The sequence below is a fragment of the Pseudorasbora parva genome, chromosome 18 (assembly GCF_024679245.1).
Source record: "Pseudorasbora parva isolate DD20220531a chromosome 18, ASM2467924v1, whole genome shotgun sequence".
NCBI classification, from domain to species: Eukaryota; Metazoa; Chordata; class Actinopteri; order Cypriniformes; family Gobionidae; genus Pseudorasbora; species Pseudorasbora parva.
In genome coordinates, this window is record NC_090189.1 from 4,894,584 (window position 1) to 5,038,762 (window position 144,179).

The window sequence follows — 144,179 nt, forward strand, 5'->3', positions numbered from 1 at the left end:
TTTTGTGACTGCATTGACCCGTCGATAATCAGTGCAGAAACGAACTGAACCATCACTTTTGGGAACAAGAAGACAAGGTGAACTCCATGGACTGTTACTGGGAACAGCGAAACCATTATCAAGAAGATACTTAATCTCAGATTGCATTAATTCACGTTTAGTTGGATTTAAACGATAAGCATGTTGCTTAATTGGCGAATGATCTACCTCAATGTCGTGGTAAGCAGCAGTAGTACGAGAGGGCACATCTGAGAACAGAGCAGGATGAGACTGAATTAACTCACATACATCACTTTGAAATGAGTCAGATAGATGTGACAAAAAAAATGCTAAATCTGTCAAAATTTGTGATTTCTGCAATCGCACACCCGTCACAGGAATATTTCGTAGAGTCAAACCATCCTCGTCTGGACAATATGTTGAATGCACAGAAACAGAAGCAACGGGGACAATGGGTTTTTTAGACTCTTTATCATCGTCTCGTGTTACATACGGTTTCAACATATTGATGTGACACACGCGAGTCTTCCTCTTCCTGTCAGGAGTACATATCACATAGTCCAATTCACTAATCTTAGATTTAACAACATAAGGACCATGGAAACGTGCTTGCAAAGCAGATCCCAAAATTGGGAGTAAAACTAAAACTTTTTCACCTTCCTGAAAACAGCGAGGAACAGTGCTTTGATCAAAATGAGCTTTCATTTTTGCCTGGGTAGACGACAATGAGATGCGGGCCAGATCACAAACTTTATGCAACCGCTCACGGAAGGAGCTCACATAATCCAGCACATTAGTTGAAGGAGATTCCTTAGACATCCATTTTTCTTTCAAAAGCTTAAGTGGACCTCGGACAGTGTGTCCAAAGACTAAATCTGATGGACTGAATCCCAAAGATTCTTGTGTTGTTTCACGTATCGCAAATAACAAGAGTGGTAAACCCTCATCCCATTCTTTTGCTGAGTCCGCACAATAAGTACGCAACATAGACTTCAAAGTCTGATGAAATCTTTCCAAAGCGCCTTGCGACTCTGGATGATAGGCACTTGCCACATGATGCTTTATATTCAATTGGGTCAACACTTGTTTAAACACTCTGGACATAAAATTAGATCCTTGATCAGTCTGTACTATTTTCGGTAACCCAAAAGTAGAAAAAAATTTAATCAAAGACCGCAGAACGACCTTCGTACTCAGAGAGCGTAACGGTACAGCCTCTGGGAAACGAGTTGCCGTGCACATCATCGTGAGCAAATACTGGTACCCTGTTTTTGTTCTAGGCAGCGGACCAACACAATCTAAGATCAGATGTTCAAATGGTTCTCCCACAACGGGAATAGGACACAAAGGAGCAGTAGGAATAGTCTGGTTTGGCTTTCCAACAAGCTGGCACACATGAAAAGACCGACAGTATTTCGTTACATCCGACTTTAAACCAGGCCAGAAAAAGTGTCTCAAAATGCGCTTATATGTTTTCGTGATACCTAAATGACCAGAAAAATTATGATCATGAGCCAAATTCAAAACTTGAGAACGCGAGTTAACAGGTACCACAATCTGATAAACTGAATTACATTCGGATTCAATAGCACTAGACGACCACTTCCGCATTAATAATCCATCATCCCAAAAATAAGCACTAGATTTCTCATCTAACTCGTGTCTCTCCACCGCTGACATACGGCAGCGAGAAAGAGAAACATCCCGTTGTTGTTCAGTGATAACTGTCTCTCTGTCAATGAACACTGACAGATCAACTTCAGCACTCGAATACATAGACAGCGGTCTAAAGCGCTTTAACTCAGGAACATCAGCCGACTTACGAGACTCATCGATATCATTAGTCAAATTCAAAAAACTATCGGAAAGACCTATCACGTCTCCGAACCTACGAGCTTGCGCTCGCATCAATGCGCACACTGGAAACACCGAAGGAAATTCAGACGCCAAATCTCTTGAGCTCTGAAGTTCTCAAATGGGATCATTGATCACTTCAGGAAGAGACAACACTTTTTCTCCGGCAAGATCATTGCCAAGGATCACATCAATCCCTCTAATAGGCAACTGCGGACGTACAGCAATTTTGACAGGGCCAGAAACCAGGTCAGACGTGAGATATACATAATGAAGTGGTACCTTAAGTATCTCCAGCTCAATACCTTGAACCAAGACATTCGAATTACATGACGAATCTTTAGAAAATGGTAACACACTATCAAGTATAAAAGACTGACCAGCTCCAGTGTCATGGAGAATCCGAATTGATTTTGTTTCTGTTTGATCCCCGAAAGACACCGTACCATCGAAAATAAACGGATCATAAACTGGATCAACCTTCCGTTCACCACCGTTACTTTCCGATTTCACACGAACAAAACCAACAGTTTTATAATTATCCCCTGTTGGTGACTGATTTTTATTTTTCAGCACCGGGCAAACGGCTATCAAATGACCAAATTCATGGCAGTAGAAACATTCGCGAGTTTCTACCTGACTCGGAACGGAAGTTTTCGAATATCTCACATTTTTACCAACACTATTCTGAGAACTTTCCCGACGATTAGGTGGAAAAAATATATTTTTGTGCGTAAGAACGAATTCATCCGCACAAACAGCGGCCTGTGCAAGTGTGGTCACTTTCTGATCATTCAGATGCACCACAATTTTATCCGACAACGAATTTTTAAAGTCCTCAAGCAACACTAATTCACGAAGTTTCCCAAAATCAGATATCTTACTGGATTGGCACCACTTGTCAAAAAGAGTTCCCTTTTCACGGGCAAACTCAACGAATGTCTGATTCACATGCTTTACATGATTACGAAATTTCTGACGATATGCTTCTGGGACTAATTCATAAGCTCGCAGCACAGATGCTTTTAAACAATCGTAGTCAAGACTTTCCTCAAGCGATAACGCAGCACAAACTTCTTGAGCCTTTCCAACTAATTTGCACTGAAGCAACAGCGGCCAAATTTCTCTAGGCCAATGCAAGGCGCCAGCTATGCGTTCGAACGCATTAAAATAAGAATCGACCTCCGTTTCTCTAAATGTTGGAACCAATCGAATGTGTCTACTAATGTCAAAATCATTATGACTTGACACAGGTAACATGAGAGAACTAACTTTAGCAGCACCCGCCTTTGGTGATAAAGGAACTTTAGATGTACTACTCACCGATAAACGTTGTGCGCCTTGTCTTTCCAACTCATACTGCTTCATTTTTAACAGCTGTGTACTATGCTCTTGACGCTTTACTTCTAAATCAAGTTCTTTAAGTCTAATGGCTAATCTGACATCCTCTGTATTTGCACCCTCAAGTGAAACAGGATCAGTGTTTACCTTAACAGATTCTCCAAAAGGAACCTCCGCGTCTTGCACACCTGCCCCGGCACATACAAAGTCTGGACTGGATTCATCATCCTTCAAAACTCCTGCACTCACTAACTCTTCACACAATGCTTCTCTAATCAGCTGCTTCTTCCCAGCTTTTGGAACAGATATATCATAAAAATCAGCTACCAAAAGCAAATCAGATTTACGACATTTCTCCAATGCCTGCCAAGTAGGTGACAGTCTAAAAGCTTCAATACTAAACTCCATTGTGTGACTAATTTTTACCGCATTACACAAAAACTGCCAATCAGAAATAACAATATATGCATTTAGCAAATAGAGTAGGCTACTCACCAGTAAGATATCCGAAGACGCAAAAATTCACTCGAACGAGCAGAAAAAAGCTAACGAACAAACCTACGAATAAACGAACAATAACAACAAAGAAAAATACGAACGAACCAAGATCAATAACTGAACCAAAACAACTGCGAACGAACGAAAAGCAACGGACGAGCCCCCATTTTATTACGATCCGTCTAGGGTTAGACCGTAATAAATGAATTAAATAAAAATATGACTCCCCAGCCCAGTCGTCAGACCAAAAAAAATTAATAATTCAATAAATCCAGAATTCAAGAAGAAAAGAATAAACATTTATTAAGTAAAGTCAATTGTCATAAATTAGAAAATTAAACTAACATTTATGAAACGGATGTATAATCGTCAGGAAGACCCAAGGCCCAAAATAACAAACAAAAAAGGGAAAACAAATAAAAATTCAAACTAACTTCCCTCGAGGTAAGAAATCAAAATCCAACAAATTACCCTAAACTACACTAACAAAACAGAGCGAACGAAATTGCAAAAATAAAAGGGCAGGTCAACCCTACAAAACATCCATTACCGAAACAAGCAAAAGAAAGATAAACATAGACTTAATTAACAAAAATCAAAAGAATCCATAATAGCGGTCTGACGGCTGGAGAGGAGACAGGAGAAGTGCGACCGGCCCGGAATCGCAACAGCTCGTCTGCTGGAAGCAGAAGGGATGGTTTTATACCCTCATCAATTTCTACGGTCCAATCCCCACAGGAAGAGGTGGACCTTACCGCAGCTGGAAGTCCTACGTAACACAGAAGGACAACAAAGCAAACAAACAACACCAACCATACACATAAATATATAAATAAACGGAATTACACAATTCCGTAACTGTCTTCATGATTGTCTTCATGTTGTTTGATACATTAGCTGAATGTTCTAGATAAGAATCAGTCACACATTCATTTAAATGTGGGGTTTTTATGAATGTTCCTTTCGGACTCACTTTATATTAGGTGGCCTTAACTACTATGTGCTGACATTTAAATTCATAATGTGTTTTTACATTGTACTTGCAAAATTCAGCGCTGGGAAGATTAATCTGCATTTAAACTGGGTCATTAATGTAGGAGAGATGTAATTTTTTTTTTTTTTTTTTTTGAATTTGGTGCTTTCTAGACTGAGAAAAGACAGAAAATGTAGTTTTGTCTCATGGGGATGAAAGACAACAATTCCCAGAATGCTTCGCTGCCCTACGAGGCCACTCCCAAAGCCACCGCTACTGAATAACTGGATCACTTTCCGTTTAAGAACATACACTACAATTAAAAACTGAACGTGCGTTCAATATAATGTGATTTAACCACTGAGGGAGTGTCATGGCACAAACGCTGCAGAGTCAGATTACATTCATCGTGATGAGCTCTCGTGATGAGAGCTGAGGTAAACGCATCCGCACTTGCGGCAGTAGTTTTCAGCGCGTTTTCAGTTCATGCCTTTGGAAGCTTAAAGGGTTAGTTCACCCAAAAATTAACTGAAAGATTGATGGTTTAACAGCTGGAAATATAGAGCTCATTTATGATAATAACACCACTTTTGATAAAAAAAAAGATCAGATAAAATACCATAAAGAAATAGAAATTGAAAAGATTGATAGTTTAACAGCAGCCATATCACCCTGTAGCCCAAGACTGGTTTCCCACTGAAGCTAAGCAGGCCAAGTAACTAGATGGGAGACCAACTGAGAAAACCAGGTAGCTGCTGGTAGAGGTGTTAGTGAGGCCAGCAGGGGGTGCTCACCCTGTGGTCTGTGTGGGTCCTAAAGCCCCAGTATAGCGATAGGGACACTGTACTGTCAAAGAGCACCTTCTTTTGGATGAGGCGTTCAACCGAGGTCCTAACTCTTTGTGGTCATTAAAAATCGAGTAAAGAGTAGGGGTGTAACCCCGGCATCATGACCAAATTTGCCCATTGGCCCCTGTCCATCATGGCCTCCTAATAATCCCCATATCCTGATTGGCTTCATCACTCGGTCTCCTCTCCACCAATCAGCTGGTGTGTGGTGAGCGTTCTGGCGCAATATGGCTGCCGTTGCATTATCCAGGTGGATGCTGCACATTGGTGGTGGTTGAGGAGATTCCCCCTTTCTATATGTAAAGTGCTTTGAGTGTCTAGAAAAGTGCTATATAAATGTAATGAATTATTATTATTATTATTATTATTATTAAAATACCATAAAGAAATAGAAACATAAATTTCGTTTATGTAGTAGTTACAATACTATTGTACTACTTTATAGTATTTATTTAATATAGGAATTGAATGATTTAAAATCCAATGGAAATGAAGACAAACACAGTATCTGTTTCATAAACCTCATCATTTCACAAATGAAGATGGAATTTCACAGAATAAAAGGAATTTCATGCAAAACGTGGAGTTTCGTGAAGGAAACATTAATGTGTAAAGTGAGAAATTGCACAGATAAATACCTAGTCTATTTGTAGTTTACATTTAAAAAAAGAGGAAACAATATATAGTTTGAATAATATTGTTTCCTAACTTTGCAAGATCGACTAGAATATCAGAATATCTTGGCATCTCTTTGAACGAGCAACGTTCACTTTACCGCGACGCGTTGCTTGTTTTCCGCCAGTGGAGGCGCTCAAGCGAGCAAAGCAGCGACACACACATCCGAGTCTAGAGAAGAAAAGACGTGAGCGAGGGAAGGACCATAAACATGAGAAGTGGAACAAAGCCGTTCAATCTGCTCTAAATCTGATGCTTTTACACTGTGAGTACATTAATTTATTAGGAGAAGTCTAAATCCAAGCGACTTAACCAGTCGGTTAATTTAGTGAATCACTGAGAAACTAATCGAAATGAACCGATTGATGTTGTTCATTACACTTGAGAAACGTAATCTCGTTGCTGACTGACAAAAAACATGGGTGTTTAGACATTTAATAATACATTCGGGACTGAGAACTCTTTCAGGTATAAACAGACGCAGTGTAATGTAGTAAATACACTTTGAAACTTGCATGACTTTCACAAAGTTTTCAATTGAATCCAAATAATACAGACATTTAATCCCTGCGGATCATGTGCTTCATGTAGCTCAAAAACAGGTCATTGTGCACTTGAACGAGACACTTGACACTAGTTATGAGGTTCTTAAGATAAAAATACCTTTTAAATGGAAGTAATGACACGTTTGAAGAATGCCATAAAGTGCCTGCGACCTCTAGACAGCTTGTGAAAGTGCTGCATGAACTATCGGTTCAGATAGGAGGAAATTTGATCTCAGGGTTGCTTCTTTTACATTGTCTGTGTACACAAATATTTTTAAAAAATCAGTTTAAATATGTACACAGTACAGTTATAGTTATAGTCATGAACACTTTAAAACTGAGCATTTTCAGAGGAAAATAGTGTTTTGCATTCCAGTCTCCTTCTGAATCATCGACTGAAAGTGACGTGAAGAACGTTCTGCCTGTTAGATGAGAAAAACGGGCTCTTTCTGAAGAGAGAAACACACTGTTAGAAATCAAAACACAAGCAGATTTATTCTATGATTATGAGCTGATTATGAATCTCTCACCTCATCTCTGAATTTCTCTGCAGGTCTGTCTGCATCAAGAGAGACTGATGAAACAAATAGATGTTAGGCTACGGTTTGAGTCACTTGATCATATTCCACCCTAAAAACCTAAAAACTATTGGGTTATAACATACTGATTTATATTTCAGGATTTCACTTTTATTCAACAAGCATTTAGAAGAACTAAAAACCCAAGTTTACTCAAAAATTGTCTGTGCATTCTTACACTTTGGTCGATATTTGTCCAGACTGTTTCTCAGCTGCAGAATTAGATGTTTTCTGAATCCACAGGGATTTTCTTTTCCTGCATCCATTGTTTTTTCCTTCTGTGCAGGTTTGCCTTCATCTGGCTTTTCTTCTTCGGCTGCGTTTTGTTCTATTTCTTGCATCTCCTTTAGTTTTCTTGTCATATTACTGGCATTTAGTCTTATTTTTTTTATTTTGAGATTTCAGAGAACATCTGCAAAACACAGAAAATATATAACCGCATCCTTATTGAAGAGAAATACATGGCTTCGACCCATTAATTAACACATTAATTTACATTAATAGTTAGTATTTTATGTTATAAGGAAATTAATACATTATGACACATTTAACTAATAAAAATTACTAAATATATTAATAATATAGAATCTTTATTAGTTGCTGATGCAGTAATTATAAATAAATGGTTAAGTTCTTCAGGAGTAATTCATTAACTTATGATTATTAGTTAGGCATCAATTAATGCATATTAGTGCTATCGTATTGTAAAGTATAACATATTTTTGATTAAAAGCAAAATGAATGCATTTTCTGCTTCAACTCAAATTCTGCAATGCAGTTTGTAATTTACTGAGTTGTCATAAATCAGAGCTATTGTAATCTGAATGTGATCTAGAAATACAAAACAAATGACAACATGAAACACTCACCTAGATCCAGATCTGGGAATATTGATTCTTATTTTAATTCGTACTTCAGTTTGCTTCATTTAAATCCCTGAAGAAGACGACTACTAAAGCGCAGTAGAGAACAGCAGACTCCACCAGGAAATGACTGAGTAAATTTTGAACTGCTTTGGTGACACAGGAGGCAAATATAGAAAGTGCCTGAACTGGTTTAGCCTCTTTCTTTTTTCTTTTAAAGTTAATCTGGTCTTTGTTAAAACTTTACAATAACTGAGGATCCAGTTTATTTTTATTACAGGGTTTGTATAAAGACATTTAATACCATGACATCACATAATTAGAAAATAAACTCTTTTCAAAGTATTTGCATTGTTACTGATTAATCCAGACCTCAAGGTCGCTCAATGCTGAATTTATAGTCAATGTTTTACTGTTCACACTGACCCAGGATCAGATATTTTGAGAGCTGAAATCCAACCGCATAGCCAACAACAAATGTGTATAAAAATAAGCATAAAACAACATTTTTGACATGCTAAAACTAACTCGGCAGCATAAATGAGGTCCATATGCAAAATGTTGTCACATTTTTTAATGTAGCCTACCGTGTGCACAACTTAGGCTACCTAATCAATAGTAATTTAAGTAACTGGGGGTTAATAGAAAACCAAAGTAAACAATGACTGAATTTGATATTTCTTCTTTGACACGGGCAGAGCAATAATAGGGAAGCATCAAAACATTTGAGTGGTCCTTGGACATTTAAAGACTAAATAGGCCTAAATGCTCATTGATAAATCAACTGTCACCAATAAATATTATTTCTAAAATAATATTTTTATGTTTTATTATTACATATATTATCCCAAACGAAAACATGTGGCGAGATAAATTATGTTTGGATAATATCAGCCAAGATAATAGATAACACATTCGGTCTATGAAGATATATAGAGTTGGATTGTTTTCCTCCAGTGGAGGCGCTCGAGCAACCGAAGCAACGACACACATCCGAGTCTAGAGAAGAAGAGAAGTGAGTGAGGGAAGAAGGAACATAAACATGAGAAGTGGACCACAGCCGTTCATTCTGCTCTAAATCTGATGCTTTCACACTGTGAGTACATTCATTTATCATTTATTAGGAGAAATGTAAATCCTAACGACTAAACGAGTCGGTTGATTTAGTGAATCAATCGCTCAGAAAAAAATATAAATTGACTGACTGCTTTGTTCATTACACTCGAGAAACGTAGACTGTTTTTCACATTAAAATTTGTTGTGTTTAAAATTTTTAATGATTGTCACATACAAATCAGCTGGATAAGTTGAATTGTTTCTAAACAGCAGTTTGATCAAAACACTTAAAGCTGAATAATACAGAGATTGTAAGTGTGATGATCATCTGCTAAATGAGCAACAGCGACCACAATTCACACCTTCAGTCAGTGAAGCCGCTCCCACAGCCGTTCATGAGAGTTTAAATGCTGGGAATATTCCCATCTTCCCACAGGAGGAGAAGAAGAAGAAGCAGCAGCAGGAGAAACTATTATGATACAATTGTAAAGATGGAGTTTAAGGAAGAACCCTGCAGAATAAAAGATGAAGAAACAGAGGAACAAACAGGTTGGTGTTTTCCTTTATTCTCTTTAATGAAGAACATTCAGATGAAAAGACAGAACAATATTATTATTTTTTTAAACTGAGCTCTGGTGTCCTCTACATAGGACATTGCATAAAAATGTACTATATATATATATATATATATATATATATATATATATATATATATATATATATATATTATTAATAATTATTAGGGATGGGCATTTGCCCAAAATATTGTATTTGAATATTTGGGCTCATAATGAATATTTGAATATTAATTTATTTAAAATGCATTATAAAAAATAAATTAAAAGACATGGTATTTTTATTTATTTATCGCCATTTCTGAACAAGCTTAAGATTATGCAATATGCACAACATGCTTATGCTATATCTTAAGGTTTTCTTTCAGTTCAAAACATTAAACAATATGTGTATGCCAAAAAAATAGGCCTAAAGAACAAAAACATTACAAGCTAATAAACACTGATAAAGCAGAGAAAAGCCAGTTCTCGTGCCGAACGTACATATACACTCGAGTCGGTTTGGTTATCGTGTTTCACACTTTCATGTTGAGAAAAACAAACAATATCATTTATTTTAGATTATATTATTCTCAGGAGAGAAAACGCTCCCCACTGACAGACATCGCAGAGACACAAAGATAACGTGTTAAGTGAAGTTTCTAACAGCATTTTGTGTTTTCTGTTCTTAAACCCTCGAAACTTAAAGGAAGCATATGTTTCATTTTGCTATCATAAGTTATCTCGCTCTCACTCTGAGAACATCTGTGCTTACCTGCACTTGTGAATGCAGCGACGAACAGCTGTCTTTCCTCATTCGACGGATGTTTTGGGATTTCATGTGATTTTTATTTATTTATTTTTCATTGTGGTCGTGATAATATGATAACTTAGTTTCATTAATAAAAAAAAAAAAAAAAAAGTAACTCTATTTTGTAAGATCATTTTCAATTTTCATCTAAGTAATTCCAAACATTGCGAGGCAGACGACGACATTGTGATTAAATACGATCAACTTACTACCCCACTCCATAGCGCTACTTAGTGGATTTAGTTATACCTGTGAGTTTTAGTGGGATTTATCACGGATTCACTGCATTTATGGCCAGCAAAGCAACATGCTATTATTGGAATAGTATTTTTCAAATAATATTATAATACAGATTGAATATTCAGATATTCGTGCACACCCCTAATAACAATACAGTGCATCTGGAAAGTATTCACAGCGCTTCACCTTTTGTTATGTTACAGCCTTATTCCAAAATCGATTAAATTCATTTTACTCAAAATTCTACAAAAAATACCCTATAATGAGAATATGAAAGAAATTAGTTTGAAATCTTTCTGCGTAAGTATTTACAGTCTTTGCTCAATACTGTTGAAGACTATTGAAGCACCTTTGGCACCAATTACCGCTTCAAGTCTTTTTGAGGATGATGCTACAAGCTTAGCACACCTAAGCTCCACCAGGTTGGATGGGGAGCGTCAGTGCACAGCCATTTTCAGATCTCTCCAGAGATGTGCAATATGGTTCAAGTCTAGGCTCTGGCTGGGCCACCCAAGGACATTCACAGAGTTGGCTTGTTATCTTGGCTGTGTCCTTTGCAGTGTTGGGGAAGTTATTGCCCAAGTTAATGCTCCAAGTGTTTTTCACTTTTCTTATATTTTTTTATTATAGGCAAAATAAGTCAAGTGATTTGAGATTTGAGAGCAAGGCAAGGGCCTAGATTTGAGTTTGTTTTTCACAAAAGAGAGTAACGCAAGTAACGAATGCAATTAAATTTCAATAATTGTGATGACGAGCGCTGTGTGAACAAAAGCCAAAACTAATGCCGCAATGTGTACGTAGTTATTGTGCGACTCCTAGAGCTTGATTTTTCAATAACATAACCCTGCAGTGCCAGAAGAGCTCGTCTGTGTTTTAAACGCAGAGAGTGTTCGTATACAAAAGAAACTAAAATTAAACAAGCAGAAATGTGCGCAAACTGGACACAAGTCGAGACCACGGAGCTCCTTACTATCCGTACTGAAGCTGAGATCGCTCGCCATTATACGTCACATCCATATGTCAGGTGTCAACTTAATCCGGGACCATTACGGGTTGTGTGTGAAAGCGCACATATTACGGTATTTCACTGTCAGTAAAAATGGACCAAATCTAGGGGCTCGGGAACAAATGCCGGGTCGCATTATCCGTGTATTTGCCGGCATCGCTGTGTGAAAGGGGCTCTAGTCTCTCAGTTCCTACCACTGTACAGCATCCCCACGGAATGATGCTGCCACCACAATGCTTCCCTGTAGGGATGGTATTAGCCAGGTGATTAGCTGTGCCTGGTTTCCTCCAGACATGACACTTGCTATTCAGGCCAAAGAGTCTCAGAGTTCTACAGACAATTATATTTCTTGGACTTCATGGTTTTATTTATGCTCTAACATGCATTGTTAACTGTGGGACCTTATATAGTCAGGTGTGTGCCTTTCCAAATCATGACCAATCAACTGGATTTACCACAGGTGGACTCTAGTCAAGTTATAGAAACATATCAACTATGATCAGCGGAAACAGGATGCGCCTGAGCTCAATTTTGAGTGTCATGGCAAAGTTTGTGAATACTCATTAAAAATAAATAAATAATGAATTTAATCCATTTTAGAATAAGGTTGTAATATAATTTTTTTGGAAAAAGTCAAGTACTATGAATACTTTCCGGATGCTCTGTACATCTAAAACTAGATAATATTAGACACCGTAGTAAACTAGATTTGTGCTTAATGTAAAATTTACTTTATTTCTCTGTTTCTCATTTATCCTCCTTTAATTGAATTTTGGGAATTTAATGTTGATTTTTAGATCCGAAGGAAGTGAACGAAGACAAGTTTCAAAAACTTCACCTCAAAAATGAAGAGGAAAAAGCAGTTGTTTCAAAGACTGAAGAGCATTTCACACAAGAACAAGCTGGAGAATCTGGAGTCAAAGGATTTTCTACCTGCTCAGAGTGTGGAATGTTTTATGTGCATAAATCAGACCTTAAGAAACACATGAAATCTCACACTGGCGAAAATCTGTTTACATGCACTCAGTGTGGAAAGAGTTACATACATAAAAAGAATTTAAATGAGCACATGAGACTTCACACTGGAGAAAGACCGTTCACCTGCACCCAGTGTGGAAAGAGTTTCACTTACAAAAGAAATCTCAATGATCATCTGCGCTGTCACACTGGGGTGAAGTCTTTCAGCTGTGATCAGTGTGAGAAAACATTTGTTTCTGTCCAAAACTTAAGATCACACCTTAAAGTTCATACTGGTTTGAAGCCTCACATTTGCTCCTTTTGTGAAAAGAGTTTTTCACTACTAAAAAATTTACAAGATCATCAGACCATTCATACTGGTGTGAGACCTCATACGTGCTTTGACTGTGGGAAAAGTTTTAGTACATCAAGCAACTTAAAATCACACCAGAGAATTCACACTGGAGAGAAACCGTACAAGTGCTCAGAATGTGTAAAGACTTTTTCATTTCTAAAAAATTTACAAGTTCACCAGCGTATTCATACTGGTATAAGACCATATATGTGCGGTGACTGTGGGAATACCTACACTACATCCAGTGCCTTAAAAATACACCAGAGAATTCACACTGGAGAGAAACCGTACAAGTGCTCACTCTGTAAGAAGAGCTTCACTCAGCCAGGACACCTGATAGATCATAAAAGAGTTCATACTGGTGTGAGACCTTATGTGTGCTTTGACTGTGGGAATAGCTTCACTACATCCAGTGCCTTAAAAATGCACCAGAGAATTCACACTGGAGAGAAACCGTTCAAGTGCTCACACTGTGGAAAGAGTTTCTCTCAGTCAGGACACCTGAAAGATCATGAGAGAGTTCATACTGGAGAAAAGCCACACCAGTGCTCTTCATGTGGGAGGAGATTCACCTTCTCCTCTAATCTACAGACTCATAAGAAAACGCATTGTTGTCTAAGTGAGTGAAAGCACTTGTGAAACAATGGTAGCGTCAGTTTATTAAAACTGTGAATGTTCATGAGCTGCTCAATGATGTTAAGAACTAACTCTTGAAATTAAACAAAAAATGTGGATGATTGAAATCAGTGAAGTTAAGTCATGGGGTAGTTTTCGGTTGAATGGAGTTTATTACACCGATAACATTTTGACCTAATCTTGTGTTGGTCCTGTCGAGGCATGGCCTCCACTAGACCCCTGAAGATGTGCTGTGGTATCTGGCACCAAGATGTTAGCAGCAGGTCCTGTAAGTTGTGAGGTGGGGCTCCATGGATCAGACTTGTTTGTTCAGCACATCCCACAGATGCTCAATTGGATTGTGATTTGGATAATTTGTAGGCCGAGTCAACATCTCAAACTAATTGTGCTCCTCAAACCATTCCTGAACCATATTTGCTTTGTGGCAAGGTGCATTATCCTGCTGAAAGAGGCCACAGCCACCAGGGAATACCGTTTTTATAAAATGGTGCACATTGTCTGCAACATTGCTTAGGTAGGTGGCACATGCCCCACAGTTTCCCAGCAAAACATTGCCCAAGGCAATTTGAGCTCCAGTAGCTTGTCTGTTGGATCGGACCACACAGGCCAGCCTTCGCTCCCTACGTGCATCAATGAGCCTTGGCCGCCCATGACCCTGTGGCCGGTTCTCCACTGTTCCTTCCTTGGACCCCTTTTGATAGATACTGACCACTGCAGACAGGAACAGCCCACAAGAGCTGCAGTTTTGGAGATGCTCTGACTCATTCATCTAGCCATCACAATCTGGCCCTTGTCAAACTCGTTCAAATCATTACGTGTGTCCATTTTTCCTGCTTTTAACACATCAACATTGAGGGAAAAATGTTTACTTTCTGCCTAATATATCCCTCCCACTAACGGGTGCCATGATGAAGAGATAATCAGTGTAATTCACTTCACCTGAATATATGATGTTATAATGGTTGTAATGTTATGCCTGATTGGTGTATGGCCAATAATGTATGTAATGCACTGTTTTATATGAGAAATAAAAGGGAACAAAACTTAAGACTGATTAATTAATAAAATTACTGTTGTTTACATGTAATCAAAGGGTTTTAACTGTTAAATAACTCTATAGTTGATTTTTTGATCAATGATGATTAGGTAGAAAATAAGTTCTTGCTGCACACTTATTGTAGTGAACCATTATTTAATTACTTTTATTATCTTTTTTTTTAAAGGAAATTTTGTCATCTCTTCAAAATATGTTTTTGTTTATTTGATTGTCTTCATGTTGTTTGATACATTAGCTGAATGTTCTAGATAAGAATCAGTCACACATTCATTTAAATGTGGGGTTTTTATGAATGTTCCTTTCGGACTCACTTTATATTAGGTGGCCTTAACTACTATGTGCTGACATTTAAATTCATAATGTGTTTTTACATTGTACTTGCAAAATTCAGCGCTGGGAAGATTAATCTGCATTTAAATTGGGTCATTAATGTAGGAGAGATGTAATTTTTTTTTTTTTTGAATTTGGTGCTTTCTAGACTGAGAAAAGACAGAAAATGTAGTTTTGTCTCATGGGGATGAAAGACAACAATTCCCAGAGTGCTTCGCTGCCCTACGAGGCCACTCCCAAAGCCACCGCTACTGAATAACGGGATCACTTTCCGTTTGAGAACAGACACTACAATTAAAAACTGAACGTGTGTTCAATATAATGTGATTTAACCACTGAGGGAGTGTCATGGCACAAACGCTGCAGAGTCAGATTACATTCATCGTGATGAGCTCTCGTGATGAGAGCTGAGGTAAACGCATCCGCACTTGCGGCAGTAGTTTTCAGCGCGTTTTCAGTTCATGCCTTTGGAAGCTTAAAGGGTTAGTTCACCCAAAAATTAACTGAAAGATTGATGGTTTAACAGCTGGAAATATAGAGCTCATTTATGATAATAACACCACTTTTGATCAGATAAAAGATCAGATAAAATACCACAAAGAAATAGAAATTGAAAAGATTGATAGTTTGACAGCAGCCATATCACCCTGTAGCCAAGACTGGTTTCCCACTGAAGCTAAGCAGGCCAAGTAACTAGATGGGAGACCAACTGAGAAAACCATAGCTGCTGGTAGAGGTGTTAGTGAGGCCAGCAGGGGGCGCTCACCCTGTGGTCTGTGTGGGTCCTAACGCCCCAGTATAGCGATGGGGACACTGTACTGTCAAAGAGCACCTTCTTTTGGATGAGGCGTTCAACCGAGGTCCTAACTCTTTGTGGTCATTAAAAATCGAGTAAAGAGTAGGGGTGTAACCCCGGCATCATGACCAAATTTGCCCATTGGCCCCTGTCCATCATGGCCTCCTAATAATCCCCATATCCTGATTGGCTTCATCACTCGGTCTCCTCTCCACCAATCAGCTGGTGTGTGGTGAGCGTTCTGGCGCAATATGGCTGCCGTTGCATTATCCAGGTGGATGCTGCACATTGGTGGTGGTTGAGGAGATTCCCCCTTTCTATATGTAAAGTGCTTTGAGTGTCTAGAAAAGTGCTATATAAATGTAATGAATTATTATTATTATTATTAAAATACCATAAAGAAATAGAAACATAAATTTCGTTTTTTTTTATATGTACTACTTTATAGTATTTATTTAATATAGGAATTGAATGATTTAAAATCCAATGGAAATGAAGACAAACACAGTATCTGTTTCATAAACCTCATCATTTCACAAATGAAGATGGAATTTCACAGAATAAAAGGAATTTCATGCAAAACGTGGAGTTTCGTGAAGGAAACATTAATGTGTAAAGTGAGAAATTGCACAGATAAATACCTAGTCTATTTGTAGTTTACATTTAAAAAAAGAGGAAACCATATATAGTTTGAATAATATTGTTTCCTAACTTTGCAAGATCGACTAGAATATCAGAATATCTTGGCATCTCTTTGAACGAGCAACGTTCACTTTACCGCGACGCATTGCTTGTTTTCCGCCAGTGGAGGCGCTCAAGCGAGCAAAGCAGCGACACACACATCCGAGTCTAGAGAAGAAGAGACGTGAGCGAGGGAAGGACCATAAACATGAGAAGTGGAACAAAGCCGTTCAATCTGCTCTAAATCTGATGCTTTTACACTGTGAGTACATTAATTTATTAGGAGAAGTCTAAATCCAAGCGACTTAACCAGTCGGTTAATTTAGTGAATCACTCAGAAACCAATCGACATGAACCGATTGATGTTGTTCATTACACTTGAGAAACGTAATCTCGTTGCTGACTGGTTTTCACATTACAGTTTGTGAAGATTATTAGTTGTGTTTTCATTTTATGTGAGGTAGCCTTGTAAACCGTTTTTAAGTCATGTAAATCATATCTAATTTAACATCATAAAATCAGATTGAGGACTTTTCTAAACAGTTGTTTGAGCAAAACACAAGGCAAGTTGGGGCAATTTGTTCCGGATTTTGTTGCTGGTTTAAAGGCACCATATGTAAGATTAAAATGATCAAATCCACTGGAACAATGTTATATATTTTGTTGACCTGTGTACTTACGTTTCCAACTATGTTTAAATCCAGAGAAATAAGCTATTTTATGCAGGGTTACGGACCGTGTCTTTGCATCTGTCGATGACGTCATATCAACCCTACCCTCGATTTCCAGTTTTGCTTTTGTAAAAATCATGGAAAGAATAAAGATGCTTTGATATAGTATGTGTTTAAATAAGATGGGTGAGCAACTGTTTGGATTTGTTGAATTGTTGTATAGCGGCTAGGCATGTGCCGATATCAATTTATCATGTTGCGATTAATTGCTGAAGCTTTTATCACGGTATACGATATTAACACTATATCGAAATAAGTTGCAAAAAAGTGTTGTCATAGCATAACAGATTTAAGAACTATTTTTGTAATAACAGAAATAGCTGGATGTTTAAATACAATAATACCATGCACCAAAAATATATACAGCTCTGGAAAAATTAAGAGACCACTTAACACTTAAAATTGAGAAATAAATGTTAATTGGTCTCTTAATTTTTTCCAGAGCTGTAAAAGTACATTTTTCTTAAAAAGATTAAAGTGCAAAAGAATTAGGCTATAAAGAATAAGTAACAAATTACAATAAGGTCTCATTATTTAATGCATTAACCAAGATTGAGCAATAGCTACATTTGTTTCAGATAGTATAATGTCTTTGGTAATGTTAGTTAAGAAATAACGTATATACCCGCATATAAGACGACCCCCCATTTTTCAGACTTATTTTTATGGGGAAAAGAGATTTTTGGGGAAAAAATCTGGTTTTCAACAGAATTTTTTTTTTTATTAGAAAATTCTACTGATAATTAATTAGATTTTTTTTAAACACCATTCATTACAGGGCTCAATTAAGCATGTTCATGTGCTTGTCTTTCGGATAGTTAAAAAGGTTTAATAAATAAATAAAAAGATTTATTTTTATTTTTTGTGTGGTAAATATAATTTATTCTGAAGCAATATTCTCACCTGTGTTCAATCAGCTTTGGCATATTGAAAACTGCGATATGTTTGTGATATGTTTACCTTTTTTAAAGGGCATTTTTACCCCTAATTTTATTTTATATTCTTAAATTTGATCTATACATTCAATAAAAATAAGACGCTATAGAGCTGTTACCAGTCAAATTAAATAATTTACACTGAAAAATTACAACTGCATTAAATAATGTTGTGAGATTTGCATTTTTGGATAAATAAGACATTTAGAAAGTATGTTTAAACATGAAAATAAACCACAAGTAGGTGGCAGCCGGTGAGTCTTAAAGAGTGAGTCATCGAGTCGATTCATCCAAACGATTAATTAAAGCGACTGATTCATTCAAGATTGAGGCAGTCGTTTACGAACATGTTATTGAATCTTTGATTCAAACGATACATTCAAACACTGAATCATTCAGTAACGCACACTGTTGCTGTGAGACGCGTTATGGTTCTGCTGTTTGGAACTTTGTTGCTTAGAATTTTTGTTTGGAACTATTTTCACTGCTGAAATAGAACAAAAACACTCAATACTGCATCTAAAATGTAAGTGACTTAACCCCTTAAGTGTCACTGGCCCACCGGTGGGCCTATTTGCCACTGCATGTTTAAAACAATTATATCCTATATTTATCCTGATCTAATGTTGACAAACTATATATCATTCGAACGCTTACAAACTCAAGATTCATCCTGTGCAAACCGTTTTGAAATCGGACCTTGCGTTACCATGGAAACGGTGCTCTAAATTATTCCAGCGTGGCGTCGTCATGTTTCATATTTATTTAACTACTTTATAATAAAAAACATTTCTAATCTTGACAAAACGCATATCGTCGGAAAGGTCTGAGTCTCACGCTTCTATATCTGCAAACTGTTTTGTGATATTTACACAACAATATATACATTTGACACAGCATTAAAAAATATCAATGGAATTTCAATGACACCCGGTGGCTATTTGTGGTACAACGCCTAAACAAAATCTCATGGGAACTGCAGTTTTTGTGATATCAACTTCAAATTTGGAACACAAATTGATTAGACATATGGCTTTGATTTGATAGTAATTTTAGAGTACACATTATTTTGTAACATATATATTTATATTAGATATTAAATATTTAGTACAGTATATTTAATTTACAGTACATTTAAGCTTCCATAACTTTTTTATACTTTAATTTTTTTTTTATTTCACTTGAGCAATACTCTGCTGACTGTCTTCTTTAAAATGAGACCATGTCTATAACTTATGTCTATATTCCAAAGCATTCATAATGTTAATTTGTGGAACTGTCATATGAAATCAGTGTCATTTTCAGTCATGATGGTATTCAGGAAAACACTCTTTTGGTTGAGCGATTTTGTTTAATTGTATCATATGTTATAAATATAAAACCATTTTGAATGTTTACCGCTGTTTCTCTGTGTTTTCTCTCCTCGAGAGGCTGCGCGAGAGCCAACAGCGTGACCTTGTTATCGTCAGATTAATAGACATGTGATTTTGTCTATATCACGAATATAAGACAACCCCCCACTTTTCAGCCTATGATTAGAACACAACCTTGTCTTATATTCGGGTATATACGGTACTGATCATTGTTAGTTTTATCTTCGGTCCATTAAGTTCTTTTGATTTTGATTTTATTAAACAGTAACTAAGAAATTAACATTACTTATAATAATTAATTCTTTATAATTATGTCTTAAAGTTTTACTGAACAATAACAAAAAAAAAAAAAAATCTATTCATTAGGGCATGTTGTAGTCCAGATTAAAACATAAAAATGTTTAAGTTTGTAAATAAATAGCCTATTAAGTCGTTAAGTATTAAGTATTTGGTGCTGTGATGAACAACATTTAGATTACAAAAAAAAAAAACGAATGGTGCATCCATACATTATAAAAATGCTCCACATGGCTCCAGGGATTAATAAAGGCCTTCTGAAGGTTTGTGTAACATTATAAAATAAAATATCTAGGTAATTCCATCAAAATGGACGTGACATTTGCAAAAATTATCAGAGAATGGATTTAATTACCTATATATTGAACGGTTTTAAATATATATTCATAATCCCTTAATAAAGGAATCCAGACATTAGAAATATGTCTGTCTACATGAAGTACCAAAAGTAACATCCACTGAAGTAACGTTTTTAAGGAAATTGTTTAATATTTGTATTTAATGAATATGTATAAAACAACAGCTATTATTAAAACATAAAACTAAATTATGCAATCTGAGTAATACTCATTATAATTATAACTAAACCCTCCTTCCCACAGGAGAAGCCGCAGCAAGCAGGAGGAATTACTCCAGGACAAACTACTGACATAATATTGTAAAGATGGAGTTTAAGGAAGAACCCTGCAGAATAAAAGATGAAGAGACAGAGGAACAAATAGGTTGGTGTTTTACTTCATTCTCTTTAACTCTTTCCCAGCCAAGCACAAAATGTTCCATTATTTGTGAGAAAACGCTTCCTGGCCAAACACGGAATTTTCACTGTCAGACGCTCGGGGGCGATATTACGCATCTTATGAATGAGCACGGAATCTCCTGATCAAAACACAAGCGAGGAAGATGCAGTAAAACAAGCGAATGTATGTAAGCAGATGCATATGCAAAATATTGTGATCATCAACATTAAACAGCATATAAATCAAAATGATTTCATGTTACTGAATGAGATGTGGATCCAGGACGAGCTACAGGACTGTGAAGCATTAGGAGTGTTGATGGAAAAATCAACCATCGCTCTGAATCTGATCTGGATGTAGTCTTTCACTGCTTTCGCTTTTTGTTCAAAATGTTGCTTTTTATGAAACTTACCCATATTCAAGTGTTGATTAAAAAGGAATGCATTAAACCAGGGCTTAACATGAAATTTTTTGCTCACCAGTCCTTGTGGCTAGTGGTTTTCCAAATTTACTAGCCACTCAGCATTTTCACTGACTATAATTTTGCTGTTTGCAAATTACATCGTATATGATTAAAGCTGACTTCGGCATGCTTAAATTACTTGATTCTGAGTCGTACTAATCGTAGTTGATTTAGCAGATTTAAAACCCTTTAAAACTTTCAAATGTAGAGCGACCACCCAAATCAAGACTACATTGTAGATCAGCTGGTGTGTGCAGGTGGGCAAAATGAGCAGAAGCTAATATGAGAAATTTTATATGATATGAGTTATTTTAGTATGGCTAAATAAAAGAACAAACAAGCAAATACTGATACATATTTATTTAATATGTATACATTTATTTAACATCTGTAGTAGTTTGATTAACATTAATGACAGACAGGTGTTTAATTGGGCTGCTGAATTCATGGACGTAATATTCTGACACATACCAAGTTATAACCTGTTTAATCTTACACGGTGTGTTAATAGGCCAGAGGAGAACTGGCACCCCGACTGAGTCTGGTATCTCCCAAGGTTTATTTTGGTTCCTTGCCACTGTCGCCTTTGGCTTGGCTTGCTCAGTTGGGGACACTAAAATTATGATCTAAGTTATTCAACTTATTATACAAATAAAATGTATGAATTAGGTCTTATTTAATTCTATAAACTATAATACTGATCTGCCAACATTGTCGCTATATGATACATTAAAATAAGCTGATAACATCACTGTTTTCTCCATTACGACTGTACAGCCAAATCTAATTTTGTCGCAATATTATCCTGTTTGACACTGTGAAGCTGCTTTGACACAATCGTGATTGTAAAAGCGCTATATAAATAAAGTTGATTGATTGATTGATTGTTTACATACACTTAAGCCATAACTAGCTGTGTTCATGCGAGATACTCCATGCGATGGATATTTTGACATCAGTGTGCGCGTGTATTTCACTATTCAGGTGCAAGGATAACTGATCGTGCATGAGAGAGAGAGAGAGAGAGAGAGAGAGAGAGAGAGAGAGAGAGAGAGAGAGCGCTTTTGTTGTGTGTCATTCACCACTAACTGATAAGAATTGATAAAGAATTGTAATTTTGTGATGCGATGGTCTTGGCATTTCTTTTGGCTATAAATTATATTCAACCCACCAAAGTGGCTGCCGTACACGCCACAGCTGAGATATCTACCCACATTTGGCGGGTGTTAATGTCAAGCCCTAGCCTGGTCTTACCAGACTCTCGTACATTTCATTTGTACATAGAGTCTGGCCACTCTCCATTGACAGACGTTTACTTCCGCGAAGGCAGGAACTCTGTTGAAGTTTAAAACTATTGGATCTGCCATAACCAGTCGCTAATGTTTGGTCGTGACGTACGGCATGCACCCTTCGCCTGTTTCTCACAAATCCTTCAAAATAAATGTGCAGGCCACCTCAGTGATAAAACCAGAGGATAAAACCTTAAACTCATGCATTCGGATTGCGATTTAGTAACGCCATGGGAGGAGAGTTTTGTGATTGGGAACCCGCTGGTCACGTGGTCCGTAACATGATTGTATGCTGTAAATAAAATGTCATATGTTTGGTATGATAATAAATGCTTCTATAAATAACTGACCAATTCAAATGTTTTTGTGCTTTTATTTTAATTTGTTTGAACAGTGAATGAAAAATATTTCTCTTGTAAATACTTGCCGGCATTTTATAGAAATGCATCCAAATAACAGCAAAGCGCAACCCTATGGTGTTCTGCAGGGGTCAAAAATGATTATAAACAGTACATTTTGAAGTAATATATTCTTGAAAACTCAGAGATGTGGATTCGGACAGCTATTACATCACTACACGACCTTGGTGTTTGTCAAAAGCATTAGATAATTCGGCCGGGGATTTTTACGCGGGTGGTGGGAAACGCACGGCAATAAAATAACTGACTAGCCCGGCCCCTGTAACCAGAGCCGGCCATGCCACTAAGCGACCCTTGCAATTGCAAAGGGCCCCGTGGCCAGCAGAGGGCCCCCTAGAGAGCGCACGCACCTCGCCTCATCTGTTTGGGGAGGTGTTTATTATACTCGAAGCGCAGACTGGGTGCAGGCGTGATGAGACGTCATGCTCGGCCAGCTTCGCCTCGAGCTTCTTCGGTTGCGGAGGCGCACGCAAAGTTACAAAATTTGACGTGCACACCGCCAAGCGAAATTGGGTCTCGCGCACTCCTCGTTGACGCAATTTTTGCCGCGCTCGTGCGGACGCGTCAAGTATAAACAAGGCTTAAAGCTACTCTGAAGTTGGCCGTTTGATAAATGCAAGTTAATTCTTCAGTTCAATATTTGTGTGCTAAAAAGGCACACAAGTTCCTGTAGAGATAGCAATACACAATCTCCTTTTTTTTGCCAAATAAATGAAAGCATGTCATCAATGTCTTTCTTTTGCTGTATCAAAATCTCACCTAGCTTTCCTCAGAGATGGTCAGTTTGTGCATGATTACATGATATAACAATTGTGTTAATACTGTATCCTGAATTGTGGATAAGTAAGCTATATATCATATTATGCTGAAGTAAATTTCTGGAGTGTTAACAAGTGAAAGCAAAAACAACAACAACAACCGTACAGAACTTAAAAACCATGACCCTAAAGCCGTGATACGAACCAAACCGTTGCTTTTGTGAACCGTGCCATCCCTAATGTGTACCTAAAGCAGCATTTTATTTATTGCTTTTGGTATTTATTCAAGTGTATTTTTTGTTAACAGACTGAGAGTCCATTGCTTTTCTTGTTTTTTGGTTGTTTTGTTAATTTACTGTGGATATTTAAAATGTTTTATCATTATTTTAGATGAAAATGGGTTTAGAACGAAAAATATTATCATTTATCGCAAATTATCACAATAATTTCTTGGCCAATTTATTGTCCAGCAAAATTTGTTATCGTGTGCTGTTTTTGCCTTTTAAACTCTGGTGCCATTTAAAAATGTTTCTTTGATGGTCAGTGAAAATCACTTTATCAGTCTTTTTATTCAGCAAGTTCATCCGTGTGTGTTCATTGCACTGCCATTCAGCTCAGTGGTATCATAATTTTCCTGTTAGACATCAAACATGGAACTCAACTCAAGAACTCAAGGTCTTTTATTGACGTTCTGTACATGTTGCCACATAAGAACGAAATATGTACTCAGGACCAGCAGCGTAAAAAAAGATAATCATACAGTACACAATCATACACTGTGGGGCGGCAGTGGCTCAGTGGTTCATGTAGGTTGTCTACAAACCAGAAGGTTGGTGGTTCGATCCCCGGTTCCACCTGACCAAGTGTCAAAGTGTCTGTGAGCAAGACACCTAACCCCAGCTGCTCCCGACAAGCTGGATGGCGCCTTACATGGCTGACATCGCCGTCAGTGTATGAATGGGTGAATGTGAGGCAAAAATGTAAAGCGCTTTGGATAAAAGCGCTATATAAATGCAGTCCATTTACCAGTAGGCTATACATAGAATAATTAAAACATAATTTAATAGACTACAACATTTTAAAGTAACATAGTAGATATATGTACAGTATAGTTATAAGGTAGTCATTGCTTTTCTTTAGGCCTTACTTAAAACGGTCAAGGGACTCCAACCAAATTTTGCTTAGGGCCCCCAAAGGTCTAGGGCCGGCTCTGCCTGTAACTTAAATGATGGCAATACCTTCCGACCCCACGAGGAACAATTACCGTCCGAATAGGGCTTCAGCCAACTCCTTCACCATTAAAATCACCTGGAAAATCAAACTTTTCCTGAATTCGCACTGTTGGGGAGGAGGGCCATAACATCATGGACCTCAGCAAAGATTGTTATTGCTCCCGCTTTAACTTCTGGCTATTCGGCAGTGGTGCGACAACAGACTGAATGGTTTGTTCGCATCTTTTTCTGCCGACATTACTGAAATACAACTCTAACTAGCACACAACATCAACATTGTTCTGAGCCACTCCCTTTGTTCGCTGATTGGACCAGTAAAAATTTGTTCGGAGAAAACCTTAGAATACACCGTAGTCCCAGACATAGTACTGAAAGAAAATGGAAATTGAGCGGAAATGCGTAGGAGGGCGGAGCCAGGCTAATCAAGCCTTGCATGAAGCTAGAATAAAATGTTTTTTTGTTTTGTTTGTTTGTTTAAAAGAAGAGGGTCAGCTCTTTCGTTTGATGAATGTTCAGATATTAATAAAACAAAGTATTCTATGGGCTATTCAATTTTGGGTGATACAAGTCAAAAACCCTGGCGGTGGATGTTAACTTTATTTTAAATGCTGGCGGGGAAAGAGTTAATGAGGAACATTAAGATGTAAAAAATAACAATACATAAAAATACAACAATACATCTAAAACTAGATACTAGTAAACTATGTAGTAAACTAGATGCAAAATTAAGAATTAACTTTTTCTTAGTTTCTCATTTGTCCTTTTTTTATTGAATTTAATATGTTTATTTTAGACACAATGGAAGTGAATGAAGACAAACAGCACCATTTTACAAATGAAGATGGAAAACTGACATGTAAAAATGAAGACGAACAACAGCCGTTTATTAAACCTCATTTAAAAAATGAAGATGGAGATGCAGTCATTTTAAAGACTGAAGAGAATATCACACAAGAACAAGCTGGCAAATCTGGAGTCAAAGGATCTTTCACCTGCTCCGAGTGTGGAAAGACTTGCGCATATAAATCACACCTTAACATACACATGAGAATTCACACTGGAGAAAGACCATTTAACTGCTCTGAGTGTGGAAAGAGTTACAAACATGAAGCACACCTTAAGATACACATGACATCTCACACTGGAGAGAGGCCATATACATGCACTCAGTGTGGAAAGAGTTTCAGTCGCAAAGAGGACTTGAATGTGCATGTGAGAGTTCACACTGGAGAAAAACCATTCACATGCTCTCACTGTGGAAAGAGTTACACGACTAAATCCGAGCTTAACAGACACATTAGAATTCACACCGGAGAAAAAACATTCACATGCACTCATTGCGGAAAGATTTGTGGACAAAAATCAAACCTTATAAGACACATGAGGATTCACACTGGAGAGAAACCGTTCACATGCACTCAGTGTGAAAACAGTTTCACATCCAAAAGCGCTCTCAGCGATCATCTGCACTTTCACTCTGGAGTGAGATCATTCAGCTGTGATCAGTGTGAGAAAACATTTGTTAAGCAATCAAGCTTAAGAAGACACCTTAAACTTCATGTAGCTGTGAAGGCTCACTTATGTTCATTTTGTGGAAAGAGTTTTATACGACTGCAACATTTAAGAGAGCATGAAAGTATTCACACTGGTGTGAGACCTTATATGTGCTTTAACTGTGGGAAGAGCTTTATTACGTCAGGCGCATTAAAAAAACACCAGAGAGTTCACACTGGAGAAAAACCGTACAAGTGCTCTTCATGTGGGAAGAGTTTCACCCAATTATCTCGTCTACAGAAACATAAGAAAAAACGCTGCCCGAAGTTGTCTGAGCAAAGTTCATGTTTAGACCATTCACTTGCAAGTTAATAATTTGACATTCAGGTTCATCAAAAGCTGGATCATTTGCTGAAATTAGTAGTGAAGTTTGATTGTTTGACAAGGGGAACCTTTGGGGAAGTTCAAAATAATAGTTTGTAAAACTAGTGTGTTGCCATTAGGTGTGGAACGGTTAAAAGTAAAAAAATCCGTACAGTTCTTCACGCGCTTGCACTGCGGTTCATCTCAAATCTGATGATGCATCTATAATATGGTTTGAAAATAACGTGTGAAATAGACAGACAGAGTTAGGTTAATGTATCTGTCGATGGATACTAGGGCTGTCAATGAATATTCTAAATTCAAATATATATTCTAATAGTTTAAAATAAACGAGTTTCGATGGTGAAAATTTATATTCAAATACAAATAAAAAACGCCTGCGATAGTAGAGGCGTGGCTGTATGCTTTGCGAGTGAGCGCGCTCATGGAGTTCAGAGATGGGTCACAGGAGTCGCACTGTCAGGCACAGCATCACTGCTGAAAGTTGACGCATCTTGCAGGGAAGATGGCAGAAAGTGTACAGCCCAACTCGACCGCAGCAGAGAAAGAGATTTTAACTCCATAATCTAAAAAGCTATGTCTGGAAGAACTTTGGATTTTGGTCGGTAGGAGGTAAATTTGTTTAGCCGTGAGATAAAGTTGTATGCAAGCTATGTAAGATACAGTTAGCATACCATGTTTAACGTATTTAACCATATTTAACGTTAAACAGAAACATTACTAAAGTGTAGGCTACTGTACTGGCTCAATAGATATTGCAAGGAAAAATGATAAATGTACTGCTTTCACAGGTTTTTTTATTTACCGTTTCGTGTCAAGGAAAAGTTCCATGTTTGGCACAGCACAGTTCACTCGGAGCGTTCAATATGCTGTAAAACTTAAATTAATATTAATAATATTTCTTTCAATCGCTGAATGAAGCTGCTGTATTTGGGACAAGAGTCGCGACCTTAAATTGCTTGCACAAAACTATTGATCAGCACTCACAGTTTGTTCATTTAAACCGTTATGCGCAGAGCGTGAACTGAGGGCAAGAGAGATTGAGGTCTGTGGTCTTGGCCATTAGTTGATTTACTTGTTTTTGTGTAAGTAATATGTTGTCTAATATGTTTAAACTTAAATAGACTACCTAAGACCCTTTCACACTGCACGTCGGACCCGCAATATTCCCGGAACATTGCCGGGTCGCCTTCTGTGTGAAAGCACCACGTCCCGGAATTGATTACCGAATTGAACCCGGGTTGGGGACCTAGTTACATTGCGGGGGTTCAATCCGGGACGAGCGCTGTGTGAACAAAAGCCAAAACTAATGCCGCAACGTGTACGTAGTTATCGTGCGTCTCCTAGAGCTTGTTTTTTCAATAATACAACCCTGCAGTGCCAGAAGAGCTCGTCGGTGTTTTAAACGCAGAGAGTGTTCGTATACAAAAGAATCTAAAATTAAACAAGCAGAAATGTGCGCAAACTGGACACAAGTCGAGACCATGGAGCTCCAAACTATCCGCGCTGAAGCTGAGATCGCTCGCCGTTATACGTCACATCAGGATGTCACGTGTCAACTCGATCCGGAACCGTTACGGGTTGTGTGTGAAAGCGCACATATTACGGTATTTCGCTGGCTGTGAGAATGGACCAAATCTAGCGGCCCGGGAACAAATGCCGGGTCGCATTATCCGTGTATTTGCCGGAATCACAGTGTGAAAGGGGCTCTAGATAGATAGTAAATATCAATAAGTCAAATTTGAGCATTTAATATTCGAATATAAAAAAACACAAATGGATAAAAATTGAATGGGATAATGGAGGAAGATTGACAGCCCTAATGGATACACATCCTGGCTTCCCAATACATTACAACAACAGCGATGATCAGAAAGCGTGGACAAAAGCATCTTGTATGCGAGCGCCGTCAACTTTCCTAGCGAACATAGAAGGTTATGTCTCAAGTAAAATGTATGCAGTTGATAAAGACTCGTTCATGTGTAACAGTATGTAATGGATTTGTGAATTATGTATTAAAGAGAAAGAAGCCTATTCCTGCTGTCTGTGTTTAATGTTAATCAATCAACAAATAACTTATGCTGCGTTCACACCAGAAGCAACTTGTGCAAATAAATCATGCTATTCGCGTGTAGTTTGACTCTTTAACATTTTGAGTTTACTTGCTTCATTCGGGCGTCACATTCATTACACAACAAACGCAACTTTGCATCATGGGAGGGGCTTCTGGCTGGCTTGTTGCAAAATGGCTGACATGGTTTGTTTTAATATATGCAGGGCTCGACATTAACACTTGTCCGGGACAAGTGGGTTTTTTGAAGGGACAAGTGAAAGAGAATTTTACTTTCCCGACGGACAAGAGCCTGATTAAAACAAAAAAAATAACTAGCCTATAATAACTAATCACCTAAATGCAAGAATGATTGTGCATTCATTTAGTGTAAGTGGGGATCGATAGTGGATGATAATATATAATGAACTGACGATAACAAGGTCGTGCTGTTGGCGGTCGTGCAGCCTCTCGAGGAGAAATTACAACACTAGAGCGTTTAAGCGTTTTCCTGAATACCATCACAACTGAAAATGACACTGATTTCATATGACATCTCCATAAACAATTAATTAACATTCACCAACATTCACTTAACGTCACTTACATTTTAGATGCAATATTGAGTGTTTTGTTCTATTTTAGCAGCGAAAATCGTTTCATTGCAGAACCGTAACGCGTCTCACAGCAACAAGTGTGTTACTGAACGATTCAGTGTTTGAATGAATCGTTTGAATGAACGACTCAATGATTCACTCATTAAGACGGCCACCTGCTGCCACCCACTGGAGGTTTAGTTTCATGTTTAAACATTCTTTCCAACATTTCTTTTTTGTCTATTGAAAACTACAAATCTCTAAACATTATTTAATGCTGTTGTTATTTTCAGTGTAAATTATTTAATTTGATTGGTAACAGCCCTTATAGTGTCTTATTTTAATTTAATGTATTTATCAAATTTAACAATATACAATTAAACCTGAAGCATAGCCTATATTTAATAAGATTAGGGGGAAATGCCCTTTATAAAAGATAAATAATATTATATTATATATCACAAATATGCAGATTTAAATATGTTAAAGCTGATTGAACATTGGTAAGAATATTGCTTCAGAATAAATTATATTTACAACACACACACACACACACACACACACACAAAAAATCAAACTTTTTCCAGACAAGCACATTTTTTACTCGGACAAGTGAATGAACGATCTTAATGTCAAGCCCTAATATGGCTGATAAGCTCAATTTGTCAGCTTTAACTAGCTTGTAGTCTCAATAGAATGATTTCAGGGTGATTGGGACACTTTTTCCAAGTCATCTCAATGGCAGAAAGAGTCCCTATCACCCTGAAATCAGGCTATGTATAGCTCAAATTGAGGAGAGTGTTTTTTTTACAGCTTACCGGATTGCCCGACCTCTTACTCACGAACCGTGTGTAATTTGAACCGTTCCACTCCTAGTTGCCATAGAGATATATTGTTTCTTTGTGAAGTTTTAATTATTTTCATTAATTGTGCATATAAAATATTTATGTAGAAGTGACAAAAATAGCATACTAACCACTTAAACTCCATGGACCCTGTACAGGGTCGGGAATGACATCGTCATGTATATACTTTCAATTTTAAATGTCTGTTGAGGGGTCATCCCTTCAGACCCATTTGAATAAATCTTGCATACAACATGACACAGACAAACTTCTTTTTTCCACTATTTTCTAGAATTGAGTGGAAATAGCCCACACTGTCTGCAGGTTCCTAGAGCACACAGGGCCTGAGTTACACACTTTCAAAAATGAATTCATAAAAGAAAATCAAAAAGCGCCAAATTTTCTTTGGGGGGTTATTACAGTTTAGACAACATATACATGTTTATTACTTTTAGCAGTGTTTTATGTAACTTCAAAGGGTTTCCTGTAAAATAACACCAACATGTTGAACTTAGACCACTGTATGTGTGTATGGGAAGCTTTTTAATTTGGGTAGGCCAAATCCAGGCGGAAATCCCAAAAAATGGTCTTGGAGTTTAAGTAGTTAAATCATAATCTATATTTCAAACAACTTGTTTCGGCTGTTTAGATGTGATGCTTTAATATATTGAAGACTTTTTTTGCATTGAAATCACTGCACAATGTTAAAATATGAGAAATAAAAATGTGAAACCTGATACACTATATTGCCAAAAGTTTTGGGATGTCTGCCTTTACATGAACTTTAATGACATCTCATTCTTAATCCGTAGGGTTTAATATGGAGTTGGCCCATTCTTTGCAGCTATAACAGCTTAAGCTCTTTTGGGAAGGCTTTCCACAAGGTTGTGTTTATGGGAATTTTTGACCATTCTGTCATTCTGGTTGGGGGTTTAGGAAGGTGTGACTCAGCTTTAACTTTTACAAAGAATAGCTCTTTAGGTTTAAGCTTTTTAACTCTTCAGATCTTATACATACACAAACAGCTACAAGACACTAAAGAAAAAGGAAAACAAGAAATCTCATCATATGACCTCTTTAAGATCATTTAATGAACTGTAACGCAGTAGTGTAAGGCATTACTAATGAATTTTCAGTAATATTTTACTCTGTACATTTCCAGTAACGCTTGCGTTACCCCACCCCACCCCCCAAAAAAGAAAGAAAAGAAAACGGAAAAGGAAAAAAATAGCGATACATTAACGAATAAAAAATGCAAGTTTTTACCTGTTCGTGGTCAGTCAATAGCCGCGTGTGGTGTCCAGGTTTCTTAATAAAGACTTAATGACAGCTTCTGATATATTTGTATAGCGATTTACTTTATTCATCTCCCTTTTGCTGGTGTACATTTATAAAGCCTACTGTGTGACATAGTCCAGTGCGTGTTTAGGGCGGATTTAACAGAATTGCCACAGGCATGATTTCAGCCTCTGTGCTCGCGCTGGCCAGTGGAAAAGTGGCTAAAGAAGGTTTAAAGGCTCTGTCGTTTAAAAGAATAGCACAACAGCGAGCGCGTCGAAGAACGTACGAGAGACGAGGAGCGCGCTGCTGAGCCAAACTAAACACTTGGGTGAAGATGACAGAATAAGACTACTGCACACCGTGGTTTTGATTTTTTTTATGGTAATTAATTTAGTTCAGTTAGAGAACAGGCCGTTCAAATAAAAACTGGTGTCTGCTATAAGCATGATCCGAACGAGCGTCGCAGGAGTCAGATCTTGAGCTGACAGATGATCGCGGAAGATTTGGTTTCAAGGTGAAATGTAAAAGCGCCTAATAAAGGGAGTTTGTCATTGTGTTGTGTTTTTCATAACTTGGAAGCATAACTTTCATAGGAATTCATTGACAGCAGTCTGTCATGATTTCTTGCATTGTCTTGAGCCAATTCTCTCTTGTTAGCCTAGCCCACAGTCATTATGGTTCATCATATCACCTTCTACTGGATGTAAAATGCTCTGTGGTATAGCCTACATCTTAGAATGTTTAGAGCTACTTCTGTAGTTATTTTGGTGAAAGTAACTCAAAAGTAATACAGGAGTAATGGAACGCATTACAATTCTGAGACAGTAATATTGTAATGTAAAGAATTACTTTTAAATATCAGTAATAAGTAATCTATAATATATTACAGTTTGGAAGTAACTTGCACAACACTGGTTGTCAAGTTCTGATTGTTTGATTGTCCACATGTTCCTTGTCTTGTCATTAGTAGTGTGTGTATTTAAGCCCTCATATTTGCCATGCGTCTTTGTCTATCTTTGTTTGTTGTAAGTTTGTAACTGTCAAATTCCTGTTGATTTTGTATCTGTTCGTTCCTTGGATTAAACTGTACTTGGGTTCTCAGTTCTCACTCGCACTCACCTTTCCATGGATCTATGCTACACACACATTTTAAACCAATTTTTTATAGTCACGATTCCTGAACAAGTGACTCTTGAGAGACTTTGGCAGTTTGATACACACTATGAACCAATTGATTCGAAACAGAAGAATTGTAAAGCTTCGAAGTTCATGAAGCAGTGTTTGAAAATTGCCATAATGATTATAAACCGGCTGTTGCGGTTACAGAATTCAGAGACTGAATCTCATGTGTGACTTGAAGCGAGCAAATGCTGTACATTCGGTTAATTTTAAGGAATCAAAAACAGTCAGTAGTAGTTATGAAATAATCTATTGCCATTTTCATTTATTCAATAGTAATAGGAGCATCCAAACAAAACATTCATTTCGTTCTGTCTCTCAAGCCTTACAGGATAAGCTGATTCCCTTCCTCTCTTTCCTTCCTCAGTTAAGTTATTTGAGCTATGGATTTTAATTAGTGCTTTTGCTATAATTTCTACCTTTTCAGATACTAATAATGAGATACTGCTGCCTTTCCCCCCACCTTCATAATGGTATATTTCCATTCTCTTCTGATTCCTCTCACACTTTTAATCAGGTCCCACACCTCTCCGACAGGTGTTGATCTACCAGTTTTATTACAAAATGTCTTCCAGTTTTGTCTTTTTGCATTACTTATGATTTTCCTTACCTTCCTTGCTTGAATTTGCTTATACTTAAGTTATTCTTAGTCTTAGAGCTTTATTTCTTACTGTCTACCCTCTTCATTTGTCCAGTACTTTTAGAAACAGACAATTAGTAGCTTCAAGCTATTTTTTCATTTTTATCACTCTCCTCAATATTTTCCTTTAAATCTATTTGGTCCATTTTGCTCTCACAAATAAAATTAAACAATTCCCATTTTGCATGATTAAATATCCACTTCATCAATATTTTCCATTGTTGTTTATTTTCCTGTAATAATATTCTACCAAAAACGGATAATGATCACTCCCAATTCAGGCTTCATATAATATATCCCACTCACATTTCCCTGCTAAATTATTCGACACCAAAGTTAAGTCCAATACTGATATATTCCCTGTGTGTACATCTAGTCTCGTCCCTCTCCCATCATTTATACAAACCATGTTCAAGTCTTCAATCACCTTTCCATTTCCATCTGTTTTTGCACCTCCCCATAATGTACCATGTTCATTAAAATCCCCACATATCAGTCTCCTGCTATGTCCATTCATTCCTTAAATTTGCATTAAGCTACTCAAATCTAATTTCTTACAAGGATTTTACTAATGAATAATTATGAGTTCTCCTTCGTACATCCAGATCTCTATGCTTGCTTGCTTGTTGTTAATTCCCTATTCCTATCTCTCTAAATGCAGTATATTCTCTAAAAAAAAAAGTTACACATTCAATCCCCTGCTCCTTCTCTTCTTTCACACCAAGCACAATCATATCCACCTAGTACAAAATCTAAATTTGGTTTAACCATGTCTAATGAATGCAAATAACACCGGGTTTACTAGATAACTCGTCTATGTATTTTTTTTATGCTAGTGTAAATTGGCCAGCAAACTTCTTGCATTTTATTGGCATTCATTAGTTTTATCCATCCCATACTTGCTCCTGACTTGCCTGAACACTGAGGTAATTTCTTACTTCCTCCCATATCAGCCCACTGATATTTAGATGATGTACTTCTGCCTTCACAATTATTTATATTCTTTAAGTCTTGGATTTAAACTCCAAGGTTGCATTGACTACCCCTGCTATAAAAAATTATACATTTCTTTAGATCAACCAAAACCGTATCCTTATTTTCCTGTTCGGTTTCTTTTGAGTGATTTCCTACTCTGCTTCTATAATTTCATTCTCCTCTCTGATTTTTCACAGCATCTGCTTATGTAATCTTATTCTGAACTCTTATCTGCTGTATTTCCATTTCTTTATTCATCACTTCACATTCCCCATAAGCTACAATGTGACTCCCCCTACAGTTACAACATTTTGGTTGTTCATGATGGCACTGTCCATATTCATGCTCTTCTCCACAACTGGCACATATCCTCTTGCCTTCACATACCGTAGCTAACTTTGGCAAACAAACTTTGGCAGTTGTAACCTCACCGGTTTTGGAATGCTTTCTCTAACATTGTAGGTGTTTCTCAATGTCAAGGATGCTTCCTTGGAAGGACTGATCCTTCCAAGTCACTTCCTTCAGAGGCTAGGCGAGGCTCCTCATTAGGATTCGAAGAACACGCAAATGGAACAGGCTAGCAAGTGCACGTCATTGCGTCATAACGTCAGTGAAAAGGTCCGTTGGCCATCAATAACATTATGTGTAACGTTATTTGTATATATTTTTATATCAATACAGTAGTAATTTGTACTGGCATTTAAACGTTAAACTTTACGTATATTTACTACGGTTATAACAAATGTTTGGTAACGTAAATAAAAGCATTGTGGCAATCAGCGAGGTGAGGGACCGTGAGAGCCGGCTGATGGAGTGATAATGAGCGGCAGCTGATCGCCGCCACACCGGCCTCGGCTCACGGCAAAGTGATTGGAGTATAAATGTGGAGCGTGGAAGACGAGAGAGGACAAGGCCTGGAGTTTATGTTATGGTTTGTTTATGTTTTATTATGTGTGTGCGGGCAGTCGCCCGTGAGGGTTTTCCCCGTGTTACTTTCGTTTTGTTTATTATTTATAATAAAGTTGTTGAACGTTCGCCGGTTCCCGTCTCCTTCCTTCCCATCTACAAACTCCGATACAAGCATATTTGCCCCGTTCACGCTCCGACTCCGGGAACGTCAGAAGATAGCGAAGCTGCGCGCATAGGATTGTGGGTGATTTGAGAACGCGAAGTGCGCGAAGGCTACTCATATGCATCCTTTTCTGTATATGACATATTTTTCGAACGTAGGACTCAGTCCTTGGTTGAAATTCGAGGATCCTCGACATTGGAACAGTCCTTCGTCGGATGTCGATGACGTGGCATCCTTAGAATTCTGGCTTCCGAGGATCCTTCCTTGACATTGAGAAACGCCTTATATCTCAAAAACCCTAAAGTCACTTTTTTGGGTAGCAAGTCCTCTTCAAAATCAAGTACAACAACATCAAGAACTAACCATCGTTCCACACTCCCTCTCGAGTTTTCTGAATCCGCCGAGCAAGGTTTGCTTTAGTTTCGTCCATTGATACTCCTCCCCAAATCCTTTACTCCACTTATTTCCCCTTTCCACACAACTTGAATTTCCCTATTTCTTTTTTTCTGCCAGCCCTTTTCCTCTGTTCTCCATTTCTACACACAATCAGTAGGTTTCCATCTCTCAAAGCCATGTGTATATCGCCAATCTGGTTTCACAAAATAGTTGTGAATTTCACTGGACTCATTGTTGAAATTCCCTTATCCTCTCCAAATCTCTCTCTCTCTCTTTTTGTTTCAGTTCCAAACCTTCTTGATCACTTCCATTCCTCTTTTACAACTTTCACTTAGCCTGGTTTTCTTTGCTATAATCCCTTCAAAATTATTTCTCTTTTCTTCCTAATTTTTCCACTTCCGTGACCTATTCCCATACTATCATCACTATCTATTGTATCAGAATCTTTCCACACTGGTCCATTCATAAATACAGCTTTACTTACCCACCACCGATTTCTTATTTTTATTTGATTTTCCCATTTTAGTTAGTTCTCCATGTGTCCGTCTTCCGTTGAGAAACATGCGTTTTCCCCCCAAGATTATGTTAAATTTCTGAAAATGTCTTGTTGGAAAGTTTTAACCATATAACTTTCACTAAACCACTTGATCCTGAAAACCCTTCCCAGACCCGGCCAACCTGGTATGTGTGACTTTGTTTATGACTCTGTATCCACCAGCCTCAATCTTAAAAACTTAAATCATGAGTAGTTTGAGCAGTAGATTATTTAGTTAGACTATTTGAATAATAATTCACATTAATAGACTATTTGAGCAAAACATTTGCACCTGGATAATTGAGAGTGATTGTAAGTGTGATGATCATCTGCTAAATGAGCAACAGCGACCACAATTCACACCTTCAGTCAGTGAAGCCGCTCCCACAGCCGTTCATGAGAGTTTAAATGCTGGGAATATTCTCGTCTTCCCACAGGAGAAGAAGAAGCAAGCAGGAGGAATTACTCCGGGATAAACTACAGACATACTATTGTAAAGATGGAGATTAAGGAAGAACCCTGCAGAATAAAAGATGAAGAGACAGAGGAACAAATAGGTTGGTGTTTTACTTCATTCTCTTTAATGACTGGTGAGGAACATTAAGCTGAAAACTTTGATAATTTGGGGCTCTCTGAATTTCTTTTCATTTCAAATTTTTTAGACATGATGGAAGTGAATGAAGACCAAAAGCATCCGTTTCAAAAGAAGATAGAAAATGAAGATGGAAACACTGAAATGTATTTCACTGACAAACGAGCTGGAAAAACTGGAGTCAAAGGATCTTTCACATGTTATCAGTGTGGAAAGAGTTTCACTCACAAAATAGTTCTCAGAGAGCATCTGCGCCGTCACTCTGGAGTGAGATCATTCAGCTGTGATCAGTGTGAGAAAACATTTGTTACGGAATCTACCTTCAGAAGACACCTTAAAGCTCATTCTGGTGTGAAGCCTCATGTTTGTTCTTTTTGTGGATTTTTTTTTTCACAACTGCAGTCTTTAAAAGTACATGAGCACATTCATACTGGTGTGAGACCTTATGTATGCTTTGACTGTGGGGAGACCTTCAGAACATCTGGCCACCTAAAAAAACACCAGTCAATTCACAGCCGAGAGAAACTGTTTACCTGTTCTCATTGTGGAAATAGTTTCACTTACAAATCAAAGCTTACTAGGCACATGAGGATTCACACTGGAGAAAAACCATTCACTTGCTCTCAGTGTGGAAAGAGTTTCAGTTGCAAAGGAAACCTTATTGTGCACATGAGATCTCACACTGGAGAAAAACCATTCACTTGCTCTCAGTGTGGAAAGAGTTTCATTAGCAATCCAAAGCTTACTGTGCACATGAGGATTCACACTGGAGAAACCCCATACTCTTGCTCTCAGTGTGGAAAGAGTTTCACTTCCAAACCAAAGCTTACTGTGCACATGAGATTGCACACTGGAGAAAACCCATTCACTTGCTCTCAGTGTGGAAAGAGTTTCATTTGCAAAGCAAAGCTTACTCTGCACATGAGATCTCACACTGGAGAAAAACCATTCACTTGTTCTCAGTGTGGAAAGAGTTTCATTTGCAAAGGAAACCTTACTGCGCACATGAGGATTCACACTGGAGAAACCCCATACTCTTGCTCTCAGTGTGGAAAGAGTTTCCCTTGCAAAGCAAAGCTTACTGTGCACATGAGATTGCACACTGGAGAAAAACCATTCACCTGCTCTCAGTGTGGAAAGAGTTTCATTTGCAAAGCAAAGCTTACTCTGCACATGAGATCTCACACTGGAGAAAAACCATTCACTTGTTCTCAGTGTGGAAAGGGTTTCATTCGCAAAGGAAACCTTACTGCGCACATGTGGATTCACACTGGAGAAACCCCATACTCTTGCTCTCAGTGTGAAAAGAGTTTCACTTGCAAAGCAAAGCTTACTGTGCACATGAGATTGCACACTGGAGAAAAACCATTCACTTGCTTTCAGTGTGGAAAGAGTTTCTCTTCCAATAGAACCCTTACTGTGCACATGAGGATTCACGCTGGAGAAAAACCAATCATTTGCTCTGTGTGGAAAGAGTTTCACTCAGAAAATAGCTCTCAAAGAGCATCTGCGCCGTCACTCGGGATTGAGATCGTTCAGCTGTGATCAGTGTGAGAAAACAACATTTGTTGCGGAATCTGCCTTCAGAAAACACCTTAAAGTTCATACTGGTGTGAAGTAGGGATTTCCCCGACTAAGGATTTACACATTCGAATCAGAATTGTCGAATCTTTCTATGGTCGACCAATAGGGGTACGACAGTAGTCAGCAGGAGGGTAAAACTATTTTATTTTCCTTTACACACTGCACACAGCAACAACTTTTAATAAAGCGACCAAAACTGCCTGCCAACTGAAAGACGAACTGACAGTGGCTTTCTTATTTAGGTTTAAATAAAAGGTAATGTGGTGGATAAACGTTCGTAAAGCATTTTCTCATAACATTTTAAAGCCGCGATCGAAATACAGAACATCACACAAATATATAAAAGAACATTTTGATAAATAAACCTAAAAAAAAACTTACCTTGAGAGGAAAAGAACACTTTGAGTGTTTACATGCACATTCTTAAGCCGATTGTGCCTAAAGGGGTCGCACACCGGACGTGAAGCTCAGCGCTGCGTCTTTGGTATCTCACAATGCCACCAGACGGTCTATGCACCAGACGCGCACATAATACACGCAAGCTCAATTTTGAATCGACTTCTGACAGAAGAGCTGCACGATGAGTGTATCTTGTAGCACAGGGTGAAATCAGTATGCACATTGACGATTTGAGGCAAATATAATGTAAGTTTTATATAAAACCTTGAAATAGCGCTCTGTGGCGCGGCAGGATTTTAAAAAACTTCCTGAGTCGCCGCGGACAGGCACAGAATGCCACCACCGGTGTGTGTAGGCTACACTCATTGAGGGCCCTATTTTAACGATCTGAAACGCAAGTGTCAAAGCGCAAGTAACTTTGTGGGCGGGGCTAGGCACTGTTGCTATTTTCCCGGCGGGATAAATGGCTCTTGCGCCCGGCGCAAATCTAAAATGGGTTGGTCTGAAGTAGCTTCATTATACATAGGTGTGGTTTGGGCGTAACGTGAATAAACCAATCAGAGCGGCATCCAAAATTCCCTTTTAAAGCAGGTGCGCAAGTTCCATTATGGATTGCTATTATTATGGCGTATTTACCAGGCGCACGTTCTTGTAAGAGCAGCCCTTACGAAACAAAAATATATTGCAGTATATTGGAAAATTTCATGCAATACATTAGGCAATATATTCACATATTTGGGAATTAATATTTATATCTTTCAATATATTGCAATATATTGAAAGCGGCAATCATTTGTATAGTTTGCAATATATTACATGAATATATAGCCTAATATATTTTATAATACCATCAATATATTATTCCATATATTTACAATATATTAAAATATATTTCAAGTAATATATTGGTAAATATATTTTCCTTTCGTAAGGGAGTGAAAGACAGAGAGGTTGTGTTGTATGGGGATGGGAGAAACCCACCCAAAATAGCGGCGGTTAAACAGGCGTCGGTTAAACAGTTTTTTCAGTTTTTCAGTCGATTTTTTTTTTTCTTCTTCCTGGTTCTTGACGGACAAACCAATTTGTCAGATGTCCTTATATACATACATGTCTTGCCACTATTGGGCAAACAGGTCTGATCCTTAATTACTACATTATGCCTGAATCATTTGTAAGCTAGATTTATGCCTATTTTTTCACATCTTCGTGGCACACCACAATGTGTTAATATTTTTTTTAGCGTAACAATTTATGATTTGCAAAAATAACTGTTGCATCTGTGTAGATTACATGAGCAAAGTGTATGCGCGTTGTACACACTATACATTATGGTCAAGCATGCACCCTTAAAATAGCATAATGAACAACGCGCGACGCGCCACTGACTTTAGACTGGGTTTTTTCTGGTCAGTGGCGCAACTGTTTAATGGAACAGCAAAATAGCACCAGGGATTGTTTGCACTGGAACACGCCTCCTTTTATGCGCTGAACCGCCCAGGGAGCGCAAGTTCATTCACTACTTTAGCGACGTGCTTTTGTGGAGGGAAAAGCGCACTTTGCGCGGGTGCAAAATAGGAATGACACATGCGTCGGCGTACAAAGCCAATTGAGCTGGGTGCAAGATAGGGCCCTGAATGTGTTTGAATTTTAAAGGTGCAGCGCTGAGCTCAGCGCCCTTAAAGGGGTTGCACACCGGACGCGAAGCACAACGCCGCGCCACGTCTTTAAAATATTGAGCACCCCCATATTGCCAAAATGGTATGATCCTCGTTTCATAACACCCGCAAAGATTCGACCGTGAGATCGGTGGTCCAATCCGGCTCCGTGTATCGATGCATCGAATCTTCGACTATTTGGGGTCACCCCTAGTGTGAAGCCTCACTTTTGTTCTTTTTTTGGAAAGAGTTTTTCACAACTGAACTCTTTAAAAGTGCATTAGAACATCCATACTGGTGTGAGACCTTATATGTGCTTTGACTGTGGGAAGAGCTTCATTATATCAACCCACTTAAAAACACACCAGAGAGTTCTCACAATGTGGAAAGACCTTCGCTCAGGCAGGAAACCTGAGAGATCATGAGAGAGTTCATACTGGAGAGAATCAGCACTAGTGCTCTTAATGTCTTCAGTCTACAGGAGAAAAAGCATTGCCCAAAGGTGTGAGCAAATGTTCATGTTCTGATCATCACTTTCATGTAAATAGTTCGATTTTCTCATGGTTCCTACATCGTATAGACAATATGGAATCTGATCTAGTGATTTCGAAGTTTGTAGTGTATATGATTTGTTTCCCCATTCTGTTTTTCTTAAATAAACTGGTCATACAAGCAGTGTTTTTTGTTTTTATTTTTTTATAGCATTGGCCAAAGGTCTATGCTGGCCTGAATCTTTTATATTTTTTTAATAGTGTTACAAAAATTAGTTGTGTAGTTCCCAAAAGTGAAAATTTGGGAGGGTACGTGGCTAGCAACCAATTTAAGAATCTTTTTAAAACTGAGGGAAATACATTGAATTTAGCATTTAAGGTAAAGATGGTAAAATCAGAGGAATTATTCTGTTAAGCAAAATTTCCAGCAAGAGTTTTCTGCTAGTTCCTGTTCTCGTTATTGTAATTTAAATTACTGAGAATCTCTACTTTTGTCCTTAAAGGCTCTTGAAGCCCCTGTCCTATTTTGAATCGTTATGCTGATTGGATTAGGATTGGTGATACTCCAGAGTCTGAGGAAGGTCTCTTTACCTCTTTAACTTAATTTAGACCCTGGTTCCTGCGGTCTAAACAAACCGAGTACCACCCAAAGTTCCTGGTTCCTAGGTAAAGTTCCTGCGGTCGAAACGTGGCTTATTAGTAGCTTCAAGGAATTTTTTCATTCATCACTCTCCTCAATATTTTCCTTTAAATCTATTTGGTCCATTTTGTTCTCACAAATAAAATTAAACAATTCCCATTTTGCATGATTAAATATCCACTTCATCAATATTTTCCATTGCTGTTTATTTTCCTGTAATAATATTCTACCAAAAACGGATAATGATCACTCCCAATTCAGGCTTCATATAATATATCCCACTCACATTTCCCTGCTAAATTATTCGACACCAAAGTTAAGTCCAATACTGATATATTCCCTGTGTGTACATCTAGTCTCGTCTTATTCTGAATTCTTATCTGCTGTATTTCTATTTCTTTATTCATCACTTCACATCCCCCATAAGCTACAATGTGACTCCCCCTACAGTTACAACATTTTGGTTGTTCATGATGGCACTTTCCATATTCATGCTCTTCTCCACAACTGGCACATATCCTCTTGCCTTCACATACCGTAGCTGTATGTCCAAAACTTTGGCAGTTGTAACCTCACCGGTTTTGGAATGCTTTCTCTAACATTATATCTCAAAAACCCTAAAGTCACTTTTTTGGGTAGCAAGTCCTCTTCAAAATCAAGTACAACAACATCAAGAACTAACTATCGTTCCACACTCCCTCTCGAGTTATCTGAATCCGCCGAGCACCTTTCAGAATTCCTCCTTTTAGGTTTGCTTTAGTTTCGTCCATTGATACTCCTCCCCAAATCCTTTACTCCACTTATTTCCCCTTTCCACACAACTTGAATTTCCCTATTTCTTTTTTTCTGCCAGCCCTTTTCCTCTGTTCTCCATTTCTACACACAATCAGTAGGTTTCCATCTCTCAAAGCCATGTGTATATCGCCAATCTGGTTTCACAAAATAGTTGTGAATTTCACTGGACTCATTGTTGAAATTCCCTTATCCTCTCCAAATCTCTCTCTCTCTCTTTTTGTTTCAGTTGCAAACCTTCTTGATCACTTCCATTCCTCTTTTACAACTTTCACTTAGCCTGGTTTTCTTTGCTCTAATCCCTTCAAAATTATTTCTCTTTTCTTCCTAATTTTTCTACTTCCGTGACCTATTCCCATACTATCATCACTATCTATTGTATCAGAATCTTTCCACACTGGTCCATTCACAAATACAGCTTTACTTACCCACCACCGATTTCTTATTTTTATCTGATTTTCCCATTTTAGTTAGTTCTCCATGTGTCCGTCTTCCGTTGAGAAACATGCGTTTCCCCCCAAGATTATGTTAAATTTCTGAAAATGTCTTGTTGGAAAGTTTTAACCATATAACTTTCACTAAACCACTTGATCCTGAAAACCCTTCCCAGACCCGGCCAACCTGGTATGTGTGACTTTGTTTATGACTCTGTATCCACCAGCCTCAATCTTAAAAACTTAAATCATGAGTAGTTTGAGCAGTAGACTATTTAGTTAGACTATTTGAATAATAATTCACATTAATAGACTATTTGAGCAAAACATTTGCACCTGGATAATTGAGAGTGATTGTAAGTGTGATGATCATCTGCTAAATGAGCAACAGCGACCACAATTCACACCTTCAGTCAGTGAAGCCGCTCCCACAGCCGTTCATGAGAGTTTAAATGCTGGGAATATTCCTGTCTTCCCACAGGAGAAGCAAGCAGGAGGAATTACTCCGGGATAAACTACAGACATACTATTGTAAAGATGGAGATTAAGGAAGAACCCGGCAGAATAAAAGATGAAGAGACAGAGGAACAAATAGGTTGGTGTTTTACTTCATTCTCTTTAATGACTGGTGAGGAACATTAAGCTGAAAACTTTGATAATTTGGGGCTCTCTGAATTTCTTTTAATTTCAAATTTTTAGACATGATGGAAGTGAATGAAGACCAAAAGCATCCGTTTCAAAAGAAGATAGAAAATGAAGATGGAAACACTGAAATGTATTTCACTGACAAACGAGCTGGAAAAACTGGAGTCAAAGGATCTTTCACATGCTCTCAGTGTGGAAAGAGTTTCACTAACAAAATAGTTCTCAGAGAGCATCTGCGCCGTCACTCTGGAGTGAGATCATTCAGCTGTGATCAGTGTGAGAAAACATTTGTTACGGAATCTACCTTCAGAAGACACCTTAAAGTTCATTCTGGTGTGAAGCCTCATGTTTGTTCTTTTTGTGGATTTTTTTTTTCACAACTGCAGTCTTTAAAAGTACATGAGCGCATTCATACTGGTGTGAGACCTTATGTATGCTTTGACTGTGGGGAGACCTTCAGAACATCTGGCCACCTAAAAACACACCAGTCAATTCACAGCGGAGAGAAACTGTTTACCTGTTCTCTTTGTGGAAATAGTTTCACTTACAAATCAAAGCTTACTAGGCACATGAGATCTCACACTGGAGAAAAACCATTTACTTGCTCTCAGTGTGGAAAGAGTTTCATTTGCAAATCAAAGCTTACTGTGCACATGAGATCTCACACTGGAGAAAAACCATTTACTTGCTCTCAGTGTGGAAAGAGTTTCATTTGCAAATCAAAGCTTACTAGGCACAAGAGATCTCACACTGGAGAAAAACCATTCACTTGCTCTCAGTGTGGAAAGAGTTTCAGTTGCAAAGGAAACCTAACTGCGCACATGAGGATTCACACTGGAGAAAAACCATTCACTTGCTCTCAGTGTGGAAAGAGTTTCATTTTCAAAGCAAAGCTTACTGTGCACATGAGGATTCACACTGGAGAAAAACCATTCACTTGCTCTCAGTGTGGAAAGAGTTTCACTTGCAAAGCAAAGCTTACTGTGCACATGATATTGCACACTGGAGAAACCCCATACTCTTGCTCTCAGTGTGGAAAGAGTTTCCTTTGCAAATCAAAGCTTACTGCGCACATGAGGATTCACACTGGAGAAAGACCATTCACTTGCTCTCAGTGTGGAAAGAGTTTCATTTGCAAAGCAAACCTTACTGTGCACATGAGGATTCACTCTGGAGAAAGACCATTCATTTGCTCTCAGTGTGGAAAGAGTTTCACTCAGAAAATAGCCCTCAAAGAGCATCTGCGCCGTCACTCGGGAGTGAGATCGTTCAGCTGTGATCAGTGTGAGAAAACATTTGTTGCGGAATCTGCCTTCAGAAAACACCTTAAAGCTCATACTGGTGTGAAGTAGGGATTTCCCCGACTAAGGATTTACACATTCGAATCAGAATTGTCGAATCTTTCTATGGTCGACCAATAGGGGTACGACAGTAGTCAGCAGGAGGGTAAAATATTTTTATTTTCCTTTACACACTGCACACAGCAACAACTTTTAATAAAGCAACCAAAACTGCCTGCCAACTGAGAGACGAACTGACAGTGGCTTTCTTATTTAGGTTTAAATAAAAGGTAATGTGGTGGATAAACGTTCGTAAAGCATTTTCTCATAACATTTTAAAGCCGCGATCGAAATACAGAACAACACACACATATCTAAAAGAACATTTTGATAAATTAACCTAAAAAAAACTTACCTTGAGAGGAAAAGAACACTTTGAGTGTGTTTCCATGCACATTCTTAAGCCGATTGTGCCTAAAGGGGTCGCACACCGGACGTGAAGCTCAGCGCTGCATCTTTGGTATCTCACAACGCCACCAGACGGTCTATGCACCAGACGCACACATTATATACATGCAAGCTCAATTTTGAATCGACTTCTGACAGAAGAGCTGCACGATGAGTGTATCTTGTAGCACAGGGTGAAATCAGTATGTACATTGACGATTTGAGGGAAATAAAATATGAATTTTATATAAAACCTTGAAATAGCGCTCTGTGGCGCGGCAGGATTTAAAAAAACTTCCTGAGTCACCGCGGACAGGCACAGAATGCCGCCACCGGTGCGTGTAGGCTACACTCATTGAATGTGTTTGAATTTTAAAGGCGCGGTGCAGCGCTGAGCTCCCCCATATTGCCAAAATGGTATGATCCTCGTTTTATAACACCCGCAAAGATTCGACCGTGAGATCGGTGGTCGAATCTGGCTCCGCGTATCGATGCATTGAATTCTTCGACTATTCGGGGACACCCCTAGTGTGAAGCCTCACTTTTGTTCTTTTTTGGAAAGAGTTTTTCACAACTGAACTCTTTAAAAGTGCATTAGAAAATCCATACTGGTGTGAGACCGTATATGTGCTTTGACTGTGGGAAGAGCTTCATTATATCAACCCACTTAAAAACACCAGAGAGTTCTCACAATGTGGAAAGACCTTCGCTCAGGCAGGAAACCTGAGAGATCATGAGAGAGTTCATACTGGAGAGAATCAGCACTAGTGCTCTTAATGTCTTCAGTCTACAGGAGAAAAAGCATTGCCCAAAGGTGTGAGCAAATGTTCATGTTCTGATCATCACTTTCATGTAAATAGTTCGATTTTCTCATGGTTCCTACATCGTATAGACAATATGGAATCTGATCTAGTGATTTCGAAGTTTGTAGTGTATATGATTTGTTTCCCCATTCTGTTTTTCTTAAATAAACTGGTCATACAAGCAGTGTTTTTTGTTTTTATTTTTTTATAGCATTGGCCAAAGGTCTATGCTGGCCTGAATCTTTTATATTTTTTTAATAGTGTTACAAAAATTAGTTGTGTAGTTCCCAAAAGTGAAAATTTGGGAGGGTACGTGGCTAGCAACCAATTTAAGAATCTTTTTAAAACTGAGGGAAATACATTGAATTTAGCATTTAAGGTAAAGATGGTAAAATCAGAGGAATTATTCTGTTAAGCAAAATTTCCAGCAAGAGTTTTCTGCTAGTTCCTGTTCTCGTTATTGTAATTTAAATTACTGAGAATCTCTACTTTTGTCCTTAAAGGCTCTTGAAGCCCCTGTCCTATTTTGAATCGTTATGCTGATTGGATTAGGACTGGTGATACTCCAGAGTCCGGGGAAGGTCTTAATTTGCTTAATTGGATACTTAATTTGCATGCTTTGTTTAAGGTCGTCACCCATTTGCTTTGTCTCCCCTGCATCCTAAAATCTATATAAACTACAATTTATACTGCCTTAGAAACCTGATTCCAAAAAAAGTTGGGACACTACAGATTGGGAATAAAAACAGAATGCAATAATGTGGAAGTTTAAAATGTCAATTATTTATTCAGAATACAACATCGATGACAAATGTTTAAACTGAGAAAATGTAGAATTTCAAGGGGAAAATAAGTTGATTTTAAATTTCATGGCATCAACACATCACAAAAAAGTTGGGACAATGCCATGTTTACCACTGTGTGGCATCTCCTATCCTTTTTATAACAGTCCGCAAACGTCTGGGGACGGAGTAGACAAGTTGTTCAAGTTTAGGAATAGGAATGTTGTTCCATTCTTGTCTAAAACAGGTTTCTAGTTCTCAACTGTCTTGGGTCTTCTTTGTCGCATCTTCCTCTTTATGATGCCCCGAATGTTTTCTATGGGTGAAAGATCTGGACTGCAGGCTGGCCATTTCAGTACCTGGATCCTTTTTCTATGCAGCCATGATGTTGTAATTGATGCAGTATGTGGTCTGGCATTGTCATGTTGGAAAATGCAACAGGTCCTCCCTGAAAGAGACAACGTCTGGATGGGAGCATATGTTATTCTAGAACTTGGATAGACCTTTCAGCATTTATGGTAACTGTCCAGATGTGTAAGCTGCCCATGCCACACACACTCATGCAACCCCATACCATCAGAGATGAAGTCTTCCGAACTGAGCGCTGATAACGACTTGGTTTGTCCTTGTCCTCTTTAGTCCGGATGACATGGCGTCCCAGTCTTCCAAAAAGAACTTAAAATTTTGATTCGTCTGACCACAGAACAGTTTTCAACAAAATGAGCCTTGGCCCAGTGACAACACCTGCGCTTCTGGATCATGTTTAGATATGACTTCTTTTTTGACCTTTAGAGTTTTAGCCGGCGACGGCGAATGGCACTGTGGATTGCGTTCACCGACAATGTTTTCTGGAAGTATTCCTGAGCCCATGTTGTGATTTCCATTACAGTAGCATTCATCTGTGTGATGCAGTGCCATCTAAAGGGCAGAAGTTCACAGGCATCCAGTATGGTTTTCCAGCCTTTACACTTACACACAGAGATTGTTCCAGATTCTCTGAATATTTGGATGATATTATGCACAGTAAATATATGGTATAAAAAATGAAAACTTTAAACTCTTTGCAATTTTTCTCTGAGAAACTCCTTTCAGATATTTCTCCACTATTTTTTGCCACAGCATTTGGGGAATTGGTGATCCTCTGCCCATCTTGACTTCTGAGAGACACTGCCATGCTGAGAGGCTCTTTTTATTCCCAATCATGTTGCCAATTTACCTTATAAGTTGCAAATTGGTTCTCCAACTGTTCCTTATATGTACATTTAACTTTTCCGGCCAAAAATTCTAAATTACAACAGTTGAGACTATTCCATAAAAGTGAAATTATTCAGTTATCACATGGAGTCAAAATGGGGGGAAAAAAATCTAAATTACTCTCCTAACAGTGGATACTATTACATAAAAGTGGAAATTATACAATTATCACAAAATCAAAATGGACAAAAATCCTAAATTACGACCATGTATACTATTACGTAAAATTAAAATGATTCAATTATCACACACAAAATTACGACAATGTATACTATTACATAACAGATAATTTATTCAATCACACACAAAATTAAGACAGTGTGTACTATTACATAAATGTGAACTTATTCAATTATCACAAAGTCAAAATGGACAAAAATCCTAAATTACAACTGTTTACTATATTACATAAAAGAAAATGTATTCAATTATCACACACACATTTACGACAGTGTATACAATTACATAAAAGTGAATTTATTCAATTATCACACAAAATTACGACAGTGTGTACTATTACATAAATGTGAACTTATTCAATTATCGCACAAAATTACGACAGTGTATGCTATTACATAAAAGTGAATTAATTTAATTATCAAAGTCAAAATGGACAACAATCCTAAATTATGACACAGTATACTATTACATAAAAGTGAAATTATTAAATTATCAAAGTCAAAATGGACAAAAATCCAAAATTAGGGCAGTGTACACTATTACATAAAAGTTAATTTATTCAAATTTTGTCACATGTATGTCTGTCTCGGTTAAGATTGCATTACTCTGTTTCTCCCCAGTTTGGTTAATTAGTCATGTCAGTCACCTGTGCCTTGTCCTTCACCTGCACCTCATTTTCAGTTTCAGTGTTTTGTTTTCCGTTTTCACCCCTGTGTGCACCATGACCCTTCCACTGGTCAGACTCATGTGCTTTGAGCAGGGAGAAAGCTCCCTCGAGAGACATTTAGAACAGTTTTTGGATCTCGCCTATCAGACCACCTTCCCGGGCTACTGCATGTACTCGTTCCTGTATGTGGGACTCAACGCCGCACGTGCACAGTTGTCCAGGGAGTTCTACATATGTGGAGTGGGTGCTGGGATCCTGCAACTCACCGTTCACCGCCGTTGATGCCGCCAGCCCACTCCCGATCCAGGACCCAGCCCAGTACCACCCCTCTGCGAGGAATGGCAGGATGTGCCCACCGCAGACGGAGAGAAGACCTCGGCTGCAATGTCAGAGCCCGCACCTGAAGGAGCGATGGAGCCAGACATCTCACCCAAGCCTGAGGGGAACCCGTCTGACCAGGTGTGCGAGCCAACTGACCCTTCCATCGCCGAGGGAGTTCAAGGGAATGGAAACGAGTCCACCCTCCCACCACTGAGAGTGAGTACTGCCTGGACATTATGGACAGTTTGCATGTGTGTGGAGAGACCGATTTCCTGTGCCCCCTCATCTTGTCAGAATCTGAATCTTCTTCAGCCTCCCTCTCTCACCACCTTTCCAAACTGCCATCCTCGACCAAATTCCTGTCACCAGTCTCTGTGTTCCTCAGTGTCCTCTTCAGTCCTCAGTCACTCCTACAATCCAGTTATCGCTTTCTCCCATCAGTCCCTCAGCTTCAGCTCAGCCTCCTCTCAGTGGCGTGACAACCCCTCGGACCCGCTGGGAGTCATCGATCTCTGGATGTCTGAAGCCCGTGGCTCTGGATCCAGCCTCCGAGTGCTCAGTTCCACCTCAACCTGTTACACTGGCTCCTGCGCCTTGACTCCTTCCTCCCTTGGCTCCTGCATGGACCATCAGCCATTCGGCATCGCAGGGCTCCCTCGATACGCCAGCTCCACCTGGGTCAGACATCGCCATGCCTCCGCTGCGGACTTGCAGTCCGTTCGTTACTCTCCAGCTCTCCCTTCATCTTCGGCAAGCTCCACCTTCCCTCAGGCTTCGCCTCGGCCCTCAATCACTCCCGCACCACCTCTGTCCTCCAGATCCCTGCTTCCACCTCAGGGGGTCGTCATTGTGGCTCAGTTGCTGCTGCCGAAGTCTTTGGTCTCTCTCCACACCTTCGTCTCGAAGTCTACGCGGTTGGCGTCACCTCCATTGTTATTGCCTCCAGTTGTCCCCAAGGTGGCAGTGTATATCGCTCCACAATGGCTCCTTCCTCATGCGCCGCCGCCATGGGGCATATTCCTGTCTGGGGCCTGGATCTCCATCTGTACGTCCCTGTTCAAGGCCATCCCATGGCTCCTCCCACCTTCCACTCCTCCTTGGACTGTTTTTCTTTGTTTTGGACTTTCTGTTTTTCCTGTTTGTTTCCATGCATTCCTCCTGAGCCCCTGCCCTCCTTCCTTCCTCAGATGTTCCTGTTACGGCTCGAGGACGTGCCTACTCAGAGGGGGGCATAATGTCACATGTATGTCTGTCTTGGTTAAGATTGTGTTACTCTGTTTCTCCCCAGTTTGGTTAATTAGTCATGTCAGTCACCTGCAACTCGTTATCCTCATTTGGCCAAGGGGAACCTTTGAGGAAGTTAGGTGTGGAATGGTTAAAGGTAAAAAAAATTAAAAAATTGAACCGTATAGTACATATAACTTCCGTCTGATGAGGTCAAACTGACGCGATCATATATATATATATATATATATATATATATATATATATATATATATATATATATATATATATATATATATAAATAAATCTCATTAAGGCCTGCACGGATCGGTCGAATGAGGCATCTACATATATCCATGATCACGTTTGACCTCATCAGACGGAAGTTACTGCCGATGGGAAAACTTGAAGACACTCGTCGGGATATAAGGTAAAAAAATAACAAATACTGTTCGATTTCCCACAGAAACTGATCGGTGCGTGTCTTAATATATCAATGTGTCATCAGGAGCAGCAGGGTTTTTGTGCACGTTGCCTAAGCATGTTTTTTATGTTTGTATGTTTTGCTCTCATAGAACCTTACCCATTCATATATGACTGGCACACAGCAAGGGTTGGAGTTAAAAATCTTCATTTGTGTTCTACTGAAGAAACAAAGACATCTACATGTTGGATGCACTAGGGGTAAGCAGATAAACATCTAATTTAGATTTTTTGGTGAACTAACCCTTTAAGAAGGGAAGATGTGTTCAGAATTTTGCCGACCGGATATGTTGAAAGTTTAATCTGTCAACAAGCTCTGCTTCGCCTTCGTTGCTCTGGTTGGTTATAGCGTTATCCAATTGCGTGCACGCCGTGCAGAAGGAGTTTGAAAACTAGCCGTTTATCTCGCCCCTCGGATTGAGCTGTCAATGGTGAGTTTCCAGACCAAACATCTTGATGTGGGACTTGCTTGTCAGGCTAGGCTAGCCGTGTAGTGTAAGTTACCATGGTGATGAACACTGATAAAAACCAATCCACCTTCTTGAGCGCGAAAAATCAGAGTTTGCTCAAACTAATCTTGAACTTACCTGGGTAGCAACTGAAACCAGCTTTGTGCAACAGGCCACTGCTGTTTGTGTTTAATGTTAATCAAACAACAAATGACTGATGCTGTGTTCATACCAGATGCAACTTCTGCAAATAAATCAAGCTATTCGCGTGTAATTTGACTCTTGAACATTAAGTTTACTTGCTTCATTTGCACGTCACATTCATTACACAAGACGCAAATTTGTGTCATTGGAGGGGCTTCTGGCAGGCTTGTTGCAAAATGGCTGGAATGGATTGTTTTAATAAATGGCTTAATTTGTCAGCTTTAACTAGCTTGTAGTCTCAATAGGGTGATTTCAGGGTGATTTGGACACTTTTTCGAAGTCATCTCAATGGCAAAAATTGTCCCCATCACCCTGAAAGTAGTGGGTTTTTTTTTTACAATTTACCAGATTGTCCGACCTCCTTACTCAATTTCTTCCGAGCAAGATCCATTTTATTCCCATTTCTATAAAGTACGAAGATGAGACCGTGACCCTAAAACCGTTATACAGATCGAACCGTGAGTAATTAGAACTGTTCCACTCCTGGTTGCATAAAGATATTTTGTTTATTTGTGAAGTTTTAATTATTTTCATTAATTGTGCATATAAAGCATTTATGTAGAAGTGACAACAATAGTTATTAAACATTAATATTAATTCATAATCTTTACTTCAAACAACTTGTTTCAGTTATTTAGATGTGATGCTTTAATATATTGAAGACTTTTTTTGCATTGAAATCACTGCACAATGTGAAAATATGAGAAATAAAAATTTGAAACCTGATACACTATATTGCCAAAAGTTTTGGGACGTCTGCCTTTACATGGACATGAACTTTAATGACATCTCATTCTTAATCCGTAGGGTTTCATATGGATTGGCCCATTCTTTGCAGCTATAACTACTTTAGTTCTTCTGGGAAGGCTTTAAGTCTCCGCTTATAAGCTCTCTTCAGAAGAAATCTTTGATTGCCTAGACTTTCAATAGACGGACAAAAAATTATTATATTAAAAATATCTATTTGCCAGTTCACATTATTCATAATTTCTTTTTTTACTGTGGTATCGATTTAGTATCGGTATCGAGGTATTTTAGTCTGGTATCGTATCGAAGTCATAATTTTGGTATCGTGACAACACTACTATTACATATAAAAAACACGTTTTACTCACATAAGCGTGTTGCACCATTCAGTCAGATCCAATATAGAAGGCACAAGATTGTGTTTTAATCTCAATATGTCTGCAAATCCAGCATTTGTTCTTTACAAACGATTGCGCAGTGAAATTATGCGAGCCTTCGTACATGTCTTCCCCAGATGAGCTGGAACTTCATTAAAAAAAAAATGTTTCTTTCTAATACACATTACAACATGCATTCCTAATATTATGATCCGAAGGAAGCTTATGCAGCAACTGTGTTCTTCCACAACCAGGAATAGCACAATAGCTTGCTATATTCTTCTGCATGTTTATTGTTGTTGGTGTAGAATATTTTATTATTGAAAGTAATGTAAAATAAGTTGTATATAAGACACTATTAGATATCAGTGTATGCTGAGGTTGCGTTTGCCCTGTGTGTGGACGTTGACAACGTGCTCCAAAATGACATGCAGAAGATGCATGATCGACAGAAAAAGATCTTGGAATGTGGTGACATGAGCCAGGAAACCAACTGGAAAACTAGCTGAAGGTTGTTACCATTCTGGGAAAGCAGCTATGTATATATGCTAGGTAGACCAAAAGACGGGAGTTGTCTCCTGCAGGAGAGACTCGGCTTTGTTGAGGTGAATAAAGCCTTTCTGAAATCAAATGATTTTTACAAGAAGAAAATTTCCAACATATTTGGCACCCCAGATGGGACTGGCTTAGGAGCTGAAGACAAACGACTGAAGGCTTGATGACCTTGAATGATCAACACAAACACCAAGTGGCCACTATCTTGAGGTGAGCAAATTTTAGCTTTTTCTAAAGTGTGTGTTGATCACCAGGGCTCGCTTGGAAGTGGTAAGTCACTAAAAAAGCTTCTCCAAATTTAAAGAACTAAAGAATGAATAAGGATCTATATATTTGTTATAGATTTATTAATCTATTACGAATAAATCATGTAATGATTTATTTTAATAGATGAATAAATAATAAGATTGCACGTGCTTAAAGTATTTTATCTTATATCTGAAGACGTCTAAACATTTGTATCTCCTTATCCCCGGGGGACAGTATGAGAAAGTATTCCAATGCAGAAATGTATGCTTGTGCTAAAATGACTTGTGCATTGAGCTGAGAGATAACGAGATTGGGTGACCAAGTTTTAAGAAAAGTTTCAACATTCATAGATAATTTGCAACAATCGTAGGACCTTAGTGAATGGGACTTGTTGATTCAATTTAAACCAAAAAGAATTCCTGTTGGTTGAGAAATGTTTTATTTACCATTACTAGATTATTTTTATCCCAGCATGTGAATATAGAATAATTAGTATTAAAATATTTAGTTGTAGATCAGTAAGATAGATTATTGTCTTTCTTTTCTGCATACTGCAACGAAGAACTTGCTTTACTAAAAATAGAATGAAGGAACTGCTGTAGTCAACCAGTGACATTTGATAACTAGTGAAGAAAATGGTTAGAGAGTGGAATTTAGGAAAAGAGCTGAGTGCTCAGATACAATTGGAATTAGATGATATAAAAGTTCAATTTGATTTATGCAGATCTCTCTGAGTGTTCAAATTTCAATGACAGTTCCTTGAACACTGGAAGCAACAAGTTGGGAAAAGGTGAAGACACTGCTGCAGAGAGAAGAAGAGAGAGTGGGTGATGGGCTTCTTTCAGCTCCATTCCTGAAAGGAGAAGATGAAGCTTTCTAAAAGTTCAGCATGGAAAAAGACTGATTTAATGCAGGGAAAGGTGAAACTTTCACTTGAGGCTTTCCTGAGAACAGAAACAATATCCTGAGATGCAAAACTGTGACAAGATCAGTCAAAAGCCAAAATGGAGACGAGACTGAGAAACGACAGAGCCTATGTTCCACTCGACAACACCAGGAATTTTCAACCGGCCTTTGAGGGACATTAGGCTGACGACACATGCAGAACAACAGCCAAGCAGCTTCAAAAAGCTGATGATCTATACAGAAGGACTGACATTGATTCCCTTACACAGGTGTGGCATCTACAATGATCACTCTAGAGTCTGCTTCAAATTTATTAGTTATGATATTCTATGATATTATGGTCTCATGGCAGTTCTTTGTATTCTCTGCTAAACTAACCTTCTCTGCTTTTTCAGTGTAGATTCCAGTCAAGCCCTATTTTGAGAAGGAAAAAAAAAAGACAGTAGTGAGGTATTGACAAAAAAGGCATTGACAGACAATATTGGGTGTTCAACTCACCTAATAGTTACAACTGAGGCTGGATTTGGTATAGTAAGGGCTAGTATGTTAAACATCTAGGGCTAAAAGCATAAAATATGTCTTCATTGGTTAAGAAAATATAGACACAAGATGTCTCACAGAAAAAAATATGGTTGGTAAAATAATAAATTGGTCACTAATATTGGTACAACTTGTTTAATGGATTTAACTTTAACTAGAGCTGGTTTAAATAATAATAACTCCAAAAACAAAACAAAAAAGTCAAAAACATGAAGTCAGAATGCTGTCATCAGTGGGATAACGAGGTAAAATATTATTGGCCAAGGATCGATGATTATGAAGAGATCTCCAATATTCTTCTTAAAGAAGCTCATGAGCAACAACAAAAAGAAAATTACAAACTTAAAATGAGACGAACAATTTATTAAATGCACTTGAGAAATTACAATCGGCTGTCTCAACTGCACCATAACTAGGTCTACTATCTATTGGATTTCGTGGAAAAAAGAAAGAAAGGTTCATGCACAGGGAATGCTACAGTGCCTATGTTCAGACCTTGTGGCATTCCTGATATGTTCCCCAATTAGAACACAACTGGCTAAAGCAGAAACAAAGATACATGATGTGATTGATGGCCATGGGAGAGATAGTGTCTAAAGAGACGCTAAGGCAAAAATATATTTAGCCAAACAAAACAGCTGTATCTAAATTTAGTATGTGGGCCCTCAGGGCAAATTATGCCCAATAAAATAATGACCATGGAAGAATTTGGTTAAGTTTCCTGGTCAATAATTTTGTAATTTAAAAAGAGGGAAAAATATTGCCATATTTGCGCAGCGCATAACATATCTACATTACTTTTCAGCATATCGCTATGGAGCTGACGGAGCTGATTCAAAAGTATAATATCATGTAACTGTTAACTTGAGCAAAGTGAGTTGAGTGCTTTCCATATGTATAAGAAAGTATGAAAGAATAATGAGACTCAAAACAATTAGATAACTGAGTTGAATTGGCTAATTGTAAAGAATAAATTTGAAACTCTTTGGGGAAAAATGGTATGAGACAAAAATGATTATGAATAGGGGTTTAAGCCCAGCTAGTAATGAAAGTTGAGAGCCCTAAAATGGGCCAGGACAGCGCTCAGCCCACAAAAGCTTTTCACAGGAAAGATGGGACAGATGAGCAAATTGTTCATATATGTTGTTGTCACTAACAAGAAATGGTTCCGTCTCAATTATAGGTGACAGGAGCTCAATTCCAGGAAGGATTTCAGTATGATCCAACAAAAAGTGAATGCACATTGTGATCTCATAAGAAGAGTGTGCACTGATCACCAGAGGACACTTGAGTCCATGTTTCTCATCTTAAAATACATCAGCCAGCTTCAGCATTCCCAAATACCATGAAGTAGGGGACACAGAGCGTACTATTGACGTCTCACCCTTACCAACGAGGGAAAGCCCATTGCAACGACTCGCAAAGAGTCCCCCTGGTGAAGAGATGATGCTCAAAGAATGATCAAACATTAAAGAGCAGATGTGGGTCAACAAATGGAAAAAGGGGATAGGGTTGACCAGAGACGAACAATGAAAGGTTGCAGAATGTTGAAAGCTCAAAAGAAGCTATGCAAGGCAGAAATAATCAACCCAGAATTTACAATGTTATGTTTCAGCCCTCAACAGACCCAGTAACAACTTAATGATAACCCCAATGAAACAAGAGTGGATTAAAGAACAAGAGATAAAAGTGTAAAACTGTAGAGGTGCAGATGATGAAAAATAAGACGAAAAAAGGTTGAGATGCAACAATATTTGTAAGAGCCCCAGAACTTCAAGGAATAAGAAATAAAATAAATATTACTACTGCTAATAATAATAATACTAATAATACAGAAGAAGTAGAATGTAAAATGCAAACTATATCACTGCCGTTGAAAAAAGATTGAAGTTTAGACAATAGTAGTAGCAGATATCTTTGGACTTGGAATGTGGTGACGTGAGCCAGGAAACCAACTGGAAATCTATTTGAAGGTTGTTACCATTCTGGGAAAGCAGCTGTGTATATATGCTAGGTAGACCAAAAGACGGGAGTTGTCTCCTGCAGGAGAGACTCGGCTTTGTTGATGTGAATAAAGCCTTTCTGAAATCGAATGATCTTTAGAAATGAATTTTACAAGAAGAACATTTCCAACATAGGCTAGCGTGATCCGAACAGCTCCATGAGTCGGTGGGCGGGGCTACTTAATAAGACGTGCTTGTTATTATTCTATAGAGGTTGTGTTTCATAACAGATGACGTCAAAAGCACGTGATCGTTTTCTGGGCCTGGTGTCTATAAAAGCTTTTCTTTGACTAACAAGGAAGTTTTCAGCTCTGAAAAATACAGGATATTCTTATATTACCATGACCTTTTACATATCAAAAGCTCAAGGGAACGTTGATTTCTCAATTCACGACCTCTTTAAGATCTTAAATTACATGTGTATACCTTTTTGGTAAAATATGAAATAAAAAAGTGTTTTGGATTTGTTTCATGGTAATTTTATTGTTATAGTCATTAACCATGTGTTTCCCTTGTTTGTGCCATATTCTAGTCGTTTCCCTTGTCATTTGTACTATGTTGTTATGTTCTGTTTGTTTGATTGTTCACATGTGTTCCTTGTCTTGTCATCAATAGTCTGTGTATTTAAGCCCTCAAGTTTGCCATTGTCTTTCTTTGTTTGTTGTGACCAGCTGTTGGTGACCATTCCTGTTGAATCTGTTCGTTCTTTGGATTAAACTGCACATGGGTTCTCACTCGCACTCGCTTTCCATGGATCTATGCTATGCACATATTTTAAACAGATTTTGTATAGTCACGATTCCTGAACAAGTGACTCTTGAGAGTCAGTTAATCACATGACTTTGGCAGTTTGATGCACACTATGAACAAGTTGATTCGAAACAGAAGAATTGTTATGTGATCTTATTCTGAATTCTTATCTGCTGTATTTCCATTTTCTTTTTCATCCCTTCACATCCCCACAAGAAACACCGTGACCCCCCTTACAGGTTTAATATTTTGGATGTTCATGATGGCACTGTCCATATTCATGTTCTTCTCCACAACTGGCACATATCTTCCTGCCTCCTGCCAGTTGTAACCACCGGTTTTGGAATGCTTTCTCTAATGTTATATCCCAGAATCCTCTTCAAAATCACTCCCTCTCGAGTTATCTGAATCCGCCGAGCACCTTTCAGAATTCCTCCTTTTAGGTTTGCTTTAATTTCCTCCATTGATACTCCTCCCCAGATCGCTCATTTACTCCACTTATTTCCCTTTTCAACACCATTTCTACACACAATCAGTAGGTTTCTATCTCTTAAAACCTTTGCCATATGTATATCGCCAATCTGGTTTCACAAAACAGTTGTCAATTTCACTGGACTCAGTGTTGAAAATCCCTTATCCTCTCCAAATCTCTCTTCTTTTTTTTCAGTTCCAAACCTTCTTGATAGGTCACTTCCATTCCTCTTTCACAACTTACACTATGCCTTTTTTCTTTGCTCTAATCCCTTCAAAAATGTTTTCTTTTCTTCCTAATTTTTCTACTTTCATGAATTGGTGGTGGTTGAGGAGATTCCCCCTTCAATGTAAAGCGCTTGGAGTGCCTAGAAAAGCGCTATATAAATGTAACAAATTACGAATAATCTTCCCACTCTGGTCCATTCATAAATACAGCTTTACTTACCCACCACGCCTTTCTTATTTTTATTTGATTTTCCCATTTCTGTTAGTTCTTCATGTTTCTGTCCTCCAGCTGAGAAACATGCTTTTTACGTAAACAAAAAATCTGCACACTGCTCTTTACTGCTCCCAAAGGTTTATTAAAACGGACAACGTTTCGACCCAAGGGGTCTTCGTCAGGCAAGCAACAAGCACAAACAGGTATCATTTATATCTGTGACCTCATTAGTGAACCAATTATCCAATCATCAAAAAAATAAAAGAAGAAGAAACACTTTTTTTTTCAACCTTGGGTCGAAACGTGGTCCGTTTTAATAAACCTTTGGGAGCAGTAAAGAGCAGTGTGCAGATTTTTCGTTTATGTTGATTTATGCTCTATTGAATCTAGCACCTGCAAAAGTTTTGTTGGATCTGCGTACAATTTTTCCTTCAAACATGCTTTTTACCCCAAGATCATATGTTACATTTCTGCAATTTTCTCGTTGGAAAGTTTTAACCATATAACTCTCACAAAGCCACTTGATCCGGAAAGCCCTTCCCAGACCCGGCCAACCTGGTATGTGTGACTTTGGTTCTGTATCCACCAGCCTCAATCTTAAAAAATGTAATCATGAATAGTTTTTAAATCACTATTTGAGCAAAACATTAGCACCTGGATAATTGAGAGTTATTGTAAGTGTGATGATTGCCGGGCACAATTCACACCTTCAGTCAGTGAAGCCGCTCCCACAGCCATTCATGAGAGTTTAATGCTGGGAATATTCCCATCTTCCCACAGGAGAAGAAAATGCAAGCAGGAGGAATTACTCCAGGAGAAACTACAGACATACTATTGTCAAGATGGAGTTTGAGGAAGAACCCTGCAGAATAAAAGATGAAGAGAAAGAGGAACAAACAGGTTGGTGTTTTCCTTCTTTTTTCTTTAATGAGGAACATTAAGATGAACACTTTGATAATTTGGGGCTCTCTGAATTTCTTTTAATTTCAAATTTTTTAGCCATAATGGAAGTGAATGAAGACAAAAGGCATCCGTTTCGAAAGAAGATAGAAAATGAAGATGGAAGCAATGAAAAGTATTGCACCCACAAACGACCTAGAAAAACTGCAGTCAAGGGACAGCTGCTCTCAGTGTGGAAAGAGTTTCACACACAAAGGAATACTTACTGCGCACATGAGGATTCACACTGGAGAAAAACCATTCACTTGCTTTCAGTGTGGAAAGAGTTTCACTCAGAAAAGCTATCTCACAGATCATCTGCGCCGTCACTCTGGAGTAAGACCATTCAGCTGTGATCAGTGTGAGAAAACATTTGTTGCGGATTCAGGCTTAAGACAACACCTTAAATTTCATACTAGAGTGAAGCCTCACTTTTGTTATTTTTGTGGAAAGAGTTTTATACTAAAGCAGCATTTAAAAGTGCATGAGAGTATTCATACTGGTGTGAAACCTTATATGTGCTTTGAGTGTGGGAAGACCTTCAGTAGATCTGACAGCTTAAAATCACACCAGAGAGTTCACACTGGAGAAAACCCATTCACTTGCTCTCAGTGTGGAAAGAGTTTCACTCAGAAAATAGCTCTCAAAGAGCATCTGCGCCGTCACTCTGGAGTGAGATCGTTCAGCTGTGATCAGTGTGAGAAAACATTTGTTGTGGAATCTACCTTCAGAAAACACCTTAAAGTTCCTACCGGTGTGAAGCCTCATGTTTGTTCTTTTTGTGGAAAGAGTTTTACACGACAGAGCTCTTTAAAAGAGCATGAGAGTATTCATACTGGTGTGAGACCTTATGTGTGCTTTTACTGTAAGAAGACCTTCAGAACAACTGGCCACCTAAAAAAACACCATAGAGTTCACACTGGAGAGAAACCATACAAGTGCTCACACTGTGGAAAGAGTTTCTCTCAGTCAGGAAACCTGAATAAACATGAGAGAGTTCATACTGGAGAGAAACTGCACCAGAAGATGTGTTCGGAGTTTAGCCGACCGGATACGGCGAATGTTTAATCTATCAACAAGCTCTGTTTCACCGTCGTTGCTCTGGTTGGTGTAGCGCTATCCTATCGCGTGCAGAGGGAGTTTGAAAGACAACCGTTTATCCGCCCCTCGGATTGAGCTGTCAATGGTGAGTCTCCAGACCAAACATCTTGATGTGGGTCTGGCTTGTGAGGCTAGTTCTTCTCCACAACGGGCACATATCCTCTTGCCTTTACATACCGTAGCTGTATGTCCAAAACTTTGGCAGTTGTAACCTCACCGGTTTTGGAATGCTTTCTCTAACATTATATCTCAAAAACCCTAACGTCACTTTTTTGGGTAGCAAGTCCTCTTCAAAATCAAGTACAACAACATCAAGAACTTACTATCGTTCCACACTCCCTCTCGAGTTATCTGAATCTGCCGAGCACCTTTCAGAATTCCTCCTTTTAGGTTTGCTTTAATTTTTATTTCCTCCATTGATAATCCTCCCCAGATCACTAATTTACTCCATTTATTTCCCTTTTCAACACAACTTGAATTTCCCTATTTATTTTATTCTGCCAGCCCTTTTCCTGTGTTCTCCATTTCTACACACAATGGCCCTTATTTATCAATCTTGCGTAGAAACTGGTGTATATGTTGGCATAAGATTATGCTTACACTCCTCTCATCGCCTGATTTATGAAGCTGTGCATACCTCTGCAATCCAGGTGTACGCAATACTTGCCCTTGATAAATGCCGCGGCTGAAAACGATCATCATTAGAATAACACGCCCCTATATATTCAAGTCTCCACCTCCTCCACGCCCTCATTTTACGCCATGGACACACAGAAGACGGCAAAGAAGCGAAACTTCAAAATAACAGAATAACAAAATATGGACCCAAATTACGAGTAGCCTACTCTTAATAGAGTGGAGGTTGAGAAGCACACTCCAGCAGTTTAAATAGCTGTTTGGATGATAAATTACCATCACAATGCATTATTTTACAGCACATGTTTTGAAACAATTAGCATTTAATTTCGTATCACGGCACATGTATTGGGGTGCACAATAGTGATGATGATGTGATTTTGAGTACCATTCATTCACATTAATAATTACATGACAATTTGTAAGATTCTTCTTATTATTATTATGATTTTTATTCTTAATGACGCTTGTTATTTAGAAGAAGAATGTCGTTTTTACTGATTTTATTATTATTTAAAAGAAGAAGGTCATTTTTATTATTTTGCCAGTCTGAATTATTTTAGTCCCAGTCCGTGCGCAGCTGCCGGGCCAGGTGGGCCGGTAAAGCGCACAGGCTCGCGACTGTAGGAATACATATGCCTACAAATCAAACGCTTTGGTAAAGTCACACAAATTAAACATTGGCGTTCATGTTGCACAAAAATAAACACTGAATGTTGTTGTTGTGGTTTTTAACAGTGGGTCATAATATAGCATATCTTGTCAGTGCGTTTTGTGGTGTTATGACTTGTTTTTCTGCGCATTTTCACACTAACTCAAATGTGCGTACACCACCTCCTGAGCTGGCGTAGGATTTGAGCGTGCCGTACGCCAACGTCCATATTGATAAATCTCACCGTGGGTTTGGGTGTACGCTGGAAATTTGGTGTACGCACTTTTGATAAATGAGGGCCATTCAGTGGGGTTTACATCTCTCAAAACCTTTGCCATATGTATATCGCCAATCTGGTTTTACAAAACAGTTGTCAATTTCACTGGACTCAGTGTTGAAAATCCCTTATCCTCTCCAAATCTCAATATTTTTTTTCAATTCCAAACCTTATTGATCGCTCACTTCCATTTCTCTTTCACAACTTACACTATGCCTGGTTTTCTTTGCTCTAATCCCTTCAAAAATATTTTCTCTTTTCTTCCTCATTTTTACACTCCCATGAAACTTCCCACTCTGGTCCATTCACAAATACAGCTTTACTTACCCACCACCACTTTCTTATTTTTATGTGATTTTCCCCATTTTTGTTAGTTCTTCATGTTTCTGTCCTCCAGCTAAGAAGCATGCTTTTTACCCCAAGATCATACGTTAAATTTCTGCAATCTTCTTATTGAAAAGTTTTAATCATATAACTCTCACAAAGCCACTTGATCCGGAAAGCCCTTCCCAGACCCGGCCAACCTGGTATGTGACTTTGGTTCTGACTCTGTATCCACCAGCCTCAATCTTAAAAATTTAAATCATGAATAGTTTTTAAATCACTATTTGAGCAAACATTTGCACCTGGATAATTGCGAGTGATTGTAAGTGTGATGATCATCTGCTAAATGAGCAACAGCGACCACAATTCACACCTTCAGTCAGTGAAGCCGCTCCCACAGCCGTTCATGAGAGTTTAAATGCTGGAATATTCCCATCTTCCCACAGGAAAAGAAGAAGCAAGCAGGAGGAATTACTCCAGGAGAAACTACAGACATACTATTGTAAAGATGGAGTTTGAGGAAGAACCTTGCAGGATAGAAGATGAAGAGACAGAGGAACAAACAGGTTGGTGTTTTACTTCATTCTCTTTTATGAGGAACATTAAGATGAAAACTTTGATAATTTGGGCTCTCTGAATTTTTTTTCATTTATCATTTTTTAGACCTAATGGAAGTGAATGAAGACAAAAGGTATCCATTTAAAAAGAAGATAGAAAATGAAGATGGAAATACTGAAAATTATTTCACCCAAAAACAAGCTGGAAAAACTGTAATCAAAGGATCTTTCAGCTGCTCTCAGTGTGGAAACAGTTTCACGCAGAAAGGAAACCTTACTGTGCACATGAGGATTCACTCTGGAGAAAAAACGTTCACTTGCTCTCAGTGTGGAAAGAGTTTCATTTGCAAACCAAACCTTACTGTGCACATGAGGATTCACACTGGAGAAAAACCGTTCACTTGCTCTCAGTGTGGAAAGAGTTTCACTCAGAAAATAGCTCTCAAAGAGCATCTGCGCCGTCACTCTGGAGTGAGATCGTTCAGCTGTGATCAGTGTGAGAAAACATTTGTTACGGAATCTACCTTCAGAAAACACCTTAAAGTTCATGCTGGTGTGAAGCCTCACGTTTGTTCTTTTTGTGGAAAGAGTTTTACACTATGGCAGCATTTAAATGTGCATGAGCGTATTCATACTGGTGTGAGACCTTATATGTGCTTTGACTGTGGGGAGACCTTCAGAACAACTGACCACTTAAAAAAACATCAGAGAATTTACACTGGAGAGAAACCGTCTACCTGTTCTAAGTGTGGAAAAAGTTTCATTTGCAAAGGAAGCCTTACTGTGCACATGAGATCTCACACTAAAGAAAACCCATTCACTTGCTCTCAGTGTGGAAAGAGTTTCAGTTGCAAAGGAAACCTTACTGCGCACATGAGGATTCACACGGGAGAAAAACCATTCTCTTGTTCTCAGTGTGGAAAGAGTTTCAGTTGCAATGCAAACCTTACTGTGCACATGAGGATTCACACTGGAGAAAAACCGTTCACTTGCTCTCAGTGTGGAAAGAGTTTCACTCAGAAAATAGCTCTCAAAGTGCATCTGCGCTGTCACTCTGGAGTGAGATCGTGATCAGTGTGAGAAAACATTTGTTACGGAATCTACCTTCAGAAAACACCTTAAAGTTCATACTGGTGTGAAGCCTCTTTTTTGATCTTTTTGTGGAAAGTGTTTTTCACAACTGAACTCTTTAAAAGTACATGAGTGTATTCATACTGTGAGACCCTACATGTGATCTGACTGTGGGAAGAGCTTCATTAAATCAACCCACTTAAAAACACACCAGAGAGTTCACACCGGAGTGTACAAATGTTCACAATGTGGAAAGAGCTTCTCTCAGTCACAAACCCTGAAAGATCATGAGAGAGTTCACACTGGAGAGAATCAGCACTAGTGCTCTTAAGGTCTTCAGTCTACAGACTCCCGAGAAAAAGCATTGCCCAAAGGAGTGAGCAAATGTTCATGTTCTGATCATCACTTTCATATAAATAGTTTGATTTTCTCAAGGTTCCTACATCATATAGATCATATGGAATTTAGTGATTGATTTTGATTTTAGTGATTATGACGTTTGACGATATGATTTGTTTCCCCATTCTGTTTTTCTTAAATAAACTGGTCATACAGGCAGTGTTTTTTTTTTATTGCATTGGCCAAAGGTCTATGCTGGCCTGAATCTTTTATATTTTTTATTAGTGTTACAAAAATGAGTTGTGTAGTTCCCAAAAGTGAAAATTTGGGAGGGTGTGGTCGAACAAAGAGTCTGTTTTCTCTTCCCCTGTTTTATTTAACAAATATGTTATTACAAACGTATAAAATGGATCTAATATATTATTGGCCTATTAATTATGTGTTTATATCGCCTAGACAGCACACAAAAAATACGCCCTGAAGGGTTAGGGTTAAGCAGGTCCTTGTACAAAGTAAAGTGACAGCTGATTTGATTTAAAAGCCAAAAGTTAAAGATAATGTCTTTGTCCGTTGAAATACTGTAATAGTTAAAAGACAGCTTAAAATGTATATCATGATGTTGTATTATTCTGCCTTTTAAAAATGTATTAGATTAATTACTCTGTTAAGCAAAATTTCCAGCAAGAGTTTTCTGCTAGTTCCTGTTCTTGTTATTGTAATTTTGTTACTAAGAATCACTACTTTTGTTTTTAAAAGCTCTTGAAGCCCCTGTGTTTTTAGAAACATTATGCTGATTGGATTAGGTTTGGTGATACTCCAGAGTCCGGGGAAGGTCTCTTTCCATGGATACTTCATTTACATGCTTTGTTTAAGAAATTCACCCATTTGCTTTGTCTCCCCTGCATCCTAAAATCTATATAAACTTCAATTTATACTGCCTTAGAAACCTGATTCCAAAAAAGTTGGGACACTACAGATTGGGAATAAAAACAGAATTCAATAATGTGGAAGTTTAAAATGTCAATTTTTATATTCAGAATATAACATCGATGACATATCAAATGTTTAAACTGAGAAAATGTAGAATTTCAAGGGGAAAATAAGTTGATTTTAAATTTCATAGCATCAACACATCTCAAAAAAGTTGGGACAATGCCATGTTTACCACTGTGTGGCATCTCCTATCCTTTTTATAACAGTCTGCAAATGTCTGGGCTGTCTACTGGACTGAGTAGACAAGTTGTTCAAGTTTAGGAATAGGAATGTTGTTCCATTCTTGTCTAAAACAGGTTTCTAGTTCTCAACTGTCTTAGGTCTTCTTTGTCGCATCTTCCTCTTTATGATGCCCCGAATGTTTTTTATGGGTGAAAGATCTGAACAGCAGATTGGCCATTTCAGTACCTGGATCCTTTTTCTATGCAGCCACGATGTTGTAATTGATGCAGTATGTGGTCTGGCATTGTCATGTTGGAAAATGCAACAGGTCCTCCCTGAAAGAGACAACGTCTGGATGGGAGCATATGTTGTTCTAGAACTTAGATAGACCTTTCAGCATTGATGGTGCCTTCCCAGATGTGTAAGCTCCTAATGCCATACACACTCATGCAACCCCATACCATCAGAGATGCAGTTTTCTGAACTGAGAACTGATAACAACTTGGGTTGTCCTTGTCCTCTTTAGTCTGGATGACATGGCTTCCCATTTTTCCAAAAAGAAAAATGGGACCACAGAACAGTTTTCAACAAAATGAGCCTTGGCCCAGTGAAAACACCTGCGCTTCTGGATCATGTTTAGATACGACTTCTTTTTTGACCTTTAGAGTTTTAGCCGGCGACGGCGAATGGCACTGTGGATTGCGTTCACCGACAATGTTTTCTGGAAGTATTCCTGAGCCCATGTTGTGATTTCCATTACAATAGCATTCATCTGTGTGATGCAGTGCCATTTAAAGGGCCGAAGTTCACAGGCATCCAGTATGGTTTTCCAGCCTTTACCCTTACACACAGAGATTGTTCCAGATTCTCTGAATCTTTGGATTATATTATGCACAGTAAATATTTGATATAAAAAATGTTAACTTTAAACTCTTTGCCATTTTTCTCTCAGAAACTCCTTTCTGATATTGTTCCACTATATTTTGCCACAGCATTTGGGGAATTGGTGATCCTCTGCCCATCTTGATTTCTGAGAGACACTGCCATGCTGAGAGGCTCTTTTTTTTACTCCCAATCATGTTGCCAATTTACCTAATAAGTTGCAAATTAGTTCTCCAACTTTTCCCTATATGTACATTTAACTTTTCTGGCCAAAAATTCTAAATTACAACCGTGGATACAATTAAATAAAAGTTAAATTATAATATGAAGTCAGAATAGACAAAAATTCTAAAATATGATAATGGAAACTATTACATAAAATGAGAAATTATTATATTATATATGTTATCACATGAAGTCAAAATAAGGGGGAAAAAAAATTACAACAGTGGATAATATAACATAAAAGTGGAAATTATACAATTATTACATGGTCAAAATGGATTTATTCAATTAGCACACACAAAATTATGACAGTGTATACTATTACATAAAAGTGAAATTATTCAATTATCACAAAGTCAAAAAGGGACAAATATCCAAAATTATGACAGTGTATACTATTATATAAAAGATAATTTATTCAATCACACAAAATTATAACAGTGTATACTATTATATAAAAGTTAATTTATTCAATCATCGCGCAAAAAAATAATGACAGTGTATAGTATTACATAAAAGTGAATGTATTGATATACCACACAAAATTATGACAGTATATACTATTACATAAAAGGGAATTTATTCAGTTATCACATAAAGTCGAAATGGACAAAAATCCTTAATTACGACAATGTATACTATTAAATAAAAGTGAAATTATTCAATTATCATATAAAATGGACAACAATCCAACATTTTAATAGTTTATACTATTACATAAATGTACACTTATTCAATTATCACACACAAAATTATGACAGTGTACTATTACATAATATTGAAATTATTCAATTATAACACACAAAATTATAGCAATGTATACTATTACATAACATTTTAATTATTCAATTATCAGTCAAAATGAACACAAATACAAAATTACAACTGGATACTATTACATAGGTGAATTTATTTAATTATCACATAAAATCAAAATGGACAAAAATACAAAATTACAACTGTATACTATTACATAAATGTGAATTTATTCAATTATCACAAAGTCAAGATGGACAAAAATCCTAAATTATCACAGTGGATACTATTGAATAAAAGTGAAATTATTCAATAATAATATAAAATCAAAGTGGACTAAAATCCTAAATTATGATAGCGTATACTATCACAAAAATTGAAATTATTCAATTATCACAAAGTTAAAATGGGCAAAAATCCAAAATTACAACAGTGTATACTATTACATAAATACAGCTCAAAGTTCCCTCGAGATAGGGAACTAAAATGATTCAATTGTCGAACACAAAATTATGACAGTGTATACTATTACATAAAAGTGAATTTATTCAATTACCACAAAGTCAAAATAGACAAAAATCCTAAATTACGACAGTGTATACTATTACAAAAAAGTGGAATCATTCAATTATCACACAAATTACGACAGTGTATACTATTAAATAAAAGTAAATGTATTCAATTAGCACTCACAAAATTAAGACATTTGTATACTATTACATAAAAGTAAAATTATATAATCACAAATTTAAAATGGACAAAAATCCAAAATTACAACAGTGTATACTTTTACATAAAAGTGAAATTATTCAATTATCACATGAAGTCAAAATGGACAAAAATCCTTAATTATGACAGTGTATACTATTACATAAAAGTGAAATTATTCAATTATCACATGAAGACAAAATGGACAAAAATCCCAAATTACAACAGTGTATACTACTACAAAAAAGTTAAATTATTAAATTATCGCAAAGTCAAAATGGACAAAAATCCTAAATTATGACAGTCTATACTATTACAAAAAAGTGAAATTATTAAATTATCACAAAGTCAAAATGGACAAAATGCTAATTTATGACAATGTATACTATTACAAAAAAGTGAAATTATTCAATTATCACAAAGTCAAAATAGACAAAAATCCTAAATTACGACAGTGGATACTATTACATAAAATTTAATTTATTCAATTATCACAAAGTCAAAATGGACAAGAATCCTAAATTATGACGGTGTATACTATTACATAAAAGTTAATTTATTCAATTATCACAAAGTCAAAATGGACAAAAATCCTTAATTATGACAGTGTATACTATTACATAAAAGTGAAATTATTCAATTATCACATTAAGTCAAAATGTACAAAAATTCCAAATTACAACAGTGTATACTATTACAAAAAGTGAAAATAATTTAAAGTCAAAATGGACAAAAATCCTAAATTACAACAGTGTATACTATTACATAAAAGTGAAATTATTCAATTAACACAAAGTCAAAATGGACAAAATTCCAAAATTACAACAGTGTATACTATTACAAAAAAGTGAAATTATTCAATTATCACATTAAGTCAAAATGGACAAAAATCCTAAATTACAACAGTGTATACTATTACATAAAAGTGAAATTATACAATTATCACATGAAGACAAAATGGACAAAATTCCAAAATTACGACAGTGTATACTATTACATAAAAGTTAATTTATTCAATTATCACAAAGTCAAAATGGACAAAAATCCAAAATTACGACAGTGTAAACTATTACATAAAAGTTAATTTATTCAATTATCACAAAGTCAAAATGGACAAAAATCCAAAATTACAACAGTGTATACTGTTACATAAAAGTGAAATTATTCAATTATCACATGAAGACAAAATGGACAAAATTCCTAAATTACAACAGTGTATACTATTACAAAAAGTGAAATTATTCAATTATCACATGAAGTCAAAATTGACAAAATTTCCAAATTACAACAGTGTATACTATTACATAAAAGTGAAATTATTCAATTAACACAAAGTCAAAATGGACAAAAATCCAAAATTACAACAGTGTATACTATTACATAAAAGTGAAATTATTCAATTAACACAAAGTCAAAATGGACAAAATTCCAAAATTACAACAGTGTATACTATTACAAAAAAGTGAAATTATTCAATTATCACATTAAGTCAAAATGGACAAAAATCCAAAATTACAACAGTGTATACTATTACAAAAAAGTCAAATTATTCAATTATCACATGAAGACAAAATGGACAAAATTCCTAAATTACAACAGTGTATACTATTACATAAAAGTGAAATTATTCAATTATCACATGAAGACAAAATGGACAAAATTCCTAAATTACAACAGTGTATACTATTACAAAAAGTGAAAATAATATAAAGTCAAAATGGACAAAAATCCAAAATTATGACAGTGTATACTAATACAAAAAGTGAAATTATTCAATTATCACATGAAGTCAAAATTGACAAAATTTCCAAATTACAACAGTGTATACTATTACAAAAAGTGAAAATAATATAAAGTCAAAATGGACAAAAATCCAAAATTACGACAGTGTATACTATTACATAAAAGTTAATTTATTCAATTATCACATTAAGTCAAAATGGACAAAAATCCTTAATTATGACAGTGTATACTATTACATAAAAGTGAAATTATTCAATTATCACATTAAGTCAAAATAAACAAAAATCCTAAATTACGACAGTGTATACTATTACATAAAAGTGAAATTATTCAATTATCACATTAAGTCACAATATACAAAAATCCTAAATTATGACAGTGTATACTATTACAAAAAAGTGAAATTATTCAATTGACACACAGTCAAAATGGACAAGAATCCTAAATTACGACAGTGTATACTATTACATAAAAGTTAATTTATTCAATGATCACAAAGTCAAAATGGACAAGAATCCTAAATTATGACAGTGTTTACTATTAAAAAAAGTGAAATTATTCAATTATCAAAAAAGTCAAAATGGACAAGAATCCTAAACTATGACAGTGTATACTATTACATAAAAGTGAAATTATTCAATTATCACATGAATTCAAAATGGACAAAAATCCAAAATTACAACAGTGTATACTATTACATAAAGTTAATTTATTCAATTATCACAAAGTCAAAATGAACAAGAATCCTAAATTTTAACAGTGAAATTATTCAATTGACACAAAGTCAAAATGGACAAAAATCCTAAATTACAACAGTGTATACTATTACATAAAAGTGAAATTATTCAATTATCACATGAAGACAAAATGGACAAAATTCCAAAATTCCAACAATGTATACTATTACAAAAAGTGAAATTATTCAATTATCACATGAAGACAAAATGGACAAAATTCCAAAATTACAACAGTGTATACTATTACAAAAAGTGAAATTATTCAATTAACACAAATTCAAAATGGACAAAATTCCAAAATTACAACAGTGTATACTATTACAAAAAGTGAAATTATACAATTATCACATGACGACAAAATGGACAAGAATCCTAAACTATGACAGTGTTTACTATTACATAAAAGTGAAATTATTCAATTAACACAAAGTCAAAATGGACAAAATTCCAAAATTACAACAGTGTATACTATTACATAAAAGTGAAATTATTCAATTATCACATTAAGACAAAATGGACAAAATTCCAAAATTACAACAGTGTATACTATTACAAAAAGTGAAATTATTCAATTAACACAAAGTCAAAATGGACAAAAATCCTTAATTATGACAGTGTATACTATTAAATAAAAGTGAAATTATTCAATTATCACATTAAGTCAAAATGGACAAAAATCCAAAATTACAACAGTGTATACTATTACATAAAAGTGAATGTATTCAATTAACACAGTAGGTCAAAATGGACAAAAATCCTAAATTACAACAGTGTATACTATTACAAAAAAGTGAATTTATTCAATTAACACAAAGTCAAAATGGACAAAATTCCAAAATTACGACAGTGTATACTATTACAAAAAAGTGAAATTATTCAATTATCACATTAAGTCAAAATGGACAAAAATCCTAAATTACAACAGTGTATACTATTACAAAAAAGTGAATGTATTCAATTAACACAAAGTCAAAATGGACAAAATTCCAAAATTACGACAGTGTATACTATTACAAAAAAGTGAAATTATTCAATTATCACATTAAGTCAAAATGGACAAAAATCCTAAATTACAACAGTGTATACTGATACAAAAAAGTGAATTTATTCAATTAACACAAAGTCAAAATGGACAAAATTCCAAAATTACGACAGTGTATACTATTACATAAAAGTGAAATTATTCAATTATCACATTAAGTCAAAATGGACAAGAATCCTAAACTATGACAGTGTATACTATTACATAAAAGTGAAATTATTCAATTATCACATGAATTCAAAATGGACAAAAATCCAAAATTACAACAGTGTATACTATTACATAAAGTTAATTTATTCAATTATCACAAAGTCAAAATGAACAAGAATCCTAAATTTTAACAGTGAAATTATTCAATTGACACAAAGTCAAAATGGACAAAAATCCTAAATTACAACAGTGTATACTATTACATAAAAGTGAAATTATTCAATTATCACATGAAGACAAAATGGACAAAATTCCAAAATTCCAACAATGTATACTATTACAAAAAGTGAAATTATTCAATTATCACATGAAGACAAAATGGACAAAATTCCAAAATTACAACAGTGTATACTATTACAAAAAGTGAAATTATTCAATTAACACAAAGTCAAAATGGACAAAATTCCAAAATTACAACAGTGTATACTATTACAAAAAGTGAAATTATACAATTATCACATGACGACAAAATGGACAAGAATCCTAAACTATGACAGTGTTTACTATTACATAAAAGTGAAATTATTCAATTAACACAAAGTCAAAATGGACAAAATTCCAAAATTACAACAGTGTATACTATTACATAAAAGTGAAATTATTCAATTATCACATGAAGACAAAATGGACAAAATTCCAAAATTACAACAGTGTATACTATTACAAAAAGTGAAATTATTCAATTAACACAAAGTCAAAATGGACAAAAATCCTTAATTATGACAGTGTATACTATTAAATAAAAGTGAAATTATTCAATTATCACATTAAGTCAAAATGGACAAAAATCCAAAATTACAACAGTGTATACTATTACATAAAAGTGAATGTATTCAATTAACACAGTAAGTCAAAATGGACAAAAATCCTAAATTACAACAGTGTATACTATTACAAAAAAGTGAATTTATTCAATTAACACAAAGTCAAAATGGACAAAATTCCAAAATTACGACAGTGTATACTATTACAAAAAAGTGAAATTATTCAATTATCACATTAAGTCAAAATGGACAAAAATCCTAAATTACAACAGTGTATACTATTACAAAAAAGTGAATGTATTCAATTAACACAAAGTCAAAATGGACAAAATTCCAAAATTACGACAGTGTATACTATTACATAAAAGTGAAATTATTCAATTATCACATTAAGTCAAAATGGACAAAAATCCAAAATTACAACAGTGTATACTGATACAAAAAAGTGAATTTATTCAATTAACACAAAGTCAAAATGGACAAAATTCCAAAATTACGACAGTGTATACTATTACATAAAAGTGAAATTATTCAATTATCACATTAAGTCAAAATGGACAAAAATCCAAAATTACAACAGTGTATACTATTACATAAAAGTGAATTTATTCAATTAACACAAAGTCAAAATGGACAAAATTCCAAAATTACGACAGTGTATACTATTACATAAAAGTGAAATTATTCAATTATCACATGAAGTCAAAATGGACAAAAATCCTAAATTACAACAGTGTATACTATTACAAAAAAAGTGAATGTATTCAATTAACACAAAGTCAAAATGGACAAAATTCCAAAATTACGACAGTGTATACTATTACAAAAAGTGAAAATAATTTAAAGTCAAAATGGACAAAAATCCTAAATTACAACAGTGTATACTATTACATAAGAGTTAATTTATTCAATTATCACAAAGTCAAAATGGACAAAAATCCTAAATTACAACAGTGTATACTGTTACAAAAAGTGAAATTATTCAATTATCACATGAAGACAAAATGGACAAAATTCCAAAATTACAACAGTGTATACTATTACAAAAAGTGAAAATAATATAAAGTCAAAATGGACAAAAATCCTTAATTATGACAGTGTATACTATTACATAAAAGTGAAATTATTCAATTATCACATTAAGTCAAAATGGACAAAAATCCAAAATTACAACAGTGTATACTATTACAAAAAGTGAAAATAATATAAAGTCAAAATGGACAAAAATCCTTAATTATGACAGTGTATACTATTACATAAAAGTGAAATTATTCAATTATTACATTAAGTCAAAATGGACAAAAATCCAAAATTACAACAGTGTATACTATTACATAAAAGTGAAATTATTCAATTATCACATTAAGTCAAAATGGACAAAATTCCAAAATTACGACAGTGTATACTATAACAAAAAAGTGAAATTATTCAATTATCACATGAAGACAAAATGGACAAAATTCCAAAATTACAACAATGTATACTGTTACAAAAAGTGAAATTATTCAATTATCACATGAAGACAAAATGGACAAAATTCCAAAATTACAACAGTGTATACTATTACAAAAAGTGAAAATAATATAAAGTCAAAATGGACAAAAATCCTTAATTATGACAGTGTATACTATTACATAAAAGTGAAATTATTCAATTATCACATTAAGTCAAAATGGACAAAAATCCAAAATTACAACAGTGTATACTATTACAAAAAGTGAAAATAATATAAAGTCAAAATGGACAAAAATCCTTAATTATGACAGTGTATACTATTACATAAAAGTGAAATTATTCAATTATCACATTAAGTCAAAATGGACAAAAATCCAAAATTACAACAGTGTATACTATTACATAAAAGTGAAATTATTCAATTATCACATTAAGTCAAAATGGACAAAATTCCAAAATTACGACAGTGTATACTATAACAAAAAAGTGAAATTATTCAATTGACACAGTCAAAATGGACAAAAATCCTAAATTACAACAGTGTATACTATTACATAAAAGTGAAATTATACAATTATCACATGAAGACATAATGGACAAGAATCCTAAATTATGACAGTGTATACTATTACAAAAAAGTGAAATTATTCAATTGACACAAAGTCAAAATGGATAAATTTCCAAAATTACAACAGTGTATACTATTACAAAAAGTGAAAATAATATAAAGTCAAAATGGACAAAAATCCTTAATTATGACAGTGTATACTATTACATAAAAGTGAAATTATTCAATTATCACATTAAGTCAAAATGGACAAAAATCCAAAATTACAACAGTGTATACTATTACAAAAAGTGAAAATAATATAAAGTCAAAATGGACAAAAATCCTTAATTATGACAGTGTATACTATTACATAAAAGTGAAATTATTCAATTATCACATTAAGTCAAAATGGACAAAAATCCAAAATTACAACAGTGTATACTATTACATAAAAGTGAAATTATTCAATTATCACATTAAGTCAAAATGGACAAAATTCCAAAATTACGACAGTGTATACTATAACAAAAAAGTTAAATTATTCAATTATCACATGAAGACAAAATGGACAAAATTCCAAAATTACAACAATGTATACTGTTACAAAAAGTGAAATTATTCAATTATCACATGAAGACAAAATGGACAAAATTCCAAAATTACAACAGTGTATACTATTACAAAAAGTGAAAATAATATAAAGTCAAAATGGACAAAAATCCTTAATTATGACAGTGTATACTATTACATAAAAGTGAAATTATTCAATTATCACATTAAGTCAAAATGGACAAAAATCCAAAATTACAACAGTGTATACTATTACAAAAAGTGAAAATAATATAAAGTCAAAATGGACAAAAATCCTTAATTATGACAGTGTATACTATTACATAAAAGTGAAATTATTCAATTATCACATTAAGTCAAAATGGACAAAAATCCAAAATTACAACAGTGTATACTATTACATAAAAGTGAAATTATTCAATTATCACATTAAGTCAAAATGGACAAAATTCCAAAATTACGACAGTGTATACTATTACATAAAAGTGAAATTATACAATTGACACAGTCAAAATGGACAAAAATCCTAAATTACAACAGTGTATACTATTACATAAAAGTGAAATTATACAATTATCACATGAAGACATAATGGACAAGAATCCTAAATTATGACAGTGTATACTATAACAAAAAAGTGAAATTATTCAATTGACACAGTCAAAATGGACAAAAATCCTAAATTACAACAGTGTATACTATTACATAAAAGTGAAATTATACAATTATCACATGAAGACATAATGGACAAGAATCCTAAATTATGACAGTGTATACTATTACAAAAAAGTGAAATTATTCAATTGACACAAAGTCAAAATGGATAAATTTCCAAAATTACAACAGTGTATACTATTACATAAAAGTTAATTTATTCAATTATCACAAAGTCCAAATGGACAAAAATCCTTAATTATGACAGTGTATACTATTAAATAAAAGTGAAATTATTCAATTATCACATTAAGTCAAAATGGACAAAAATCCAAAATTACAACAGTGTATACTATTACAAAAAAAGTGAATTTATTCAATTAACACAAAGTCAAAATGGACAAAATTCCAAAATTACGACAGTGTATACTATTACATAAAAGTGAAATTATTCAATTATCACATTAAGTCAAAATGGACAAAATTCCAAAATGACGACAGTGTATACTATTACATAAAAGTGAAATTATTCAATTATCACATTAAGTCAAAATGGACAAAAATCCTAAATTACAACAGTGTATACTATTACATAAAAGTGAAATTATACAATTATCACATGAAGACAAAATGGACAAAAATCCAAAATTACGACAGTGTATACTATTACATAAAAGTTAATTTATTCAATTATCACAAAGTCAAAATGGACAAAAATCCTTAATTATGACAGTGTATACTATTACATAAAAGTGAAATTATTCAATTATCACATTAAGTCAAAATGGACAAAAATCCTAAATTACAACAGTGTATACTATTACATAAAAGTGAAATTATACAATTATCACATGAAGACAAAATGGACAAAAATCCAAAATTACGACAGTGTATACTATTACATAAAAGTTAATTTATTCAATTATCACAAAGTCAAAATGGACAAAAATCCTTAATTATGACAGTGTATACTATTACATAAAAGTGAAATTATTCAATTATCACATTAAGTCAAAATGGACAAAAATCCTAAATTACAACAGTGTATACTATTACATAAAAGTGAAATTATTCAATTATCACATTAAGTCAAAATGGACAAAATTCCAAAATTACGACAGTGTATACTATTACAAAAAAGTGAAATTATTCAATTATCACATTAAGTCAAAATGGACAAAATTCCAAAATTACGACAGTGTATACTATTACATAAAAGTGAAATTATTCAATTATCACATGAAGACAAAATGGACAAAATTCCAAAATTACAACAATGTATACTATTACAAAAGTTGAAAATAATATAAAGTCAAAATGGACAAAAATCCTTAATTATGACAGTGTATACTATTACATAAAAGTGAAATTATTCAATTATCACATTAAGTCAAAATGGACAAAATTCCAAAATTACAACATTGTATACTATTAAATAAAAGTGAAATTATTCAATTATCACATGAAGACAAAATGGACAAGAATCCTAAATTATGACAGTGTATACTATTACAAAAAAGTGAAATTATTCAATTATCACATGAAGTCAAAATGGAAAAAATTCCAAAATTACGACAGTGTATACTATTACCTAAATGTGAAATTATTCAATTGTTATGTCTGTGACATATTGTATGTTGTGTATGTTCCTGTGTCTCCTCTCTCACAGGATTGGCTCAAGGTTTAATGAGAGACCGTCAGTGGTTGGACCAGAGATGAGGCTTGGACTATAAATTCCTCCAAGTCTCCCCGGAGGGCGCTCTCACTTTTGGCTCTCGCCTTTTACCTTACCGCACACTCTTTGTTATGTGTCTTTATCTCATTTATGTGAATCTCTCCTTGATTATCATTGCTGATGTGTTCGCTCTGATGTTCAGCTTTATTGAAAATGCTGTTAAATCAAGTTATATTCTAACAGGGTGCTGTTAAATATCGTGAGAGCTTTATGTCTTGAATTTCTATGTCCTATGTATCTGTTTGTTGAACACCTGTGAAGCTGTAGGGGGTGAGTGCCTTATTTATTTTGTAGGCCACTTGGCCACCACCTTTTTCTCCTGTTTGTTTGGATAGATAGGGAGGTAGGTTATGTTGCTGTATTTTGTTTTCTTTATTTTTGATGCACAGTGGAGTTAGGCATTAATGGGAAGTTAGTGTTGTTTTGTTTATTGTTTTGGCATTTGCTCACCCCTGATCATTTGCTTCCGTTATTTCGTTTATTTACTTTATGTTCTGTTGGTGTTTTTAAATGGCTGCCTCACAAAAGACTTGATACAAAAAAACCTAAAGAAAATGAGTGAATAAAATGAGTACTTGAACAGCCATTTTGTGTTGTGTCATTTATGTTGCGGTCCTGCCCTAGACCTGGGCCGTAACACAATTATCACAAAGTCAAAATGGACAAAAATCCAAAATTACAACAGTGTATACTATTACAAAAAAGTGAAATTATTCAAATTGACACAAAGTCAAAATGGACAAAATTCCAAAATTACGACAGTGTATACTATTACAAAAAAGTGAAATTATTCAATTATCACATGAAGTCAAAATGGACAAGAATCCTAAACTATGACAGTGTATACTATTACAAAAAAGTGAAATTATTCAATTATCACATGAAGACAAAATGGACAAAAATCCAAAATTACAACAATGTATACTATTGCAAAAAGTGAAATTATTCAATTATCACATGAAGTCAAAATGGACAAAAATTCCAAATTACAACAGTGTATACTATTACAAAAAGTGAAAATAATTTAAAGTCAAAATGGACAAAAATCCTAAATTACAACAGTGTATACTATTACATAAAAGTGAAATTATTCAATTATCACATTAAGTCAAAATGGACAAAAATCCTAAATTACAACAGTGTATACTATTACATAAAAGTGAAATTATTCAATTATCACATGAAGACAAAATGGACAAGAATCCTAAACTATGACAGTGTATACTATTACAAAAAAGTGAATTTATTCAATTAACATAAAGTCAAAATGGACAAAATTCCAAAATTACGACAGTGTATACTATTACAAAAAAGTGAAATTATTCAATTATCACATTAAGTCAAAATGGACAAAAATCCTAAATTACAACAGTGTATACTATTACATAAAAGTGAAATTATTCAATTATCACAAAGTCCAAATGGACAAAAATCCTTAATTATGACAGTGTATACTATTAAATAAAAGTGAAATTATTCAATTATCACATTAAGTCAAAATGGACAAAAATCCAAAATTACAACAGTGTATACTATTACAAAAAAAGTGAATTTATTCAATTAACACAAAGTCAAAATGGACAAAATTCCAAAATTACGACAGTGTATACTATTACAAAAAAGTGAAATTATTAAATTAACACAAAGTCAAAATGGACAAAATTCCAAAATTACGACAGTGTATACTATTACAAAAAAGTGAAATTATTCAATTATCACATGAAGACAAAATGGACAAAAATCCAAAATTACAACAATGTATACTATTGCAAAAAGTGAAATTATTCAATTATCACATTAAGTCAAAATGGACAAAAATTCCAAATTACAACAGTGTATACTATTACAAAAAGTGAAAATAATTTAAAGTCAAAATGGACAAAAATCCTAAATTACAACAGTGTATACTATTACATAAAAGTGAAATTATTCAATTATCACATTAAGTCAAAATGGACAAAAATCCAAAATTACAACAGTGTATACTATTACAAAAAAGTGAAATTATTCAATTATCACATTAAGTCAAAATGGACAAAAATCCTAAATTACAACAGTGTATACTATTACATAAAAGTGAAATTATTCAATTATCACATTAAGTCAAAATGGACAAAAATCCTAAATTACAACAGTGTATACTATTACATAAAAGTGAAATTATTCAATTATCACATGAAGACAAAATAGACAAGAATCCTAAACTATGACAGTGTATACTATTACAAAAAAGTGAATTTATTCAATTAACACAAAGTCAAAATGGACAAAATTCCAAAATGACGATAGTGTATACTATTACAAAAAAGTGAAATTATTCAATTATCACATTAAGTCAAAATGGACAAAAATCCTAAATTACAACAGTGTATACTATTACATAAAAGTGAAATTATACAATTATCACATGAAGACAAAATGGACAAAAATCCAAAATTACGACAGTGTATACTATTACATAAAAGTGAAATTATTCAATTATCACATTAAGTCAAAATGGACAAAATTCCAAAATTACGACAGTGTATACTATTACAAAAAAGTGAAATTATTCAATTGACACAAAGTAAAAAAGGACAAAAATCCTAAATTACAACAGTGTATACTATTACATAAAAGTGAAATTATTCAATTATCACATGAAGACAAAATGGACAAGAATCCTAAATTATGACAGTGTATACTATTACCAAAAAGTGAAATTATTCAATTATCACGAAGTCAAAATGGAAAAAATTCCAAAATTACGACAGTGTATACTATTACCTAAATGTGAAATTATTCAATTGTTATGTCTGTGACATATTGTATGTTGTGTATGTTCCTGTGTCTCCTCTCTCACAGGATTGGCTCAAGGTTTAATGAGAGACCGTCAGTGGTTGGACCAGAGATGAGGCTTGGACTATAAATTCCTCCAAGTCTCCCCGGAGGGCGCTCTCACTTTTGGCTCTCGCCTTTTACCTTACCGCACACTCTTTGTTATGTGTCTTTATCTCATTTATGTGAATCTCTCCTTGATTATCATTGCTGATGTGTTCGCTCTGATGTTCAGCTTTATTGAAAATGCTGTTAAATCAAGTTATATTCTAACAGGGTGCTGTTAAATATCGTGAGAGCTTTATGTCTTGAATTTCTATGTCCTATGTATCTGTTTGTTGAACACCTGTGAAGCTGTAGGGGGTGAGTGCCTTATTTATTTTGTAGGCCACTTGGCCACCACCTTTTTCTCCTGTTTGTTTGGATAGATAGGGAGGTAGGTTATGTTGCTGTATTTTGTTTTCTTTATTTTTGATGCACAGTGGAGTTAGGCATTAATGGGAAGTTAGTGTTGTTTTGTTTATTGTTTTGGCATTTGCTCACCCCTGATCATTTGCTTCCGTTATTTCGTTTATTTACTTTATGTTCTGTTGGTGTTTTTAAATGGCTGCCTCACAAAAGACTTGATACAAAAAAAACCTAAAGAAAATGAGTGAATAAAATGAGTACTTGAACAGCCATTTTGTGTTGTGTCATTTATGTTGCGGTCCTGCCCTAGACCTGGGCCGTAACACAATTATCACAAAGTCAAAATGGACAAAAATCCAAAATTACAACAGTGTATACTATTACAAAAAAGTGAAATTATTCAAATTGACACAAAGTCAAAATGGACAAAATTCCAAAATTACGACAGTGTATACTATTACAAAAAAGTGAAATTATTCAATTATCACATGAAGTCAAAATGGACAAGAATCCTAAACTATGACAGTGTATACTATTACAAAAAAGTGAAATTATTCAATTATCACATGAAGACAAAATGGACAAAAATCCAAAATTACAACAATGTATACTATTGCAAAAAGTGAAATTATTCAATTATCACATGAAGTCAAAATGGACAAAAATTCCAAATTACAACAGTGTATACTATTACAAAAAGTGAAAATAATTTAAAGTCAAAATGGACAAAAATCCTAAATTACAACAGTGTATACTATTACATAAAAGTGAAATTATTCAATTATCACATTAAGTCAAAATGGACAAAAATCCTAAATTACAACAGTGTATACTATTACATAAAAGTGAAATTATTCAATTATCACAAAGTCCAAATGGACAAAAATCCTTAATTATGACAGTGTATACTATTAAATAAAAGTGAAATTATTCAATTATCACATTAAGTCAAAATGGACAAAAATCCAAAATTACAACAGTGTATACTATTACAAAAAAAGTGAATTTATTCAATTAACACAAAGTCAAAATGGACAAAATTCCAAAATTACGACAGTGTATACTATTACAAAAAAGTGAAATTATTAAATTAACACAAAGTCAAAATGGACAAAATTCCAAAATTACGACAGTGTATACTATTACAAAAAAGTGAAATTATTCAATTATCACATGAAGACAAAATGGACAAAAATCCAAAATTACAACAATGTATACTATTGCAAAAAGTGAAATTATTCAATTATCACATGAAGTCAAAATGGACAAAAATTCCAAATTACAACAGTGTATACTATTACAAAAAGTGAAAATAATTTAAAGTCAAAATGGACAAAAATCCTAAATTACAACAGTGTATACTATTACATAAAAGTGAAATTATTCAATTATCACATTAAGTCAAAATGGACAAAAATCCAAAATTACAACAGTGTATACTATTACAAAAAAGTGAAATTATTCAATTATCACATTAAGTCAAAATGGACAAAAATCCTAAATTACAACAGTGTATACTATTACATAAAAGTGAAATTATTCAATTATCACATTAAGTCAAAATGGACAAAAATCCTAAATTACAACAGTGTATACTATTACATAAAAGTGAAATTATTCAATTATCACATGAAGACAAAATAGACAAGAATCCTAAACTATGACAGTGTATACTATTACAAAAAAGTGAATTTATTCAATTAACACAAAGTCAAAATGGACAAAATTCCAAAATGACGATAGTGTATACTATTACAAAAAAGTGAAATTATTCAATTATCACATTAAGTCAAAATGGACAAAAATCCTAAATTACAACAGTGTATACTATTACATAAAAGTGAAATTATACAATTATCACATGAAGACAAAATGGACAAAAATCCAAAATTACGACAGTGTATACTATTACATAAAAGTGAAATTATTCAATTATCACATTAAGTCAAAATGGACAAAATTCCAAAATTACGACAGTGTATACTATTACAAAAAAGTGAAATTATTCAATTGACACAAAGTAAAAAAGGACAAAAATCCTAAATTACAACAGTGTATACTATTACATAAAAGTGAAATTATTCAATTATCACATGAAGACAAAATGGACAAGAATCCTAAATTATGACAGTGTATACTATTACCAAAAAGTGAAATTATTCAATTATCACGAAGTCAAAATGGAAAAAATTCCAAAATTACGACAGTGTATACTATTACCTAAATGTGAAATTATTCAATTGTTATGTCTGTGACATATTGTATGTTGTGTATGTTCCTGTGTCTCCTCTCTCACAGGATTGGCTCAAGGTTTAATGAGAGACCGTCAGTGGTTGGACCAGAGATGAGGCTTGGACTATAAATTCCTCCAAGTCTCCCCGGAGGGCGCTCTCACTTTTGGCTCTCGCCTTTTACCTTACCGCACACTCTTTGTTATGTGTCTTTATCTCATTTATGTGAATCTCTCCTTGATTATCATTGCTGATGTGTTCGCTCTGATGTTCAGCTTTAGTGAAAATGCTGTTAAATCAAGTTATATTCTAACAGGGTGCTGTTAAATATCGTGAGAGCTTTATGTCTTGAATTTCTATGTCCTATGTATCTGTTTGTTGAACACCTGTGAAGCTGTAGGGGGTGAGTGCCTTATTTATTTTGTAGGCCACTTGGCCACCACCTTTTTCTCCTGTTTGTTTGGATAGATAGGGAGGTAGGTTATGTTGCTGTATTTTGTTTTCTTTATTTTTGATGCACAGTGGAGTTAGGCATTAATGGGAAGTTAGTGTTGTTTTGTTTATTGTTTTGGCATTTGCTCACCCCTGATCATTTGCTTCCGTTATTTCGTTTATTTACTTTATGTTCTGTTGGTGTTTTTAAATGGCTGCCTCACAAAAGACTTGATACAAAAAAACCTAAAGAAAATGAGTGAATAAAATGAGTACTTGAACAGCCATTTTGTGTTGTGTCATTTATGTTGCGGTCCTGCCCTAGACCTGGGCCGTAACACAATTATCACAAAGTCAAAATGGACAAAAATCCAAAATTACAACAGTGTATACTATTACAAAAAAGTGAAATTATTCAAATTGACACAAAGTCAAAATGGACAAAATTCCAAAATTACGACAGTGTATACTATTACAAAAAAGTGAAATTATTCAATTATCACATGAAGTCAAAATGGACAAGAATCCTAAACTATGACAGTGTATACTATTACAAAAAAGTGAAATTATTCAATTATCACATGAAGACAAAATGGACAAAAATCCAAAATTACAACAATGTATACTATTGCAAAAAGTGAAATTATTCAATTATCACATGAAGTCAAAATGGACAAAAATTCCAAATTACAACAGTGTATACTATTACAAAAAGTGAAAATAATTTAAAGTCAAAATGGACAAAAATCCTAAATTACAACAGTGTATACTATTACATAAAAGTGAAATTATTCAATTATCACATTAAGTCAAAATGGACAAAAATCCTAAATTACAACAGTGTATACTATTACATAAAAGTGAAATTATTCAATTATCACATGAAGACAAAATGGACAAGAATCCTAAACTATGACAGTGTATACTATTACAAAAAAGTGAATTTATTCAATTAACATAAAGTCAAAATGGACAAAATTCCAAAATTACGACAGTGTATACTATTACAAAAAAGTGAAATTATTCAATTATCACATTAAGTCAAAATGGACAAAAATCCTAAATTACAACAGTGTATACTATTACATAAAAGTGAAATTATTCAATTATCACATGAAGACAAAATGGACAAGAATCCTAAACTATGACAGTGTATACTATTACAAAAAAGTGAAATTATTCAATTATCACATGAAGACAAAATGGACAAAAATCCAAAATTACAACAATGTATACTATTGCAAAAAGTGAAATTATTCAATTATCACATGAAGTCAAAATGGACAAAAATTCTAAATTACAACAGTGTATACTATTACAAAAAAGTGAAATTATTCAATTATCACATGAAGACAAAATGGACAAAAATCCAAAATTACAACAATGTATACTATTGCAAAAAGTGAAATTATTCAATTATCACATGAAGTCAAAATGGACAAAAATTCCAAATTACAACAGTGTATACTATTACAAAAAGTGAAAATAATTTAAAGTCAAAATGGACAAAAATCCTAAATTACAACAGTGTATACTATTACATAAAAGTGAAATTATTCAATTATCACATAAAGTCAAAATGGACAAAAATCCAAAATTACAACAGTGTATACTATTACAAAAAAGTGAAATTATTCAATTATCACATGAAGACAAAATGGACAAAATTCCAAAATTACGACAGTGTATACTATTACATAAAAGTGAAATTATTCAATTATCACATGAAGACAAAATGGACAAAAATCCAAAATTACAACAATGTATACTATTGCAAAAAGTGAAATTATTCAATTATCACATGAAGTCAAAATGGACAAAAATCCTAAATTACAACAGTGTATACTATTACATAAAAGTGAAATTATTCAATTATCACATGAAGACAAAATAGACAAGAATCCTAAACTATGACAGTGTATACTATTACATAAAAGTGAAATTATTCAATTATCACATGAAGACAAAATGGACAAAAATCCAAAATTACGACAGTGTATACTATTACATAAAAGTTAATTTATTCAATTATCACATTAAGTCAAAATGGACAAAATTCCAAAATTACAACAGTGTATACTATTACAAAAAAGTGAAATTATTCAATTGACACAAAGTCAAAATGGACAAAAATCCTAAATTACAACAGTGTATACTATTACATAAAATTGAAATTATTCAATTATCACATGAAGACAAAATGGACAAAATTCCAAAATTACAACAATGTATACTATTACATAAAAGTGAAATTATACAATTATCACATGAAGACAAAATGGACAAAAATTCCAAATTACAACAGTGTATACTATTACAAAAAGTGAAAATAATATAAAGTCAAAATGGACAAAAATCCTTAATTATGACAGTGTATACTATTACATAAAAGTGAAATTATTCAATTATCACATTAAGTCAAAATGGACAAAATTCCAAAATTACAACAGTGTATACTATTAAATAAAAGTGAAATTATACAATTATCACATGAAGACAAAATGGACAAGAATCCTAAATTATGACAGTGTATACTATTACAAAAAAGTGAAATTATTCAATTATCACATGAAGTCAAAATGGAAAAAATTCCAAAATTACGACAGTGTATACTATTACCTAAATGTGAAATTATTCAATTGTTATGTCTGTGACATATTGTATGTTGTGTATGTTCCTGTGTCTCCTCTCTCACAGGATTGGCTCAAGGTTTAATGAGAGACCGTCAGTGGTTGGACCAGAGATGAGGCTTGGACTATAAATTCCTCCAAGTCTCCCCGGAGGGCGCTCTCACTTTTGGCTCTCGCCTTTTACCTTACCGCACACTCTTTGTTATGTGTCTTTATCTCATTTATGTGAATCTCTCCTTGATTATCATTGCTGATGTGTTCGCTCTGATGTTCAGCTTTAGTAAAAATGCTGTTAAATAAAGTTATATTCTAACAGGGTGCTGTTAAATATCGTGAGAGCTTTATGTCTTGAATTTCTATGTCCTATGTATCTGTTTGTTGAACACCTGTGAAGCTGTAGGGGGTGAGTGCCTTATTTATTTTGTAGGCCACTTGGCCACCACCTTTTTCTCCTGTTTGTTTGGATAGATAGGGAGGTAGGTTATGTTGCTGTATTTTGTTTTCTTTATTTTTGATGCACAGTGGAGTTAGGCATTAATGGGAAGTTAGTGTTGTTTTGTTTATTGTTTTGGCATTTGCTCACCCCTGATCATTTGCTTCCGTTATTTCGTTTATTTACTTTATGTTCTGTTGGTGTTTTTAAATGGCTGCCTCACAAAAGACTTGATACAAAAAAAACCTAAAGAAAATGAGTGAATAAAATGAGTACTTGAACAGCCATTTTGTGTTGTGTCATTTATGTTGCGGTCCTGCCCTAGACCTGGGCCGTAACACAATTATCACAAAGTCAAAATGGACAAAAATCCAAAATTACAACAGTGTATACTATTACAAAAAAGTGAAATTATTCAAATTGACACAAAGTCAAAATGGACAAAATTCCAAAATTACGACAGTGTATACTATTACAAAAAAGTGAAATTATTCAATTATCACATGAAGTCAAAATGGAAAAAAATCCAAAATTACGACAGTGTATACTATTACAAAAAAGTGAAATTATTCAATTATCACATGAAGTCAAAATGGAAAAAAATCCAAAATTACGACAGTGTATACTATTACCTAAATGTGAAATTATTCAATTATCACAAAGTCAAAATGGACAAAAATCCTAAATTACAACAGTGTATACTATTACATAAAATTAAAATTATTAAATTAACACAAAGTCAAAATGGACAAAAATCCAAAATTACGACAGTGTATACTATTACAAAAAAGTGTATTTATTTAATTAACACAAAGTCAAAATGGACAAAAATCCTTAATTATGACAGTGTATACTATTACATAAAAGTGAAATTATTCAATTATCACATTAAGTCAAAATGGACAAAAATCCAAAATTACAACAGTGTATACTATTACATAAAAGTGAAATTATTCAATTAACACAAAGTCAAAATGGACAAAATTCCAAAATTACGACAGTGTATACTATTACAAAAAAGTGAAATTATTCAATTATCACATGAAGACAAAATGGACAAAATTCCAAAATTAAAACAGTGTATACTATTACATAAAAGTGAAATTATTCAAAGTCAAAATGGACAAAAATCCTAAATTACAACAGTGTGTACTATTACATAAAAGTTAAATAATACAATTATCACATGAAGACAAAATGGACAAGAATCCTAAATTATGACAGTGTTTACTATTACAAAAAAGTGAAATTATTCAATTGACACAAAGTCAAAATGGATAAAATTCCAAAATTACAACAGTGTATACTATTACATAAAAGTGAAATTATTCAATTATCACATGAAGTCAAAATGGACAAAAATTCCAAATTACAACAGTGTATACTATTACAAAAGGTGAAATTATTCAATTATCACATTAAGTCAAAATGGACAAAAATCCTAAATTACAACAGTGTATACTATTACATAAAAGTGAAATTATACAATTATCACATGAAGACAAAATGGACAAGAATCCTAAATTATGACAGTGTATACTATTACAAAAAAGTGAAATTATTCAATTATCACGAAGTCAAAATGGACAAAAATTCCAAAATACAACAGTGTATACTATTACAAAAAAGTGAAATTATTCAATTATCACAAGTCAAAATGGACAAAAATCCTAAAATACAACAGTGTATACTATTACATAAAAGTGAAATTATTCAATTATCACAAAAGTCAAAATGGACAAAAATCCAAAATTACAAAAGTGTATACTATTACATAAAAGTTAATTTATTCAATTATCACAAAGTCAAAACGGACAAGAATCCTAAATTATGACAATGTTTACTATTTAAAAAAGTGAAATTATTCAATTATCAAAAAAGTCAAAATGGACAAAAATCCTAAATTTTGACAGTGTATACTATTACATAAAAGTGAAATTATTCAATTATCACATTAAGTCAAAATGGACAAAAATCCTAAATTACAACAGTGTATACTATTACATTAAAGTGAAATTATTCAATTATCACAAAGACAAAATGGACAAGAATCCTAAATTATGACGGTGTATACTATTACAAAAAAGTGAAATTATTTAATTATCACAAAAGTCAAAATGGACAAAAATCCAAAATTACGACAGTGTATACTATTACATAAAAGTGAAATTATTCAATTATCACATGAAGACAAAATGGACAAGAATCCTAAATTATGACAGTGTATACTATTACATAAAAGTGAAATTATTTAATTATCACAAAAGTCAAAATGGACAAAAATCCTAAATTACAACAGTGTATACTATTACATTAAAGTGAAATTATTCAATTATCACAAAGACAAAATGGACAAGAATCCTAAATTATGACAGTGTATACTATTACATAAAAGTGAAATTATTTAATTATCACAAAAGTCAAAATGGACAAAAATCCTAAATTACAACAGTGTATACTATTACATTAAAGTGAATTTATTCAATTAACACAAAGTCAAAATGGACAAAATTCCAAAATTACGACAGTGTATACTATTACATAAAAGTGAAATTATTAAATTAACACATAGTCAAAATGGACAAAATTACAACAGTGTATACTATTACAAAAAAGTGAAATTACTTAATTATCACAAAAGTCAAAATGGACAAAAATCCTAAATTACAACAGTGTATACTATTACATTAAAGTGAAATTATTCAATTATCACAAAGACAAAATGGACAAGAATCCTAAATTATGACGGTGTATACTATTACAAAAAAGTGAAATTATTTAATTATCACAAAAGTCAAAATGGACAAAAATCCAAAATTACGACAGTGTATACTATTACATAAAAGTGAAATTATTCAATTATCACATGAAGACAAAATGGACAAGAATCCTAAATTACGACAGTGTATACTATTACAAAAAACTGAAATTATTCAATTATCACAAAAGTCAAAATGGCCAAAAATCCAAAATTAAAACAGTGTATACTATTACATAAAATTAAAATTATTCAATTATCACAAAGTCAAAATGGACAAAAATCCTAAATTACAACAGTGTATACTATTACATAAAAGTGAAATTATACAATTATCACATGAAGACAAAATGGACAAGAATCCTAAACTATGACAGTGTATACTATTACAAAAAAGTGAAATTATTCAATTATCACATGAAGACAAAATGGACAAAATTCCAAAATTACAACAGTGTATACTATTACAAAAAGTGAAAATAATTTAAAGTCAAAATGGACAAAAATCCTAAATTACGACAGTGTATACTATTACATAAAAGTGAAATTATTCAATTATCACATTAAGTCAAAATGGACAAAAATCCTAAATTACAACAGTGTATACTATTACATAAAAGTGAAATTATACAATTATCACATGAAGACAAAATGGACAAGAATCCTAAATTATGACAATGTATACTATTACAAAAAAGTGAAATTATTCAATTGACACAAAGTCAAAATGAACAAAATTCCAAAATTACAACACTGTATACTATTACAAAAAAGTGAAATTATTCAATTATCACAAAAGTCAAAATGGACAAAAATCCTAAATTACAACAGTGTATACTATTACATTAAAGTGAAATTATTCAATTATCACAAAGTCAAAATGGACAAAAATCCTAAATTATGACAGTCTATACTATTACATTAAAGTGAAATTATTCAATTATCACATGAAGACAAAATGGACAAGAATCCTAAATTATGACAGTGTATACTATTACATACAAGTTAATTTATTCAATTATCACAAAGACAAAATGGACAAGAATCCTAAATTATGACGGTGTATACTATTACAAAAAAGTGAAATTATTCAATTATCACAAAAGTCAAAATGGACAAAAATCCAAAATTACGACAGTCTATACTATTACATAAAAGTGAAATTATTCAATTATCACATGAAGACAAAATGGACAAGAATCCTAAATTATGACAGTGTATACTATTACATAAAAGTGAAATTATTCAATTATCACATGAAGACAAAAAGGACAAAATTCCAAAATTACAACAGTGTATACTATTACAAAAAAGTGAAATTATTCAATTATCATATTAAGTCAAAATGGACAAAAATCCTAAATTACAACAGTGTATACTATTACATAAAAGTGAAATTATACAATTATCACATGAAGACAAAATGGACAAAAATCCAAAATTACGACAGTGTATACTATTACATAAAAGTTAATTTATTCAATTATCACAAAGTCAAAATGGACAAAAATCCTTAATTATGACAGTGTATACTATTACATAAAAGTGAAATTATTCAATTATCACATTAAGTCAAAATGGACAAAATTCCAAAATTACGACAGTGTATACTATTACAAAAAAGTGAAATTATTCAATTGACACAAAGTCAAAATGGACAAAAATCCTAAATTACAACAGTGTATACTATTACATAAAAGTGAAATTATTCAATTATCACATGAAGACAAAATGGACAAGAATCCTAAATTATGACAGTGTATACTATTACAAAAAAGTGAAATTATTCAATTATCACGAAGTCAAAATGGAAAAAATTCCAAAATTACGACAGTGTATACTATTACCTAAATGTGAAATTATTCAATTGTTATGTCTGTGACATATTGTATGTTGTGTATGTTCCTGTGTCTCCTCTCTCACAGGATTGGCTCAAGGTTTAATGAGAGACCGTCAGTGGTTGGACCAGAGATGAGGCTTGGACTATAAATTCCTCCAAGTCTCCCCGGAGGGCGCTCTCACTTTTGGCTCTCGCCTTTTACCTTACCGCACACTCTTTGTTATGTGTCTTTATCTCATTTATGTGAATCTCTCCTTGATTATCATTGCTGATGTGTTCGCTCTGATGTTCAGCTTTAGTGAAAATGCTGTTAAATCAAATTATATTCTAACAGGGTGCTGTTAAATATCGTGAGAGCTTTATGTCTTGAATTTCTATGTCCTATGTATCTGTTTGTTGAACACCTGTGAAGCTGTAGGGGGTGAGTGCCTTATTTATTTTGTAGGCCACTTGGCCACCACCTTTTTCTCCTGTTTGTTTGGATAGATAGGGAGGTAGGTTATGTTGCTGTATTTTGTTTTCTTTATTTTTGATGCACAGTGGAGTTAGGCATTAATGGGAAGTTAGTGTTGTTTTGTTTATTGTTTTGGCATTTGCTCACCCCTGATCATTTGCTTCCGTTATTTCGTTTATTTACTTTATGTTCTGTTGGTGTTTTTAAATGGCTGCCTCACAAAAGACTTGATACAAAAAAACCTAAAGAAAATGAGTGAATAAAATGAGTACTTGAACAGCCATTTTGTGTTGTGTCATTTATGTTGCGGTCCTGCCCTAGACCTGGGCCGTAACACAATTATCACAAAGTCAAAATGGACAAAAATCCAAAATTACAACAGTGTATACTATTACAAAAAAGTGAAATTATTCAAATTGACACAAAGTCAAAATGGACAAAATTCCAAAATTACGACAGTGTATACTATTACAAAAAAGTGAAATTATTCAATTATCACATGAAGTCAAAATGGACAAGAATCCTAAACTATGACAGTGTATACTATTACAAAAAAGTGAAATTATTCAATTATCACATGAAGACAAAATGGACAAAAATCCAAAATTACAACAATGTATACTATTGCAAAAAGTGAAATTATTCAATTATCACATGAAGTCAAAATGGACAAAAATTCCAAATTACAACAGTGTATACTATTACAAAAAGTGAAAATAATTTAAAGTCAAAATGGACAAAAATCCTAAATTACAACAGTGTATACTATTACATAAAAGTGAAATTATTCAATTATCACATTAAGTCAAAATGGACAAAAATCCTAAATTACAACAGTGTATACTATTACATAAAAGTGAAATTATTCAATTATCACATGAAGACAAAATGGACAAGAATCCTAAACTATGACAGTGTATACTATTACAAAAAAGTGAATTTATTCAATTAACATAAAGTCAAAATGGACAAAATTCCAAAATTACGACAGTGTATACTATTACAAAAAAGTGAAATTATTCAATTATCACATTAAGTCAAAATGGACAAAAATCCTAAATTACAACAGTGTATACTATTACATAAAAGTGAAATTATTCAATTATCACATGAAGACAAAATGGACAAGAATCCTAAACTATGACAGTGTATACTATTACAAAAAAGTGAAATTATTCAATTATCACATGAAGACAAAATGGACAAAAATCCAAAATTACAACAATGTATACTATTGCAAAAAGTGAAATTATTCAATTATCACATGAAGTCAAAATGGACAAAAATTCTAAATTACAACAGTGTATACTATTACAAAAAAGTGAAATTATTCAATTATCACATGAAGACAAAATGGACAAAAATCCAAAATTACAACAATGTATACTATTGCAAAAAGTGAAATTATTCAATTATCACATGAAGTCAAAATGGACAAAAATTCCAAATTACAACAGTGTATACTATTACAAAAAGTGAAAATAATTTAAAGTCAAAATGGACAAAAATCCTAAATTACAACAATGTATACTATTACATAAAAGTGAAATTATTCAATTATCACATAAAGTCAAAATGGACAAAAATCCAAAATTACAACAGTGTATACTATTACAAAAAAGTGAAATTATTCAATTATCACATGAAGACAAAATGGACAAAATTCCAAAATTACGACAGTGTATACTATTACATAAAAGTGAAATTATTCAATTATCACATGAAGACAAAATGGACAAAAATCCAAAATTACAACAATGTATACTATTACATAAAAGTTAATTTATTCAATTATCACAAAGTCAAAATGGACAAAAATCCTTAATTATGACAGTGTATACTATTACATAAAAGTGAAATTATTCAATTATCACATTAAGTCAAAATGGACAAAAATCCTAAATTACAACAGTGTATACTATTACATAAAAGTGAAATTATTCAATTATCACATTAAGTCAAAATGGACAAAAATCCTAAATTACAACAGTGTATACTATTACATAAAAGTGAAATTATACAATTATCACATGAAGACAAAATGGACAAAAATCCAAAATTACGACAGTGTATACTATTACATAAAAGTTAATTTATTCAATTATCACAAAGTCAAAATGGACAAAAATCCTTAATTATGACAGTGTATACTATTACATAAAAGTGAAATTATTCAATTATCACATTAAGTCAAAATGGACAAAATTCCAAAATTACGACAGTGTATACTATTACAAAAAAGTGAAATTATTCAATTGACACAAAGTCAAAATGGACAAAAATCCTAAATTACAACAGTGTATACTGTTACATAAAAGTGAAATTATTCAATTATCACATGAAGACAAAATGGACAAAATTCCAAAATTACAACAATGTATACTATTACAAAAAGTGAAAATAATATAAAGTCAAAATGGACAAAAATCCTTAATTATGACAGTGTATACTATTACATAAAAGTGAAATTATTCAATTATCACATTAAGTCAAAATGGACAAAATTCCAAAATTACAACATTGTATACTATTAAATAAAAGTGAAATTATTCAATTATCACATGAAGACAAAATGGACAAGAATCCTAAATTATGACAGTGTATACTATTACAAAAAAGTGAAATTATTCAATTATCACATGAAGTCAAAATGGAAAAAATTCCAAAATTACGACAGTGTATACTATTACCTAAATGTGAAATTATTCAATTGTTATGTCTGTGACATATTGTATGTTGTGTATGTTCCTGTGTCTCCTCTCTCACAGGATTGGCTCAAGGTTTAATGAGAGACCGTCAGTGGTTGGACCAGAGATGAGGCTTGGACTATAAATTCCTCCAAGTCTCCCCGGAGGGCGCTCTCACTTTTGGCTCTCGCCTTTTACCTTACCGCACACTCTTTGTTATGTGTCTTTATCTCATTTATGTGAATCTCTCCTTGATTATCATTGCTGATGTGTTCGCTCTGATGTTCAGCTTTATTGAAAATGCTGTTAAATCAAGTTATATTCTAACAGGGTGCTGTTAAATATCGTGAGAGCTTTATGTCTTGAATTTCTATGTCCTATGTATCTGTTTGTTGAACACCTGTGAAGCTGTAGGGGGTGAGTGCCTTATTTATTTTGTAGGCCACTTGGCCACCACCTTTTTCTCCTGTTTGTTTGGATAGATAGGGAGGTAGGTTATGTTGCTGTATTTTGTTTTCTTTATTTTTGATGCACAGTGGAGTTAGGCATTAATGGGAAGTTAGTGTTGTTTTGTTTATTGTTTTGGCATTTGCTCACCCCTGATCATTTGCTTCCGTTATTTCGTTTATTTACTTTATGTTCTGTTGGTGTTTTTAAATGGCTGCCTCACAAAAGACTTGATACAAAAAAACCTAAAGAAAATGAGTGAATAAAATGAGTACTTGAACAGCCATTTTGTGTTGTGTCATTTATGTTGCGGTCCTGCCCTAGACCTGGGCCGTAACACAATTATCACAAAGTCAAAATGGACAAAAATCCAAAATTACAACAGTGTATACTATTACAAAAAAGTGAAATTATTCAAATTGACACAAAGTCAAAATGGACAAAATTCCAAAATTACGACAGTGTATACTATTACAAAAAAGTGAAATTATTCAATTATCACATGAAGTCAAAATGGACAAGAATCCTAAACTATGACAGTGTATACTATTACAAAAAAGTGAAATTATTCAATTATCACATGAAGACAAAATGGACAAAAATCCAAAATTACAACAATGTATACTATTGCAAAAAGTGAAATTATTCAATTATCACATGAAGTCAAAATGGACAAAAATTCCAAATTACAACAGTGTATACTATTACAAAAAGTGAAAATAATTTAAAGTCAAAATGGACAAAAATCCTAAATTACAACAGTGTATACTATTACATAAAAGTGAAATTATTCAATTATCACATTAAGTCAAAATGGACAAAAATCCTAAATTACAACAGTGTATACTATTACATAAAAGTGAAATTATTCAATTATCACATGAAGACAAAATGGACAAGAATCCTAAACTATGACAGTGTATACTATTACAAAAAAGTGAATTTATTCAATTAACATAAAGTCAAAATGGACAAAATTCCAAAATTACGACAGTGTATACTATTACAAAAAAGTGAAATTATTCAATTATCACATTAAGTCAAAATGGACAAAAATCCTAAATTACAACAGTGTATACTATTACATAAAAGTGAAATTATTCAATTATCACATGAAGACAAAATGGACAAGAATCCTAAACTATGACAGTGTATACTATTACAAAAAAGTGAAATTATTCAATTATCACATGAAGACAAAATGGACAAAAATCCAAAATTACAACAATGTATACTATTGCAAAAAGTGAAATTATTCAATTATCACATGAAGTCAAAATGGACAAAAATTCTAAATTACAACAGTGTATACTATTACAAAAAAGTGAAATTATTCAATTATCACATGAAGACAAAATGGACAAAAATCCAAAATTACAACAATGTATACTATTGCAAAAAGTGAAATTATTCAATTATCACATGAAGTCAAAATGGACAAAAATTCCAAATTACAACAGTGTATACTATTACAAAAAGTGAAAATAATTTAAAGTCAAAATGGACAAAAATCCTAAATTACAACAATGTATACTATTACATAAAAGTGAAATTATTCAATTATCACATAAAGTCAAAATGGACAAAAATCCAAAATTACAACAGTGTATACTATTACAAAAAAGTGAAATTATTCAATTATCACATGAAGACAAAATGGACAAAATTCCAAAATTACGACAGTGTATACTATTACATAAAAGTGAAATTATTCAATTATCACATGAAGACAAAATGGACAAAAATCCAAAATTACAACAATGTATACTATTACATAAAAGTTAATTTATTCAATTATCACAAAGTCAAAATGGACAAAAATCCTTAATTATGACAGTGTATACTATTACATAAAAGTGAAATTATTCAATTATCACATTAAGTCAAAATGGACAAAAATCCTAAATTACAACAGTGTATACTATTACATAAAAGTGAAATTATTCAATTATCACATTAAGTCAAAATGGACAAAAATCCTAAATTACAACAGTGTATACTATTACATAAAAGTGAAATTATACAATTATCACATGAAGACAAAATGGACAAAAATCCAAAATTACGACAGTGTATACTATTACATAAAAGTTAATTTATTCAATTATCACAAAGTCAAAATGGACAAAAATCCTTAATTATGACAGTGTATACTATTACATAAAAGTGAAATTATTCAATTATCACATTAAGTCAAAATGGACAAAATTCCAAAATTACGACAGTGTATACTATTACAAAAAAGTGAAATTATTCAATTGACACAAAGTCAAAATGGACAAAAATCCTAAATTACAACAGTGTATACTGTTACATAAAAGTGAAATTATTCAATTATCACATGAAGACAAAATGGACAAAATTCCAAAATTACAACAATGTATACTATTACAAAAAGTGAAAATAATATAAAGTCAAAATGGACAAAAATCCTTAATTATGACAGTGTATACTATTACATAAAAGTGAAATTATTCAATTATCACATTAAGTCAAAATGGACAAAATTCCAAAATTACAACATTGTATACTATTAAATAAAAGTGAAATTATTCAATTATCACATGAAGACAAAATGGACAAGAATCCTAAATTATGACAGTGTATACTATTACAAAAAAGTGAAATTATTCAATTATCACATGAAGTCAAAATGGAAAAAATTCCAAAATTACGACAGTGTATACTATTACCTAAATGTGAAATTATTCAATTGTTATGTCTGTGACATATTGTATGTTGTGTATGTTCCTGTGTCTCCTCTCTCACAGGATTGGCTCAAGGTTTAATGAGAGACCGTCAGTGGTTGGACCAGAGATGAGGCTTGGACTATAAATTCCTCCAAGTCTCCCCGGAGGGCGCTCTCACTTTTGGCTCTCGCCTTTTACCTTACCGCACACTCTTTGTTATGTGTCTTTATCTCATTTATGTGAATCTCTCCTTGATTATCATTGCTGATGTGTTCGCTCTGATGTTCAGCTTTATTGAAAATGCTGTTAAATCAAGTTATATTCTAACAGGGTGCTGTTAAATATCGTGAGAGCTTTATGTCTTGAATTTCTATGTCCTATGTATCTGTTTGTTGAACACCTGTGAAGCTGTAGGGGGTGAGTGCCTTATTTATTTTGTAGGCCACTTGGCCACCACCTTTTTCTCCTGTTTGTTTGGATAGATAGGGAGGTAGGTTATGTTGCTGTATTTTGTTTTCTTTATTTTTGATGCACAGTGGAGTTAGGCATTAATGGGAAGTTAGTGTTGTTTTGTTTATTGTTTTGGCATTTGCTCACCCCTGATCATTTGCTTCCGTTATTTCGTTTATTTACTTTATGTTCTGTTGGTGTTTTTAAATGGCTGCCTCACAAAAGACTTGATACAAAAAAACCTAAAGAAAATGAGTGAATAAAATGAGTACTTGAACAGCCATTTTGTGTTGTGTCATTTATGTTGCGGTCCTGCCCTAGACCTGGGCCGTAACACAATTATCACAAAGTCAAAATGGACAAAAATCCAAAATTACAACAGTGTATACTATTACAAAAAAGTGAAATTATTCAAATTGACACAAAGTCAAAATGGACAAAATTCCAAAATTACGACAGTGTATACTATTACAAAAAAGTGAAATTATTCAATTATCACATGAAGTCAAAATGGACAAGAATCCTAAACTATGACAGTGTATACTATTACAAAAAAGTGAAATTATTCAATTATCACATGAAGACAAAATGGACAAAAATCCAAAATTACAACAATGTATACTATTGCAAAAAGTGAAATTATTCAATTATCACATGAAGTCAAAATGGACAAAAATTCCAAATTACAACAGTGTATACTATTACATAAAAGTGAAATTATTCAATTATCACATTAAGTCAAAATGGACAAAAATCCTAAATTACAACAGTGTATACTATTACAAAAAGTGAAAATAATTTAAAGTCAAAATGGACAAAAATCCTAAATTACAACAGTGTATACTATTACATAAAAGTGAAATTATTCAATTATCACATGAAGACAAAATGGACAAGAATCCTAAACTATGACAGTGTATACTATTACAAAAAAGTGAATTTATTCAATTAACATAAAGTCAAAATGGACAAAATTCCAAAATTACGACAGTGTATACTATTACAAAAAAGTGAAATTATTCAATTATCACATTAAGTCAAAATGGACAAAAATCCTAAATTACAACAGTGTATACTATTACATAAAAGTGAAATTATTCAATTATCACAAAGTCCAAATGGACAAAAATCCTTAATTATGACAGTGTATACTATTAAATAAAAGTGAAATTATTCAATTATCACATTAAGTCAAAATGGACAAAAATCCAAAATTACAACAGTGTATACTATTACAAAAAAAGTGAATTTATTCAATTAACACAAAGTCAAAATGGACAAAATTCCAAAATTACGACAGTGTATACTATTACATAAAAGTGAAATTATTAAATTAACACAAAGTCAAAATGGACAAAATTCCAAAATTACGACAGTGTATACTATTACAAAAAAGTGAAATTATTCAATTATCACATGAAGACAAAATGGACAAAAATCCAAAATTACAACAATGTATACTATTGCAAAAAGTGAAATTATTCAATTATCACATGAAGTCAAAATGGACAAAAATTCCAAATTACAACAGTGTATACTATTACAAAAAGTGAAAATAATTTAAAGTCAAAATGGACAAAAATCCTAAATTACAACAGTGTATACTATTACATAAAAGTGAAATTATTCAATTATCACATTAAGTCAAAATGGACAAAAATCCAAAATTACAACAGTGTATACTATTACAAAAAAGTGAAATTATTCAATTATCACATTAAGTCAAAATGGACAAAAATCCTAAATTACAACAGTGTATACTATTACATAAAAGTGAAATTATTCAATTATCACATTAAGTCAAAATGGACAAAAATCCTAAATTACAACAGTGTATACTATTACATAAAAGTGAAATTATTCAATTATCACATGAAGACAAAATAGACAAGAATCCTAAACTATGACAGTGTATACTATTACAAAAAAGTGAATTTATTCAATTAACACAAAGTCAAAATGGACAAAATTCCAAAATGACGATAGTGTATACTATTACAAAAAAGTGAAATTATTCAATTATCATATTAAGTCAAAATGGACAAAAATCCTAAATTACAACAGTGTATACTATTACATAAAAGTGAAATTATACAATTATCACATGAAGACAAAATGGACAAAAATCCAAAATTACGACAGTGTATACTATTACATAAAAGTTAATTTATTCAATTATCACAAAGTCAAAATGGACAAAAATCCTTAATTATGACAGTGTATACTATTACATAAAAGTGAAATTATTCAATTATCACATTAAGTCAAAATGGACAAAATTCCAAAATTACGACAGTGTATACTATTACAAAAAAGTGAAATTATTCAATTGACACAAAGTCAAAATGGACAAAAATCCTAAATTACAACAGTGTATACTATTACATAAAAGTGAAATTATTCAATTATCACATGAAGACAAAATGGACAAGAATCCTAAATTATGACAGTGTATACTATTACAAAAAAGTGAAATTATTCAATTATCACGAAGTCAAAATGGAAAAAATTCCAAAATTACGACAGTGTATACTATTACCTAAATGTGAAATTATTCAATTGTTATGTCTGTGACATATTGTATGTTGTGTATGTTCCTGTGTCTCCTCTCTCACAGGATTGGCTCAAGGTTTAATGAGAGACCGTCAGTGGTTGGACCAGAGATGAGGCTTGGACTATAAATTCCTCCAAGTCTCCCCGGAGGGCGCTCTCACTTTTGGCTCTCGCCTTTTACCTTAACGCACACTCTTTGTTATGTGTCTTTATCTCATTTATGTGAATCTCTCCTTGATTATCATTGCTGATGTGTTCGCTCTGATGTTCAGCTTTAGTGAAAATGCTGTTAAATCAAGTTATATTCTAACAGGGTGCTGTTAAATATCGTGAGAGCTTTATGTCTTGAATTTCTATGTCCTATGTATCTGTTTGTTGAACACCTGTGAAGCTGTAGGGGGTGAGTGCCTTATTTATTTTGTAGGCCACTTGGCCACCACCTTTTTCTCCTGTTTGTTTGGATAGATAGGGAGGTAGGTTATGTTGCTGTATTTTGTTTTCTTTATTTTTGATGCACAGTGGAGTTAGGCATTAATGGGAAGTTAGTGTTGTTTTGTTTATTGTTTTGGCATTTGCTCACCCCTGATCATTTGCTTCCGTTATTTCGTTTATTTACTTTATGTTCTGTTGGTGTTTTTAAATGGCTGCCTCACAAAAGACTTGATACAAAAAAACCTAAAGAAAATGAGTGAATAAAATGAGTACTTGAACAGCCATTTTGTGTTGTGTCATTTATGTTGCGGTCCTGCCCTAGACCTGGGCCGTAACACAATTATCACAAAGTCAAAATGGACAAAAATCCAAAATTACAACAGTGTATACTATTACAAAAAAGTGAAATTATTCAAATTGACACAAAGTCAAAATGGACAAAATTCCAAAATTACGACAGTGTATACTATTACAAAAAAGTGAAATTATTCAATTATCACATGAAGACAAAATGGACAAAAATCCAAAATTACAACAATGTATACTATTGCAAAAAGTGAAATTATTCAATTATCACATGAAGTCAAAATGGACAAAAATTCCAAATTACAACAGTGTATACTATTACAAAAAGTGAAAATAATTTAAAGTCAAAATGGACAAAAATCCTAAATTACAACAGTGTATACTATTACATAAAAGTGAAATTATTCAATTATCACATTAAGTCAAAATGGACAAAAATCCTAAATTACAACAGTGTATACTATTACATAAAAGTGAAATTATTCAATTATCACATGAAGACAAAATGGACAAGAATCCTAAACTATGACAGTGTATACTATTACAAAAAAGTGAATTTATTCAATTAACATAAAGTCAAAATGGACAAAATTCCAAAATTACGACAGTGTATACTATTACAAAAAAGTGAAATTATTCAATTATCACATTAAGTCAAAATGGACAAAAATCCTAAATTACAACAGTGTATACTATTACATAAAAGTGAAATTATTCAATTATCACATGAAGACAAAATGGACAAGAATCCTAAACTATGACAGTGTATACTATTACAAAAAAGTGAAATTATTCAATTATCACATGAAGACAAAATGGACAAAAATCCAAAATTACAACAATGTATACTATTGCAAAAAGTGAAATTATTCAATTATCACATGAAGTCAAAATGGACAAAAATTCTAAATTACAACAGTGTATACTATTACAAAAAAGTGAAATTATTCAATTATCACATGAAGACAAAATGGACAAAAATCCAAAATTACAACAATGTATACTATTGCAAAAAGTGAAATTATTCAATTATCACATGAAGTCAAAATGGACAAAAATTCCAAATTACAACAGTGTATACTATTACAAAAAGTGAAAATAATTTAAAGTCAAAATGGACAAAAATCCTAAATTACAACAGTGTATACTATTACATAAAAGTGAAATTATTCAATTATCACATAAAGTCAAAATGGACAAAAATCCAAAATTACAACAGTGTATACTATTACAAAAAAGTGAAATTATTCAATTATCACATGAAGACAAAATGGACAAAATTCCAAAATTACGACAGTGTATACTATTACATAAAAGTGAAATTATTCAATTATCACATGAAGACAAAATGGACAAAAATCCAAAATTACAACAATGTATACTATTGCAAAAAGTGAAATTATTCAATTATCACATGAAGTCAAAATGGACAAAAATCCTAAATTACAACAGTGTATACTATTACATAAAAGTGAAATTATTCAATTATCACATGAAGACAAAATAGACAAGAATCCTAAACTATGACAGTGTATACTATTACATAAAAGTGAAATTATTCAATTATCACATGAAGACAAAATGGACAAAAATCCAAAATTACGACAGTGTATACTATTACATAAAAGTTAATTTATTCAATTTTCACAAAGTCAAAATGGACAAAAATCCTTAATTATGACAGTGTATACTATTACATAAAAGTGAAATTATTCAATTATCACATTAAGTCAAAATGGACAAAATTCCAAAATTACAACAGTGTATACTATTACAAAAAAGTGAAATTATTCAATTGACACAAAGTCAAAATGGACAAAAATCCTAAATTACAACAGTGTATACTATTACATAAAATTGAAATTATTCAATTATCACATGAAGACAAAATGGACAAAATTCCAAAATTACAACAATGTATACTATTACATAAAAGTGAAATTATACAATTATCACATGAAGACAAAATGGACAAAAATTCCAAATTACAACAGTGTATACTATTACAAAAAGTGAAAATAATATAAAGTCAAAATGGACAAAAATCCTTAATTATGACAGTGTATACTATTACATAAAAGTGAAATTATTCAATTATCACATTAAGTCAAAATGGACAAAATTCCAAAATTACAACAGTGTATACTATTAAATAAAAGTGAAATTATACAATTATCACATGAAGACAAAATGGACAAGAATCCTAAATTATGACAGTGTATACTATTACAAAAAAGTGAAATTATTCAATTATCACATGAAGTCAAAATGGAAAAAATTCCAAAATTACGACAGTGTATACTATTACCTAAATGTGAAATTATTCAATTGTTATGTCTGTGACATATTGTATGTTGTGTATGTTCCTGTGTCTCCTCTCTCACAGGATTGGCTCAAGGTTTAATGAGAGACCGTCAGTGGTTGGACCAGAGATGAGGCTTGGACTATAAATTCCTCCAAGTCTCCCCGGAGGGCGCTCTCACTTTTGGCTCTCGCCTTTTACCTTACCGCACACTCTTTGTTATGTGTCTTTATCTCATTTATGTGAATCTCTCCTTGATTATCATTGCTGATGTGTTCGCTCTGATGTTCAGCTTTAGTAAAAATGCTGTTAAATAAAGTTATATTCTAACAGGGTGCTGTTAAATATCGTGAGAGCTTTATGTCTTGAATTTCTATGTCCTATGTATCTGTTTGTTGAACACCTGTGAAGCTGTAGGGGGTGAGTGCCTTATTTATTTTGTAGGCCACTTGGCCACCACCTTTTTCTCCTGTTTGTTTGGATAGATAGGGAGGTAGGTTATGTTGCTGTATTTTGTTTTCTTTATTTTTGATGCACAGTGGAGTTAGGCATTAATGGGAAGTTAGTGTTGTTTTGTTTATTGTTTTGGCATTTGCTCACCCCTGATCATTTGCTTCCGTTATTTCGTTTATTTACTTTATGTTCTGTTGGTGTTTTTAAATGGCTGCCTCACAAAAGACTTGATACAAAAAAAACCTAAAGAAAATGAGTGAATAAAATGAGTACTTGAACAGCCATTTTGTGTTGTGTCATTTATGTTGCGGTCCTGCCCTAGACCTGGGCCGTAACACAATTATCACAAAGTCAAAATGGACAAAAATCCAAAATTACAACAGTGTATACTATTACAAAAAAGTGAAATTATTCAAATTGACACAAAGTCAAAATGGACAAAATTCCAAAATTACGACAGTGTATACTATTACAAAAAAGTGAAATTATTCAATTATCACATGAAGTCAAAATGGAAAAAAATCCAAAATTACGACAGTGTATACTATTACAAAAAAGTGAAATTATTCAATTATCACATGAAGTCAAAATGGAAAAAAATCCAAAATTACGACAGTGTATACTATTACCTAAATGTGAAATTATTCAATTATCACAAAGTCAAAATGGACAAAAATCCTAAATTACAACAGTGTATACTATTACATAAAATTAAAATTATTAAATTAACACAAAGTCAAAATGGACAAAAATCCAAAATTACGACAGTGTATACTATTACAAAAAAGTGTATTTATTTAATTAACACAAAGTCAAAATGGACAAAAATCCTTAATTATGACAGTGTATACTATTACATAAAAGTGAAATTATTCAATTATCACATTAAGTCAAAATGGACAAAAATCCAAAATTACAACAGTGTATACTATTACATAAAAGTGAAATTATTCAATTAACACAAAGTCAAAATGGACAAAATTCCAAAATTACGACAGTGTATACTATTACAAAAAAGTGAAATTATTCAATTATCACATGAAGACAAAATGGACAAAATTCCAAAATTAAAACAGTGTATACTATTACATAAAAGTGAAATTATTCAAAGTCAAAATGGACAAAAATCCTAAATTACAACAGTGTGTACTATTACATAAAAGTTAAATAATACAATTATCACATGAAGACAAAATGGACAAGAATCCTAAATTATGACAGTGTTTACTATTACAAAAAAGTGAAATTATTCAATTGACACAAAGTCAAAATGGATAAAATTCCAAAATTACAACAGTGTATACTATTACATAAAAGTGAAATTATTCAATTATCACATGAAGTCAAAATGGACAAAAATTCCAAATTACAACAGTGTATACTATTACAAAAGGTGAAATTATTCAATTATCACATTAAGTCAAAATGGACAAAAATCCTAAATTACAACAGTGTATACTATTACATAAAAGTGAAATTATACAATTATCACATGAAGACAAAATGGACAAGAATCCTAAATTATGACAGTGTATACTATTACAAAAAAGTGAAATTATTCAATTATCACGAAGTCAAAATGGACAAAAATTCCAAAATACAACAGTGTATACTATTACAAAAAAGTGAAATTATTCAATTATCACAAGTCAAAATGGACAAAAATCCTAAAATACAACAGTGTATACTATTACATAAAAGTGAAATTATTCAATTATCACAAAAGTCAAAATGGACAAAAATCCAAAATTACAAAAGTGTATACTATTACATAAAAGTTAATTTATTCAATTATCACAAAGTCAAAACGGACAAGAATCCTAAATTATGACAATGTTTACTATTTAAAAAAGTGAAATTATTCAATTATCAAAAAAGTCAAAATGGACAAAAATCCAAAATTACGACAGTGTATACTATTACATAAAAGTTCATTTATTCAATTATCACAAAGTCAAAATGGACAAAAATCCTTAATTTTGACAGTGTATACTATTACATAAAAGTGAAATTATTCAATTATCACATTAAGTCAAAATGGACAAAAATCCTAAATTACAACAGTGTATACTATTACATTAAAGTGAAATTATTCAATTATCACAAAGACAAAATGGACAAGAATCCTAAATTATGACGGTGTATACTATTACAAAAAAGTGAAATTATTTAATTATCACAAAAGTCAAAATGGACAAAAATCCAAAATTACGACAGTGTATATTATTACATAAAAGTGAAATTATTCAATTATCACATGAAGACAAAATGGACAAGAATCCTAAATTATGACAGTGTATACTATTACATAAAAGTGAAATTATTTAATTATCACAAAAGTCAAAATGGACAAAAATCCTAAATTACAACAGTGTATACTATTACATTAAAGTGAAATTATTCAATTATCACAAAGACAAAATGGACAAGAATCCTAAATTATGACAGTGTATACTATTACATAAAAGTGAAATTATTTAATTATCACAAAAGTCAAAATGGACAAAAATCCTAAATTACAACAGTGTATACTATTACATTAAAGTGAATTTATTCAATTAACACAAAGTCAAAATGGACAAAATTCCAAAATTACGACAGTGTATACTATTACATAAAAGTGAAATTATTAAATTAACACATAGTCAAAATGGACAAAATTACAACAGTGTATACTATTACAAAAAAGTGAAATTACTTAATTATCACAAAAGTCAAAATGGACAAAAATCCTAAATTACAACAGTGTATACTATTACATTAAAGTGAAATTATTCAATTATCACAAAGACAAAATGGACAAGAATCCTAAATTATGACGGTGTATACTATTACAAAAAAGTGAAATTATTTAATTATCACAAAAGTCAAAATGGACAAAAATCCAAAATTACGACAGTGTATACTATTACATAAAAGTGAAATTATTCAATTATCACATGAAGACAAAATGGACAAGAATCCTAAATTACGACAGTGTATACTATTACAAAAAACTGAAATTATTCAATTATCACAAAAGTCAAAATGGCCAAAAATCCAAAATTAAAACAGTGTATACTATTACATAAAATTAAAATTATTCAATTATCACAAAGTCAAAATGGACAAAAATCCTAAATTACAACAGTGTATACTATTACATAAAAGTGAAATTATACAATTATCACATGAAGACAAAATGGACAAGAATCCTAAACTATGACAGTGTATACTATTACAAAAAAGTGAAATTATTCAATTATCACATGAAGACAAAATGGACAAAATTCCAAAATTACAACAGTGTATACTATTACAAAAAGTGAAAATAATTTAAAGTCAAAATGGACAAAAATCCTAAATTACGACAGTGTATACTATTACATAAAAGTGAAATTATTCAATTATCACATTAAGTCAAAATGGACAAAAATCCTAAATTACAACAGTGTATACTATTACATAAAAGTGAAATTATACAATTATCACATGAAGACAAAATGGACAAGAATCCTAAATTATGACAATGTATACTATTACAAAAAAGTGAAATTATACAATTGACACAAAGTCAAAATGAACAAAATTCCAAAATTACAACACTGTATACTATTACAAAAAAGTGAAATTATTCAATTATCACAAAAGTCAAAATGGACAAAAATCCTAAATTACAACAGTGTATACTATTACATTAAAGTGAAATTATTCAATTATCACAAAGTCAAAATGGACAAAAATCCTAAATTATGACAGTCTATACTATTACATTAAAGTGAAATTATTCAATTATCACATGAAGACAAAATGGACAAGAATCCTAAATTATGACAGTGTATACTATTACATACAAGTTAATTTATTCAATTATCACAAAGACAAAATGGACAAGAATCCTAAATTATGACGGTGTATACTATTACAAAAAAGTGAATTTATTCAATTATCACAAAGTCAAAATGGACAAAAATCCTTAATTATGACAGTGTATACTATTACATAAAAGTGAAATTATTCAATTATCACATGAAGACAAAAAGGACAAAATTCCAAAATTACGATAGTGTATACAATTACATAAAAGTGAAATTATTCAATTATCACATGAAGACAAAAAGGACCAAATTCCAAAATTACAACAGTGTATACTATTACAAAAAAGTGAAATTATTCAATTATCATATTAAGTCAAAATGGACAAAAATCCTAAATTACAACAGTGTATACTATTACATAAAAGTGAAATTATACAATTATCACATGAAGACAAAATGGACAAAAATCCAAAATTACGACAGTGTATACTATTACATAAAAGTTAATTTATTCAATTATCACAAAGTCAAAATGGACAAAAATCCTTAATTATGACAGTGTATACTATTACATAAAAGTGAAATTATTCAATTATCACATTAAGTCAAAATGGACAAAATTCCAAAATTACGACAGTGTATACTATTACAAAAAAGTGAAATTATTCAATTGACACAAAGTCAAAATGGACAAAAATCCTAAATTACAACAGTGTATACTATTACATAAAAGTGAAATTATTCAATTATCACATGAAGACAAAATGGACAAGAATCCTAAATTATGACAGTGTATACTATTACAAAAAAGTGAAATTATTCAATTATCACGAAGTCAAAATGGAAAAAATTCCAAAATTACGACAGTGTATACTATTACATAAAAGTGAAATTATTCAATTATCACATGAAGACAAAATGGACAAGAATCCTAAATTATGACAGTGTATACTATTACATAAAAGTGAAATTATTTAATTATCACAAAAGTCAAAATGGACAAAAATCCTAAATTACAACAGTGTATACTATTACATTAAAGTGAAATTATTCAATTATCACAAAGACAAAATGGACAAGAATCCTAAATTATGACAGTGTATACTATTACATAAAAGTGAAATTATTTAATTATCACAAAAGTCAAAATGGACAAAAATCCTAAATTACAACAGTGTATACTATTACATTAAAGTGAATTTATTCAATTAACACAAAGTCAAAATGGACAAAATTCCAAAATTACGACAGTGTATACTATTACATAAAAGTGAAATTATTAAATTAACACATAGTCAAAATGGACAAAATTACAACAGTGTATACTATTACAAAAAAGTGAAATTACTTAATTATCACAAAAGTCAAAATGGACAAAAATCCTAAATTACAACAGTGTATACTATTACATTAAAGTGAAATTATTCAATTATCACAAAGACAAAATGGACAAGAATCCTAAATTATGACGGTGTATACTATTACAAAAAAGTGAAATTATTTAATTATCACAAAAGTCAAAATGGACAAAAATCCAAAATTACGACAGTGTATACTATTACATAAAAGTGAAATTATTCAATTATCACATGAAGACAAAATGGACAAGAATCCTAAATTACGACAGTGTATACTATTACAAAAAACTGAAATTATTCAATTATCACAAAAGTCAAAATGGCCAAAAATCCAAAATTAAAACAGTGTATACTATTACATAAAATTAAAATTATTCAATTATCACAAAGTCAAAATGGACAAAAATCCTAAATTACAACAGTGTATACTATTACATAAAAGTGAAATTATACAATTATCACATGAAGACAAAATGGACAAGAATCCTAAACTATGACAGTGTATACTATTACAAAAAAGTGAAATTATTCAATTATCACATGAAGACAAAATGGACAAAATTCCAAAATTACAACAGTGTATACTATTACAAAAAGTGAAAATAATTTAAAGTCAAAATGGACAAAAATCCTAAATTACGACAGTGTATACTATTACATAAAAGTGAAATTATTCAATTATCACATTAAGTCAAAATGGACAAAAATCCTAAATTACAACAGTGTATACTATTACATAAAAGTGAAATTATACAATTATCACATGAAGACAAAATGGACAAGAATCCTAAATTATGACAATGTATACTATTACAAAAAAGTGAAATTATACAATTGACACAAAGTCAAAATGAACAAAATTCCAAAATTACAACACTGTATACTATTACAAAAAAGTGAAATTATTCAATTATCACAAAAGTCAAAATGGACAAAAATCCTAAATTACAACAGTGTATACTATTACATTAAAGTGAAATTATTCAATTATCACAAAGTCAAAATGGACAAAAATCCTAAATTATGACAGTCTATACTATTACATTAAAGTGAAATTATTCAATTATCACATGAAGACAAAATGGACAAGAATCCTAAATTATGACAGTGTATACTATTACATACAAGTTAATTTATTCAATTATCACAAAGACAAAATGGACAAGAATCCTAAATTATGACGGTGTATACTATTACAAAAAAGTGAATTTATTCAATTATCACAAAGTCAAAATGGACAAAAATCCTTAATTATGACAGTGTATACTATTACATAAAAGTGAAATTATTCAATTATCACATGAAGACAAAAAGGACAAAATTCCAAAATTACGATAGTGTATACAATTACATAAAAGTGAAATTATTCAATTATCACATGAAGACAAAAAGGACCAAATTCCAAAATTACAACAGTGTATACTATTACAAAAAAGTGAAATTATTCAATTATCATATTAAGTCAAAATGGACAAAAATCCTAAATTACAACAGTGTATACTATTACATAAAAGTGAAATTATACAATTATCACATGAAGACAAAATGGACAAAAATCCAAAATTACGACAGTGTATACTATTACATAAAAGTTAATTTATTCAATTATCACAAAGTCAAAATGGACAAAAATCCTTAATTATGACAGTGTATACTATTACATAAAAGTGAAATTATTCAATTATCACATTAAGTCAAAATGGACAAAATTCCAAAATTACGACAGTGTATACTATTACAAAAAAGTGAAATTATTCAATTGACACAAAGTCAAAATGGACAAAAATCCTAAATTACAACAGTGTATACTATTACATAAAAGTGAAATTATTCAATTATCACATGAAGACAAAATGGACAAGAATCCTAAATTATGACAGTGTATACTATTACAAAAAAGTGAAATTATTCAATTATCACGAAGTCAAAATGGAAAAAATTCCAAAATTACGACAGTGTATACTATTACCTAAATGTGAAATTATTCAATTGTTATGTCTGTGACATATTGTATGTTGTGTATGTTCCTGTGTCTCCTCTCTCACAGGATTGGCTCAAGGTTTAATGAGAGACCGTCAGTGGTTGGACCAGAGATGAGGCTTGGACTATAAATTCCTCCAAGTCTCCCCGGAGGGCGCTCTCACTTTTGGCTCTCGCCTTTTACCTTACCGCACACTCTTTGTTATGTGTCTTTATCTCATTTATGTGAATCTCTCCTTGATTATCATTGCTGATGTGTTCGCTCTGATGTTCAGCTTTAGTGAAAATGCTGTTAAATCAAGTTATATTCTAACAGGGTGCTGTTAAATATCGTGAGAGCTTTATGTCTTGAATTTCTATGTCCTATGTATCTGTTTGTTGAACACCTGTGAAGCTGTAGGGGGTGAGTGCCTTATTTATTTTGTAGGCCACTTGGCCACCACCTTTTTCTCCTGTTTGTTTGGATAGATAGGGAGGTAGGTTATGTTGCTGTATTTTGTTTTCTTTATTTTTGATGCACAGTGGAGTTAGGCATTAATGGGAAGTTAGTGTTGTTTTGTTTATTGTTTTGGCATTTGCTCACCCCTGATCATTTGCTTCCGTTATTTTGTTTATTTACTTTATGTTCTGTTGGTGTTTTTAAATGGCTGCCTCACAAAAGACTTGATACAAAAAAACCTAAAGAAAATGAGTGAATAAAATGAGTACTTGAACAGCCATTTTGTGTTGTGTCATTTATGTTGCGGTCCTGCCCTAGACCTGGGCCGTAACACAATTATCACAAAGTCAAAATGGACAAAAATCCAAAATTACAACAGTGTATACTATTACAAAAAAGTGAAATTATTCAAATTGACACAAAGTCAAAATGGACAAAATTCCAAAATTACGACAGTGTATACTATTACAAAAAAGTGAAATTATTCAATTATCACATGAAGTCAAAATGGACAAGAATCCTAAACTATGACAGTGTATACTATTACAAAAAAGTGAAATTATTCAATTATCACATGAAGACAAAATGGACAAAAATCCAAAATTACAACAATGTATACTATTGCAAAAAGTGAAATTATTCAATTATCACATGAAGTCAAAATGGACAAAAATTCCAAATTACAACAGTGTATACTATTACAAAAAGTGAAAATAATTTAAAGTCAAAATGGACAAAAATCCTAAATTACAACAGTGTATACTATTACATAAAAGTGAAATTATTCAATTATCACATTAAGTCAAAATGGACAAAAATCCTAAATTACAACAGTGTATACTATTACATAAAAGTGAAATTATTCAATTATCACATGAAGACAAAATGGACAAGAATCCTAAACTATGACAGTGTATACTATTACAAAAAAGTGAATTTATTCAATTAACATAAAGTCAAAATGGACAAAATTCCAAAATTACGACAGTGTATACTATTACAAAAAAGTGAAATTATTCAATTATCACATTAAGTCAAAATGGACAAAAATCCTAAATTACAACAGTGTATACTATTACATAAAAGTGAAATTATTCAATTATCACATGAAGACAAAATGGACAAGAATCCTAAACTATGACAGTGTATACTATTACAAAAAAGTGAAATTATTCAATTATCACATGAAGACAAAATGGACAAAAATCCAAAATTACAACAATGTATACTATTGCAAAAAGTGAAATTATTCAATTATCACATGAAGTCAAAATGGACAAAAATTCTAAATTACAACAGTGTATACTATTACAAAAAAGTGAAATTATTCAATTATCACATGAAGACAAAATGGACAAAAATCCAAAATTACAACAATGTATACTATTGCAAAAAGTGAAATTATTCAATTATCACATGAAGTCAAAATGGACAAAAATTCCAAATTACAACAGTGTATACTATTACAAAAAGTGAAAATAATTTAAAGTCAAAATGGACAAAAATCCTAAATTACAACAGTGTATACTATTACATAAAAGTGAAATTATTCAATTATCACATAAAGTCAAAATGGACAAAAATCCAAAATTACAACAGTGTATACTATTACAAAAAAGTGAAATTATTCAATTATCACATGAAGACAAAATGGACAAAATTCCAAAATTACGACAGTGTATACTATTACATAAAAGTGAAATTATTCAATTATCACATGAAGACAAAATGGACAAAAATCCAAAATTACAACAATGTATACTATTGCAAAAAGTGAAATTATTCAATTATCACATGAAGTCAAAATGGACAAAAATCCTAAATTACAACAGTGTATACTATTACATAAAAGTGAAATTATTCAATTATCACATGAAGACAAAATAGACAAGAATCCTAAACTACGACAGTGTATACTATTACATAAAAGTGAAATTATTCAATTATCACATGAAGACAAAATGGACAAAAATCCAAAATTACGACAGTGTATACTATTACATAAAAGTTAATTTATTCAATTATCACAAAGTCAAAATGGACAAAAATCCTTAATTATGACAGTGTATACTATTACATAAAAGTGAAATTATTCAATTATCACATTAAGTCAAAATGGACAAAATTCCAAAATTACAACAGTGTATACTATTACAAAAAAGTGAAATTATTCAATTGACACAAAGTCAAAATGGACAAAAATCCTAAATTACAACAGTGTATACTATTACATAAAATTGAAATTATTCAATTATCACATGAAGACAAAATGGACAAAATTCCAAAATTACAACAATGTATACTATTACATAAAAGTGAAATTATACAATTATCACATGAAGACAAAATGGACAAAAATTCCAAATTACAACAGTGTATACTATTACAAAAAGTGAAAATAATATAAAGTCAAAATGGACAAAAATCCTTAATTATGACAGTGTATACTATTACATAAAAGTGAAATTATTCAATTATCACATTAAGTCAAAATGGACAAAATTCCAAAATTACAACAGTGTATACTATTAAATAAAAGTGAAATTATACAATTATCACATGAAGACAAAATGGACAAGAATCCTAAATTATGACAGTGTATACTATTACAAAAAAGTGAAATTATTCAATTATCACATGAAGTCAAAATGGAAAAAATTCCAAAATTACGACAGTGTATACTATTACCTAAATGTGAAATTATTCAATTGTTATGTCTGTGACATATTGTATGTTGTGTATGTTCCTGTGTCTCCTCTCTCACAGGATTGGCTCAAGGTTTAATGAGAGACCGTCAGTGGTTGGACCAGAGATGAGGCTTGGACTATAAATTCCTCCAAGTCTCCCCGGAGGGCGCTCTCACTTTTGGCTCTCGCCTTTTACCTTACCGCACACTCTTTGTTATGTGTCTTTATCTCATTTATGTGAATCTCTCCTTGATTATCATTGCTGATGTGTTCGCTCTGATGTTCAGCTTTAGTAAAAATGCTGTTAAATAAAGTTATATTCTAACAGGGTGCTGTTAAATATCGTGAGAGCTTTATGTCTTGAATTTCTATGTCCTATGTATCTGTTTGTTGAACACCTGTGAAGCTGTAGGGGGTGAGTGCCTTATTTATTTTGTAGGCCACTTGGCCACCACCTTTTTCTCCTGTTTGTTTGGATAGATAGGGAGGTAGGTTATGTTGCTGTATTTTGTTTTCTTTATTTTTGATGCACAGTGGAGTTAGGCATTAATGGGAAGTTAGTGTTGTTTTGTTTATTGTTTTGGCATTTGCTCACCCCTGATCATTTGCTTCCGTTATTTCGTTTATTTACTTTATGTTCTGTTGGTGTTTTTAAATGGCTGCCTCACAAAAGACTTGATACAAAAAAAACCTAAAGAAAATGAGTGAATAAAATGAGTACTTGAACAGCCATTTTGTGTTGTGTCATTTATGTTGCGGTCCTGCCCTAGACCTGGGCCGTAACACAATTATCACAAAGTCAAAATGGACAAAAATCCAAAATTACAACAGTGTATACTATTACAAAAAAGTGAAATTATTCAAATTGACACAAAGTCAAAATGGACAAAATTCCAAAATTACGACAGTGTATACTATTACAAAAAAGTGAAATTATTCAATTATCACATGAAGTCAAAATGGAAAAAAATCCAAAATTACGACAGTGTATACTATTACAAAAAAGTGAAATTATTCAATTATCACATGAAGTCAAAATGGAAAAAAATCCAAAATTACGACAGTGTATACTATTACATAAAATTAAAATTATTAAATTAACACAAAGTCAAAATGGACAAAAATCCAAAATTACGACAGTGTATACTATTACAAAAAAGTGTATTTATTTAATTAACACAAAGTCAAAATGGACAAAAATCCTTAATTATGACAGTGTATACTATTACATAAAAGTGAAATTATTCAATTATCACATTAAGTCAAAATGGACAAAAATCCAAAATTACAACAGTGTATACTATTACATAAAAGTGAAATTATTCAATTAACACAAAGTCAAAATGGACAAAATTCCAAAATTACGACAGTGTATACTATTACAAAAAAGTGAAATTATTCAATTATCACATGAAGACAAAATGGACAAAATTCCAAAATTAAAACAGTGTATACTATTACATAAAAGTGAAATTATTCAAAGTCAAAATGGACAAAAATCCTAAATTACAACAGTGTGTACTATTACATAAAAGTTAAATAATACAATTATCACATGAAGACAAAATGGACAAGAATCCTAAATTATGACAGTGTTTACTATTACAAAAAAGTGAAATTATTCAATTGACACAAAGTCAAAATGGATAAAATTCCAAAATTACAACAGTGTATACTATTACATAAAAGTGAAATTATTCAATTATCACATGAAGTCAAAATGGACAAAAATTCCAAATTACAACAGTGTATACTATTACAAAAGGTGAAATTATTCAATTATCACATTAAGTCAAAATGGACAAAAATCCTAAATTACAACAGTGTATACTATTACATAAAAGTGAAATTATACAATTATCACATGAAGACAAAATGGACAAGAATCCTAAATTATGACAGTGTATACTATTACAAAAAAGTGAAATTATTCAATTATCACGAAGTCAAAATGGACAAAAATTCCAAAATACAACAGTGTATACTATTACAAAAAAGTGAAATTATTCAATTATCACAAGTCAAAATGGACAAAAATCCTAAAATACAACAGTGTATACTATTACATAAAAGTGAAATTATTCAATTATCACAAAAGTCAAAATGGACAAAAATCCAAAATTACAAAAGTGTATACTATTACATAAAAGTTAATTTATTCAATTATCACAAAGTCAAAACGGACAAGAATCCTAAATTATGACAATGTTTACTATTTAAAAAAGTGAAATTATTCAATTATCAAAAAAGTCAAAATGGACAAAAATCCTAAATTACGACAGTGTATACTATTACAAAAAAGTTAATTTATTCAATTATCACAAAGTCAAAATGGACAAAAATCCAAAATTACGACAGTGTATACTATTACATAAAAGTTCATTTATTCAATTATCACAAAGTCAAAATGGACAAAAATCCTTAATTTTGACAGTGTATACTATTACATAAAAGTGAAATTATTCAATTATCACATTAAGTCAAAATGGACAAAAATCCTAAATTACAACAGTGTATACTATTACATTAAAGTGAAATTATTCAATTATCACAAAGACAAAATGGACAAGAATCCTAAATTATGACGGTGTATACTATTACAAAAAAGTGAAATTATTTAATTATCACAAAAGTCAAAATGGACAAAAATCCAAAATTACGACAGTGTATACTATTACATAAAAGTGAAATTATTCAATTATCACATGAAGACAAAATGGACAAGAATCCTAAATTATGACAGTGTATACTATTACATAAAAGTGAAATTATTTAATTATCACAAAAGTCAAAATGGACAAAAATCCTAAATTACAACAGTGTATACTATTACATTAAAGTGAAATTATTCAATTATCACAAAGACAAAATGGACAAGAATCCTAAATTATGTCAGTGTATACTATTACATAAAAGTGAAATTATTTAATTATCACAAAAGTCAAAATGGACAAAAATCCTAAATTACAACAGTGTATACTATTACATTAAAGTGAATTTATTCAATTAACACAAAGTCAAAATGGACAAAATTCCAAAATTACGACAGTGTATACTATTACATAAAAGTGAAATTATTAAATTAACACATAGTCAAAATGGACAAAATTACAACAGTGTATACTATTACAAAAAAGTGAAATTACTTAATTATCACAAAAGTCAAAATGGACAAAAATCCTAAATTACAACAGTGTATACTATTACATTAAAGTGAAATTATTCAATTATCACAAAGACAAAATGGACAAGAATCCTAAATTATGACGGTGTATACTATTACAAAAAAGTGAAATTATTTAATTATCACAAAAGTCAAAATGGACAAAAATCCAAAATTACGACAGTGTATACTATTACATAAAAGTGAAATTATTCAATTATCACATGAAGACAAAATGGACAAGAATCCTAAATTACGACAGTGTATACTATTACAAAAAACTGAAATTATTCAATTATCACAAAAGTCAAAATGGCCAAAAATCCAAAATTAAAACAGTGTATACTATTACATAAAATTAAAATTATTCAATTATCACAAAGTCAAAATGGACAAAAATCCTAAATTACAACAGTGTATACTATTACATAAAAGTGAAATTATACAATTATCACATGAAGACAAAATGGACAAGAATCCTAAACTATGACAGTGTATACTATTACAAAAAAGTGAAATTATTCAATTATCACATGAAGACAAAATGGACAAAATTCCAAAATTACAACAGTGTATACTATTACAAAAAGTGAAAATAATTTAAAGTCAAAATGGACAAAAATCCTAAATTACGACAGTGTATACTATTACATAAAAGTGAAATTATTCAATTATCACATTAAGTCAAAATGGACAAAAATCCTAAATTACAACAGTGTATACTATTACATAAAAGTGAAATTATACAATTATCACATGAAGACAAAATGGACAAGAATCCTAAATTATGACAATGTATACTATTACAAAAAAGTGAAATTATTCAATTGACACAAAGTCAAAATGAACAAAATTCCAAAATTACAACACTGTATACTATTACAAAAAAGTGAAATTATTCAATTATCACAAAAGTCAAAATGGACAAAAATCCTAAATTACAACAGTGTATACTATTACATTAAAGTGAAATTATTCAATTATCACAAAGTCAAAATGGACAAAAATCCTAAATTATGACAGTCTATACTATTACATTAAAGTGAAATTATTCAATTATCACATGAAGACAAAATGGACAAGAATCCTAAATTATGACAGTGTATACTATTACATACAAGTTAATTTATTCAATTATCACAAAGACAAAATGGACAAGAATCCTAAATTATGACGGTGTATACTATTACAAAAAAGTGAAATTATTCAATTATCACAAAAGTCAAAATGGACAAAAATCCAAAATTACGACAGTCTATACTATTACATAAAAGTGAAATTATTCAATTATCACATGAAGACAAAATGGACAAGAATCCTAAATTATGACAGTGTATACTATTACATAAAAGTTAATTTATTCAATTATCACAAAGTCAAAATGGACAAAAATCCTTAATTATGACAGTGTATACTATTACATAAAAGTGAAATTATTCAATTATCACATGAAGACAAAAAGGACAAAATTCCAAAATTACGATAGTGTATACAATTACATAAAAGTGAAAATAATTTAAAGTCAAAATGGACAAAAATCCAAAATTACGACAGTGTATACTATTACATAAAAGTGAAATTATTCAATTATCACATTAAGTCAAAATGGACAAAAATCCTAAATTACAACAGTGTATACTATTACATAAAAGTGAAATTATACAATTATCACATGAAGACAAAATGGACAAGAATCCTAAACTATGACAGTGTATACTATTACAAAAAAGTGAATTTATTCAATTAACATAAAGTCAAAATGGACAAAATTCCAAAATTACGACAGTGTATACTATTACAAAAAAGTGAAATTATTCAATTATCACATTAAGTCAAAATGGACAAAAATCCTAAATTACAACAGTGTATACTATTACATAAAAGTGAAATTATTCAATTATCACATGAAGACAAAATGGACAAGAATCCTAAACTATGACAGTGTATACTATTACAAAAAAGTGAAATTATTCAATTATCACATGAAGACAAAATGGACAAAAATCCAAAATTACAACAATGTATACTATTGCAAAAAGTGAAATTATTCAATTATCACATGAAGTCAAAATGGACAAAAATTCTAAATTACAACAGTGTATACTATTACAAAAAAGTGAAATTATTCAATTATCACATGAAGACAAAATGGACAAAAATCCAAAATTACAACAATGTATACTATTGCAAAAAGTGAAATTATTCAATTATCACATGAAGTCAAAATGGACAAAAATTCCAAATTACAACAGTGTATACTATTACAAAAAGTGAAAATAATTTAAAGTCAAAATGGACAAAAATCCTAAATTACAACAGTGTATACTATTACATAAAAGTGAAATTATTCAATTATCACATAAAGTCAAAATGGACAAAAATCCAAAATTACAACAGTGTATACTATTACAAAAAAGTGAAATTATTCAATTATCACATGAAGACAAAATGGACAAAATTTCAAAATTACGACAGTGTATACTATTACATAAAAGTGAAATTATTCAATTATCACATGAAGACAAAATGGACAAAAATCCAAAATTACAACAATGTATACTATTGCAAAAAGTGAAATTATTCAATTATCACATGAAGTCAAAATGGACAAAAATCCTAAATTACAACAGTGTATACTATTACATAAAAGTGAAATTATTCAATTATCACATGAAGACAAAATAGACAAGAATCCTAAACTACGACAGTGTATACTATTACATAAAAGTGAAATTATTCAATTATCACATGAAGACAAAATGGACAAAAATCCAAAATTACGACAGTGTATACTATTACATAAAAGTTAATTTATTCAATTATCACAAAGTCAAAATGGACAAAAATCCTTAATTATGACAGTGTATACTATTACATAAAAGTGAAATTATTCAATTATCACATTAAGTCAAAATGGACAAAATTCCAAAATTACAACAGTGTATACTATTACAAAAAAGTGAAATTATTCAATTGACACAAAGTCAAAATGGACAAAAATCCTAAATTACAACAGTGTATACTATTACATAAAATTGAAATTATTCAATTATCACATGAAGACAAAATGGACAAAATTCCAAAATTACAACAATGTATACTATTACATAAAAGTGAAATTATACAATTATCACATGAAGACAAAATGGACAAAAATTCCAAATTACAACAGTGTATACTATTACAAAAAGTGAAAATAATATAAAGTCAAAATGGACAAAAATCCTTAATTATGACAGTGTATACTATTACATAAAAGTGAAATTATTCAATTATCACATTAAGTCAAAATGGACAAAATTCCAAAATTACAACAGTGTATACTATTAAATAAAAGTGAAATTATACAATTATCACATGAAGACAAAATGGACAAGAATCCTAAATTATGACAGTGTATACTATTACAAAAAAGTGAAATTATTCAATTATCACATGAAGTCAAAATGGAAAAAATTCCAAAATTACGACAGTGTATACTATTACCTAAATGTGAAATTATTCAATTGTTATGTCTGTGACATATTGTATGTTGTGTATGTTCCTGTGTCTCCTCTCTCACAGGATTGGCTCAAGGTTTAATGAGAGACCGTCAGTGGTTGGACCAGAGATGAGGCTTGGACTATAAATTCCTCCAAGTCTCCCCGGAGGGCGCTCTCACTTTTGGCTCTCGCCTTTTACCTTACCGCACACTCTTTGTTATGTGTCTTTATCTCATTTATGTGAATCTCTCCTTGATTATCATTGCTGATGTGTTCGCTCTGATGTTCAGCTTTAGTAAAAATGCTGTTAAATAAAGTTATATTCTAACAGGGTGCTGTTAAATATCGTGAGAGCTTTATGTCTTGAATTTCTATGTCCTATGTATCTGTTTGTTGAACACCTGTGAAGCTGTAGGGGGTGAGTGCCTTATTTATTTTGTAGGCCACTTGGCCACCACCTTTTTCTCCTGTTTGTTTGGATAGATAGGGAGGTAGGTTATGTTGCTGTATTTTGTTTTCTTTATTTTTGATGCACAGTGGAGTTAGGCATTAATGGGAAGTTAGTGTTGTTTTGTTTATTGTTTTGGCATTTGCTCACCCCTGGGGCCTGTACCATGATGGTAGTTTAACAAACTCAGGGTTACAGGATTAGTTTTGAGTTGACAAAACCAAACCAATCTATTCTGGCTTTGTTGGTCCCATGATGCTGATCATCAGCTCGCTCTGTCAAGTCAGGCTTTGATCCTGAGTTCAGGAGTTTAGCTGTGACATCAGCAGGGGACAGCCAATCACACGCTGTGGATCAGCGAAACTGAGATTCATTTCTCTCTTCTGCAGATTATTACATGATTGAAAAATATTAAGAATTTAAAAAAAAAATTACACAGCAAGAAGAAAAGAGCTGTCTATGAAAGAGGACAACTAAAGAAACAATATTATATGTCAATACAAGTTAGTTTAGTTGATAAAAAAGTTATGAAGTTAGTTTAGTTGATAAAGAAAATTTAACATTTAAGCTCAGTAAACTTCTTTTTTTAAATAGCTTTATTTATTGATTTTAATCATATTTGTATGACTTTATGTAGGCTATTTATATTAATTTTAACAAAGTGCCTATTAATGATTGATTAACTAAAATGATAAATGTGTAATTAAGTAAGGGTATAATAATTACATAAATTATATCTAAATCATTAAAAATTATCATTTTTATAAATAAGCATGGGTAAAAGCCAGACGCTTTAGTCTTTAAAAACATTTGCTATGTAGTGACCTTTAATTTGAAGTAGAAACAGGGGGAGTGACTTTATTGCATCAGAGGTGTGTCAATTTACTCACAGCTGATTGGCCCAATTTCAGGTTGAGATCTCTTATCCAGAACATAACCTGCCCTGGAGCAGGTTAGCCGTGGAGTGTAAGTTACTATGGCGATGAACACAGCTAAAAGCCAAACCACTTTAATGGTACCTAAAACCCAGGATTAGCACAAACTAAGCTTAAACTTATCTGGATAACCTGCTAAACCAGCTTCATGGTACAGGCCCCTGATCATTTGCTTCCGTTATTTCGTTTATTTACTTTATGTTCTGTTGGTGTTTTTAAATGGCTGCCTCACAAAAGACTTGATACAAAAAAAACCTAAAGAAAATGAGTGAATAAAATGAGTACTTGAACAGCCATTTTGTGTTGTGTCATTTATGTTGCGGTCCTGCCCTAGACCTGGGCCGTAACACAATTATCACAAAGTCAAAATGGACAAAAATCCAAAATTACAACAGTGTATACTATTACAAAAAAGTGAAATTATTCAAATTGACACAAAGTCAAAATGGACAAAATTCCAAAATTACGACAGTGTATACTATTACAAAAAAGTGAAATTATTCAATTATCACATGAAGTCAAAATGGAAAAAAATCCAAAATTACGACAGTGTATACTATTACAAAAAAGTGAAATTATTCAATTATCACATGAAGTCAAAATGGAAAAAAATCCAAAATTACGACAGTGTATACTATTACCTAAATGTGAAATTATTCAATTATCACAAAGTCAAAATGGACAAAAATCCTAAATTACAACAGTGTATACTATTACATAAAATTAAAATTATTAAATTAACACAAAGTCAAAATGGACAAAAATCCAAAATTACGACAGTGTATACTATTACAAAAAAGTGTATTTATTTAATTAACACAAAGTCAAAATGGACAAAAATCCTTAATTATGACAGTGTATACTATTACATAAAAGTGAAATTATTCAATTATCACATTAAGTCAAAATGGACAAAAATCCAAAATTACAACAGTGTATACTATTACATAAAAGTGAAATTATTCAATTAACACAAAGTCAAAATGGACAAAATTCCAAAATTACGACAGTGTATACTATTACAAAAAAGTGAAATTATTCAATTATCACATGAAGACAAAATGGACAAAATTCCAAAATTAAAACAGTGTATACTATTACATAAAAGTGAAATTATTCAAAGTCAAAATGGACAAAAATCCTAAATTACAACAGTGTGTACTATTACATAAAAGTTAAATAATACAATTATCACATGAAGACAAAATGGACAAGAATCCTAAATTATGACAGTGTTTACTATTACAAAAAAGTGAAATTATTCAATTGACACAAAGTCAAAATGGATAAAATTCCAAAATTACAACAGTGTATACTATTACATAAAAGTGAAATTATTCAATTATCACATGAAGTCAAAATGGACAAAAATTCCAAATTACAACAGTGTATACTATTACAAAAGGTGAAATTATTCAATTATCACATTAAGTCAAAATGGACAAAAATCCTAAATTACAACAGTGTATACTATTACATAAAAGTGAAATTATACAATTATCACATGAAGACAAAATGGACAAGAATCCTAAATTATGACAGTGTATACTATTACAAAAAAGTGAAATTATTCAATTATCACGAAGTCAAAATGGACAAAAATTCCAAAATACAACAGTGTATACTATTACAAAAAAGTGAAATTATTCAATTATCACAAGTCAAAATGGACAAAAATCCTAAAATACAACAGTGTATACTATTACATAAAAGTGAAATTATTCAATTATCACAAAAGTCAAAATGGACAAAAATCCAAAATTACAAAAGTGTATACTATTACATAAAAGTTAATTTATTCAATTATCACAAAGTCAAAACGGACAAGAATCCTAAATTATGACAATGTTTACTATTTAAAAAAGTGAAATTATTCAATTATCAAAAAAGTCAAAATGGACAAAAATCCTAAATTACGACAGTGTATACTATTACAAAAAAGTTAATTTATTCAATTATCACAAAGTCAAAATGGACAAAAATCCAAAATTACGACAGTGTATACTATTACATAAAAGTTCATTTATTCAATTATCACAAAGTCAAAATGGACAAAAATCCTTAATTTTGACAGTGTATACTATTACATAAAAGTGAAATTATTCAATTATCACATTAAGTCAAAATGGACAAAAATCCTAAATTACAACAGTGTATACTATTACATTAAAGTGAAATTATTCAATTATCACAAAGACAAAATGGACAAGAATCCTAAATTATGACGGTGTATACTATTACAAAAAAGTGAAATTATTTAATTATCACAAAAGTCAAAATGGACAAAAATCCAAAATTACGACAGTGTATACTATTACATAAAAGTGAAATTATTCAATTATCACATGAAGACAAAATGGACAAGAATCCTAAATTATGACAGTGTATACTATTACATAAAAGTGAAATTATTTAATTATCACAAAAGTCAAAATGGACAAAAATCCTAAATTACAACAGTGTATACTATTACATTAAAGTGAAATTATTCAATTATCACAAAGACAAAATGGACAAGAATCCTAAATTATGTCAGTGTATACTATTACATAAAAGTGAAATTATTTAATTATCACAAAAGTCAAAATGGACAAAAATCCTAAATTACAACAGTGTATACTATTACATTAAAGTGAATTTATTCAATTAACACAAAGTCAAAATGGACAAAATTCCAAAATTACGACAGTGTATACTATTACATAAAAGTGAAATTATTAAATTAACACATAGTCAAAATGGACAAAATTACAACAGTGTATACTATTACAAAAAAGTGAAATTACTTAATTATCACAAAAGTCAAAATGGACAAAAATCCTAAATTACAACAGTGTATACTATTACATTAAAGTGAAATTATTCAATTATCACAAAGACAAAATGGACAAGAATCCTAAATTATGACGGTGTATACTATTACAAAAAAGTGAAATTATTTAATTATCACAAAAGTCAAAATGGACAAAAATCCAAAATTACGACAGTGTATACTATTACATAAAAGTGAAATTATTCAATTATCACATGAAGACAAAATGGACAAGAATCCTAAATTACGACAGTGTATACTATTACAAAAAACTGAAATTATTCAATTATCACAAAAGTCAAAATGGCCAAAAATCCAAAATTAAAACAGTGTATACTATTACATAAAATTAAAATTATTCAATTATCACAAAGTCAAAATGGACAAAAATCCTAAATTACAACAGTGTATACTATTACATAAAAGTGAAATTATACAATTATCACATGAAGACAAAATGGACAAGAATCCTAAACTATGACAGTGTATACTATTACAAAAAAGTGAAATTATTCAATTATCACATGAAGACAAAATGGACAAAATTCCAAAATTACAACAGTGTATACTATTACAAAAAGTGAAAATAATTTAAAGTCAAAATGGACAAAAATCCTAAATTACGACAGTGTATACTATTACATAAAAGTGAAATTATTCAATTATCACATTAAGTCAAAATGGACAAAAATCCTAAATTACAACAGTGTATACTATTACATAAAAGTGAAATTATACAATTATCACATGAAGACAAAATGGACAAGAATCCTAAATTATGACAATGTATACTATTACAAAAAAGTGAAATTATTCAATTGACACAAAGTCAAAATGAACAAAATTCCAAAATTACAACACTGTATACTATTACAAAAAAGTGAAATTATTCAATTATCACAAAAGTCAAAATGGACAAAAATCCTAAATTACAACAGTGTATACTATTACATTAAAGTGAAATTATTCAATTATCACAAAGTCAAAATGGACAAAAATCCTAAATTATGACAGTCTATACTATTACATTAAAGTGAAATTATTCAATTATCACATGAAGACAAAATGGACAAGAATCCTAAATTATGACAGTGTATACTATTACATACAAGTTAATTTATTCAATTATCACAAAGACAAAATGGACAAGAATCCTAAATTATGACGGTGTATACTATTACAAAAAAGTGAAATTATTCAATTATCACAAAAGTCAAAATGGACAAAAATCCAAAATTACGACAGTCTATACTATTACATAAAAGTGAAATTATTCAATTATCACATGAAGACAAAATGGACAAGAATCCTAAATTATGACAGTGTATACTATTACATAAAAGTTAATTTATTCAATTATCACAAAGTCAAAATGGACAAAAATCCTTAATTATGACAGTGTATACTATTACATAAAAGTGAAATTATTCAATTATCACATGAAGACAAAAAGGACAAAATTCCAAAATTACGATAGTGTATACAATTACATAAAAGTGAAAATAATTTAAAGTCAAAATGGACAAAAATCCAAAATTACGACAGTGTATACTATTACATAAAAGTGAAATTATTCAATTATCACATTAAGTCAAAATGGACAAAAATCCTAAATTACAACAGTGTATACTATTACATAAAAGTGAAATTATACAATTATCACATGAAGACAAAATGGACAAGAATCCTAAATTATGACAGTGTATACTATTACAAAAAAGTGAAATTATTCAATTATCACATGAAGTCAAAATGGACAAAAATCCTAAATTACAACAGTGTATACTATTACATTAAAGTGAAATTATTCAATTATCACAAAGTCAAAATGGACAAAAATCCTAAATTATGACAGTCTATACTATTACATTAAAGTGAAATTATTCAATTATCACATGAAGACAAAATGGACAAGAATCCTAAATTATGACAGTGTATACTATTACATACAAGTTAATTTATTCAATTATCACAAAGACAAAATGGACAAGAATCCTAAATTATGACGGTGTATACTATTACAAAAAAGTGAAATTATTCAATTATCACAAAAGTCAAAATGGACAAAAATCCAAAATTACGACAGTCTATACTATTACATAAAAGTGAAATTATTCAATTATCACATGAAGACAAAATGGACAAGAATCCTAAATTATGACAGTGTATACTATTACATAAAAGTTAATTTATTCAATTATCACAAAGTCAAAATGGACAAAAATCCTTAATTATGACAGTGTATACTATTACATAAAAGTGAAATTATTCAATTATCACATGAAGACAAAAAGGACAAAATTCCAAAATTACGATAGTGTATACAATTACATAAAAGTGAAATTATTCAATTATCACATGAAGACAAAAAGGACAAAATTCCAAAATTACAACAGTGTATACTATTACAAAAAGTGAAAATAATTTAAAGTCAAAATGGACAAAAATCCAAAATTACGACAGTGTATACTATTACATAAAAGTGAAATTATTCAATTATCACATTAAGTCAAAATGGACAAAAATCCTAAATTACAACAGTGTATACTATTACATAAAAGTGAAATTATACAATTATCACATGAAGACAAAATGGACAAGAATCCTAAATTATGACAGTGTATACTATTACAAAAAAGTGAAATTATTCAATTATCACATGAAGTCAAAATGGACAAAAATTCCAAATTACAACAGTGTATACTATTACAAAGAGTGAAAATAATTTAAAGTCAAAATGGACAAAAATCCAAAATTACGACAGTGTATACTATTACAAAAAAAGTGAATTTATTCAATTAACACAAAGTCAAAATGGACAAAATTCCAAAATTACGACAGTGTATACTATTACATAAAAGTGAAATTATTAAATTAACACAAAGTCAAAATGGACAAAATTACAACAGTGTATACTATTACAAAAAAGTGAAATTATTCAATTATCACATTAAGTCAAAATGGACAAAAATCCAAAATTACAACAGTGTATACTATTACAAAAAAAGTGAATTTATTCAATTAACACAAAGTCAAAATGGACAAAATTCCAAAATTACGACAGTGTATACTATTACATAAAAGTGAAATTATTAAATTAACACAAAGTCAAAATGGACAAAATTACAACAGTGTATACTATTACAAAAAAGTGAAATTATTCAATTATCACATTAAGTCAAAATGGACAAAAATCCAAAATTACGACAGTGTATACTATTACAAAAAAGTGTATTTATTTAATTAACACAAAGTCAAAATGGACAAAAATCCTTAATTATGACAGTGTATACTATTACATAAAAGTGAAATTATTCAATTATCACATTAAGTCAAAATGGACAAAAATCCAAAATTACAACAGTGTATACTATTACAAAAAAGTGAAATTATTCAATTATCACGAAGACAAAATGGACAAAATTCCAAAATTAAAACAGTGTATACTATTACAAAAAGTGAAAATAATTTAAAGTCAAAATGGACAAAAATCCAAAATTACGACAGTGTATACTATTACATAAAAGTGAAATTATTCAATTATCACATTAAGTCAAAATGGAAAAAAATCCAAAATTACGACAGTGTATACTATTACCTAAATGTGAAATTATTCAATTATCACAAAGTCAAAATGGACAAAAATCCTAAATTACAACAGTGTATACTATTACATAAAATTAAAATTATTAAATTAACACAAAGTCAAAATGGACAAAATTCCAAAATTACAACAGTGTATACTATTACAAAAAAGTGAAATTATTCAATTATCACATTAAGTCAAAATGGACAAAAATCCAAAATTACGACAGTGTATACTATTACAAAAAAGTGTATTTATTTAATTAACACAAAGTCAAAATGGACAAAAATCCTTAATTATGACAGTGTATACTATTACATAAAAGTGAAATTATTCAATTATCACATTAAGTCAAAATGGACAAAAATCCAAAATTACAACAGTGTATACTATTACATAAAAGTGAAATTATTCAATTAACACAAAGTCAAAATGGACAAAATTCCAAAATTACAGCAGTGTATACTATTACAAAAAAGTGAAATTATTCAATTATCACATGAAGACAAAATGGACAAAATTCCAAAATTAAAACAGTGTATACTATTACAAAAAGTGAAAATAATTTAAAGTCAAAATGGACAAAAATCCAAAATTACGACAGTGTATACTATTACAAAAAAGTGAAATTATTCAATTGACACAAAGTCAAAATGGATAAAATTCCAAAATTACAACAGTGTATACTATTACATAAAAGTGAAATTATTCAATTGACACAAAGTCAAAATGGATAAAATTCCAAAATTACAACAGTGTATACTATTACAAAAAAGTGAAATTATTCAATTGACACAAAGTCAAAATGGATAAAATTCCAAAATTACAACAGTGTATACTATTACATAAAAGTGAAATTATTCAAAGTCAAAATGGACAAAAATCCTAAATTACAACAGTGTATACTATTACATAAAAGTGAAATTATACAATTCTCACATGAAGACAAAATGGACAAAAATCCAAAATTACGACAGTGTATACTATTACATAAAAGTTAATTTATTCAATTATCACAAAGTCAAAATGGACAAAAATCCTTAATTATGACAGTGTATACTATTACATAAAAGTGAAATTATTCAATTATCACATTAAGTCAAAATGGACAAAAATCCAAAATTACAACAGTGTATACTATTACATAAAAGTGAAATTATTCAATTATCACATGAAGACAAAATGGACAAAATTCCAAAATTACAACAATGTATACTATTGCAAAAAGTGAAATTATTCAATTATCACATTAAGTCAAAATGGACAAAAATCCAAAATTACAACAGTGTATACTATTACATAAAAGTGAAATTATTCAATTATCACATGAAGTCAAAATGGACAAAAATTCCAAATTACAACAGTGTATACTATTACAAAAGGTGAAAATAATTTAAAGTCAAAATGGACAAAAATCCTAAATTACAACAGTGTATACTATTACATAAAAGTGAAATTATTCAATTATCACATTAAGTCAAAATGGACAAAAATCCTAAATTACAACAGTGTATACTATTACATAAAAGTGAAATTATACAATTATCACACAAAGACAAAATGGACAAGAATCGTCTCGGTTACGTATGTAACCCTCGTTCCCTGAAGGAGGGAACGGAGACGCCACGTCGGAGTACCGACGAATAGGAATCTCGCTTGCGAGAGCCAATCTACTTCGAGTCTAACTAAACGAGCCAATGCACATTGGCATGCAATGATTGCACCAGGTGCTCATGCCACGCCACGCGGGTATAAATGAGACACAGGTGATTGCATCAAATTATCTTTTTTGCTGAGGAGCCGAGTAGGTAGACTGGCGCCCCGGCAGGGACAGAGGACATGGCGACGGGACGTGGCGTCTCCGTTCCCTCCTTCAGGGAACGAGGGTTACATACGTAACCGAGACGTTCCCATTCAGTCGGTCACTCTCGACGCCACGTCGGAGTACCGACGAATAGGAATCCCTACCAAAGCGCCATGGACTCTGCCCCCTTCCAGTGCCCTGTGTGAGCCTCCTGAGCTCTCTTACCTGATGAGACGGGGCTCACACCGAGAAGTCCATCACTGCTGTTCCGCATGACCCGCTCAGTGACTATTGGATAACACTGGGAAAGCGTGCCCAATGGGGGGCCGCTGCGGAACCACATCATACCACGGGAGTTATGTGGGGACCGAGCTGAGCCGTAGCCCGCCGCCGTGAGGGGGGCTCCATCCCTAAAAAGGAGGGCTCTCCCAAGGGAAAGACACGGGCTTCCGAGAGGAGCAACCGTGGAAAAAGTGTGGGATCCCCGTAGGGTCACTCACATGGCCCCAGCCAATTACCGGTTCTCCAAGATTCAGCGGTAAGGGGCCTGATGCCGGACGCTCCGCCACGCCCGGCACCGAGGGCGGTGGAGGACTCACAGAGTTTGCTTCTGGAGAATTAAGCGCCGAGGCGCAGCAAGCCGACAAGAGCCGGGCCTCTCAGTGCTTCTACCCGTTTGAGGTGAGAACACAGGAGGAGACCGGCTCTACACGTAGGCTATAAAACCTAGCGAACGTGTTAGGTGTCGCCCAGCCCGCAGCTCTACAGATGTCTGACAGCGAGGCGCCACGTGCCAGCGCCCAGGAGGATGCAACACTTCTAGTAGAGTGTGCTCGCAGCCTGAGCGGGCAGGGCACGCCTTGTGCCTGATAGGCCAAGGTGATGGCATCCACTATCCAGTGGGCCATCCTCTGCTTGGAGACAGCCTTTCCCTTCTGCTGGCCTCCGTGACAGACAAAGAGCTGATCTGAGGTCCTGAAGCTTTGGGTTCTGTCCACGTAGATCCGCAGAGCGCGGACGGGACAGAGCAAAGCTAGGGCTGGGTCTGCCTCCTCCAGGGGCAGCGCTTGCAGGTTCACCACCTGGTCCCTGAAGGGAGTGGTGGGAACCTTGGGCACGTAGCCAGGCCGGGGTCTCAGTACCACGTGGGTGTCACCCGGCCCGAACTCCAGGCACGATTCGTCGACCGAAAATGCCTGCAGGTCCCCTACCCTCTTGATGGAGGCCAATGCAGCCAACAGCAAAGTTTTCATGGACAGAATCTTCAGCTCTGCTGACTGCAAAGGCTCAAATGGGGCATTCTGCAGTGCTCGGAGCACCAGAGCAAGATCCCAAGAGGGTATGGAGGGAGGACGAGGAGGATTTAACCGTCTCGCCCCCCTAAGGAACCTGCCGACCAGGTCGTGCTTCCCCACCGACTTACCCTCTACATGGTCATGATGGGCAGAAATAGCAGCAACGTAAACCTTGAGGGTGGAGGGCGACAGCCTCCGCTCCAACCCCTGCTGCAGGAAGGAAAGCACTGACGCGATCGAACATCTTCGGGGGTCCTCCCGGCGGAGAGAACACCAATCGACGAACAGGTTCCACTTCAAGGCATAGGCCCGTCTCGTAGACGGTGCTCTAGCTGAAGTGATGGTGTTAACTACCTCTTGAGGTAAGTCACCTAGAACCTCCGCGTCCCGTCCAGGGACCAGACATGAAGTTTCCAGAGGTCTGGACGCGGGTGCCAGAGGGTGCCCCGTCTCTGAGTTAGAAGATCCTTCCTCAGAGGAATCGGCCAAGGAGGGGCTGTCGCAAGGAGCATGAGTTCTGGGAACCAAGTCCGGTGGGGCCAATACGGGGCCACCAACAGGACCTGCTCCTTGTCCTCCCTGACCTTGCACAGTGTCTGTGCAAGTAGGCTCACTGGGGGAAACGCATATTTGCGTAGGCCCTGGGGCCAGCTGTGCGCAAGTGCATCCGTGCCGAGTGTGCCCTCGGTCAGCGAATAAAACCACTGGCAGTGGGACGTTTCTGGGGAGGCAAACAGGTCGACCTGTGCAACCCTGAACTGAACCCAGATCAGCCGGACCACCTGGGGGTGGAGCCGCCATTCTCCCGGAAGCGCAGCTCGTGACAGCTCGTCGGCCGCCCGGTTGCGCACCCCAGGGACATGAATGGCCCGAAGCGACCTCAGACACTTCTGACTCCAGAGGAGGAGATGGCGGGCGAGTTGCGACATGCGACGTGAGCGTAGACCACCTTGACGGTTGATGTACGCAACGGTCGCCGTGTTGTCCGTACGGACCAGTACATCTTTGCCCCATAACCGGCCCTTGAGTCGGCTCAGTGCACGATGTACTGCTAGCAACTCGAGGCAATTGATATGCCACTGCAGGTGCGGGCCCGTCCAAAACCCTGACACTGCATGCCCGTTGTACGTGGCACCCCAGCCCATGGACGAGGCATCCGTGAAGACCACAGCATGCCTGGATACCTGTTCCAACGGCACTCCGGCCCGAAGGAACCCGGGATCTGACCACGGGCTGAAGGTTTTGCGGCAGGACGGAGTGATGCTCACCCGATACGTGCCGCGTGTCCACGCCCATCTCGGGACTCGGCCGTGAAGCCAATGCTGAAGCGGTCTCATATGAAGCAGGCCGAGCGGTGTTACTGCCGCCGCAGCTGCCATATGCCCCAGGAGCCTCTGAAAATGTTTCAGTGGAACCGCCATCCTGCCCTGAAACGTGTTCAGGCAGTTCAGCATCGACTGGACGCGCTCCTTCGTGAGACGCGCAGTCCGCTTGACCGAATCCAACTCCATACCGAGAAAAGAGATCCTCTGCACGGGGGCGAGTTGCTCTTTTCCCAGTTGACCTGAAGACCCAACTGGCTGAGGTGTCTGAGCACCAAGTCCCTGTGTTCGCACAACTGCTCCCGGGACTGTGCAAGGATGAGCCAGTCGTCGAGATAGTTTAGGATGCGAACGCCCTGTTCTCTCATGGGCACAAGGGCCCCCTCCGTGACTTTCGTAAAGACGCGGGGGGACAGGGCCAGCCCGAAGGGTAGGACCTTGTACTGATATGCTCGCCCCTCGAACGCAAAGCGCAGGAACGGCCTGTGTCGGGGGAGAATCGAGACATGAAAGTACGCGTCCTTCAGGTCGATCGCTGCAAACCAATCTTGGGGACGGATGCACTCGAAAATGCGTTTCTGCGTGAGCATCTTGAACGGTAGCTTGTGAAGGCTCCGGTTCAGTACTCGCAGGTCCAAGATTGGCCGTAACCCACCGGTTTTCTTGGGTACAATGAAGTACGGGCTGTAGAAGCCTGTCCTCATATCGGCTGGAGGGACCGGCTCTATCGCGTCCTTCGCCAGTAGGACTGCGATTTCCGCACGCAGGACACGGACGTCTGCAGCTTTCACCGAAGTGAAGCGGACGCCCGTGAACCTGGGGGGACGCCGGGCGAACTGAATCGCATAGCCGAGCCTGATGGTCCGAATGAGCCAGCGAGACGGACTGGGAAGCTCTAACCAGGCTCGCAGAGACCGAACAAGCGGGATCATCGGGACCACCGGCATACCCACCGAGGGGCAGCGAGGTGGAATACAGGCACCGGTCTGGGGCGGCTGTCTCGTGGAGGCGGCCCGCAGAGAGGTGTGAGTGTGCCGTGCGACACCTACCTGATTCCACGGCTGGGCAGAGGGTCCGCACGGAGTTTGTGGGGTGTCCGTGCGTCGTCCGCTGCTGCCCACTGGCGACACAGGAGGAGGATGAGAGTGGTCCGGCGTTTGACCGGCCACAACTCTCCGAGCCCCCTGGGGACCCGGAGATGAAGGAAACTGCTCTTTTATTGAAAATTTGGGTACCGCTGGGGCTGAGCCCAGCGGCGGAACAGAAACAAAACGGAACACAAGATTCTCCACCCGGCCCTCCTCCGGGGGAAGGAGCGGTGCAGTCACCGTCTCCTGGAGAGCAGTCCTCCTCATCTCCGGGTCGCCCGTCTCAGGACCGCTTCCCCTTGCCTTTGCCCTTCTTCGGGGCTGCCTGGACGGGCGGGACGGCCGGCTTGCGCCCGGCTCCACGACGCCGCTTGGGTGGAGGCTGCTGCTGCGACGCGGGAGCGGAGGCAGACGCAGACGGCCGCCCTCGGCGACGAGCTGGCTGAGGCGCTGCCGGCGGCGGGGTGGAGGCAGCAGCTGACCGCCGCGGCATGATGTGACTGATGGCCTCAGTCTGCTTCTGTGCGGCCGAGAACTGCTGGGCGAAGTTCTGCACCGCGTCGCCGAAGAGGCCAGTCTGGGACACGGGGGCATTAAGGAACCTGATCTTGTCGGTATCCCTCATGTCCGCCAGACACAGCCAGAGATGGCGCTCCTGGACCACCATAGTGGACATCGCACGTCCCACGGCACGCGCCGTAACCTTCGTCGCACGAAGCGCGAGGTCCGTCGCCGCCCTCAGCTCTTGTAGAACTGCGGGATCGTGACCACCCTCGTGCAGGTCCTTCAGTGCCTGGGCCTGATGAACCTGCAACAACGCCATAGCGTGTAGGGCGGAACCTGCCTCTCCACAAGCCTGGTAGGCCTTCCCGATCAGATCGGAGGAGTACCTACAGGCCCGGGAGGGGAGACACGGGTTCCCCCTTGATGTGGAGTTAGGGCACAGTTGCATAGCAACGGCCCGTTCCACGGGAGGAACCTGCGTGTAACCCTTTGCAGGTCCGCCATCAAGGGTGGTGAGGGAGGAGGAACCACTGGGCCGGTTTCGGGCAGTAAAAGGTGCCGTCCACGACCTAGTGAGCTCCTCGTGCACCTCCGGGAAGAAAGGAACCGGGGTGGGGCGCTGAGAACCAGCACGGGCCACCCCGAGAAACCAATCGTCCAACCTCGACGGCTCGGGACACGGTGGAGGGTTCCACACGAGCCCGACCCTCTCGGCAGCCCGGGAAAGCATGGCCATCATCTCCGGATCGGTATCGGGCACAGCGGGTCTTCCCGAAGGAGCCCCCTGCGCCGACACGTCATCTCCAGACAACTCTGACCCTCCCTCCGATGCAGCGATGGACATTTCGTCATCGCGGGGAGCCCCGAAGGATACGGGTGGTGCGCATCTCGAGGACGGCCCACCTCGTTCCAACGGCCGCTCTACTGGCTGCGGAGCGCGGGAGGAGTGAGGATTCCCCGCGGGTTGGTTCCCTGGAGGAAGCGCGCTCACCGTCACCCTCAAATCGGCCGCGCTACTACCGGAAGTAACCCTCTGTGGAGGGTTAGATCGCGGCAGAGGCACGGGGACTCCGCCTTTTGCAAGACGGAGCCGCGACCGCAACTCCGAGATGGTCATGTTCCCGCAGTAAGAACATGAGTCATCCATCAGCGCTGCCTCAGCGTGCTGCACGCCGAAAACACGAGATACAGCGCTGATGACCATCCCGCGGTGAAATGAACCCACCGCACCCAGAAACACACAGATAGAATGTCATCTTTAAAAAGACGCAAGCTCTATCTGTGTTGCTCTTTTAGAATGATGCTCTCCTTGGTGCTGAAACACGCAGGGGGTGGGGCCGCGGCGACACAGACAGGAATGTAGTGCAGCCTGTCGTGCGCGCTCTCTCTCACAGGACGCTTTCAACAGCCGTGAGAACGGCTTTTTAGCGCTCTCCACCTAGCGCACCGTACCAGCTGTGAAAACAGCCCTTGTGGTTGCTCTTATGGACAACGAAGAGAGAAGATCCGAAGAACACACGACCCGCTGCTGTGTTGTCACACCAACACCGACCGAAGAGATCTCTTCCAAAAGGCAGGCTCTTTCTCAGTCGAACTGCGAAGTGAAGAGTGATATCTGGCATACCACTCGGCTCCGAAGCAAAAGGATAATTTGATGCAATCACCTGTGTCTCATTTATACCCGCGTGGCGTGGCATGAGCACCTGGTGCAATCATTGCATGCCAATGTGCATTGGCTCGTTTAGTTAGACTCGAAGTAGATTGGCTCTCGCAAGCGAGATTCCTATTCGTCGGTACTACGACGTGGCGTCGAGAGTGACCGACTGAATGGGAACCTAAATTATGACAGTGTATACTATTACAAAAAAGTGAAATTATTCAATTATCACGAAGTCAAAATGGACAAAAATTCCTAAATACAACAGTGTATACTATTACATAAAAGTGAAATTATTCAATTATCACATTAAGTCAAAATGGACAAAAATCCTAAATTACAACAGTGTATACTATTACATAAAAGTGAAATTATACAATTATCACACAAAGACAAAATGGACAAGAATCCTAAATTACAACAGTGTATACTATAACAAAAAAGTGAAATTATTCAATTATCACAAAAGTCAAAATGGACAAAAATCCTAAAATACAACAGTGTATACTATTACATAAAAGTGAAATTATTCAATTATCACAAAAGTCAAAATGGACAAAAATCCAAAATTACAAAAGTGTATACTATTACATAAAAGTTAATTTATTCAATTATCACAAAGTCAAAACGGACAAGAATCCTAAATTATGACAATGTTTACTATTTAAAAAAGTGAAATTATTCAATTATCAAAAAAGTCAAAATGGACAAAAATCCTAAATTACGACAGTGTATACTATTACATAAAAGTGAAATTATTCAATTGTCACATGAATTCAAAATGGACAAAAATCCAAAATTACGACAGTGTATACTATTACATAAAAGTTAATTTATTCAATTATCACAAAGTCAAAATGGACAAAAATCCTTAATTTTGACAGTGTATACTATTACATAAAAGTGAAATTATTCAATTGTCACATGAATTCAAAATGGACAAAAATCCAAAATTACGACAGTGTATACTATTACATAAAAGTTCATTTATTCAATTATCACAAAGTCAAAATGGACAAAAATCCTTAATTTTGACAGTGTATACTATTACATAAAAGTGAAATTATTCAATTATCACATTAAGTCAAAATGGACAAAAATCCTAAATTACAACAGTGTATACTATTACATTAAAGTGAAATTATTCAATTATCAGAAAGACAAAATGGACAAGAATCCTAAATTACAACAGTGTATACTATTACATAAAAGTGAAATTATACAATTATCACATGAAGACAAAATGGACAAGAATCCTAAACTATGACAGTGTATACTATTACAAAAAAGTGAAATTATTCAATTATCACATGAAGACAAAATGGACAAAATTCCAAAATTACAACAGTGTATACTATTACAAAAAGTGAAAATAATTTAAAGTCAAAATGGACAAAAATCCTAAATTACGACAGTGTATACTATTACATAAAAGTGAAAGTATTCCATTATCACATTAAGTCAAAATGGACAAAAATCCTAAATTACAACAGTGTATACTATTACATTAAAGTGAAATTATTCAATTATCACATGAAGACAAAATGGACAAGAATCCTAAATTATGACAGTGTATACTATTACATACAAGTTAATTTATTCAATTATCACAAAGACAAAATGGACAAGAATCCTAAATTATGACGGTGTATACTATTACAAAAAAGTGAAATTATTCAATTATCACAAAAGTCAAAATGGACAAAAATCCTAAATTACAACAGTGTATACTATTACATTAAAGTGAAATTATTCAATTATCACATGAAGACAAAATGGACAAGAATCCTAAATTATGACAGTGTATACTATTACATACAAGTTAATTTATTCAATTATCACAAAGACAAAATGGACAAGAATCCTAAATTATGACGGTGTATACTATTACATAAAAGTGAAATTATTCAATTATCACATGAAGACAAAATGGACAAGAATCCTAAATTATGACAGTGTATACTATTACATAAAAGTTAATTTATTCAATTATCACAAAGTCAAAATGGACAAAAATCCTTAATTATGACAGTGTATACTATTACATAAAAGTGAAATTATTCAATTATCACATGAAGACAAAAAGGACAAAATTCCAAAATTACGACAGTGTATACTATTACATAAAAGTGAAATTATTCAATTATCACATTAAGTCAAAATGGACAAAAATCCTAAATTACAACAGTGTATACTATTACATAAAAGTGAAATTATACAATTATCACATGAAGACAAAATGGACAAAAATCCTAAATTACAACAGTGTATACTATTACAAAAAAGTGAAATTATTCAATTATCACATGAAGTCAAAATGGACAAAAATTCCAAATTACAACAGTGTATACTATTACAAAAAGTGAAAATAATTTAAAGTCAAAATGGACAAAAATCCAAAATTACGACAGTGTATACTATTACATAAAAGTTAATTTATTCAATTATCACAAAGTCAAAATGGACAAAAATCCTTAATTATGACAGTGTATACTATTACAAAAAAAGTGTATTTATTTAATTAACACAAAGTCAAAATGGACAAAAATCCTTAATTATGACAGTGTATACTATTACAAAAAAAGTGAATTTATTCAATTAACACAAAGTCAAAATGGACAAAATTCCAAAATTACGACAGTGTATACTATTACATAAAAGTGAAATTATTAAATTAACACAAAGTCAAAATGGACAAAATTACAGCAGTGTATACTATTACATAAAAGTGAAATTATTCAATTATCACATGAAGACAAAATGGTTAAAATTCCAAAATTACAACAGTGTATACTATTACATAAAAGCTAATTTATTCAATTATCACAGTCAAAATGGACAAAAATCCAAAATTACAACAGTGTATACTATTACATAAATGTGAAATTATTCAATTATCACATGACACATCACATTAATCCTAAATTATGCCAGTGTATACTATTACAAAAAAGTCAAGAATCCTAAATTATGACTGTGTATACTATTACAAAAAGTGAAGTTATTCAATTATCACTAAGTCAAAATGGATAAAATTACAAAATTACGACAGTGTATGCTATTACATAAAAGTTAATTTATTCAATTATCACAGTAAAAATGGACAATAATCCTAAATTATGACAGTGTATACTATTACAAAAAAGTGAAATTATTCAATTGACACAAAGTCAAAATGGACAAAATTCCCAAATTACGACAGTGTATACTATTACAAAAAAGTGAAATTATTCAATTATCACATGAAGTCAAAATGGACAAGAATCCTAAATTATGACAGTGTATACTATTACAAAAAAATGAAATTATTAAATTGACACAAAGTCAAAATGGACAAAATTCCAAAATTACAACAGTGTATACTATTACAAAAAAGTTAAATTATTCAATTATCACAAAGTCAAAATGGACAATAATCCTAAATTATGACAGTCTATACTATTACATAAAAGTTAATTTATTCTATTATCACATGAAGACAAAATGGACAAAAATGCTAAATTATGACAGTGTATACTATTACAAAAAAGTGAAATTATTCAATTGACAGAAAGTCAAAATGGACAAAATTACAAAATTACGACAGTCTATACTATTACAAAAAAATTAAATTATTCAATTATCACAAAGTCAAAATGGACAATAATCCTAAATTATGACAGTCTATACTATTACATAAAAGTTAATTTATTCAATTATCACATGAAGACAAAATGGACAAAAATCCCAAATTACGACAGTGTATACTATTACAAAAAAGTGAAATTATTCAATTATCACATGAAGTCAAAATGGACAAGAATCCTAAATTATGACAGTGTATACTATTACAAAAAAATGAAATTATTAAATTGACACAAAGTCAAAATGGACAAAATTCCAAAATTACAACAGTGTATACTATTACAAAAAAGTTAAATTATTCAATTATCACAAAGTCAAAATGGACAATAATCCTAAATTATGACAGTCTATACTATTACATAAAAGTTAATTTATTCTATTATCACATGAAGACAAAATGGACAAAAATGCTAAATTATGACAGTGTATACTATTACAAAAAAGTGAAATTATTCAATTGACAGAAAGTCAAAATGGACAAAATTACAAAATTACGACAGTCTATACTATTACAAAAAAATTAAATTATTCAATTATCACAAAGTCAAAATGGACAATAATCCTAAATTATGACAGTCTATACTATTACATAAAAGTTAATTTATTCAATTATCACATGAAGACAAAATGGACAAAAATCCCAAATTACGACAGTGTATACTATTACAAAAAAGTGAAATTATTCAATTATCACATGAAGTCAAAATGGACAAGAATCCTAAATTATGACAGTGTATACTATTACAAAAAAATGAAATTATTAAATTGACACAAAGTCAAAATGGACAAAATTCCAAAATTACAACAGTGTATACTATTACAAAAAAGTTAAATTATTCAATTATCACAAAGTCAAAATGGACAATAATCCTAAATTATGACAGTCTATACTATTACATAAAAGTTAATTTATTCCATTATCACATGAAGACAAAATGGACAAAAATGCTAAATTATGACAGTGTATACTATTACAAAAAAGTGAAATTATTCAATTGACAGAAAGTCAAAATGGACAAAATTCCAAAATTACGACAGTCTATACTATTACAAAAAAATTTAATTATTCAATTATCACAAAGTCAAAATGGACAATAATCCTAAATTATGACAGTCTATACTATTACATAAAAGTTAATTTATTCAATTATCACATGAAGACAAAATGGACAAAAATCCTAAATTATGACAGTGTATACTATTACATAAAAGTGAAATTATTCAATTGACACAAAGTCAAAATGTACAAAATTCCAAAATTACGACAGTGTATACTATTATCACAAAGTCAAAATGGACAAGAATCCAAAATTACAACAGTGTATATTATTACATAAAAGTGAAATTATTCAATTATCACATGAAGTCAAAATAGACAAAAACAAAAACAAAATTACAACAGTGTATACTATTACAAAAAAGTTAAATTATTCAATTATCATAAAGTCAAAATGGACAAGAATCCAAAATTACAACACTGTATACTATTACAAAATAGTGAAATTATTCAATTATCACGAAGTCAAAATGGACAATAATCCTAAATTATGACAGTGTATACTATTACAAAAAAGTGAAATTATTCAATTATCACAAAGTCAAAATGGACAAGAATCCTAAATTATGACAGTGTACTATTACAAAAAAGTTAAATTATTCAATTGACACAGTCATCATCTAAGTCATCTAAGTAGGCAGCAGCATATGCGGCATGGGGACGCAAAATCCTGTCCATGAGACACTGAAAGGTAGCGGGAGCCCCGAACAAACCGAATGGAAGCGTGACAAACTGGTGCAATCCAAACGGCGTGGTGAAAGCTGTCTTTTCTTTGGACAATGGAGACAAGGGGATCTGCCAATAGCCCTTGGTTAAGTCCAATGTCGAATAAAATCGAGCCGTGCCCAGCCGATCAAGCAACTCGTCAACCCGCGGCATTGGATAGGCGTCGAATTTCGATACAGCATTCACCTTGCGATAGTCCACGCAGAACCGGACCGAGCCGTCGGTTTTAGGAACCAAAACTATCGGGCTCGCCCAGTCACTGTTGGACTCCTCTATTACTCCCATGTCCAGCATCGCACCTAATTCTTCCTGAACCACCTTTTACTTGTGTTCAGGTAATCGATACGGCCGGCTGCGAACTACCACGCCCGGCTCGGTCTCAATATGGTGCTGAATCAAGTCGGTACGACCCGGTAGGGGCGAGAACACGTCGGCAAACTCAGCCTGTAACTTAGATAAATCAGCGAGTTGGGACGGTGAGAGGTGATCTCCCCCAGGGGCCAGCGCGACTGATTGTGCCTTGATGCTTGCCTCTGGCCCGAGATCATCCTCTCCCCCGATCACCGTTGCCAACAACACTGATTCAACCTCATTCCATTTTTTTAGGAGATTGAGGTGATAAATTTGACGAGCCCCGTTCCTATCGGACCGTATCACTTCATAATCGAGATCCCCGACTTGTCGTGCGACCTCAAACGGCCCCTGCCACTTTGACATTAATTTTGAGCTCGACGTGGGGAGTAATACAAGCACTTTCTCTCCCGGTGTGAATTTGCGTAGTTTAGTTCCCGTTATACGACCGGCTCTGGCGGTCCTGGGCTTTGTAACAACTATGACGCTTATGAGTTTAATGTCTCGGGGAATAATTAACTCAAAAGGGATTTAATATTCAATATTCATGAATTTATGAATATGATTTGCCAGTTGTTCGTTACGTATTAAAATTTTCCGATAGGGAAAATTGTTTAATTAAATACAAGTAACCCTTTATGAAATTGCTTGAAATTATCCTACTAAGTTTGTCCTGCAAATTAGTTATAGACTTTTCAAATCAATTCTCAATAATGGATTACTGCTTTACGAGCGCATGAGAAACATTAACTTTACTGATCAGGATAAGTTCAATATTTCAAATGGTCATACAGTTTACTTTACTAACATAGTAGCATAAGCAGTTAGGTAACGTTTAGATCGCAAGTTTCATTGACTTTGTGTATGTGGCAGAATAACAGATTCAACTCATTAAATGTCTTTCGGAGGTTTAATAAACACAGACTAAAAATAACACTACAATTCACACAGAAAGTACATACTAAATATGCAACAAGAGAGTAGAAGTATAGATATTAACGAAAGAATACATAAAAGAGAATAATGAATAGACTGAAGTTAGAGAGAGATAAAAGAGAGAGAGAGAGAGAGAGAAAGAGAGTGAGAGAGAGAGACAAAGAGAGTGGGGGAGGGTAAGAAACACAACTTTCCTTCAGTTCAACCAAATACGACCTTCACGGAGTTAATTTATCCCAACGGGAGAATAACACACCCTCTTTACAGCAGTAAGAAATAGAATACTTGCATTCTTTTTGGTTTCGTTTTGGCTTCTCGCTTGTGTGCATGTGTGTCTGCGTGTCCGGCGGTCCGGCGGTCCTTTCCGAGGTTGGGAGGGAAGCGGCTGTTTGCTTTAGCGATGCTTCGTGTTCTTGAAGATCGGATTGTAGAAGAGAAGATTTTTGGAAGAGATGAGGCCTGCTTGGAGGGCCTGCATTGGTGGCATGGCTTAAGTGCCAGCCCCCCCCCCCGTGGGTGTTGGCTCCCACAGGAGAGAGTTGAAGAAGTAAAAGCCAGAGAGTTTCGGAGAAGAGAAGAGTAGGAGAGCCTGTCTTCACTGGTCTTTTAAGGTCTGGAAATAGTCCCACCCTCCAGGGTTAGACTTAACCAATGAGATTGTTGGGATTTCCCGGCGGGAAATTCCTCAGCAGATTTATGGCTCTTTGTTTGAAAGTTCGATTCAGTGGGTCTCTGAGTCTTCATACTATAATTAATGCAACAAACACACACTGCATTTTCTGAATAAGTGATATACATGGAAGTGTAAGTCGTGAAGTGAGCATTAATTTGATAGGAGACATGACATATATGAGGTTATCTGAACTAGTACTTTGTTAAGACACAGACAAAAAGATGCAAAATACCATACAGAATAAACATTTTACAAGACAGTTATGTGTTTACATATAATGTCCTGGGGTGCATGTTCATTTATAGATGGTTTGTCTATAATTTGAGGCAAAAGCTCTGTGTCTTAAACT

At 33.6% G+C, this 144,179-nt stretch overlaps 3 protein-coding genes and 1 pseudogene across 3 annotated transcripts; all 4 read left to right on the top strand.

The window, feature by feature from the left end:
- Positions 1–6,259: 6,259 nt before the first annotated feature.
- LOC137047056 (zinc finger protein 585A-like) lies at positions 6,260–41,237 on the top strand (annotated as a pseudogene).
- Positions 41,238–41,361: 124 nt separating this feature from the next.
- On the top strand, positions 41,362–46,278 carry LOC137046483 (zinc finger protein 484-like). The gene is made up of 3 exons (XM_067423731.1): positions 41,362–41,722; positions 43,404–43,517; positions 43,622–46,278. Exons 2-3 carry the CDS (start codon positions 43,460–43,462, stop codon positions 44,917–44,919), a joined length of 1,356 nt encoding a protein of 451 aa, XP_067279832.1. The 5' UTR covers positions 41,362–41,722; positions 43,404–43,459; the 3' UTR covers positions 44,920–46,278.
- Positions 46,279–51,000: 4,722 nt separating this feature from the next.
- On the top strand, positions 51,001–60,708 carry LOC137047057 (zinc finger protein ZFP2-like). Its single transcript, XM_067424596.1, has 3 exons — positions 51,001–51,209; positions 59,482–59,601; positions 59,701–60,708. Exon 3 carries the CDS (start codon positions 59,755–59,757, stop codon positions 60,706–60,708), a length of 954 nt encoding a protein of 317 aa, XP_067280697.1. The 5' UTR covers positions 51,001–51,209; positions 59,482–59,601; positions 59,701–59,754.
- A 1,621-nt stretch (positions 60,709–62,329) lies between these two features.
- On the top strand, positions 62,330–64,767 carry LOC137046490 (gastrula zinc finger protein XlCGF57.1-like). The gene is made up of 2 exons (XM_067423740.1): positions 62,330–63,196; positions 63,294–64,767. The coding sequence occupies exons 1-2, from the start codon at positions 63,049–63,051 to the stop codon at positions 64,256–64,258; spliced, it is 1,113 nt and encodes a 370-aa protein (XP_067279841.1). The 5' UTR covers positions 62,330–63,048; the 3' UTR covers positions 64,259–64,767.
- The last annotated feature ends 79,412 nt before the right edge of the window (positions 64,768–144,179 follow it).

What these genes read in the sequence shown, in the direction of transcription:
- LOC137046490 (XM_067423740.1), top strand. Translation starts at nt 63,049, where the DNA reads ATGCTGGAATATTCCCATCTTCCCACAGGAAAAGAAGAAGCAAGCAGG. An exon ending in AGAGACAGAGGAACAAACAG is followed by an intron (nt 63,197 to 63,293) that starts GTTGGTGTTTTA and finishes ATCATTTTTTAG; the next exon opens with ACCTAATGGAAGTGAATGAA.
- LOC137046483 (XM_067423731.1), top strand. Translation starts at nt 43,460, where the DNA reads ATGGAGATTAAGGAAGAACCCGGCAGAATAAAAGATGAAGAGACAGAG. An exon ending in AGAGACAGAGGAACAAATAG is followed by an intron (nt 43,518 to 43,621) that starts GTTGGTGTTTTA and finishes TCAAATTTTTAG; the next exon opens with ACATGATGGAAGTGAATGAA.
- LOC137047057 (XM_067424596.1), top strand. Translation starts at nt 59,755, where the DNA reads ATGAAGATGGAAGCAATGAAAAGTATTGCACCCACAAACGACCTAGAA.